A 144,179-nucleotide genomic window follows, 5' to 3' on the forward strand; every position below is an offset into this window, starting at 1 on the left:
CACATGGAAATTGTGATTAACTCATGTCTGGTGTGGATGGGGGCCAGACTAAGTCGACGAGAGTGCCCAGAGACACTTGTGAGTACCATAGTGGCCTACGCCAGTCTAGCACAGTCCCATACTGAAGGTATGTACTCCCAGGCCAAGAAGGAGAGCCTGGCCACTGTCTGGGCATGCAAGTAGTTTCACCAATGTATTACTGGCAAGATGTTCACGCTCATGACGGACTACCAGGCACTCCTGTCTCTGTTTGGCACCCCACAGATTATGATTCCACCACAAATTGAGAGATGGGGCATCCGCCTCCCTGAATATGACTGTGGCATCATCCATTTACTAGGGGGAGGCAACAACCCTGCTGATTACATCTCATGACCCACAAGTCAACGGCAGGAGATACTTAGAGTGGGAGATGTGGAATAACTATAGTATATCACGGAGCATGCCCTGCCACCCGTACTGATGATAAATGAGCTAGCACAAGCGTTTCAGGGCCACCTAGCCCTTGTCATGACCATGGAGTTGCCCAGCACCAATAGGTGGATGGATTACAGATAACATCTGCAACGACACAAGAACACTGACAGAAGAGAGGTGGAGTGACTGTCAAATATCAGTACACAGCTGGATGTGCCAGATCGGGGATATTACTAAGAGGGTGCTGCTTTGTCATGCCGTCAATCCTGAGGAGGAGCATGGTGCTGATGGTACATGAAGGACATAGAGAGGTGGATCCCAGCAAGAAAATACTCTGATAGACTGTATGGTTCCCATTCATGGATAGCATGTTGAAGGAAGATGTCAGGAACTGTTTCCCATGCCAATGCACATCTCAAAGAGACCTGCCTCTCCCACTTCAAGCAGCTGAGATTCCAGAGAGGATATGGTAAAGAGTTGCAATGGATTTCTATGGGCCATTGGACATAGGGGACTACCTGCTTGTCATCATGGATGAGAGTTCAAGATGTCCCATTGTAAAGATGAAGTCTTCAGCGAGTGGGGCATTCCCTCCACAGTGAAAACGGACAATGCGTCACCATTTAACTGTCATGAGTTTCACAGATTTGCTGAACACCTAAAGGTTGTACATCAGAAGATTGCACCTCTGTGGCCCCAGGCCACCGGCATGGCTGAGTGCTTAATGGAATCTATTAAGATAACAAAACAGAAAGTCATGGTTGAAAGGATGCTGGTACAACAGTCACTGTGCAGAATAATGTGGCGTTATAGGAACATGCCTCACAACACCACAGGGATGTCCCACGAGGCCTGATGATAGTCTACAATGCAAAGACAAGGCTTCCCAGTACCATAACAGGACAAGCAGAGGAGGAAGAATATATGGATGTGACAGAAACAGAGATAAGAGAGAGAGATGCAAAAAGGAAGCAGTTGGCATGAGAGTGGACTGACTGGAAGAGAGGAGCAAAGATGAAGGTTTTCAATGAAAGCGATGAAGTTCTGGTCAAACATAGGATGCAAAGAAAGGCTGATCCCCGTTATGGAACCACACTGTTGGCGAGTGACTGAAGTGAAAGGTACGATGGTCACAGCTCAAAATGAGAAGAAGGAGCTGACCCGCAATACGTCCTTTTTCAAGCACCTAATAGCTGATTTCGATGAGTCGGTGGCCCAGAGATATTGCCTGGCGCATGATGACCTGATGTCAACCAAAGGAGGGAAAAAAGCCAATCGGCCAGAAGAGCAAGGGCCCTCTGAACCCCAAATAGATCGAGATGATAAGCCACAACGAAACATCAAGAAGTCAGTCAGACAAAATGGGAGATGTGAGATGGATGGAAGGAGATATGTGTGTTGGAGGTGTTGCAAAGGTAAAAGTAAAGTTGTAGTACAGGCCCTTTACGAAGGAGCAAATGTGCTGGGAGGAAATGGAGGAGCAACCAGAGTGAAAGCAAGTTAGAAATAATAACATTTTTGATACAGCAAGTCATGTCTCTGTGTCTTTGTCCTTGCAACCGCAAAAGATCGAGCGCCAACAACCACCTTCCACGATCATGATCTGACCCACCCAGGCTACAGTAACACTCAACTCACCAACCCAAATGAAGAGCATATCCCTCATGCTGAAACAGAGGGGCCAGTGGGAGCTGAGATGCCCAGCAATGATGGCAAGATGATCAAAGACAAGTAGCTGTGCAAGGTTAAGTCACTATGGAGACTGGTACCATACTCTTATGGTGTCTGTATTCAGATAGCCTTTCATACATATTTTTTTATCACTGGTAACTGTGGTATCAGAAAACCTCCCTGGATAATTGACAATGTGAATATGATGCCATATCTGTGATGATGAATGGGACTCTGGATATGGGTTAAGCATGAATGTTCCAAGAGTGCAGGTTGCCCCTCTAGGATTGTCTGGTGAGAGTTCTCCCTTCATATGACTGCAACTCAACCTGTGACCTGACTGGAGGTAACCTGGTCGGCCATGTGGCCAAGTTTGCCTTCCCCCCATCGCCCTTGGACGCCCGTGTGATGTTTGCCTCCCCACTTGGTCACTTGTGGGGTCGGCAGCCCCCATGTATATACCTCCTATTCTGACAAAAATGTATTATATGCTACTGCCGTTTGTAACTAGGGGCCAACACTCATATTTCACTACCTACTCTGTCCCTTGCATTACCTGTTGTCGCCATCCTTCAAGATGTGGTTAGCGCTCAGGTGTTATGCCGCCAATTGTGTCCATATGCATTACCTGTTGTTGCCACCCTTCAAGAAGGGGTTGGCTCTCATGTTTTATTCCACCAATTTTGACCATATGCATTACCTATTGTTTTTCAGTGGCATGATCATATCGCTTGGTTGTGAATACTTTTAATGTCCACTGATTAAGTAAATCTTTTTCTGATGAAGGCCTCACATCATAAACATTAACTGGAATGAGTGTATTCCTGTAGCTGCACTTTAGGCCGAAACACAATGTGTCAACATTAGTTAGCTTATGACCAAGATGAACTTAGATGTTATTGAATGAAAGCATTTGTATGTGTGACAGTATAGAGAAAATATTGGATAAGAGTAGAAGGCTTTAAAAATAGAGATCATTTCATGCCCATTCTTGGTCCCTATAGTTATATCTATGTAAAGAAAACATCTTTCACGTGACCAAATCTCATTGCACAAACATGTATACATGTATTTTGTTTGTTTTGTATTTGCATTTACTAACCCCACATATTTAAAAGCAATGCTGATTAATTTTAAATCCCAAGTGTTAGAATTCTGAAGTGTTATAGGTCTGTGAACTTATAAAGGTACTCAACCTCAGGCCTCGTTCCTCTATTTGGTCACAAAACTCCTCAGTGACGTACAATATCCTTATAATGTAAGGTTAGGGGTACATTATCCCATATATTATTATTATTATTATTATTATTATTATTATTATTATTATTATTATTATTATTATTATTATTATTATTATTATAAGCAGTAGTAGTAGTAATAGTAATAGTATGGTGATGATGACTGTTTCTAGAATTTCTAGCAAAGTCTGTGGGAATTAATGTCTATGTATATAAATAAATGCATTACTACTTCATCCCTCTTCTTCATACCAGTTCTCATCTAGTCAGATGCAACAACTTACTAGAAACAAAATACAACATGTCATCCCTATTACACGCCACATGCATCAGTCCCTCCTCTTTTTGTTCTAAATGTGACAGGTGCCGGCAGTGCTCTGCCATCCTTAAAATGAACGTTTTCTAATATATTTGTATGATGATGATGAATATGATGGTGGTGATGATGGTGTACACACATCTAGACATGAATGCCCTTAATTAAAGACATTTACAACTACATCCCTCTTCCTCATGCAAGTCCTTCTCGAGACAAGTGCCACAACTTCCTAGGATTACAATAAAACAATTCTGCTTCTATGCAGGAGAATAATAGACCCATACTCTTCAGGTTCTTCTATTTTTGGCATGTTTGTGATAGGTGCAGGTAGTTCTCTGTCATCCATCTAAGTAAAGTATTTGAACTGCTAATATTATCAACATGACTCATGGGGAAGGTGAGAGAGCTGCACGGCACATATGGTGCCTGGCTCATGACATAGTCACAACCAGCTTTTGCTCACCCTCGTCATGATCCATCTTCTCTATATCTCCAACAAGAATTTAATTGGTAATGGGCATAAAAAGTAACAGTGACATACAGCACATTGTAGCCAACATTTAAGCATAGCTTCAACGGAGGGCTAGTCTGAGGAGAGGTGGTCACGCTACAGAGGAAATAGTGTAGGGCCTCATTGCTGAAGCTCTTCCTTTATCTCAGAAGCAAGGAGATCAGCAAGTCCATAGCAACTGAGGATGGCATTAGTGTGCTGATGTTTATTGGTGTCTTTTTAAAGCAGGTATAGGAAAGTTGTTACTTCTGCCTGAGAGGGTCAAAAGGCTTAAGTGACAGCTCTGGGGCCTCTTCAGGCAGAATGCAGTACTGGTTCTGCAATTGATTCAGTTACAGCTATCAGGTGTTTTTATGATGCCATTAGCCAAGCTCCCCTCCAGCCTCTGGATGTTCATGTCCTGAGTCATTCACCTTTGGATTGTGCATACATAAGGACTCCTATCCATGTTCCCAGGTAGATCCTTCATATGCCACAATAGTGTTTACAACCAGGAAATATTCAAGGAGAGATAGGTTTGGGCCTTCCCTTACCCCTGACATTTCCAATTAAATGGAGTGCTCTGATTTGGTGAGGTGTTGTGGGTTCTCTAGCTCACCGTGTCACATGGTCCATCAAAGTCTCTGCAAGGTCCTCCAACTGGAGGGTGCTTTCAGCATTCTTGTGGGCTCTGCTGTTTTCTTTCCATTCCACTAAAACCTCAGCTACCTTGGTTGGATCAGAAAACACAGTGGTAGTATGATAAAGCAATATATAGGGGAGGGTCAGGTCCATTTCCTATGTCTGGTTGTTCAGCAGATCTTCACGCTTTTAAACCAGAACCACCACTCACTTTGTCCATACCATAGTCTAGAGGTGGCATATATCTTGGCAGACAGTCTGAGCAAGACGTGTCCCTCTTCTTTGCATTACTGCTTCAACAGGTTCCTGTACAAACAGATCTAAGACAGGTTTGATGTTCTTAAAATTGACCTCTTTGCATCTAGTAAGAATCACTATGTATGTCATCACTGCTCAGGGGAAAGAAACTCTCAGACCTGGTGGTCAGATGCCCTCTACCTGTCCTTACCCCCTTTACATTACGGCCTCATCTCTTCAAGCAAGTCTTTATCAGAAGCTCAGAGGAAAGATGATTCTTGCCATCTTGATCACACAGAGTGGGGAGAAGAAGCATGGATTTCCTCATCCACTTGGGCTTTCTCTGGCCTCAACTATTTCCTTGTTGACTCTCAGTTGGTTGCTCGTCTCCATCCAGCACAGACTCCAGATACCTGCCTACAAATAGGATGGTGCTGTGTGCAGGGAAGGGGTTTTTATCAATCAGATATCTCTGTCTCTTCAGAACTCTAGTTCTACGTTCACTTTGCAGGACCACTCCAGGCTTCCTTCTGTGGATGGTGTTGTGGGAAGGCCCAGGTATCTTTTTCTTGGGGTCCTTTTAGGTTCCTGGACTTTCTTCAGGGAGGATTTGTGACAGATCGTTCCTTTTCTCTCTGGGGGCGTAGCTTCTGGTTCCTGTCTGTTTATGTGACCCAGGGTCATTAGTTCACCTATTGAGCCTTACACTATTTGGCTTCCAAAGAGTTTTAACACTGCTAATTCCAGGGAAGGGTGTCTAGTTCCATCTTCTGATCTCCACTAGGTGGTTAAGATTAATCAGGAGACTCCCATTGAACATTTGAGTCGGATATGTTCAATATTTTGCTTACAAGGGTTCTCTTTTTCGTGGCAATTTCTTCATTTAGTAGGTTGAAGGGCAGGGTGCTCTTTTGTGTAGAGTGGCGTTTCAGAGATTTCTTACTGGAGATTTGCTTCTTTGTCCCTCCCCTCCATGTAAGCACAAAGTGATCCCTGACTTGCTCCTGAAAGAGGACATTGATTTTTATTTGTTCGAATTTCACAGGGATACCGTCTCCTCTTTTTAGCGATGGATGTGTGTTGTATAGTCTGTATTTACATGAAACACGCTTTCCTGTTCTTTATTTCAGAGTACTGTTTCTGTCTTTGTGACTATTCTCTCAGGGTAAACAGACGTCCATGGATAGCTGATGGTTGTGTATGGCCACCTAAGAGCTTGTGAGTCTGCCAGCGGTCCTGTTACCCTTTCAGTTCAGGCACATTCACCTCGGGAGATGGACTGTTCAACAGAGCCATGCTGTCACTTTCCTCTCCAGGTGGACGTTACAGCTATTACCTTGGCTTCAACTAGCATTTTCATTACTCATTACTGATTCAATGTAGGGGGTACTGGTGTATCCTTTGGAATTGGTATATAACATTCTTTATTATTGTGAGATCTAGAAGATGGAATGAGGATGGATGAGCAAGAAGGTCAGAGTGGTAATGCTCAAATAGTTACAGTAAAATTTAATACACTGAGTCCTGCTTTGAGTCCCTGTCCAACCTCCCAGGAGCGAGTGGATGATCTATACAAACTGAATGTCATTTATAAAGGAGCGACTGACTGCTGTAATATGTATTCCTCCAGCTGGATTTGTCATTTTGTTTCTAGCAGGCTCAGTTGCTGTCTATAGGGGGGACAACTCGCCCGATGAGGACAGGGATGAAGAAATGTATAATGGCAATGTCAATAATTCATTTTCGAATTGAAGCTCAATAGTAATTTTAGTTTTTGAAATAAAGGGAATCATTGTCTAGCTGCAGTCATTCCTTGACAACTATTGCATTCTCGATGTCGTTCTCTAGAACAGAATGTGCTTGATTTTAATATTGTATTGAAATCTGCTGGCAGGAAGAAAGTGAGCAGGAAGTCAACATCTTGAGCAGAGACGCAGAGAGGCAATGAATCAGCCCACTTGGACTTGCAAAGTGTTCAGACTAATCTCCAACGAAGTTGAAACCTGAGACATTTTTTGTGTGGCATTTCTTACAAAAATATCATATCATTGAATGTGCAGTGTAAGATCTTATAATGCACTCCATTGAACAATATGCACGTGAAAAACTGACAATTCCACAGGATTGTAGTTTCTTTGCAAGATGCATAGCAGTGCCTCAATGAGATGGAAATAAGATCTCAATGCACTGCTCAACAAGTAAATGGTATACTGTGCTATCAAGACTAGACAATGGACGAAAATGGAATAAAGATTATTTTATTGATAGCATTTGGAAACAAACACCTTGGAAAACTATTATTATTATTATTTTTAAAAAATATATATGTTTATATTTTATTTTATTCCTGCATTTATAAAGCGCACAACAGCCCTCAGGCATCTTAGCACTGTTACAGAGAGCTTACTTAGTTACATAAGTGCTTGCACAAAAAACTTACAAACATACATGCCAGGCTCCATGTTGCAGGGCGGCTTACTTAGTTGCATACATGCTTTTAAAGACATACAGATTTCATAACCCCATGTTACAGGGCGTCAGCAGCATACAATGCAGAGTCAAATTAGGTGGCACAAACATGCTGCCCACCTCATGGTGGAGGGCAGCAGCAACATTAACTGAAGAGTCAAATTAGGTGGCACAAACATGCTTTCCAACCTTATGTTGCAGGGCAGCAGCAGCATACAATGCAGAGTCAAATTAGGTGGCACAAATTTTGCATCTGACTTTTGATTTTACTAAGAGCAAAGCTACTGAAGCTGGAGAGCAATGGCAGCTATGAATCTGAGCAGGGAGGCACGAAAGGGAACAATGGCAGGATCCTGTGCATAGTTAAGGAAGGGAATCTGGGAAAGGGTGTGATGCTAGGTGTGGTGATGCTATATGTGGTGGATAACGTAAGCCTTGTGTTCCTTTCAAAAGTCCCTCATTAGACAGTCGTGTGTTCACAAAGCTGCTGTTTTGTACCCAACGTGCGTAATTGAAGAATAATTGTCTTCTGACTTTCTCCTTCAAGCAACACTGTGTTTCCAGAGAGGTTAGATCAAAGTTGCCTAAATAAGTGAAAGGTGTAGTTGTGAGAAGGAAGAACATAGAAAACCACTTCCCTCCCCCAATGAGCAGGATTCACTAACCCTGACGGAGAGACCTCTAAACTATTAAGCTTGATAGTGGTAGTTCCTATCTAATTTCTCTAGGCCCTGTAAGAGACATTACACATTCTGAACAAAAAGACAAGCAGACATGAAGCCATTTTATTTTAACACATTCTCCCAGTGCTGAGATGGGCAAACAGAGCAGTTTCATCGGGATAAGAGTATTCCCAGTGTTTTTTGTTAACAAAATCTCTGACAACCATAAGAAGAAAGAAATTAGGCATGATGACATCAACCTCAAAGACGCTATCTCTTTACACACCAGGTACCGCGCCTGAAAGAAGACACAATTCCATCACAAGGGTGACAAAGACAACAGAAAGAACTATTGCAATGGTACATACTAATGGGATACATAAATGCCGAAGCCCCATTTCCAGTCCTGATCTGTTTTCAAGAATCGGAGGCCATCAAAAAAACAAGGCAGGACACCTAAAGTTCACCGGTACACATGACAAGGACCAGTAGCTTGTGCACTTAGGGACCACAAAACACCTCAAAAAGATTGCATGAATTCCTAATAAGAAAAGCACATAATTGGTCAACATTTTCTCAAATAATATGTATTGCTTACTGTATTTTGCAATTGAACGCACAGGACTACAGCACCCTCTATATGTAAAGTACCCTTGAAAATGTAATATGATAATGTTGGGTTTCCATTGTCCAGATTCAAAGGCACACAATCTCAAAGAGACATCAGTGAAGAATGACAGTACAGGCCTGTTCTAAATATCTACCCCACTCTTCTCTGCAAAGTGGTTTTTGTACCATGCTCACTAAGGTGGAAACATATTCCAACACTTTTTGTTGTGCAAGCAAAACATCGTTTTATGTATCGCTGTGATTCCATCGACCGCATGAACCATTTGGTCTTCTAGTTTGACTCTTGCATGCCATATTTCTTTGTTTCTTTTTTGTTAATGGCCCCATGCCTCCCTCTCTTCCCCTGCCCTATCCCTCCCATTCTAACCCTACACACACACACACACACACACACACGCACACACACACTCAGATATATGTAAACACATAGAACAAAAATGTACATGCAAAAGTCAAACTAGAACACCACAAAATAAATGTGGTGATTGAAATCACTGCACACCCCTTTTCTAAGACATATTTCATTGTGATTATGATTGACCAAGGAACGAATTAAGAAATACTATTGTACCTTTTTTAACAATATTATCTACCCCAAGTTCCCAAGACAAATCATGATTGTGTTCCTTAGCGTCATGTATAGTTTATGGCTCCTAGTAAATCCATGATGATGAAATGATTGTAAACACCTACCCATGATAAAGTTTCTTGCATCTAGTTACTGCCTCAACACTGGTACAGAACAAGTACCGCCATAACAAGGAGCCTGTGTTCACCCCCCACTGGCTATCTTACATGGCACTCTATTTGGCATAAGCCAGTAGAATTGTAAGACTTGCATGGACATTTCTGCAGGTCCTACTTTTGACACTTACAGAATAATTAATAACATCAAAGATATCAGTAGTTCTAATAAGCAAATGTGTGCAGAAACTATTTGCTAAGCAAATCCCCACCAACAACTGTGCTCCAAAATAAACTTGCTTTAGGGAACATAACATACAACAAGACATTCAAATGATGACACATATATTTGAAAAAAAAATACATCTCTGGTTATTTTGCAAGCCTTACGAGAAATAATCCCCTGCTTACTCGAGTAAACGAAACTCCTTTTCGAGAACAATTGATTTGTGTAGACACTTGCATGCATGAATCACTCGATGTAAAATCAAAACATCACCTTAGCAACCAGCAATGATTTCAAAAGCTCAAGAAGAACAAAAAACACACCGGCAATTACATAGGTACGTTGTAACTTGAACGTTTAAAATATCTGTTGTTTATTGTGGAATCCTACGATGGGGCTGAGAGCAGCGGCAAAGCTGTTGTGTACCAATATGGTAGCAGCAGAGTTAGGTTAGAGGATAGTGTAGCCCAATCGTTATATGTGTATGTTGTCTGAAGCAGATATCCTCTTCTTTATATAATGGTATCTATGAATATGCATTGAGGTGAATAATTGGCTGCTTGTTGAGTTCCATGTGCTGGTTACATGGCTAGTAGTTTAAATACCACAAAAGTTCAAGGGCAAGCAAATACTGCCTGGGACCCTGTACTTTTTCACACAACACAGACAGAAAATCTTTGAGTTCATGATTTTAAGCTTCTACATCTATAGTAGCCTGTTGCTTACTAGTTATCCCTGTACAAAAGAGACTATCCCTGAGTTGGATGCAGTCTCCCGAGTCAGCACTGATGTGCCACCTGTCTAGGTTAGGGGATAGAAAAGAGACTGACCCTTCCTTCTCTCACTACTTTACTAACAACTTAAAGTAGAAGACTGGAGTCAATAACGGAAGCAGCCGTGAGATGTGAGATGCGAGTAAACCCTTAGCTTATATATACAAGGTCAAACATATCTAGGTTCATCTAGTAATCGACAGGCTACTATAGATGTAGAAGCTTAAAATCATTAACAAAAGAAAGGTTTTCTTTCTGTGTCATATGGCTAGTAGAACATGTATTCGGATTGATGACTATTCCGAGGATGGAAAGATTGGGAGAATGAATTGTTGATGATCAGATTGAAATGTAGGCCGATTTGGGGTCATCCTGAGAAGAGATCTGACCCATTCATGGGATTCATGGGATCCTATCTAAGCCTTTTGGTTTACACAGAGGTTCCTTGCTTACCATAGGGGCCACTCCGGAAAACAATTGGCAAACGTGTATCAACATCGTTGTTAACATTTGACACACATACGTAAGTGTTTCAAAGCAAATATGTATTTTTTCTGTGAAAACGTCTAGCAGAAGGAACATGAGTTGGTTCTCCATTGATAATCTGCTAATATAAAATAGCAACATAATTTTGGGTTGTAACGCCAAAAAGAAGGACATGCATCAAGTGTTTCAGACAAGAGTTTTTCCCTTACAGTGTAATGTCACTAAAATCATGTTCTACTATAATGGAAGAATGTGAAAAGTTATAATCTGTCAATACAGGACAATCACGAGTGTTCAAGGGTAAATAGAATTGTGGCACCGAGGCTCCACGTTTGCGCTACTTAGGCAATTTTGTCGTTACAGTTTTGGATTTTCATTGTCCTGGGTTATTCAGGAAGAACTGGGTGGGCATTGGATACATGGCTTGTTTTTAGCAAGTGAAGGTCTTCTGTGTATGATGCAAGTCTACAGGAATGCTAACTTCTTTGCATATACAGGTTTTCATATGTACGTAAAAGCAGCGAAGCAGTTTGAATCTAAAATGTAAATTTACAGTTGAGCCATACCCCATAACACTCAATTCTTGAAAGCGGTTTTCAGAGAAACCAATATGCTCAGCTTATAAATGGAATCTTTAAACTTAATTGCATGTGTATTGGCACTGATGAAAATTATCAAAGACTTTGGCATAGCTCAGTCACAATGTATATCTTTCGCATATCACATTGTTATTGTTCCTTAGTGGAAGTTAATGACATAGCGTTGTGTAGGCTCCCTGTGGAAATAATAACTTTTTTAAATAAACAATTGTTTTTGTGTCTTGCTTAATGTTTCAATCAATTGAACCCTTGAAACAAATAGAATTGGATATCACTACATTACTGCAATAAAAATATGCCAAATGCACATTTACTGCGTATTCGGCGGTAACCAAAATACTAAATCCCATAATCTGAAGAAGAGCAGCAGGAGTTTGCAGGGGTATCACCTGTTCCCCTTTTTCCATATAATGGGTTCAAGGGTTCCAGGGTTGTCCCCCCCGCTTCCATTACAAGGATAGCATAGGACAATAAAGTAGAAATAAAATCTAAAAAGTACCCTGCCGCACCAGTTCCGACCCATGTTAGTGAAAGGGAACTGGCGTTGCAGGGAGAGAGAGGAGTCAGCAGCACCGGAAATAATGTAAGTGTGCCACCAACTAGTGCCTATGGGTAAATGGGTAACAGGTCCTCATCCTCATATACGGGTAATGCGGAAAATAGTGATCACGGCGTGTCTCAAATTTCAAATTCAACATTTTCGAATTTGAAACTACAGGACGCGCAATGATCACATAGATTCATAGAATCGTGGTGCTGAAGGTCAGCCATGTAAGCCATGAACTACTGAAAAATATTCACCCAACCAATATGCACTGTATTCCTAAAAGGAATTTAGGTAATAGTACAATACATATTTAACAATTACAGAACAATATAATAACTTTTTACACCTATTTCTCAGAAGCATTTGGATAACTATGTGAGTAAAAATACATATATATGCAATTGAATGCCTAAATAATGAAAATATTATATGTTATATTAATAGAATTAAAATGACAACAAGGAGAGTATGTTGATTCAAGAAATACCAAGTCTCAGTTTTCAGCAGTAGGACTAATGTAGCGCCATGTTGAATTATATGCTTACAGTCACCATGGTGAAATGTAAGTTTGCAACTAAAGCTGGAATCTATGTCATCACTGTTGCCCACCTGGCCCTGGCCACAATCCTCTTACCCACACACCCCAACCCACCCACATACCTTTACTGCAGCACACTTCTGTGTGCTCCTCCGAAGGCCTTGTGCCCCTATGGTATCAGTTCCTCCCACTTATGTGGGGCAGTGCTGATGCTGCAACGCCCGATCCCTGTTACTGTGTCCAAGGAGAGTAGGGAACATTCCCTCCTCCACTGTCCTCCGCTTGGACGCAGTAATGGGGGTTGGGATTGGTGTACTACGCTCAGGTGCAGTGTTAGTAATGTTGCCACAATCATGGGGACATTTTGGTATGAATTCCAAAAGCTGTTTTTATTTGCACATTTGTTTCCTAATGGCTTAACACATTTATTTAGAATTATGCGCCAAAGTTATACTTGTGTTTTCACAAACAAAAGGACCTTCCAATAAATGATGACTATGGGCTTCATTACAACTTTGGTGGTGTCTCAGTGGTAAAACCGCTGAGATACCACCAAGTGGAATTAGCATTACCACCACTTTGCCGATCGTTATTACTGCAGATTACAAGTGATGGTAGGTGGTGTGAGTTCCCATTAACTGGAGACCAAAGGACTCCCTGGAGGATTTCAGTGGTACTACTGCTGGCAGTAATTCTGCCGATTTGGCCAAATTTGAATAGTAAAGCAGAGGAATGACCTCCAGCTTCTTGCTGGAGGTTTTTCTTCCCCCTTATCCCCAAACCCGTAATGAGGCCCATAATGAGTCTTCATTATATTAAGGGTGCACATGTGTGTTGTTTTTCTCTTGAAGACTGGAAAAGTGGCCTTGGTTCTCCCTGTTCAACTGGTTTCACATTGAAGACCATTGTGCTATTTAGGAGGGCTGAACTGCTAGTTAGTGAAGTCATATAATGTTCTTTTGGGTGCATTGAAGTCAATTTACTCAAAAGCTATACAAACATGAAGCTAAAGCTAAAGTTACCAGTTCTGGTACATTTTTGGATTGCTTGGGGATTGTCTGCTATTTATGTATGGGTTCCCTTTGCAGTACAGCTATTAAAGATTTACCAAACTAGCTTCACCCAAAGTTCGAGAGTTGCATTTGTTTTCAACAATAACTATATTCTAAAATGTACCTACAACCAATATGTAAGTGATAAATAGACCTCTATTAATCTCATAAGTGTAAAATTATAAACTATATATACAGTTTCTCCAGTGTCATAGGCAGTCCTCCAGTATTAAACATAATTTCTAATCCATTAACAGATTTTAAAATAATATAACAACTAATTATAATAATAATAACAATATTAATATTAAAAATAATAATAATAGTGTTGATAATAATATTGATAATAAGATTAGTAATAATGAGAAGATACAGAAATGCAATTCTAACTTCTTGGAAAATGTGATTCCATGCAGAAAGAACAATAAGAATGTTTGCATACATAAAGGTATCTAAAATTAAATCATCCCGTAGACACAACAGGCATTACTTGATTTATTGCGTTTTGCTTCATGGAATTTGTTATCCAACAAGCAAAATCAGGCTAGGGAAACCAATCTTTTGGAGGTTTAATGTATGTCAGTTTATCCTCAAAACAATGGTCTATTCTGTAACAGGTAATATGTAATCATTGTCTTCAATGGTTTGACTGCAATACATATGCCTTTATCCATGGGATATTTAATTATAGTACTTTCTTGAACCAATGTACATGTTATGGCTTTGAAAATAGAGAAGGAGACATCCCAATATGGTGATCATCTACGTAACAAATGTGCCTTCTCCAGTAGTTTATCTTGTTCAATCGAGTGATCAAATATTTGATATTGCTGGCTTGGCCCTAAAATCCCCACACAAAACATTGTTGGAGCTAACAATGTTTCTGCCCCTTGGTCCACCAGACCTGTATCCATTAGCAAAACACACTCTAAGGTCCTCATCCTCTAACTCTCTATGGTAATCATAGGGTAGTTACTAATGTTAAACAGTGGTTTTAATTAATCCCTTAGCAAGAATACTACAGAATAGCACCTACACGTAAATGAATATACAACCTTCACATTAGGATTTAATAAACGTAATTCAACAATTCAATTCATTCAATTTTGCATCGCATATATATAATTAAAAACATCAAAACGTGATCTGTGCTTGATGAAGTGACCAGTGTGTCCCAACACGGTGACTCATGCTTGTGCAAATAACACAATGAACAATTAATATCATACACAAACAACCAACAAGGACATTTCTTGATCAAAATTTTACAATACAAAATATATCCATGTGTACATGTCACTCATTACACAACAACTATTACACTATCCCCATTAGATATGCTAATCTTAATAGTCTGCAGCAGCAGTGTTCCATTCTATTTAGTTCCTTTTCATGGTCTCATTCTTGAGCCACACATCAATGAAAGTGCTCATTATGTTACCCAACATGTTTTGTTCCTTATATGTTGGCACTTCACTCTTAGGAACTTCTTCGGCAGCAATACACATACAATAGTCTATGTAACAAGTGACCCACATACAGTTTCAAATCACTAAGAGTACAGATCTTTGTGCACACATTTGTCTCCTTTTAAATGTACTAGACCTCTGTTCGGTTTGGACAGGTGACATATGGATAGTTTTTCTTAATTTGAATTCAAAAGTCTTCATATGTTTAGAGATTGCCCAGAGCAATGCCAGAGGTTAAGATTCATTCTAAACCTTCCAGCCATCACCTCTTTTGTTTTGCTATTGTCACCCCGAGTGGGAGGGGCATGCCCAGACGTGGGTCCCGTGCCTGCTGGGCCTAGAGACCCAAGCTACTCCTCACTGATGACGCCCAACAAGGCTGAAACATGTCTGGGGATGCTTGTGGTCTCGTGCAGAACGGATGTGACCTAGCAGTTCGGGCGGGACTACCCCTTTGGGGGTGGGGCCAAGCTTTATTTGCACATGGTCTTTGCCCTTCTGTAATGGCTTGGCAGGTGAAGAACGATGGTCTGGAGGGTTGCCCAGAGCAATGCCAAAGGTTAAGATTTATTCTAAACCTTCCAGCCATCACCTCTTTTGTTTTGCTAGTTCACTTTTATTGGCTTTTCATGCACACCACCTATACCATACAAATAATAAGAGCAACCTGCTGACCTTTTATATATATTACAATTTACTTCTTAATAGTAAATGTAAAGATTCTGCTTACCACTGACCCTCTGTGGTTATGCCTCCATGCAGGTCAAGTTCAATTTCATCTGCACATAACCCGACATATAAATATCATTGTGCTTTACTCAACAACCCCATGGTTATCAAATATGGCAAATCTCTAATGCATCACAATTGTCTCAATGTCCACAATGCATCTACTTAACTCATTCAGAGTAAGGTTTCTTAGGCACTCAGCGTGGCATCTTATTTATACTTCATACACTTCATTACATATCCAACAGTGGGGTAACACATTTGGGTAAAGGAAAACGGCATCTGTAATATACAGAGCACAGTGAGCATTTTATTCGTATTCTCATTTTATCTGTCATCTCCTCAGAATCCCATATTACCATCATATGTGTCAGCACGTGGAAGATGCTTACTTATCCGTCCAGGGTTATCACAAGCCTTCAAATGCTTTTATGTACTGTCATCAATGGCATGCCGCAATTTGTCTATTGCTTTTTCTGGTGGATCTACAAAAATTAATTATAGACATGTAGCCCCATATATTGTCAATCACTTACATACATACCAAGCATCCGCACAATGAGGCCATTATGCAAACCCTTAGGATCACGTTGTGCTTACTTACTTGCTCTTTCTCCTCATCATGCCGTGGTCAGTTATACTGGATGCAAGGAGTTCATCCTCGGACTCACACTCTTTTAGTTAAGTGTGAACCACTATTGCAACTTCAGCGTCACGTGCGCATGCGGTGCAACAGCATATCAAACTAATTATCTGTGCACCATTTACCGGTGACCATCCTAATATGTCTCCCTCATCCTGTGTTGTAGAACTAGCGGTCACTTACAATTACCATTCTTTTATTCCTTCCAAGGTGATACATTCGAGAACTGCATCTAGAATCATAGACAGCATAATGTGATATCTAACTCGCTGTCTGCCTCCAACGTACTATGTTATCTCAAGTGTACTTTGTAATCACTCATTATGACAGCATTGGTGGGCTCACAGTCCCGGACGTGTAAGCCTTATGTTGATCTTTATTGCATATAGCGCTCACACTGTACCCATTGGCAACATTTAATTAGAGACACCATTAGGATATTTCAGCACCATTAGAATATTACTCACACATTTTGCTTCTAACATGATTAGGGTAATATCTGACTCAAAAATTCATACTCCGACTCCTGCCTAATGATGTCCTTTATTTCCACTTCATAAACTTCTATTGCACAATTTGGGGCATGGCCCTAAGCTGTTTATATAACTGATTCATTGCTGCTAGATTTTGTGCTGCTGTCTCAATTGTGTTTCTGTGAGCTATCAATTCAAAATGATGTATTATTCATAAACATAAATAGTCGACAGATTTAAATATGATTAATTGTGTACATTTAAAGATGATTAAGACCTTCGTCAATATACGTCTACCCATCCAGTGGAATTTAGTAAGATTGATGACCAATTTCCTAGAATCCATAAGTACTTCATTTTAATGGATACTTACCTCTGATGGGCAGTGGTTGTAAGCCCAATCAAAACAGCATCATCGGCCTAGAGTAATGCTGGGATTATCCTAACTGTCAATGCTGGCACATCTGGAATATTGTTTAGTAGGTTTTACCCAGTTGATTAATGTACCACTAAAATAACAGGGGGATACACACACATCCTTTACCCAAACCCACACTGTGAATAAAAACTATCAATTAGCTTGTCATTCACATCAAATTTCACTTTATTCAGTGAATAGAAATTCAGCTGCATCATAATGCTATGAAATGTTTAACCCACATGGGTGTCTCAAAAGGTTATGCCAGAGAATGGATCTTCCTATCCAATCAAAGCTAAAGACTGATACGAAAAAATCAATGGCCCAAATATCTGTGGCCATCTCTACCATATGTTCTACAAACCAGGGCAACAGTTTGACTTTTCCCATATTTTTACATAAACCATATTGAGACTCTGTGAGGATAGAGGTTAGACTCACACAACTCCACCAACCGAACTAGGAGAAATTTTCCACCAGCATATTCACAGAAGCATCAATGAGTGTGATTGGCCTGTAACTACTGGGTTGAGCTATAAACCTCCTTTTAAAAATACAGACTGTCACTTGATCAACATAGATTCACAGAAGTCTGCTAATGTTTTTCTTGTGTAGAGATGGGCCCAAAAGCATAAAAAAACAATACCCAATAATGGACTGCTCAAAATGCATGACAAAACCCAGCTTTATTCAAAATACAGAAACTTGGCTGGGACAGCATACAAGCAACTCTCAGCACTACAATGAGTATGAGCAGATTCTGTACTAAAAATATATCAGCAATTCATCTGCCCCATTGCACTCGATACCAGTTCAGTCAGCATTCTATATTTGTATTGTATTTGTATTGTGTTCATATATCGTAAACCTAAGATGGAAGCAACAGAGCATTGTACAAGGAACATACGCTTAACATTAGGATAGGTTATAATAGCTTGGATATACTATTCTACAGGAGTGGTTTACATACGTAACATTCAGTGAAAAAAACTTTGTTTAAGGGATGTTACAAGTTAAATCAAGAAATTCACCAGTTATGGTAAGCTAAGCAATCATAACTCGCACCATCACCGTGCACTGCTAAGACTAACACAAAGGGCATGAAAGATGACATCACAAATGCCATTGATGAAATCACTGATGACATCACATAGTTGGGCCACTTGTTTTTGTTTACTGACATGATTAGGCTTGTTTTTTTTTTTTTACTGAGAATTTCCAAAATGTAAAAGGTGCTATATATCTACACATTAACTTGTTTATATGTTCTTGAAGTACTTTCCTTAGAGTTTAATATGAGCTCATAGTGCACATACATGGGGCAATCAGCAGGCCTCAAACACACAATTAATGTGTGTACATGATGATTAACTGTAATGTTATTGTCATGTTTTGCTGCTGTTGTTTGTTTCTTCCTTACTTTAGTTTCCCTGTATGTTCCTGTATGTGCCTCTAATTTGTATGCTTGTGTGTTTTTATATGTATGTTTTCAACAAACCCAGGTCTGTGGAAAGTTTTCAATTGTTAACTGTTTATCCCATGTTTAACATTACTCAAAACTCTCATAACATAGCATTTATTATTTTACTATCGAAAATTACCAGATAAAAAATATTGTACTTCTATGGTGCATGCTGCAACCATTGCCTATATGTATTTGTGATGAGGTGCCTCTGTTAACAACATTACTCAAATAAAATGTTTTGTTTAAATTAGTAGGTTCTTTATTACATTAAGTAGTTCATGATAATTCTCCCAATCATCCCTAACATCCGGTTACTGACATTATAAAGACAACCCCTTGCAAGGACTGTTTATAAAAATTAATTTAATATGTGATGTCATCAGTGATGTCATCAATGACATTTCAGATGTCATCTTTCATGTCCTGGATGTTATCATTAGCAGTTAGCAGTGTACAGTGGTGGCAGGAGTTATGATTGCTTAGCTTACCATAACTGGCAAATTTCTGGGGGTTTTCGGTTTTACTTGTAACTATAACGACCCTTTAACAAAGTTTTTTCAGTGAATTTCCTGTGTTTTTACCAGTGCACCGTGATTTGCTACAACTTCCTAATACCATACTTACCCCCAATATCGCAGCATTTTTGTCCAAATTAAATACCTTTCACCATAAAACTCTGCTATTCTGCACCTGTGAGCATCAATTTTAACACTTCTATACACTTTTTTCAACTTTTTCCTCAGTTTTTGTGTTTGCCGACATTCACGAACTTCGGACGTCATTGTGGACTTTCCGGACAGTGTGACATAACCGTGCGGGGCCTGAAGATGAGTTTGTGAACACGTCCGCACTTTGCGGACAGGTCTGTGCTTCGTGAACAGTTTGGAACTGAATTTTCCAGCTCATCTAGGAACTTTGAAGCTCCAAATGTAGCCTTGCACAGCTCCTACACCTATTCTTCCTCATTATCCATTAACAATCTAGAACACAGCACATACTTGGAAGAATATTAGCAAAACTGCTATTTATCTTAAAAATGGCATCTGCTATTGCCATCCTTCCTCACCAAGAGCCACCACCACCACCACCAGTTGGAGGACCTACACAATGAAAGAAACGCAATGCATCAAAAGACAGTGAAGAGGACCATGAAGAGGAAGTGCCTACTGCTAGTACCCAGAGAGAATCATGGGTGTGGCAGTTCTTTACCATTGTTCGGAATGTACCAAAGGCTAAAGCTAACAAAGTGAAATGTACTGAGTGCAACATGTACTCAGTGGCAGACTACCTGGGCAGTACTCCTACAGGACCATCTCCATGCGCCGCCACACCAAATCCAACCACTGCAATGGTCCCAGAAATGGTGCCCTTTCTTAGGAAGTAGTAGACTGTCTTCCTCTACCTCATCCTACTCAAGCAATACTCTAACCACACAGCCTTCCTCTGTGGGACACAAAATCCCACCAGCTGCTTGCAAGCAATAAAACAGGCTGTTAATCCATATCTTTCTAAGACAACAGTACTCTGTATATACTGCAACAGACCACTCAGCTGGGGGAGCAATTTTGAAGTGCTTTTGAAGCTGTAATCAAGGATCAATGGAAATACTGCCGCCTACCTTATATGTGTAACGCTCACCTGATTCTCGCAGAGGCGCCGGTCTTGACTGGGCGACTACCGTATCTTCAAAGGTGATGTGTAGCACCCAGTTGGCTCTTTGGGCTGGACCTCTGTGCACTGTATGCCTGACGTGTAGAGTAAGATGTCTTAGGTAAGTGAATGCCGAGCTCTCCATCTGCCTCGGGGCAGGGTGCTGTAACCAGTTTCTTCACTGGATAGGTAGCGCAGGCCTCTTGACTTCAGGGGACTGCTGTCCGTCGTTTACTGCACGAACGGTAAGTTTCGAGTCATTCAAATGTCTTTAAAGTCTTTAGTAATGATGTCTCTTGTTTTGCAGGGTTCCGGCGATGGCGGATGACGGGCTGAAGTGAGTTGAAGATGGAGCCCGTGTGATGAATAGAAGCGCCTGGAAGCACGTAAGTAAGCGCTTGTTGCCTGCTTCACTATGCGCCCTAACTGTCTTTTTATTTTGCAGGTACGAGTTCGGAGCGGCTGCAGGGTGCCGGAATACCCACTGGATTAGATGTGGAAAGGAGTAATGGCACGTGAGTATTAAAGTTCCCCAATGTCTTTAAACGCACCTTGTTTTGTCTTTCAGATGCGGGATGCAGCGCCGAAGGCCTCCGGAGCGTGCGAAGAGTTGGTAAACTTTTGTCTTTCAGATGCCGGAATGCAGTGTGAAGACCTCCGGAGCGCACGAAGAGTAGGTAAGCCTTTGCCTTTCAGATGCCGGAATGCTAACCTGTTCTTTCTTGTCTTTATAGGTGTTGCTGAAGACTGGATTCAGGATGGTAAGCCTTTGCCTTTCAGATGCCGGAATGCTAACCTGTTCTTTCTTGTCTTTATAGGTGTTGCGGAAGACTGGATTCAGGATGGTAAGCCTTTTTCCTTAGGCCCAGGACCGGATGCAGAAGACACGATGAGCGTTCTGCTGCAGAGGTTGCAGAATAACGCAAAGCAAGATTCATCCACCGGGTGTGGTTTAAATAGCCTCCTGTAGTGCTTAGGTGTCTCCTTCCACAGCCACGCCTAAGTAAGAAAAGAGTTCCTGGTAAGAAAAGAGTTCCTGCCTTCCAGAAGAGTTCCAGTGTTCTGAATCTAGGGAGTGGCTCCAGCCCCACCCAACAGGAAAAGTAGTTCCAAACAGAAGAGGATCAGAGGCTCAACTGGCAGGCAAGTAAGCAGCATGGTCTGCTGAAGGTAAGTCCACCCAAGCATTATGAGCCCGGCGCTTCCAGCGCTGGGACTGGGCATATTTATGAGCCTGGTGCCACTGGTGCCAGGACTGGGTCCAAAAGGTCCCAATTGGGACTGGTTGGCACTCGGAACCTGGGTTATGGATCTGCTTCCAAGGGAGTTGGGAAAACCCTGACCTTTTGGAAGCAGAGATCATGACAGTACCCCCCCTCAAGGCCCCTCCCAAACCGGGCTTCTCCGGGGGTTTTGGCTTGTCAGGAAATGTTCGGTGAAATCTTTTGATTAGGCGAGGAGCGTGGACATATTCAGCAGGTTCCCAGGATCTCTCTTGGGGGCCGTAGCCTTTCCAGTCAATTAGGTAGAATAGTTTAGATTTGGAGATCTTGGAGTCCAGAATGCTTTTGACTTCAAACTCGAGTTCTCCATCCACTAGGATAGGTTTTGGAGATTTGGTTAGTCGGGTTTGAGGTTGCACGGGTTTTAATAGAGAGACGTGGAAGACCGGATGTATCTTCATGTGCGGGGGCAAGTCCAACTTGACCGCTACTGGGTTTACTATGGTAGTGATGGAATAGGGACCAAGGTATCTTGGGTTGAATGTGCGTGGCCCTTTTAGAGATAGATATTTGGTGGATAACCAGACTTGATCCCCTACTTGATAGTGAGGGGCTTCCTTCCGATGTTGATCTGCTCCTTTCTTGTATTGTTCTTTAGCCCTTTGAAGGTGAGAAACAGCTTCCTTAAAGGCTTGGGTGATTGTAGAATGCAGGTAGTCTACTGCTGGTGTTTCAAGATCTTGGAGGGGATCCAACTCCGAGGTTCGAGGGTGACTGCCGTACAAAAGAAAAAACGGGGTTTTCCCAGTTCCCGAATGGACAGAGTTATTGTAGGCATACTCGGCTATCCAAAGGATATCTTTCCAAGTTTTTTCAGTTTGTTGCAGCATGCAGCGTAAATACTGTTCCAGAGTTTGATTGGTCCTCTCGGTTTGTCCGTCGGTCTGAGGGTGGTGACTGGTCGATAGTCTCACATCAATTTGAGCCGACCGACAGCAACTTCGCCAAAAATGAGAAATAAATTGACTACCTCGATCCGAAATTAGAACCGAAGGAAAACCGTGCAGTCGGACGATGTTTTCGAGAAATTCTCGGGCCAGAGTTGCTGCTGTTGGCAAGCCTTTGAGCGGAATGAAATGCGCCATCTTGGAGAATAAGTCCACGATTACTAGAATCGTATTGTATCCGGAGCATGGAGGTAGATCGGTGATGAAGTCCATAGAAAGCGTATGCCAAGGGCGAGGTGGGATGTCAATAGGGCGTAAGAGGCCTGCTGGTCTTTCCCTTTGACTCTTGTTTTGGGCGCATACTCCACAGGACATTATAAAGTCTCTGATATCTTTTTTCCAAGATGGCCACCAGAAGTAGCGCTTGATCTTTTCTGAGGTCTTGGCTATACCGGGATGACCTTCCATTAAAGAGTCGTGATAACAAGAGATTACTTTTTTCTGTAAATCTGTGCTGGGTAGGTATAATCGTTCTTGGAAATACAATAAGTTGTCCTTTACTGCAAAGTCCTTTCCCTGCAGATGCCAATTCTGTATGTCTGCTGGAGTTACAAGTTGCCTGGCTTTATCCTTAACTTCCTCTATGGATTCTGTGGCGATTACACCCAGAATTCTTTGTTCGGGAATGATTGGTACAGGTTTAGGGTTGACCAAGTGTTCTTCCACTCCCATCCGAGAAAGGGCATCGGCTTTACCGTTCTTTGTACCAGGTCGATAGGTAATTATGAAGTCAAACTCGGCAAAGAATAATGCCCAACGGAGTTGTCTAGAGGATTGGGCTTTTGCAGTCTTCAAATATTGCAGGTTTCGGTGATCCGTAATCACAGTAACGGTGTGTCGGGCCCCCAGCAGATAATGCCGCCAAGCCTTAAAGGCAGACTTGATAGCCAGAAGTTCCTTGTCAGTAATCGTGTAATTGATTTCAGGAGGCGAGAATTTGCGGGACCAAAATGCCACGGGATGCAACTGATTGGTTACCGGGTCCTTTTGTGATAGAACTGCCCCCATGGCAAGGCTTGAAGCATCAGTTTCCACGATGTAGGGGAGTTCGGGCCGAGGGTGTTTTAAGATTGGTGCAGAGATAAATTTAGTCTTCAAATCCTGGAAAGCTTGTTCCGCCTCGGTAGACCATTCAAAACGTTTGTTTTTCTTTAACAAGGCAGTGATGGGCTGGACTATTTGAGAGAATTCGGGGATAAACCTGCGGTAAAAGTTAGCGAAGCCTAACATGCTTTGCACACCTTTTACGGAGGATGGTGATGGCCATTTGAGAACTGCATCGACCTTCTTTGAATCCATACGCACTCCGCCAGGTGAAAATTTGAATCCCAAGAATTCAACTTCAGTCACGTTGAAAACACATTTTTCCAACTTAGCGAAAAGTTTGTGTTGACGCAATCTTTCGAGGACCATTTTCACGTGTTTCCGATGTTCAGATTCCGATGAAGAATAAACGAGGATGTCGTCAATGTAAACAACAACACATACATCTATGAGCTCTCTGAGGACATCGTTCATAAAATATTGAAAGGCGGCCGGGGCATTGCAAAGTCCGAAGGGCATGACCTGATATTCAAATAGCCCATACTTGGTGCGGAAGGCCGTCTTCCATTCATCGCCCTCTTTTACTCGTACCAAGTGGTAAGCTCCTCTAAGATCCAGCTTTGTATATATGCATGCTTTTCTGACTTGGTCCAGGAGTTCAGGGATCAAAGGTAACGGATATCTATTCTTAACGGTGATCTGGTTCAGGGAGCGATAATCGATACAAGTTCTAAGGTCTCCTTCCTTTTTTGGAACGAAGAACAAAGCTGAAGAAGCAGGGGACTTGGAAGGACGAATAAACCCATTTGCCAGGTATTGATCCAGGTATTGTCGAAGGTGAAGGTTCTCAGGCTCGGTGAGGGCATAAATTCTACTACAAGGAGGAGTAGATCCAGGTATCAGGTCTATCTGGCAGTCATAAGACCTATGAGGAGGTAGAGAGTTAGCCTGATCCTTCCGGAAAACATCTTGGTATTCTAGGTATTCGGGAGGTAACTGGGGAGTCTCTGAAGAAATTGCGGCCAGTGCAACACCAGGTGGAGGGTGACAAGTAGAGACACATTCTGGAAACTGGACCGTTCTTGCTCGCCAATCGATCAGAGGATTGTGTTTCTCTAACCAAGGTATTCCTAGAATAATCTGAAACTGAGGGGCCTTGATCACATCGAACACGATCTTCTCATGGTGTCCATCTTGACTTACTAGCGTCACCTCTTGAGTGGTATGCGTTACTGGCCCGGAGGCTATCTCCGTACCATCCACCGTAGTAATGACGTCCTTTACAGCCTTGGGACAAAGAGTTAGATTCATCCTCAAAACCATTTCATGATCCACATAATTGCCGATGGCACCGCTGTCGACGTAAGCTTCAATTGCATGTAATCGATCCGGATTATCAGGGCTAATGAGGACCATAGGTATCACGAAATGCGAGGTCACGGAACTGGTTTTCACGCTCGGCAAGAGGACCTCTATTCTTGTCGGGCGAGGTCGTTTCCCTGCTCAGAGTTTGTAACTTTGGTAACTGCAGCTCCTACTGCCTTCTTGGCAGGTTTCACCGGACAGTCTCGAAGAAAGTGCCCTGAGTTTCCGCAATATAGGCATAATTGCAACTGTTTCCTCCTTTCCCGCTCCCTTTGTGTTAGAGGACCTTTCAGACCCACTATTTGCATGGGTTCCCCGGAGTCTACTCCTTTGGAAGGAGTTGGCGGTTTGGAAAATACTCGAGCATCAAACTTGGAACGATCGGCCTTCCTGTTCTGCAGCCTGTGATCTATTTGAACGACCAAGTCTATATAATCCGAACAGTCTTGTGGGGGATTCACTACTTGGGCTAAAACGTCTTTGAGCTCTCCACGTAGACCTCTATAAAACAGCGTAATCCTTTTGTCCTCAGGCCATTGAGTTTCCACTATTAGTCTATTGAAAGATGCAATATAAGCCAAAAGGTCTTGATTACCCTGTCGCAACGAAAGAAGCTCATTGTCCAAGGCCTGCCCCTGTGAATGTCTTGCGAACAGTTTTTCCATACTAAGCTGAAAGGCTTGAAAATCATGGAGAACCGGATCATCTTGATTAACTAGAGGGATCGACCAGTCTGCCGCATTGCCACTAAGGTACGAAAGTACAAAAGCTACTTTTGCTTGATCAGTTGGAAAGGCTGCTGGCCGGCATAAGAAGTGCAACCGGCACTGATTGATAAATACTGCAAACCTCTTTGGGTCACCAGAAAATCGTTCGGGCGGAGCCAGAGGTACATTCCCAGGTAGGTTGATCTGCACTGGATTCATAGAGGATGTTGAAGGAAGATTTGCCCCTGATGCGGGTAACGGGGTCTGTCCGGCTTGTGACTGTAGCACTTGTCTAGCAAGATTGTCTGTTCTCTCCTTGGAAATAATTAGTTCCCTTCTTAGAGCATTGGTTTCCTGACGAGCTGCATGCACTTCTGCCCTTAGTTCCCCAAGTAACCGGGCTAGGGGGTCAGTATCCGAGGTTTCCATAGCGCCTGGGCGAGAGTTTTGCGGTAGGCTTTGCGTTCTGTAACGCTCACCTGATTCTCGCAGAGGCGCCGGTCTTGACTGGGCGACTACCGTATCTTCAAAGGTGATGTGTAGCACCCAGTTGGCTCTTTGGGCTGGACCTCTGTGCACTGTATGTCTGACGTGTAGAGTAAGATGTCTTAGGTAAGTGAATGCCGAGCTCTCCATCTGCCTCGGGGCAGGGTGCTGTAACCAGTTTCTTCACTGGATAGGTAGCGCAGGCCTCTTGACTTCAGGGGACTGCTGTCCGTCGTTTACTGCACGAACGGTAAGTTTCGAGTCATTCAAATGTCTTTAAAGTCTTTAGTAATGATGTCTCTTGTTTTGCAGGGTTCCGGCGATGGCGGATGACGGGCTGAAGTGAGTTGAAGATGGAGCCCGTGTGATGAATAGAAGCGCCTGGAAGCACGTAAGTAAGCGCTTGTTGCCTGCTTCACTATGCGCCCTAACTGTCTTTTTATTTTGCAGGTACGAGTTCGGAGCGGCTGCAGTGTGCCGGAATACCCACTGGATTAGATGTGGAAAGGAGTAATGGCACGTGAGTATTAAAGTTCCCCAATGTCTTTAAACGCACCTTGTTTTGTCTTTCAGATGCGGGATGCAGCGCCGAAGGCCTCCGGAGCGTGCGAAGAGTTGGTAAACTTTTGTCTTTCAGATGCCGGAATGCAGTGTGAAGACCTCCGGAGCGCACGAAGAGTAGGTAAGCCTTTGCCTTTCAGATGCCGGAATGCTAACCTGTTCTTTCTTGTCTTTATAGGTGTTGCTGAAGACTGGATTCAGGATGGTAAGCCTTTGCCTTTCAGATGCCGGAATGCTAACCTGTTCTTTCTTGTCTTTATAGGTGTTGCGGAAGACTGGATTCAGGATGGTAAGCCTTTTTCCTTAGGCCCAGGACCGGATGCAGAAGACACGATGAGCGTTCTGCTGCAGAGGTTGCAGAATAACGCAAAGCAAGATTCATCCACCGGGTGTGGTTTAAATAGCCTCCTGTAGTGCTTAGGTGTCTCCTTCCACAGCCACGCCTAAGTAAGAAAAGAGTTCCTGGTAAGAAAAGAGTTCCTGCCTTCCAGAAGAGTTCCAGTGTTCTGAATCTAGGGAGTGGCTCCAGCCCCACCCAACAGGAAAAGTAGTTCCAAACAGAAGAGGATCAGAGGCTCAACTGGCAGGCAAGTAAGCAGCATGGTCTGCTGAATGTAAGTCCACCCAAGCATTATGAGCCCGGCGCTTCCAGCGCTGGGACTGGGCATATTTATGAGCCTGGTGCCACTGGCGCCAGGACTGGGTCCAAAAGGTCCCAATTGGGACTGGTTGGCACTCGGAACCTGGGTTATGGATCTGCTTCCAAGGGAGTTGGGAAAACCCTGACCTTTTGGAAGCAGAGATCATGACAATATGTAACACATGCACACCATCTACCCCTGTCCACCTGCCCCTCTGTATTTGTGGTTGGGACTCATTCCCCCATTTCAACAGCCACTTTACTGTCTGGTCTGGCCTGCAAACAAAACAGAAAAAAAGGTTCTTTTAGGAACCACCTTACACAGATAAAACATTTAACTAAAAGAATAAGCGTATAGACTCTTACATTTTGTAAGTGAAGTATTTAGATTCAATAAGATCCTCCTACATTCCCATTAGCCTTTTCTACTATATTAATGTTAATAATGGACAATTCTATAATAGAGAAAAAGAAGAAACCACAGAAACAGTTTTCTGTCCGAAATTCTTCTCTCTAGTTTACAATAAACAACAAAGTCCATTGCCCACAGTCTCTGCATTCCCCTGTCTACCCCATGCCTTATCAGAAAACCCAGATTACACATGCCACCATCACACAAGACAGCCCTTCTACTCTTATTACTGTTATGTTTGTAATGCTCCCTCATTGCATGCTTTAAACCATTCACACATAGATCTACCAATCACAAAAAAAACCCTACATATAGCCTATCTACATATTACACTTCGACCCACCAACTGCCACTTAGCAATGTTCTACAACTCTTTTGCATCTGCATATCCCATATGTATACCAAATAATTATATGTAGTGCTCCTATAAATGCACATATGGGGATAACCGATGGTCAAGTGCTCATGGGAGCCCAGGAGGAAAGTGCCAAGGGATGCAAAATTGGGAGGCCACTAGATAACTGCTGGGGTAGAGGAGGCACAAAGTTGGGGTTCATCTTAAGAGTAACGTTCCAGTAACCACATATTTTCTGTCAATTTGATATGTTTTCATACGTGAACATGTTTCATAATGTTACATCACTATATATACGTTATTAATAATCCTTCTTTTAACATATATTAAACAACTATAAACCTTCTTTAATAAACATATTTTTGCAACACATACTTCTGTGTATCGTTATCAACAGCGCATGCTGGAGATGCAAGTCATTGTTCAATTGCCTAGGGCATGCGGCTCGACCATGACACCAGCCCCACCAAACCACCCCCGTAATCCACTGCACCCACCCAATATTCTGGTTCAGTGTGCAATATACCATCATGATGTAACCAGTGGACAATGCACATGGCTTACATGTACAGTGTCCACAATCCATGGGACATAGGCTTCGGCAATGCTGCATACCCCTATAGGCAAATCAGAGTACACATTCCTCCTTGCCAAGGCCCAAGCCCAATGCCCACAGCAGGAAAGGTATATCACTATTGTTTGTACTTACGTTTTGACACTTTCAAAAAAGTACAACACGGGACAGATTTGCAAAAGCATCCTTTCAGGTCATTGCTAATGCTGCTCGCGCACATTTTCTGCAATCCCGTCCACACTTTGGGCTACAGCCACAGGCAGAATTTCTTTTCCAATTTAAACCTAGGGCTTCAGCCATGCTACATGCCCCAATAGTCAGATCAGAGTGCATGATTATCAACTTATTTCAGGGTGGTTCACTGTGCTTCATCTAATACTTTAAACAGCTTACCCTACTGCTAGTGATAGGGTTCTTTTGAGAAGGTGCCGTTCCTTCTTCAAATGTTAGGTTTTGAATAGGAGAGTGAGCCCTGTTCACCTTAGCCCTGGGTTATTCAATAAGTAACTAGTGTTTTGATAAAGCAGTCTTGAAAAGCATTGTTGGTGATATATTTATTGTTTGAAGTCAGCCAACACGTGTTTCGACTCTCTAGGGTCTTCCTCAATGCGCGTGGATTGTGGACCAGTCATTGCTGCGAGGTTGTGGAAATGAGTCCAGCATGCAATCCCAATATCTTGTCCCGGTATGGTCACAAATCAAGAGGGTTTATGATTTGAAGGGGTGGCCTGGTGACCACGTGGGCACCTGATTCAGCATCCTTAGTAATTATCTGCTGATTAGTACTGTCTTAGAGTGGATGCAGCAGTAGTGAAAGCGATCAGTTGATGCAATCCTGTGTATCACTATGAGCTACAGACACAGGCAGAATTTTAGTCACAGACAAACCAATATTTCCCTTTCAAACCTATCCCGATTTTGAAAAAACCTTAACCCATAGCCATTCACTCGGGGCCATGCCCACTTTAACCTCATTGCCAGTCCCTCATGGTCATGGCCAGAAGACAGATTGTCAAAGTCATGACTCAGACAATATGGCCACTGCCCATGGCCACAGTCCATGACTCTTACAATCTGTCATTGGCCACAGCTATACCTCAGTAACCAAAAGTATATCAGTATTTTGTGTACCTACATTATTACAATTTTCAAAACATAAAACACTGACACATTTAAAAAACCATGCTTACAGGTCCTACCCAATGCTCCTTGAACGACTTTGCTGCAAATCCATCCATGTTTTATTTTTAGAAAACTGTCAAAATGTACGTACATAAAATAGTCATATAACTTAGCTCCCACTCGACAAAACCCATTCCACAATTTTACTACAATGTTTTGTACACATTCGTCAAATGGCAGCAAAGTTATAAGTCATCTGAAAATGTTCAAAGCCCCCGCTTCACAAAATCCCACCAAGCTTTGCAAAAACATTGGGTCTTAAATCTGTTTTAGAATGAATAAGTCTTTCAAATATTTTGGGACCACCCCTCTTATTTTGTTCCCTCTTTGCAAATCAGCACAAAACCCTGTAGAACCATTCCAGGTCAGATCTAGAATGATATCACAGAATTTCATGCAGTTTTATTCAGTGGCGTCAAAGTTATAAGCCATCCAAAAACTGCTTTTCACCAGCACTGTAACGCAAAAATATGTATGGATGCCCCCGAACACCCGAGATGTTCTCAAACATTACAGGGATGCCCAAACTGTTCACGGACTTAGAAGGTGGAAACCCACCCATTTTTGGCTTGTTATGGTCATATCCCATCCCATCCTCATCACTTCTCACCTTCCCAGAAATTGTTTCATTAGTTTTACAAGTGCAATACTGTGTTTTTTAATATGGATTTACTGTGATGTCCGCGGACAACGACATCCGTCCATAAATTCAACATGGCGTCAATTTCAAAATATGTGACACAGCTCACGCTTTTCATCATCCAATAAGATGGCGCATCCTCAGATATTACATCAGACCCCGAACTGGTCAAGGGAGCCAGAGAAAATAGGGAAGTGAGTCTGCAGACCGAAGCTAGATATGACAAATTTATTTTGACCTACGTTTTGCCCGTTTTTTTTAAAACGACTGGCTGGATTTACACCAAATTTGCCACAAATCTGGTGAAAATCCATCCAGCAGTTTGGGCTGTCGGCGTGAGCAAAATGTTTTTTTCCATTGCGTCTATGAGGAAAACCACAGGTTTTGGGACCCTCCCTATAACTTTACCCACCCTGCATGAAACCTCATCAAACATCTAAAAATCAATCCAAGGGGGCCATATACTTTTTTTGCAAAATTTGGTGAAGATTCGTCCAGGGGCGGGGAGCAAAGTTATAAGCCACCCAAAAAAGTGCTCTTTCTATGGGATGAGCACCTTAACCATAACTACGCAGCCACTACCGCAGGGTGTGTAATACATTTGATCTATATAATGCACTAATGTGATCAACCCATCCCACTAATAGTATATTAGAAATCAAGGTTCGATTGTTACGACAACATGAAGTTCCATATACAATTTCAGCTCAAAATATCTGGGTGTCCCTGGCTGCTGACACACTTTCTAACTCCAAGTAATTCCAACTAACAAATGGGTATTGGCATCATCTTTTGTCTTTATAATAATTTCCTTTTATTCATTTCTTACCTTTGCTAAAACCATGGTCCCAGCCTCTGACATGCATCTACTGTAAAAGATCTATTTTTCAATCTACATTTGTATGCCAACCACACATTGCTTGTTACTCAATCAGTTATCATATAGAACACCAGTGGCCTATTGTGGCCAATTAATTAAAAAAAAAAATTAATTATGATTTCTTTGCTTTATTAAATGTCAGTATGGCTGGTAAATCGTTCATAGCTGGCCGCTATTTCTCCTGAGCATATACCAACTCACTATGTTGGTGAGGAGTCCAACCTCGTTTTTACTTTTTTTTTTTAAATACAATATTTATACAGTATTTATTCTTTATAACAAATATTTAAATTCATACCATGGCAATATTAAGAAAGAAAAAAAAAATGACAATAATTAGTCTATGCCCACATTTCATTTAAAATGCTCTCTTAAATAAAAATATGTGATTCACTAGAGGAATCTGCCTTCTCCCCATTGCACCCCTCCAAATAACCCAAAAATATTTCAGACCTCATACCTTTGCCCTAATATTTATTTATAGATGTTGCGTATTCTGAGTTGAACTTTCCCGTTGACACAGTGAAGAGCATAAAAGCCTATTATTTTTTGTTCAGCAGTGGTGTACTTCTTCCAGGCCAACCTTTGCAGGAAGAGTGTATGTATTATTGTAGAATGTAATTGAATATTTCAGCAGTTATGAGAATATCACATCATTTGAACACAGAATGCATAAGTCAAGAAGATTTCAAAGTATAATCCAACAAGATTCCCTCTTCCATGTTTTTATGTATTGTATTGTTCGTTGTGTTGTGAGCATATGAACACATCGTTCATTTGTTTTCAACTCCTATTGGTGTAGAGATGGATGCGATGTGCCTATTAGTTCAATATTCTCATTTTTACAGCTAATTTACATAAGGGAGAACTGGACATGGACTAAAGGTCAGGGTGATACAATTAAAAACAGAATCATCCTCCGGTCCTTCACTCTTTACAGAACACAATCAATGATGTTGAGTAGCATACATGGTCAACGAAAGTTCCTACAAAAACATTGTATTTCCATATTTCTTTTATTGTGAGTCTCTGTAAATGCACCCTGGACGACTGCAAGGTCTATTCATAATGCAACATGATGGGGGACAGGGCTACAGCAAAAGGTTAAAGGGACTCTTAATGCACAACAGGCATCTGTCTAGGAGCAGTGCTTTTTCAGGGATTAGCAAGACCTCTGACAATAGCCCTCATTACGAATCAGCCCAAAAAGCACTGTTGGTAGCAATCGTTCCGGCTACTGCAGTGACGAAATCACTGGCATATCACAAACTTGCGGGAGCGCGCAAACCGCATTGCCGGAATTAGTGTTATCAGCATGATGGAAACACCAACAAAGCCATCAAGCGCTGGTATTTCCTTGAGGAAAAACCCCAGGAACATCGATTTCGGCATGCACAATCACGGAAACAGAGGCAACTGGCCAACTGATGCCGGAAACACCAGCAACGGAATTAGCGGAAACGGAAACAGCGTCATCGCAGGAACTGGAAACTCACCGGCTGCCATTTTGAAAACACAAGCCATATAAAATCAGCCACTTCCTGTAGCCACCCAGTCACGGAAACACCGGCAACATGGCAGGCACATAAAAATGTCATGTCCCTGATGTCTCTCAACGGAATCCGTGGTTCACGAGCCTGAAGTAACCGCTCTGACTGACAATAGTGTGACCAATGCAGACAAGTTCTTTGGATGCGACAATCGGCGAATCAGCCAGCCCCGCAAGACAGCAATATGGGACATGGTGATCTAGAAGGTCACACCAGTGGGTCCTGTCCCCCATCCCAAAGAACTGCCACAAAAGGTGGGATGGCCGCCTCTGACGAAAGAATCTACTGCCGGCACATCAGAAGGAATGTCTTGCCACCAGAGGTGGGACGGCCTCCCCAATGAAATTGATGCCATGAGAGGAGACATGCAGCACAGTGCTGCAGATGGAGGGGATTGAGGGAGTATGAGCAGCAGAGGCTGGAGTAGGGATGCAAGCAGAGGGTGGTGAGTACAACAAGTCACATCAAAATGCAAAACATGAGACACTTGTGAAATGCACCACCCACATAATGGGGAGATGTCCAAGTTCATGTGAATGACACATGACTACAACAGCAATATGGGCCATGCACAGACAGATGCCAAGAATATGGGCCAAGGTAAGACATGCACCAGCATCGAACCCAAAATGCATGAACACACACATATGGGTACATGAATACCAGTCATGGGCGCAAAGAGATAACATGATAATTAGCACATACATGATACACACACCAGTACAAGCCCGATTGGTAGAACTAGGACCAATGTGCACTCATACCACACTCATAAGCACACACGCATCAGAGCAGTCCTGACAACCAGACATCATGTCCAGGCCAGGTCATACACAATGTCACAACTGTGTAATGCAAGTCCGTTGAGGTGACACACAAGTGAATAAATGCACACCCATCTCATCCTGACAGGCACACCCTCTGACATTGGCCATGCGGAACTCTCCACAGTCCGGGCAACCACAGTGAAAGGAAACAACATCATGCACCAGCACATCACAGCCAATGCCAGCTGCAGCAGTACAGCCATCAGGCCCTGTGCCCCCACCATCTGCCCCTGCAGGACAGCCATCGGGCCCTGTGCCCTCATCATCTGCCCATGCAGGGCAGCCCACTGGCCTGTGCCCCCACCATCTGCCCCTGGTGGACAGCCATTGGGCCCTGTTCCCCCACCATTTGCACCTGCAGGACAGCCATCAATCCCTGTGCATCTACCATGTACCCCTTAACAGCTTACATCAGGCTTGCCAAAGTGTCATGTGTCCATCCAACACCAGCCACGATCCCAACCTGGCACATCAACTGCCGATGATGCGGTGTTGGAAGTGGGTGAAATCACAAATGGCTCTCCGGACCACACTCCATACCACAGACAGAGCTTCAGCCCCTCAGACCTGCACAACCCCCTTCCACCTCCAATGCTCATCATCAGGGAGATGGATGCACACATCTGAAGGATTGAGGGCAGGCATGATGAGATGGTTGACATGGTCTGTCAGCAACTCGAGAAATCCTGTATGATGAAGGAAAGCTGGTAGGCCAACAATTGGCGCTGTGCCTGTGCCCTGGGCCGCACCACCTCTGCCCTGGTGGTCCTAGCACAAAGGGGCCAGGAGGGAAACATTGGGGTGTCTACACTCACAGAGTCTCTGACACACACCTGCAGGCTTCCCTGGATCACATGGGTGTCCAGGGATCAGACCGCACCTCCAGTATCTTCACATCGGCAAGCTCCCACCAGGGAAGCCCAAGGCACCGCTCCCAGTGGCTTTCAGGCTCACCAGCACATGCCATGGCACGTGATGTTAAAAAGCACAGGAGGTGACTTTGAACCACACCATACATGACAATTCGTTTTTTGGGGGTGTTTGGGGATGGGATTTTCGGGGAAGCAGTGTGTGAGGAGGGAGTGTTTGGGAAGGGGTTGTTTGGGGATGAAGAGTTTGGGGAAGGGGTGTTTGGGGAGGGAGTGTTTGAGGAGGGGATGTGTGCAGAGGCTGTCGGTTGTAAATAGTTGTACTTGAATAATACATTGTATGTGAATGACTGGACATTCCTTATTGGTGTGGTTTGATGTATTTGTTGTGAACATCCCATGCAGTGAGGGGGATTCAAAAGAAGTTGTCAATGAGTTCCTGATGGGATACACACCAATCCCTAGAATCAATGTGCATGTGCCCGATCCTGGCTAGAGCTACATCCCCATCTTCATCATCTTCACTTTCTTGTGGTGGCCTGTCAATATCCTGGGGCAGGGGTATGTTGCCTCTGACACCTATATTGTGCAGCATTGCACAGGCCAGGACTATCTTCCCCACCTTCTCTGGCACCCCCAGACAGGTGAAGGCATCAGAAACGTGCATTGAAGAGCCTGAAGGTCTGCTCGATAGTTGTCTAGGTTTGCACATGTGCACTATTGGAGTTCACTTTCTCCTGCATCTGGGGATCTCTCAGCGGGGTCATCAACCATGGAAGTAGCAGATATCCAGAATCACCTGTAAAGGGTAGGACAGAAGGTGAGCCATTATATGCATATGCCAGGATGGTGCATTTCACAATGACCATCTGTGTGTGTGGTCTGCATCATGCATCTGGTACTGTGAACTGGTGCATCCTCCTGCTCCCTGCTGCACCCTGTGACAGCCACTGCAGGACATGCCCTCTGTGCAGGGATTGGGTCCCTGGGAGGGTTGCTGGGCATAGGACAGGACTAGCCACTGACTGGCCTTAGTGGGAGTTACCCATATACCTGCATGTCCACATTGTCTGCGATGGATGTTACCATGCCCCTGCCACAGCTGTGACTGTATACAATGCATGTCACCCACAATGCAGACTGGATATTAATTGACTTGCTTGTATGACACGTGACAGCTCACATGCATGTAAGGCATGGAAGGCCATTTCCAGATTGGGACACAGTGAAGCGTCCATGGCACAGCATGGACGTGTTGCCCCTCTCCCTTCCATTCCCACTGAAATAACACCTGTGCTACTCTCATTGCAGTCACACCTGAGCACCATATGTCTACGTCAGTGGAAACTGTGCAGTATAGGAGGACCATTGGCGTTCACTTTGCTATTGACATTTGAAGTGTGTGAGTGATCATGAACGACAATGGGGTGCCTGTCACTGTGGATTCTACACAGTGATGTTTGCATGCAGGCACCATGTCTCTCCAGGGCATGTGTTACGTTGACTGAGGTGGGATTTTGTACAGGTACATTTGAATTTGTGGAATGGTAAAGTTGCATCCCAGTACATGTAGTGCATTGCATGTATGTGTCCTTATGGGCCCAAAATGAATTGGCGTGTCAATGGTACCACTCATGTTTCATGTTGTGAATGTGAGTCGTGGGCACTCATTCAGGCATGCAATTTTTGGTCCTACATTTGCAGGTGGCTGTGGGGCATGCATTAGTCCAAGTCCTCCAGCCCCCTGGGCTCTGAGCCATGCAGCAATATGTATGTGGTTGTAAATTTACTCACCCAATACCAGGTCATCTGTCGCCCATAACACACCATGTACAGCAGCAGGCTACTGTTCCACAGGAGCATGGAGTCATGGGTTCATCAAAGGAAGTGGGCACAGTGTTCGTGATGGTGAAGTCGGCATCACAGGTCACCTCAACATTGAGTGAATGGTTCTTCTCATGGTTCCTGTACACCTCCTTTGGTGGTGTTTACCTGTGCCTGGGAGGTTGGCAGGGCAATGCGCTGGCCCACATGGTGCAGGAGGGCATCCAGGACCTGCACCAGGACTCTGGAGAATGCAGGCTGTGATATGCCATGCAGCTGGCTCATAGAATGCTGGAACGTACCTGTGGTGAGGAATTGCAGGGCTGACACCCGCTTCAACAGGGGTGGGATGGCTGTCCGGATGCCAAAACTTCTCCCAATGTCACCCTGGATGAGGTCCACCAATCCACAATTGTTTCCCAGTTTAGTCGGTACAAGGTGTGTATCTGGCCATCTGTCAGGGCCCAGGGTGTTGCGCTTGTGCAGGGAATTTCAGCATGCCACTGCATCGCCACTTGCATGACATTCCTATACATCAATCTCCTCCTCCTTCTCCTCCTCATCATCCTCCTCCTCCTCCACTCCCTGTCATTTTGCCACTAATGCAGCTCTAGCTCATAGAGCTGCACTCCAGTGTGCAGTGCCTCCATGTCCATTGCTACAACAATGAGAGACAGCAAGCATGGTTGTTTTGGGATGTGTTTCTGGTGTGGGTGTGGGGGTTGTTTCTCTGGTTATTGGGTGCACCTCGGTGCATTGGGGCACACTGTGGCCTATTCTTCCCCACCTGGACATGTTTTCCAGCTGTTCCGCAGTGTCAGTGTTTCCGGCATGGATTCCAGCATTTTTATGCTGGTGTTACCACCAAATCCATTCTCGCAATAACGCTGTGTTTTTGTGGTGCTGGTGCTTCCGGCACATGTCTGGGTCGGTGCTGCAACTACCGTTGCCTATGTCACCGGCACTGATGGCACAATGTGCACTCTTACCGGTTTTGGTGTTACCGGCAACAAGACTCAGAATGCTCTGGTCCGGAACAGAATGACCTGCACTTTCTTTCCAGACTGGCCCACTTGTAATGTCTCTCAAACCCAGAGGTGAAGCTGCAGGGAGTTCTAATGGGATTCTGCTTGTACATGTGGAGACATACCCACAAAACATTAGTAACAAGACATACAAACAGACAATAGATATGTATGCCACAATGGGGAATGTACAGTGTAATTATCAAGTCACAAGACATGATAAAGAAAAGAGAAAGGAAGTATATGATCAAGAACGTGGGAGAGGACGAGGGATTTACAGCAGAGGGACACTGACATGCAAGACTATAAAATGCATAAAGATACGCCAAAATTAAAGATAGAACATGATAATTGTAGTTGACTTTATTTTTTGTTCTGGACTATTAACGATGAGACCTATGAGCTTTGCCTAATAACACATTCCATGTGCGGAAATAAAAACAACAGGAATTGCTATGCTGAACAGTGTAGTGTGGTGGGCAAACTCCGGAATGTTATGGTAATGGAACGAATTACACCATTTGTTGGAAACACTTGAACTCATGTCCTTAAAGTTTGGTTATGGATTATTCATCCTTTACAGAACCAGGACTTGAAGCACTCAGTGCTGGTTCTTAGGCTGATGACCGCATATCCAGTGATAGAAGTGTACCAAAAAAGTAGTGGATCTGTGGAGGACAGAGTAGGAATGAAAGAGGCAACGTGCAACACATTTTTCAAGGGTTGTACTCATGCAGGTTGACAGCCAATTGAGTTGAAACAGATTTCACTTTAGCTCTAACTGATATCCAGTGGTTAAGTGGAGAAGTGTGCTTTAACTTCATAAAGAACAGTTCTGGAATGGTGTAAAGGGTTGCAAAAAGTTATGGCGTTATTAATAGTAAAACATAAAAGTAGTGGAACAGCGTTCCCGACCGTTCCTGCTCACTTGACCACTGCGCATATCTGAACTCTGAGAAGGAATGGGAGCAGATGCTGTGAAGAATCACTATGCGCAATGTCTCTTTGTGCACATGTCCATTGATTACAATAGGGGTCAGTACACAAACACTGACCTCATCACCTATGAACCTGTATCCCTGAGGGTGAGAAATGAGCCTCTTATGTGAAGATTGGTCACTGAAAGCTTCTCAATGGAAATTAAACAAGAAATATGAGTATTCTCCACAACCATAAGCTTTATCCTTCCCATTTCGTTGTCATTTTGAAAGGAACGAAAATGGGTAATGGGTTATATCAGACTATGGTGGATGCCAACTTAATAAATGCAAGTGAACATAGTGTAGCTTGATATAACCAACATAAAACACCGGAAACATGCAGGAGTGTGAGCAACGCTCCTGAGAAATGTAAACAAAGGCATACTGAAAAATGTCCACTTCCACGCATTTTAAAATATGCTCTTCTGAAGATGTTATGGTCGTTGTTGTCAGTTGAATATAACAGTTAAAACAATCCCAGTAAATATTATACATAATTAGCGCACGAACGTGTGGTATGGAGTGATTCATATTCCAAATCAAACCTTAATCATTTATAATTCAGAAAAAACAATATTACACCATGCAAACTTGTGCCAATAAAAAGAAACCTGTTGCTTGGCACCGAAGGCACATTCTCGGCTCACTGCATTATGCAGGACTATGTGTATGCAGGTGTCGGCAACAGGTGTTGAGGAAAGCCTTTAGCGACCAATGAAGTTTGCCAAGGCACGTGCCCACGGGGTATTACTAACGCCTTGTAGAAATCCCCCATAATATGTCATATATGCGCTGCATACTGCCAACAGCAGCAGCGTTACTTGCATCGGCCATGGAACAGAGCGCCGCTCACAAGAACATGGGGTGTCAAAGTACTTAAGTTTCGAAGGGCTTACGTTATATTTGGAAGCGATGTGCGCTGCGGTTGCATGCAAACTCACTGCAAATGTTTTGCTTTGCGTGTATCGTGAGACGAAAGACTCCATTTTAAAACATGTAGGCAAAGGTCTCTTTGATTCTCGTGCCCCCAACGTCACTTAAGCAGTGTGTGGGCGACTGCGCTGAGTACATTGGGCTCCTGGGGAATGCGTTAAACCTCATAATACAAATGGGTGATTAACCAGGTGTGTGTAATCTTCATAGCTTAACATGTGACATATTCCCTTTAATAAAGGCAAGTCTGTTCAGGTTTTTGGTAGCAATTACATTTCTTTTTTTAATACGACTGCTATCAGTTACACTTTCTTTATTTGCAAAGCAAAAAAACAAGAAGTTAATACATCTATTAAAACAAGTTTTTCACCCCTGCGTTCTCACACAGACCACAGGCATCTCTCTCTCTCTAGTAACATTGGCAAAGAAACCACCTTCTAACATCTGAAGTCATTTTCTATCTCAATGTAGATTGGCACCCTGCCAGCGGGTAAAGGTGGAGACAGAGCGGCAGCGACAAACTCCACAGCCAGGTGTGAAGTAATGTTGTGAAGAGAGAATCTACTTGGGGCAGAGAGACCAACAAAGAAGGCCTCGCCTCCCACAAAGAAGCAAATAGGCAAGGAAGAAAAGGAACACGCATAGAGAGACCAGGGGACGTACTACACAAACCTTTCATTGGTGCAAGTGCATCTCTGCAGAGTATTAGCATTACGATGTGAGGGAGTGAGCTTAGGAGGATGGGGCAAAGTAGGGAGTGTGGATTGAAGTAGGCAGTGGTACGCTATGGTTGTGGGTTGAGCTAGAGTGGGAGGGTGCTGGTATTTTTTATTTTATTGGGTATTTGGTCGTGCCTTGAAACACTTGTGTATAAGTGCGTTATAAATGCCATATCATATCATATCATAACCCCTTTGTACCGGTCATAATTCTTTTCTTCCCCCAAACCACTTCTCTTCTGTGTTTTCAAAACCCATAATAGCGTGTCTTGTACCTTCATTTGCTTAAAGTTTACCTCTGTGGTTAATTATTCATCATTTGGTGTTGTAGTTACAAGGGTTGTATACGAATTGATCGTTTTACAACTGCTCGAATGACAATTGAACTTTTCACAATTGACCGAATTGTGATGGTCAATTGTACAATATATGTGGGGGGAACCCCCCACAACCCCCCACCCAACGCCAAACCCCCCAAACAAAACCCATATATATATATATATATATATTTAAATTGTACAATTGTAAACGACCAATTTGGGTAATACCGTTACAAGAATATTGTCATAAAGTCATATGTATATTGGAGCACGAACTATATTCCTTTGAGGTACTGCTACTACATTCCCCCTAACTCCCCTTATATGGGCTACCCATATAACAGCACAAATTATATATAAACAACCCAAAGGCAAATCCACACACAAGCGGATACAAAATAGTGCTGCAATTACTCACAGAACACATGTTGTTATTATTGATCCACACTTTAGTCATTTGAATATACATAATACATAAAAATCACCAAAAAAATGTTTTCAACAAAAAGAACAGGAAAAATCAACAAAAAAACAAATAATACACCTAATACTGCTGAAACTATTCAGAACCAAACTCATCAAACAACAATAGTAATTTAGAAATAATCTGTCAAAATGCTTATGGGTGGGGCCACGGTTTGTGGTACTTTTTGAACACACATAAATGTTTCCAATAGCTCAGTTCTTTCACATTGACCACAAGAGAGGTAGCAAATACTACAGTGAATGGACCATTTTAACAAGGTTCACTCCACCTATTCACACAATTCTTTATGAACGCTTTATCATTAGGGAACAATTTTAATCGTGGTGAACTCGCAGAATCCGGTGCAACGCTGTTGTTGACGTCCTCCGACTGCCTTGTAACAAACTGTTGAGAAAGCTAATTAATACATTTTGTTAACTGTGTTAAATCCGAAGAAAATACATCCCCCTGGTTCAACACATCCCTTTGAGTTTCTGAAGCACTCAGAACAGAAGTTAGTGGCGCATGCCTACATCTCCCCATCACAATCTCATGAGGGGAGAGGTCATGGTCCTTACAGGGCTGGGTCCTTAAACTGAATAGGGCTAAGGGGAGGCAGTGCTCCCAGTTCCTCTTCAGTGTTGCACATAATAGGGATAATTTTGTTTTCAACAGTCCGTTCATCCTTTCTACAATTCAGTTGGCCTGTGGGCGATAAATGGACCACAGTTTGTGCTTTATTCCTAAAAGAGCTGCCATTTTTTTTAAACAACTCTTTAAAGAAGTGGATGCAATTGTCTCTCCTAAGGGTATCACACACTCCACATCAGGGAACACTTCTCTCACCAAGATCATGGCAGCTGATTTTGCATCACATTGTGCACACAGGCGAGCCATATAACAAATCTAACACACATACCAATCTTCCTGAATATCTGCTTCAATATGTTGTTTGGATCCATGGGCGGGGTAATGGAGCTGGTTGAACACCACCAAATCCAGTGATTGAGGAAACACAACCTTCCCTGTACTCATCTGTCTCCACACTAAACCAGTCAGGGACTGCTCACACCCTCTCTTGTGCTTCACTCATTTCTCATGTTGCTGGTCCTGACCTTGTATTTCAATAATCTCTGTAACAGGAAAGGCTGTATTTGGAACCTGTAACTGCAACTGCATGTTAGCAAATGCTGGATGTTCGAGTATGACTGTTACTGGCAAATAAGTGGCCTTCCGTGCTGCAGTGTCTGATGCTTCATTCCTGAGGGAAACAAAGTCCATGCCAATTGTGTGGGTGGTGCACTTCATTATTGCAGCAAGTGTAGGTTGTACAAGCATGGCAATCAGTCTGTCCAACAATGCTGCATGCTGTTGAGGGGATCCATCTGATCTGCAGAACCCTCTTCTCATCCACCTTGACAGCCTTGAATGAAAAGCTGTCATCACATACACCAAGTCTGAATATATCATTACTCGGAACTCCTTTGCTGCCTTAAGCACTTTTAAAGTGCTTCAATGAGAGCAATCAGTTCTGCTGCTTCTGCTGAAACATTTCCTGGCAGCCTCTGCTGCAAAGCAACCTCAATTTCTAAATCAATCAGATGTACCACTGCCACCCCAGTATGTCTCTGAACTGTCTCGTGGTCAATAGTTGACAAAGCATCAATGAAATACACTTCACCTTCATCTAGAGCACAGTCACGAACCTTAGGAATTCCATCCTCTGGGCCTTCATATGTTACACAATTATGCACCTCGGGAATAGGTTCAGTAAATAAAAGTAGCTTTATTCACTTTCTTACAATGAACAATGTGAATGGACAGGCTTGATAGTATTACTTCATATGCAGAAGCCCTCCGTATAGCCAGGGTAGATTTGGATCTTTCTAATATTGCAGAAACTACATGCTCCATGTATAGTGTCAATGAACATCCCATGACAATGGTCGAATGACTTTTCAATAGCGAATGCAGCAGCATCCAATGCTTGTTCGCATGGGAACTGCCCTTGTATAACAGAATCCAACATGCCACTGTAATAGGCCAAAGGTTTATGCCCCATTGTGCTGTGTTATGTCAGCACAGCAGTCATCATCGGACCATCTGAATGTGAAAAGAGATCAAACTCTTGTGTATAGTCAGGAGTAGCCAATACTGGGGCAGTGAAGATGACAGCTTTAAGCTCCTGAAATGTAGTAATCATTTCATTTGTCCAAATAATAGAATTTTTTGTTCACTGAGCTTCTTTGAGGGCCTGAGCAAAGGTTTAGTGTAGGACGTGTAATCAAAGATCCGTGCTCTACAGTAATCACATAATCCAAGAAATGTCTACACATCTTTTATTGTCACTGGCTCAGGTTTGGGTCACTGCTGTCACACATTCTGGAGTCACTCTTTTCCTATTCACTGAAATCAGATGACCTGAATAGAACACCTCTAGGTTGCAATATTGTAATTTTGTTCAATCGACATTGTACCCTTTACCAGCCAACAATTGTAATAGTGCTATAGAGTTTTCTCTGCATTGTGTTCTGTGCTGCTACATTCCAACATGTCATCCACATACTGAATAATGGTACTAGGGAGAGCGACGTAACCCAAATCCTCATGTAGCACCGGATTAAAAATACTCTGGACTCACAGTACTCTTGAGGAAGTCTATATGTTGGAATCGGCTCCCAGCAAAAGTAAATGCAGTGAGATGCTGCGAATCAGGATGCAAGGGAACAGAGAAAAAATAATTTTTCAAGTCCACTACAGTCAAGTGGGTGGCCTCAACAGGTATATTGCACAATATTGTAGTGGGTTCGGAACCACTGGGAACTCGACCTGTACAAAGTCCTTTAGGGGGTATAAATCTTGAAACATCCTTCAACTAGCACCTTTCAATTTTTTCACTGGATAAATAACCATGTAACAGGGTGAATTTGAGGATACTATAATGCCTTTATGTAAAAGGTTATAATAGTGTTGTAAATCCCCACCCCTGCTGCCTTCGATAGAGGATACTGTTTTACTTGCGGCAGCACAGAGCTGAAGCTCAGTTTCAGGGTTTCAAGGTGATGCGTATTAGTGCAAAACGTTTCAAGTGTCCCACGGCATGTGGATTGCTCATCCACAACTGATCGGGAACTTGAGCCAAATCTGCAGAAATGAATGGAGGAGCAGTCCCCACTAGCAGCATGGAACAAACTACATGTCTTTACTCTATCATTATTTTACAGGGGACACATACTTCCAGTATTATTTCTCCCTCATTTTCTCGGTTCTCAAACAACTCCTCATCTGCGAGATTTTTCATTTGGTATTGTGGAATCAACTGCTTTCAGAACAATACGTTCTTCTGCCACTAGAACTCCTTCTAAATCCAGCTCGATAATGGTACCTGTAGCTATCTCCTGAGGCTGGGTGGGCCTGAACAGAAACTCTGAGGGTACTCGCCAGTACTTGTTTGCCATTAGTGGCACTGCACTGAGGAATATGGTGAAACTATATAAGAACAAATTGGGGGCCGCTGGTATTCCTCTTGTCACAGACTCAAAATATAATGCATGTAAAGACAACATAACCCTCACAGCACACATATCGGGTGTGAACTACACCAATAAAATAATAATAATAATGTGGTATGAGTGGAGTCAAGTCAAATAAAAATGGCCTATACTAAAAAATGAATATTGCCAATCCTTACCGCTATACTACAAAAGAGTGTGGGATAATGTTCACAAAAAAAATAGGAAGTGTCCTGATAAGTCGGATGTTATGGTCGGGGTCTCCCTTCCCCATGTTTTTAGCATGGGATAAGGGGGGACTCTTGAGCAGAGCACACTCCTGGGCTTCTCCAGCATTAACTTACAGTTCCTTTTTTCAGTACCAGGGCCTTCTATGCCCAAGTCTCAATTTAGATAGACCGTTGTATGACCACATTAACACCTTATACGGGCCTTCCCTATGGCCTCTTTGTACCTGTAGTTTCTTTATTTACAATGTTTAACACAGTCTCTTTGTTCAGGAGATGGGGTATCAGCCAGAGACGTTTGACTGGGTGCCCGCGTGTTGTGCCGGACCACTCTATCTCTGGTACCAAGTTTGTTCACAAAAGACCTCTTGTTTATTTATCTTCTTACTGTTGCCACTGCAACCTTGAGCTTAACACAGTCCTGTCAACTATCAGGTTCTTCCGACTGGCTGTGCTTACCTTATTTGTGGTTACTTTGCCACTGGAGTCAAGGAGGTAACACAATGGCAACCTCGTCTCCCCTGCCCTATCTATCAGTGCAGGAGGGTGCAATGTACTGCTGACATCCGTCACACCACCTGCCAGCTGTGTGGTCTTTTGTTTCTTTCATCTGAGGCTCTGTGGGTCTGGGTTGAAAAGGGCAAGGGTATGTCCCTCCTTGATGTCCTTTCTGGTCTTGCCACCTTTCTCCTGTCTGGCTGTCCTGGAATGGCATTTAGCCTTGCTCGTAGTGTGCACTTGTGCTCTGCCTTTTATCCCTATGGGGAAAGGAAAGGGTTATCAGGTGTGTGTAGTTGTCAGCAATTGCCTGAATTTGTCTGGCCATTGTGTTGGGACATATCAGGTAAACGGCTCGGGTATTAGTCCATTGTTCTTCACACTGTGAGAAAGTGTTTGTGTTGGAAAGGGGGGCAGAGTTTCTAAGTATTCTACTGGGTGGGATGCAGAAAATGTGTCATAAGGCAGGGGATACAGCATCTCACCATTCAGTGTCCTACTTCCTCTACTGGGTCAGCAGTGACCGACAGAACTGGTCAGGCTAAGGCTCTCTGTGGGCTGTCCCAATCCGGACATGTGTTCGTCCCCAGAAAGAAAAATGGGTTCCATCCAACCACAGTTGCTCCTTGATATTGGGTCACTGTACTATTCGGAATAGTGTTGTTGTTCGTTATGTGAGGGCCCTGTTGCCCCTGGTTTACTGCATATGGTGGTGCATGAGTAGATCCGGGGTGGGTAACTGCGGAAAGGTTGGTGGGGAACAGGTGGGCCATATGCATTGGCGCACCATACAGGGCAGTCAGGGGCATCTGTCCATATGACTGAGCGTATGACACTGGACCTCCCTGAGACTAAGGGTACATCTGTTGTTTGGAATATGCATAAGCCTCTCTACTCCTGCACTCATTTGAAAAGTGGCCCATGCATCCACACGTTCAAAATGGACCTACCCCTACTTGCTGTCCCATTCCTCCAAAACCTCCTCGCCCTCCCCGGGAACCTTGCAATCCTCCTCTCCCCTTTTTAAATCCCTCTGGAAACCCTCCATGATAATGAGGTTGGTGCCCGCCTGTCGACTCATGTTCTCCTCCCCACCCGGGTGCTAGATGCACATCCGCCTCGATTGCTCTGAAGTCTGTTGACCCTTCCATCAGTACTACTGCTGCAGCCCCCTCTAATGCAGATTTCAAGCTGTTATTCTGGTATAGCCAAAGAAACTTACCACCACTAGTCAGCATCCGCCAATACACCTTCTCCTTCCCAAAACCTAGACACTAATGATTCCAACGGGGTCTCTGGCATTCGACCTCAGGCCATTCTTAATGCATCTTGTGCTGTGGCTGCAACTATTCCTCTCGCTCCAGTTAAGATGGTTGTGAATGCTGTTTGTTTGTTTGTTTATTATTTGTAATGCGCCAAAATACCCTAAGGTAACAGGGCGCAGCAGTTACATGAATTTGCAAAACTTAGTTATAGGAGTAGTGAAATATGCATACACAAAATCAACATAAAAGGCAAGAATTATATACATATATACATGTTAACACAGGTAAGTACAGTATGTGCAACTGAGAATAGGCAGGGTTTATGGGCTCAGAGTACTGGAGAGCTTAATTCTTCAGCCAAAGGATGATCTTGGGACGGAAGTTTTGGTAAGGTAGGTCCATTCTGAGAGTAGGTGGGAGAGAGTTCCACAGTTTAGCTGCTTTCACTGGGAAGCTGTTTCCTCCAATGGTAGAGCGTTTGTAATTGGGGACAAGGAGGCAGTCTCTGTATGCTATTCTTGTGGGTCTCATGGAGGTTTGTCTCTGAAATCTCTCAATCAGGTAGATAGGAGCAGCAGTGTTAAGGGCCTTATGGGTAAGTGAAGCAGTTTTTAAAAGAATTTTGTCAGTAACAGTGAGCCAATTGTTCTGTTGGCTGTATACTGAAATATGATCTCGCCTGGGTATGCCCAGCGCCGCTCTGAGAGCATTATTCTGGAGAGTTTGTAATTTGCAAGTGATGGCTTTAGATGATCCAAGATAGAGCACATTGCAATAATCCAGTAGAGACAGAATGAGGGCTCTGGCAAGGGTCAAGCAACTAGTGTTGGATAGAAAGGGTTTGGCTGTACGGATCAATTTACACGTGTAGGCCGTGGAGGATGCCAACAAATTCACCTGTTTATTGAGTGAAAAGTTGGAATCCAAGTAGAATCCCAGTGTTTTGACTTCATGACCCACCCTGATGCTGTTGCCATCAATCATGAACGATGAATAAGCAGGGCTTAATTTCTTTAGACTAGCAGAAGTACCCAAGGTGATAAATTCAGTTTTATCATCATTCAGGCATAGACCATGTGTAGTCATCCATGCCTGTATGATGATGTACACCCTATTCTCCAAGGCCAAATCCTTTTCATAATCTCCTGAAAGCGGAAGGAGGATCTGGGTATCATCTGCATAGTTGGTGTAGGTGATACGTAGATGATCCAAATCATCGAAAAGGGTCTTAGTAAATATATTGTACAGTGTGGGGGAGACACAGGATCCCTGTGGAACCGCACAGGTGATAGGTATAGGGTCCGCTGCATCTGTAGGCGAGAAGACCCTCATGGTTCTGCCGTTGAGGAATGATCTAATCTAAGTAATGGCCTCAGCGGAGAAGTGTGCTGATGTGGGTAAATGTGTGCATAATACAGAGTGATTGACCAAGTCGAATGCTGCAGAGAGGTTGAGGAGGAGAGGTAAGGCGGCTTGGCCGTTATCTCTGAGTGTGTCGATCTGTGTTTTAAGGTCAATAAGAGCCGTCTCGGCCCCATGTTGGGGACGGAAGCCTGACTGTCTAGCTCCTAGTAATTGATGTTCTTCTAGGTGCTTCTGAATTTGTACATAGGCAACCTTGTCCAAGATTTTTAGAAGGAATGGTACAGTCATTATGGGTCTGTAGTTTGTGGGAATAGCTGGGTCGAGTGTTGGTTTCTTTAGAAGAGGTAAAACCCAGGATTGTTTTAGGTTGGTTGGGATGGAACTGGTCAAAAAGGAGGCATTGATTAACCTCGAAACAAAGGGGTAGAGGTCGCGGGCAGCATACTTGATGAGTTGTGCCGGGCACAGGTCTTCCTGACAGTTAGATGGTTTCAGAGACAGGATAATTTTTTCAACATCAAGTATGGTCACTTTGGAAAAATTGAAGCGGGTGGTTTCACTCAGGGTCGATTTTCCAGGTAGTTTGGGCAGGTGGGGGTTGTTCAAAGAAGCTTGTTTACAAGAGAATTTGCTTTGTAATGTAGCAATCATATTAGCTAAGGAAATTTGGATTTCAGAACACCAGGTCTTGTCTTTAATGCAGCTATCTAGTGGTGCTATGGGGGTTTCTACTTCTTTAAGGATAATGAATAGTTCCTTCATGTTTGAATTGGCCTGGGTAATAGGAGAGTCGAAGGAGGTGTGTTTTGCTGAGAAGATTTATTTTTTGTACAGGGCCGCAAGTTTATTGAGTTTGATTTTATTGGCCGCTGATGGGGCTTTTTTCCAGGTAGCCTCACAGTTTCTTTTCTGCTGTCTTAAATCTTTAAGGAATGGAGTATACCATTTTTTCAGATGCATTTTGGGCTTGCTTGGTCTGAGTTTGAGAAGGGCAATTAGATCCAGTGAGGTGGACATAATTTTATTATATTCCTCAACCAACATCTCAGGGTCCAAGTTGTCAGGGAGTGTGTTAAGTGTGGGGAGTACGTTTGGAATGAGTCGCTCCACAGTAATACTCTTTTTGTTTCTCGTGAGAGTGGGTGGTGCCCTGCTAGTCGGCATGGGAGGAGGTCTAGTAGTGGAGAGCGAGAACGATACCAAGTGGTGATCAGTCCAGGCAAGTGGAGAGATGTTGGTAATATTGGCTTGACAGTTGTACGAAGCTACCCAGTCAAGTATTCTACCTTTGACGTGTGTGGGTTCTGTACATCTCTGTGTGAACCCTAGTGAGAGTGTTGAACGTGGTAAAGGCCGCTTGGTCATTCGGGTCATTGAAGCCCATGTGGAAATCTCCAAGGGTGAGTACCTGGGTGGAATTTTTAAGGTTGGTGGATAGGATAGTGTTTATATCCTCATCAAAAGTGCCTAATGGGCCTGGAGGGCGATAGATCACATGGATATTGAGAGTTTGGGCATTATTGAGGGGAACTTTAGCTGAGAGTAGTTCGCATGAGGGGACATTGATGGAGGTAACTAATCTCATAGTGAGACTGCATTTGTGGATAATGGCCACACCTCCTCCTCTAGAGTTGGGTCAGTCTTGTCTCAGGATGGTGTATTTTTCTGGGACTGCAAGCATGAGCAAAGGGCCTGCTGCTGGATGAAGCCATGTCTATGTAATGGTCAGGAGGTCAAGGTCTTCTTTGAGAATCAGATCTGCAATTTCAGTTGCATGGGCTACTAGCGATCTTGCGTTAATCAAGGCTCCCTTGATATGTAGCAGTTGTAATGGGAGGGGATTTTGGTACTGTTCTGCCTAGAGAGATTGTGTGGTAGTTTAGGGTGGGAGTTAATATGTAAGCTAAGTTTGGGGGTATTTGGATTGGCAGTTATGGATCTTAGTCTTTGTGCAGTCGGCAGGGAGTGGGCGAGTGACTCGTAGATTTTAGCTAGTCTTGCTCTAAGTCTAAGGTTCCTGTCTATGGTGGGGCAGGGGAAACTAGAGGGTAGCTCTAGGTGTGAGTCTAAGTGTAAGCTGGTAGTAGATTTGATCGCATACATGGTGATCGAGTGGTGAAGTGGAGTGCTAGACAATACTATATTATTCATAAGGAGCACAAGGCAGGCAGGAAGGCTGATACACAGGGGAAACATGCTAAATAGTTGTGGCAAGTGCATTCAAAGGAAATATAATCTAGTACTTAGGAGAGATGCTTAGGTTGAACAGGTGCAAGTTAAGCTCTCAGACTGTGTAATGGCAAGGCGGAGGCCGTAGCGCAGGGAGAGATACTGGTCTCTGTCAGGTAAATGGGGGAGTAAAGGTTCTAACTTAGTACCCTTATTGCATGTGCTAATATAATGTCAGGACATTTGTATGTGCAGTAATGAGCGAGCCTTTATGTCTGGGTGGTACAAGGAGGTAGTCTAGGCACACATACTGGCAGGCAATAACCTCGGGACCTCTGGATAGGAAAGGCATGCATCATGAACAATCAGGAAGAATAGAGAAGCAATAGGGCGTCATGCAGCGCACATTGTCTAGAATCTGTGCTAGAATGAGGTGGGATAATAGCAGCTAGGTACTGGGTAGTACCTAGTACGAGCAGGCGGCAGTATGTAGGCGTTTTAATCACCAAAGTTACCAAAGTCAAGTTAGTACGGGTAGCGCTACAATAAGGACATAGTTCATGAATCTCACCGTTGTATGCTGGGACAGGATGCCAGGCGCACTCGAGCACGGCCAAGCTCGGTCAGCTCAGTCAGTGACCAGCCTTGTCGAGTGCCTTTGCGAGGGCCGGAGTTGACACCACCACAGCTCCTAATAACCTTGACAATCATGAGTTAACTTCTAAAACATCCACTATCATGGGGTTATCAAGTGATCCCAAGAATAATGGAGTCTCTCACAATAACCGTTTGTTTCTATTAAATTTGTTCAATCAGATTCCTAACTTGAGGATCCTCCACTCAGATGATATTGACTGGATTAACTTGCCATTATCGAACTACCAAATAATGATAAGTCAATTTCACTCCAGGATCATTCTAAAACTAAGTTGGGATCATTGTGCTTATCTCAGTCTATTGGGTTTTGATATTTCCCTCTTCGAGTCAGAGGGAGATGCCCACTCTTTCATTGAGTTTCAACCTCTGGTAACAGTGCAAGACAACACCTTGGGTTCTGTCAATCAGGACTCTCAAACCTTGAATCCGGAACTCATATCAGAGGTTGCATCTATTACATCTAACATCAAGGACTGGTCATGAGTAGAGACCCTATTGAAAACAATAGTATCTAAGAACAGTTCCAATACCAACTCGTACCCACCCCAACTTGTTCCTTCATACATGGAACTCATGTGTATTTAATAACATCTCGTCATGTCTTAAGGTTCACCCCATCGTTCATGTTCCTTCTATTATCTTGACCCAAGAAACTATGGGCCTCATTACGAGGTAGGAGGTAGCCATGGTGCTATTAGCACCATAACTACCCCCTTACCGCAATCCGGGTCCGGGTTCACGAATCGGGACTTACCGGGTCATTCCAACCTTGGAGGACCCGGTAAGTCCCCATTCCGGGAACCATTCCCCATTCCCATTCGAGCCCCCACAGGGCTCAATGGGAATGGGGATGGAGCTAATAACGGTACCACAATTTGCGGTACCGTTATTAGCTCTGAAGTCCCTTAACGGGTCCCTTCCATAGCGCCTGGTAAAACCAGGCGTTAAGGAAGGGACCCGCTAAGGGACCTCGGAATAGGGTGGTAATGGATTACCGGCACCGGTGTCCTTACCGGTAATCCCTTACCACCTACCTTGTAATGAGGCCCTATGTGTCTTCAACAACAAATGTATAGATGGTTTTACTTCTTATACTGTCGTGGCCAAAAAAGGCATGGCTGGTCAACCGAGTGGTGGGCTGGCCATATTTCTACATAACAATTTCAAAGCGAGCGTTAAGCCAATCCATTCTTCCGATGCTCTTTTAGCCATTATATTTCTCCCAGATACTCCTTTGTCCAATGCATTTTTACTTAATTGTCTTTACTGGAACCCCGCCAATATGGACCACAATCCTTCACCATCTTGATATGCTCTTGGAGAATGTGTTGCTGCTTAACCCACAATACGACATAATATCAGGAGGACATGTTAATGCCAATTGCCTTAAAATTGCAAAGGACCCTTCTAGGCAGCACTATGCCCTTAGTGATTTGACCTCAACCAATAGAGGGCAGAATTGGATCCACTACTTAGCTACTTGGGATCTTCATATTGTACCTACTGATAGTAACTTGCCATTTACGTGGCAAAGAGGGCTGCGTGTCCTCAAATCTCCTTCCTCTTTGTCAACCCACCATCTCCACTGAAATAGGATTCAGTGAGCATTGCGTAATCTCTCTCGGGATCTCGGTGGTGTGTAAACATATCCTCAAGGTTACTGAACTTAGCCTCATAGAGATAGAGAGATCTTCTGTGGCTGTCCATTGGAATCCCAAACTGTGTAGATGGCTTATTCTACTCCTGAAAGACAATGATTTGAGCAATGCCTAATATGCAGCACATACAGTTCATGATATCAAATGTATTGAAGAGCGAAATAATGTAATTATTAATTTGCACCTTATCTTAATATCTAATTCCAAACAACCATTCTCCCAATCACACAACACACAAACACATCTATCTTCAAGAGGTAGGAAATCTAAAACAGTGCAAAAATAATAAATTGAGGGAAAGTACTAGGCAGTGTTTGTCGTATGAAAATATGTTAAGATCAAAAAATCCATTTTTCAGTCTTATAAGAACTCTATTACTCTATTAAGAACCTTAGATACAATATGTATTATGCCGATAATCAGGCCATAATTTCCCATATTTGTAAACAATACTTCATCCATGTATCTATTTAGATATTCATCTAGGATTCGATCATTTTTGAAAGTTAGTTCCGGAAGATTACATTTTTCAATTGCACTTTTAAGATCTGTAACTTCCTTTAATGTTTTCTCATGAACAAGTGCTGCTTGATTGATAATCCTAATCATCATTTCTTTTGAAGTTTGTGTTAGTAACATTTCCCAATTTTGTAATGCATCTGTGTCCTCTTCCTCAAACGATGGGAATATATAGATTCGGAGGCCTCGGGGTACCCTTCCTACCTCCATATACATTTTTAATGTTTTGATTTCCCTCCATTTTGACAACTCCTTTTTTGAAGCTGCTTCCGATTTTTCAAATAAAGTTCTTAACAAAGTGGATGTCTGGGATACTGCATCCCCTATTGTTGGTCTATGTCTCAAAAACAGCTTCTCTGCTTCTGCGTCCCTTCTGTCAAAAATGTCTGTCATTTCTCGAGGTTGCACTGATTCTGCCCGAGAGGAAAGCCTTGAAATTATATTTTGTTTAGATACTTCAACCTTTTTTTTTGCTTATAGTCCTTTCAAGGGCGATTCTAATGTGCCATTGATAATCTTTGTGCTCGGATCTGCACTTACCTCATTTTTGAGAGATACAAAACATGTCATCCAACAGATGGAACTTATCCCGTGGGAGCCCAACTTCTTATTTGTGACTCTTGATGTAGTGTCTCTATATACTAGTATACAACACATCAAAGGACTGGAAACAGTAGAATTCTTTTTGAAAACAAGGTCTATTTCATTCTTACAACAAAATAATATGATTTTGGAGATGCTCAACTTTGTTTTAAGCAATAACATCTCCATGTTCAATCAAACAATATACAAACAGGAGCAAGGCACGGCCATGGGTGCAAAATTTTCACCTCCATATGCCAATCTACTCATGGGGCATTTTGAGTTGAATCATGCATGACAACGCAAAGCATTCAGTGATAACAACGTGGTATATTGGGGAAGGTACATTGACGATGTACTTATGATATGGAATGGAAATAAGATTGAACTAAATGAATACATTATGTACCTCAATGACAACAACTACAATATCAAATTCACAGAGAAAGTCAGTGCAACAACAATTGAATTTTTGGATCTAAAACTATACACGGATGGAGAAAAAATTCTAACAGATCTCTATATTAAACCCACGGCAGTGAATAACAAATTGCATGCACAAAGTAACCATGTGAAACACATAATCAAAAACACAAGTAAAATATCCACCAAGATGGTGGTGACACGTTCTTGGAGCGCTCTGTCAAAAGCATCATAAAGTATCAGTAAAAGTAGGTCTTGCAGTAAACAATATATACACCAAGATGGCCGCGGCATGCTTTTTGAGCGTCTTGATGTCATCGCGGCAGGCGCACGCGATGACATCATCATGCCCCAAATTCATTTATAAAAGCGGAACAAAATTAGTTTCACAACAACCGCGGATCCTGGCGAGCATGCTTAAGGCAATCGGACCTGGCAAATAACAAGAAGATTAAGGTAAAGCGTAAACTTCTATCATCCTTATTTTTTTTGGATTACCCAAACTTAGCCACGTTGTAGAGAGGAGTAATACAACACCTTTATAAGTAAAATAACTGGTCCTTCTGAAACTCTTTTCAGATGTATCAATTTTGGCATAAAAGAAATCCACTTTTCAAGTTTTGAAATAAAAAAAACTACAATTATTTTTCAGAGGAAAAAAAAGAAGAAAAGAAAGGGTGAGTTAACCAAAATATTTAATTCAATACAACAGTGTTCCTCTTCTTTAGTCTTGTTTTCTATACAGAGATGATACAAAAGCTCAAGAGAGTGCATTTATAATGTGTTAAAGGTGAAATTATCATTAACCAATGTTATGTTGAGCTCAATTTTCAATAATTTTGTTAAAAGTATTCTAAATTACTATTATTTTTGTGGACAGAATCTCTCCTGAGGAACCACAGCTAAAAGCTGTGGTGAAACACGTGTTGGGAGAATAAAAGTGTTTTCATGTAAACTGGGAGAATAAAAGTGTTTTCATGTAAACTTAGATGACTGGAATTTATGAAAATAATACATGAAAAATAAAACCATTCATATTTTAAATAACTTAGAGTCTATCGTATCATATATGGTGCAGGAGTCGCACAAATTACAATTGACAATATATGAAGAAAAATATCTAGAAATTATTGTTTCAGCCACAATAGAGTCATTTGGAGTGCAGATCCGAGCACAAAGAATATCATTGGCACATTAGAATCGCCCTTGAAAGGACTATAAGCAAAAAAAGGTTGAAGTATCTAAACAAAAGAAAGGGAACCTTTCTATTCTTTTTAACTATCATCTGATTGCTATCATGGACGCTTCATACAAGGTATTTACTATATTAACTATATTGTTACTTCATCAGTTGGACAGGTTAATACGCAAACTCGATTCCTTCTCGCAATTTCAAACGGGATTCCGTAAGCATATGGTAACCACCCTCATTGCCACAGTCCTTTCTCACATCTTAGAAGCATAAAAAAAGTCCTCTGGACTGGTATATATGGTGGCACTGGATATGAGTATCTTGCTTGATACACAATTTGTTGTGAGTCAAAATGGCACAGCTAGATGTTCCTCCTTTCCTCATCCATATGATTGCCATGCTACACCACAAAACCTGTTATAAAATGTGTATTATTCAGACTGGGACCCTCACAAAAGAGATCTCCACCCATACAGGAGTTAGGCAAGGTTATAACCTTGCTTCAACCTTATCCTCTTAAGTGCCATTGAGGTTCCCCTCCAGTGCCAATGGGTTTTTTTTTTAAATCGCGGTATTCACCGCCCAAACCCGCCAGCATTTCCCCCCTCATTAACCCCTTAAGTGCCACCGACGAGCCGGCTCGTCGGTGGCAACCTGGAGCGGTTTTTACCGACGAGCCGGCTCGCCGCTGGCATTTAAAGGGTTATTTAAATTGTATTTGTGTGACATAGATGCAATATGATCACACCTAATCACTTATCCCATTAGGATAGGTCATCTGTGTCTGCACTGGTTAGCATTCGCAGGTGACCTTATCTTTTTTGACCGAACTCCGTATGGGCTTCAAAATAAGCTGAATGTCTTTTCTCCTTATGCCTCTCAGCATAATCTTCAAGCTAATACATGAAAGTCTAACATCATCAGATTCATTGGTAGAAAGAAGATCCCTCCGTTCACATGGACACTAAATGGTTCTTCTATTGAGAGGTCTTCTGAAATTCGATTCTTGGCCTACAATCTGTCTGATGTCTTATCCATGGCAAATTGGCATAATTCTCTAAAGCAGAAATCGAGACCTTTAACCTCACAACTAAAAATGATCTATAGAAAGTTATGTAAGTGTTCTCTTCAGCCTGCCATTGAATTTTATTCACTCAAATCAGAAGCCCTTAGTTTTTATGGTTTGGACATGTGCCTCCTGGACATTGATCCCATGTTAAACTCCATTGATATGATATGATAAGTTATTTATAACGCACTTAATACAGAGATGTTTCTAAGCACGGACCCGGGATCGAACCTGTGGTGCTCCGTGTCGTCTTGCTTCCAAGGCAAGCAAATTTTCCCTGAGATATCCTCCCGAGACATTCAAGCACAAATGTGGAAACAAACATTGGCGTTGGCTAATTCTTTACCAAATGCTTGTATACGCCATGAATTGGGTCTGTACTCTTTATCTGTACGATTCCATTGGCGGCAACTTAATACTTATGCTCGTATCCTCAAGCCACAGAGAAATTCACTCTATGAAGATCTCTATGCAATCCTCTTGAACTCACTGAAAGACCAGCGTTCTAACAAAAGAGGTGTATGAGTATGACTGGTTGCGCGCCATTGAGGAACTTGGAGCTCTTAAAGCATATCAAGAATATGCTAAATTCACGCGAAAGGGGATTCCTAGACAGACGTATCTGACCTGTTTTCCCTGTGAAAAAATGAGTACCATATATATGAGATTTAAATGTAATCAGCTGCATACACATGAGCATATTAAATATTGGAGACAAGATAATACCGCACCATCAAAGCATGTCGATTTTGTAAACATCACTCCCACATCGAAACATTACAACATCTAGTGGTCTATAGTCCACACTATGAAACGTTGAGAATTGTACATCTGTGTGAAGTAAATATAGGTAACTCTATTCTGTTGAGAGAATGGCTATGGTCAAGATTCATAGTAAGAACTAATAAAACCTTGATACTTTCTCTTGCCCACATGTTAATTATAATTGATGCAACATTGTCTGATTATGCTATTATAGCTTGATTGATGCATTCTTCAAACTTTTGATTCACTATGATCGTATAATATATGGTAATAGTACCATAACACTCCAAGTGCTAAAGAAGTAGGTTTGCTGAACTCTCCCTCTTTCTTATGCAAGTAAAAATATATATATATATATGGAGTAGCTACTTCAAATGCATGAAGGTGATCTTTTTTTTGCTGCAATTTTTTGTATGTCTTTAAGGTCCATGAATGTACCACTGTTGATAATATTTCTCTATGCTGTGTCTTCTGTTTGAATAGTAACTTAACTCAAAGTTACATGACTAAATTGCATGGAAAGTGCATTATTGTACGATGTACTCTTTATATATCTCTTGTAAGTTTCTTTAGTTTTTGAGAATTTTTGGTAGTTTTAATCAAAGAGATCTTGGGGTAATTCATGGAATCAAGCGCAGAAGTGGCGCATGCGGCTGGTGCATAGAGTGTGCATGCGCCAGCGTGCACTAGCTGCGTGCACCAAAACCCATTTTGGTGCACAGCGTATTCATGGATACTTACATCCATAACCAGCCGTGGAGCAGTGACCCTGCAGAAGCGCCAGTTATGCCCCCAACCCCACCCCGTGTGCCAAAAACATCCGCACAAATCCTCTACATGGCGCAAAGGCCAGTGGACCAGCATACAGCCCTCCAACTACGAAAACGCTCTAAATACGCCACACAGCCCACACGCGAGAACCCAATCACGTGTAAAACTACCCGCGCACCCCTCAGAATACGTGTATCCCACTCGTGCCAGCAAAATTGCATGTAAAACTCCCTGTGCACCCCTTGGAATATGCGTACCCAGCCCGTGCCAGCAAAATCACATGTAAAACTCCCTGCATACCCCTCGGAATACGCATACCCCACTCACGCCAGCGAAAACACATATAAAACTACCCCTGCACCCCTTGGAATACACATACACCACTCGCGCCAGCGAAATCGCATGTAAAACTCCCTGCGCACCCCTCGGAATACGTGTTCCCCGCTCATGCCAGGTAAATTGCGTGGGAAAAGTCCCCCCTGTGGTGTGGGCTGCCTGTGGGGCATGCCCAGGGGTGATGGTCTGCCTGCGGGCCATAAGGAGGGTGGATGGGCTGCATGCATGTATTCCAGGGATGCGTGTGGATTTCTACACGCGATTGGCCTGGCGCAATCAGGGTACCCGTATTCCGGGGGTGCACATGGATTTCTAAATGCAATTGGCCTGGCGCGAGCAGGGTACGCGTATTCCAGGGTGCGCATGGATTTCTACACACGTTTGGCCTGGTGCGAGCGAGGTACGTGTATTCCGGGGTGCACGTGGATTTCTACACATGATTGGCTTGGTGCAAGTGGGATACGTGTTTTCTGAGGGTGCGTGGGGAGCAATACATGCAATTTGGCAGTGTGGGCCCTCCCGGGTCTGCCCCTCCCCCCTCCCCATGCCCTGCAGACAGCCCACCCCACAGGGGACAACCCTACACCCCTTGGCATGCCCCGCAGGCAGCCCATGACCCCAGACCAAGACCCGCAGGCAGCCCATGACCCCAGACCAAGACCAGCAGGCAGCCCATCACCCCAGTCCATGCCCCGCTCACCCAAGTTGCCAAGGACAATTGTTGTGTGCACCATCCATTGGTACTAGTACATCTGTGCCATGGTTGGGAGGCCACAAAAGGTGAGGGGTGCCTCAGTTGGGTGGCCTCCATGTGCCCTTTCCCCTCCCTTGCGCAGCGGCCTGCGTGTGTGGTTGGGGATGTGGGAGCACCACCATGTCCACCGGTACGCCATGTTGTGTTGCAACATTGTGCAAGACACATACTGCCATAATGATCCTTCACACTACTGGGGGTGCATAGAGTAGCTGCCACCAGAGCAGTTAAGGGAACAGAAGCGTGACTTGAGCACTCTAAATGTGTGCTCCACTATGGCCCAGGTTGCAATATGGGCTGCGTTGTATTTTACCTGGGGTGGGGTGTTGGGGTTCCATATTGGCGTCATCATGGGGGTGCTCAGAGGGTAGGCAATGTCCCCTGGGGAGTTGATAATAGTTGTCATTACTTTGGTTTGTGTATTTGTCTGTGTGTGACATGCATGCATGTGCACAGACATTTGTACTCATCAATGAGCCATGTGTCGCCATGCTTCCCAGCTTCCAGGTCCCGGCTCAGGGCGGACATTCTGTATATGAAACTGTCATGGGTGGACCGAGGATAGTTAGCATTGACAGAGGTGATGATCCCCTGTGCATCGCATACAACCTTCAGGTTGATGGTATGACAGTGCTTGCGGTTGCGGTGGATATTCTCCGTGGCCCTAGGTGGACGTATGGCCACATGGGTGCAATATAGGGAATCAAGCACTTTGGGGAAGTGTGCCAGCGCGTAAAAGTCCTGGACCACGGTCTGCCTTTCTGCCGGTGTTCTGGGCATATATATCTGCCTGTGCACTGAGGGGTGTGCAGTCATGATTGCCAACACCTGGTATAGGCAGCGTACTGTGTGGCCTTTGAGACACCCCCAACTATGGCAGTTGTCCACTGAAATGACCCAGTGGCCAAAAAATGCAAGGCATTGAGCTCCTTTTTTTCAAAGGGGCTCAGTGCTTGGGAGCACAGGGTGGGTGATGTGATGTCTTCCTCCCACTCCTGGACCAGGTCTAGGATTATATGAGGTGGAAACCTATACCTGCCATGAAGAGTATCCATTTTATATGTACAATTTTAAGTGACTCCTATTTTGTAAAACTATGTAATCATCATGTTTTGTAAAGGTTTCGTGTAAACCAAGAGCACATAAAAAAATTCTAAAATGCAACTTTTGCAACTTATTTTGAACCAGTTTCGGTTGGTCTGCTTGCACTCGCTGCATCGTTTTCTTCTCCATTTCTATCAACTGTTTACAGTGCTGAATAATAATGGACTGAATATCTGCCCAGTCTTTTGCCTCAATCCCCATTATCTTGTTGAGTGCCTTCTGCACCTCTTTCAGGAGACTTTTTTTACCACAAAATAGAAAAACAGAATCACATGCTCCCATCGATTCCCCTGTTTCTGATCACCACTTCTGTATTGGGTTGGAGCCTCATCATTGCACATTGTTTTTTGCATAATCTACTGAAGAGCAGGTGTATCCGAATACACCTGCCGTAATGCTGCCCATACTTGTTTTATTTTTATTCTTTTTTATTTTATTGGTTTGTTACAAACATTTAAAATACACATTTCACATATTACAGTGTAAGAAAAACAAACCAGAAGAAAGACAGCAAAAATAAAACTGTATTTTTCTCTCTACGTAAATCAGCCAATTCAAATTCCTCCTTTTTATGCTTTGAGTACTGCTTCTGCTTCTATCAGTTTTTTCACCACTTTCTCTAAAAGGAATGTCAATTGCATCGTTAACTTTCGATCAGAGTCATTGAAAAGTTCTCTCCACCAGTCATCAGCATCTAGCGAGGGTCTTGCGACCATGAAACTTCCCAAGTGACTTGTTTTTTCTTGTCTCAAGTCTGGACATAACAAAGTCAGGTGCTTCAATGTCTCAGAATGTTTTCCACACAAGCAACACGTCAGTAATACATTTCCGTCCTTTATCCAGAAACTTTGAGTTTCTGTTGTTTGAATTTGGTTCAGTCGGAACTTCATGAAGATCGATTTTCAAGCTCTTCCCTGAAAGTTTTCCAAGTATGTCTGGATCATGTTGTACTTTCTTACTTCATTTGAGTCCAGGCTCATAGCTCTATGTTTAAGGTGTACATCTCTAGTTTATATCTAATCTTGTACCCACAGCATGGATTTGACTCTATCAAGGTTGGTTTGCAGGGTGCAACTGCTGGTGCCTATATTAGCCAATATTTTTCATTAAAGTGTTTAGCCCACAAGGTAAGTATGCTCTTACTGTTTTCACTTGCTGGGTCTTTGATCATGAATTGGGGATCCACCTGGTCTGTGATAGTTTTGTGATACATGTTGAGGGTGTTCCACGTTATCCTTGCATTAATAGACTGGCCCTTTATCGCTGATGTTGTGGGGTTGGGTAGATTCTGATAGTGTGCCGGTGTGGTCATGGAGGTACTGCAGTGAGCAATGGGGAATACATGGGATTTGTGTATCCTGACATGGCCTGCATGGGGTAGCATCCTAATGGAGGACACCTGTCTGTTTCCACAGGGGCCACAATGGCGCTTGGAATGATAACTGCAGCGGTACTAGTACTTCACAGAGTGACCATCTCATGTACTGTCTTGGAAGAATCATTGGTGCTATCCTCCAAATCGTTCAACATTTTCCACAATTCCAATACTTTCCGTTTTTTAGTTTCTTCCCTTATATTTAGCTGTTAAAAACATATACATGTGACTTAATATCACTCTATTATGTGTGCCCTGGTCCGGCCATGACTTAAACAATGCTCCCTTTGTTTCTGCACAGCATTTCCTATTATATTTAATAATCTTATCTTGATACAATGGGAGGGATTTGCACATGTACTCCAACAGAGCTGTTGGCTCCATGATAACCACCCTTCCCCATCAGTATTTTTACAATATTACCAACACCCTTACCCTGCCCCAGCAGCCCGTATCCCTCCCCATACCTCTTTCTTATACCTCAAACTCACCCCTCTTTGCCAACACACCCAAACACTCACGTCTTGCACCACATCACACTTCAACCTATCCTATGTCAAACACTAATAACCATATCACAAAAAATCACCAATAATAAAATCAAATTAAATTCTACTTTTCATTTCAAAACCCCCACTATATTGGGTGAGGAGATCACAGGCCACTAAAAGCCCCTACCACAACTACTTTTTCATTCTCACGCCCTTATATACTGGACATAGAGATCCCAGACTCGCTAATTATACAGAGCCTCTATCCATATCCTCTTTTCTTCCATTATGCAGTGCTGTCTTCTCCCCTATTACCTAAGGAAAGCATACTGTTACTCCATCAACCATAATATAAAAACCACAACAACAATATATACAACACCACATTGTGCTCTACTTCACCGAACCAAACTCTCATTAAACATACACACCAAAATCTTCTTCACTCTCCCCACCACTCAAACTCCCCCTCATACCTCCCTTATTTTTCGACAAAAAGAGGTTGCACTTATGTCTGCCTGTTCACCCAAAGTCCTTCGTCATGTGGTCCCATCAACGGCCTGCACAATCCGGGGACAGCTCTCCGCTCCAAAGAACAAACAGGAATTCTGATAACATGGCTCCTGTAAACCTCTCAAAGTTTGTGCACAACGGGGACTGTAGGATATTTTGTGTAGGATTGGGGTCTGGCCTTATTTCCTTTCAGTGACCATACCTTATTACATTACATGGGATAATTTATTAGTATACACTATTGTCGGTAGTTTAGTGGTGAGCATGAATTTTCTATTTTATTTGTAGCCCGAAAATACACAAAACCTTCCTTATTCTTATAATGTTCTTGTGATCTATAGAGGCCTTGGACCTACATTCAGGAACACCACAATTTTCACAAATGACATTATCAATACCCTGTGGTATTATCACTGATTTATATACATCAGTGAACTATGCTTCCATAGGCCTCCTTGCTGGATCATGGACCCCCAGCAATGTCTATTGTATTAGATTTCATCCAGACACCATGCACTGGATGAACACATGCATCTGTTTATCACTGCTAATTCTATTCTTCCATCTGCAGGGAAACATGACACATGTATTACTTAAAAATCTTCCCCATTTCATACAGCATTCTTCCAAATGCACCAAGAATAGACAAAAGCAAAAACACTCTATATCATTTGTATTATAAACATTTGCATTTCTGAATAACATCTTAACCTTTTGTATTACCGTATTATCTGTAACAAACAGAAGAGAGAAAATACAGCAACAGGAAGAAATTCACTTTGCATTATCTGTAACAAGAAGAAGAGAAAAAAAAATACAGCGGCAGAACAACATTCACTTTGTCAATTAAACACAGGAGATTCCCTTTGGCTACTCTCCCTGCCTGATATTTATAGAAGGTCATTTGTACAGCACACAATAACCTCAATTCACTTGGATATTTACCAGCTTTCTGTAGTTCTCCCACACATGACCTCTCCTCGCTCGCCTCCGAATAATGGGCCCAGGTTTGCCTTTGTAATCTCGAAGGTTTGGAGTGCACAGCGAGAACATGCAGTTCTCAAGCAAGTGCTAATTGAGACTGGGCATGCTTGCCTCACAGCCCAGTCTCAGATGGTCTGTCTCAGCAGCTCAGCAATAAGCAATCTGAACTTTTTTCTGTCAGACTTTTCCAGCACAACTCTGCACCGTCCCACTCTGCTTATGTGGAGCCACTGCAGATACTTTGCACCAATCAAATTAAAAATACCATATCACCCTTCCTTCCACAATAGCTCATTTTTACAGTAAGAAATTGTAACTAAAATCATTTATTGTCATGCAGGTTCTGCTTTCTGAAAACACAGTGAACAAAGAGAGAAAATAAATAAATCCAGGTGCACGTTTGAAAAACGAATTCCAGAACATCTATTTCTACCTCATTTTCCACATGGAGATTACATTATAATGTTAATGAGTTAGCTCTAGTGATTTGTATTTGTTAATTAAGTCAGTCAATTAGATAAATATTGTGGTCTCCTGTGTATGAAGCAGTTCAAGGAAAGAAAAGAAGAAAAATAATATTCTGGTGCACTTTTAAACCTGCAGCCTGTCTCCATTTGCATACCCATATGTTATGCTAGCAACATAGGGCTGGCTATATGTGTGCCACATTATTGCTGGCAATAGAATGCTATCACATCCTTATAAAATATTTTACATATTTCTTCCCAATGTAAGTGTTTATACTCCAGGGTCTTGTTCTTATACTTGAAGTCAATCATAAAAAATGTAAATAAAATAAATAATTAAAACAAAGAATTAACATAACAAATTAAAATAATTAATTAAAACAATAAAGATGTGGAACCCCATACTCCAGTATATGTCGGATTTCATGCACCAACAACGCTGCAAATTCATTGTTCTTCTACTGTTGTCTGCCTCTGAGACGTCCTGATCAGCAACATCACATCATCTGGTTCATTTGGGGCACTCTTTCATCCTGGCACTCTTGGATGCTTTTTCCATAGGAATCATCTCTTTTGGCATCTATAATATGAAATGGCCCCTGCCAGGCTGCCAGAAATTTTGAATGTTTCTGTTTACCTTTTCCAAAATGAAATTTATACACCTGATCCCCAAAACAATATTCTTTCACCAATGTCTTTTTTTATCATAATATGACTTTGCACTGTCAGCAGCCCTTTCTAGATTCCGCTGCACAAAAGCAAATGCATGTTGTAAATGCTTCCTCAGCATAATGGGGCTCTATGCATCAGTGAAGCAGGTTTAAATTGGGCACATACTAGACATCCTCTAGTGTACAGTTCTACATTTTGGGACATATGTTGCCAGTAAGCATAATCTTTCAGTATCTCCAATGTTTTTTGTGAACCTCTGTGGCCTGCAGTTATTGCATCATGTGCATGGTGTACCATTAGCCCTCTTAATGAAAGGGGTACCACCCACTGTATTTGTCCTGTTATGGACTCTCTAATCATGAGCCCATCCTGCAGTCTAATTTGTTTCTTATTCTTTATAGCACCCTCAACTCTTCTTTTCCCACACAATCATTTTCTGTTAAGGGGTTTTGTTCAGGGTCTATCAAATGATTATGATAGATTCCCAAAATTGGATCATCCTTTTGTGCCTTAATCAGATCTTGATCTGGTGTATCGTAACTCCATTATACTACTGGTTGATCTAGCTCTTTTGGCGCTTTAGAGCGGGTCACTGCATCAATTTGTATTTCACCAAGTAAATGTTCAATAGGTAGCAACTCTCCCATCACAGCCCCAATTTTAGCTAAATGATCTACCTTATCATTTCCCTCCTTATCCTCTCCTGGAGTTTTTAAATGTCCACACATTTTTCTCCAGTAGAATGTCAAATCATTCTCTGACACCAATTTGTCTATGGCTTGTATCATTTTTCCATGTTTAAGGGGCCTTTTATTGTATGTAATCATGCCTCTCGCTTTCCAGCCAGGTAAATATTCCACAAAGCTATTTCGTGCATAATCAGAATCAGTCACCAGGACAATTTCACTAAATTTATTATCAACTGCAGTAGTAATTGCTTTATAAATAGTTGCCAATTCCGCTACTTGACTGCTCCTAGCCCCAATTCTCATTCCTATACTGGGGATGTCTTCACATTTCAACCAGACATTTCCTATTCCTGACACTAATTGCTCATTACTGTCGTTTTCAATGTAAAAAGCACAACCGTCAACATATACAGTCGGCAAATCCTTGCATGTCTTTTCATCAAAATCTTTGTGTGGTGATTGTCCAAATTCCTGTAAACTAGATTCCACTTCTACTTCGTTTGATACATGTTCAGCTGTACAGTCATGTAGATCTGCTAAACCTTGAGCAACTGGGCTCCTTTTATTTTGGCCATATCTCACTTCTACAGGAAAACCCTGCAATGCCAGCATCCATGGAGTGATTCTGGAATTTGCTAGGTTACCTGACCTGATTCTTACTCTCTAAAAACTGCAAAGGTTGATGATTTGTGTGAATAATCACCTTTTCTCCCCGAACAATGGGGCGGAAATGCTGTAGCGCACACACAGTGGTCAAAAGGGCCTTTTCACATTCATTGAATTTAATTTCAACTTGGGAAAATGTCTTACTTGCATAGGCAATGGTTTTGTGATTCAAATCATATTTTTATGATAATACTGCTGACATACAATGTTCAGAGAAACCTATTTCTAGAAAGAAATCCCTATCCTTTATGGGGTATGCTAAACATGGTGCCTTTACAAGACATTCCTTTAATTGGCTTTTCAAGCTTTCATTTTTTATCAGGGCATTATCCACATAAACTATGTTTCCTCTTTCCGCTGCATCAGTCATGGCCTTTCTCAAAAATATTCAAATTTACTCCCACTATTTACATACCCAAATGGAACTCTAACCCATGCGTATTGGGACTTATCAAATGAAAATGAAAATACATTTTGGATCTCCTCTGCCAATGGCACACACCAATATCCAGATGTGAGCTCTAACATAGTAAACACTTTTCAGCCATGCACCTGAGCCAAGCCTTCATCAATGAATGGCAATGGCCATCTGGATACTGGCACTCTTTTATTTAATTGCCTCAAATCTGCACATAGCCGCCATTGACCATTTGGCTTTAACACACCTAAAATAGGTGTGTTGGATATGCTATGAATAGGCCTGATGATTCCCTGAGACTCCAAATGTTTAATTATTTCTGCCAATGACTCTAAACATGCCAGTGGTAATCTATACTGGCGCACAAATACTGGGCTTCTTCTAAACCCTTCCGGTAGTGTGGCCACATGTAAATTAGTTAGACCGCAATCATAAATATCTTTAGCAACGACATCTTTAAACTCCATAAATATTCTTCTCAGTTAATTTCTTTCCTCATCACTGGTGCATGCATCTGCTGATAAAATCTGCTCCTCTACCATTTTTGAAAATTCTGGGAAATCTTCCAGTGGAGGAATCTATGTGCTTTCTTCTAACTGTGTGGCTTTGTCTCTCTGTAATGCTGTCACTTTTAAATATTTTGGTATCTCAGCTTCCACTTCAATGGGCTGTTTTTCTGTTTCATTTTAATTTAAGTCAAATGTTATACAATCATCTTGATGACAGCACACTGTCTCATTTGAATCATAAGGGTACACAGAATGAATTTTAAAGATTCCTTCGGGCTGAGAATCCAGGTATTCTGGCAACTCACCCCTGGCATCCACATACTTTTCAGGGATATTTCCAATCACCATGTTATTTAGATCTGCAGTACAATGTGATTTTTGTATGGCCATTCCTAATGAAGAATTTTCCTCTATATGAATATCTTGACACCCTTTATTATTCACCATAATTCTTACAGACCCTTCACCAACATCTATCAATGGAATGCATTCCTAATCCAGGCCTTGCTGTTTTATGGACTCATTCAAGCACACAAATGCACCGGAATCCTTCATCTGCTGCCCATTTTTGCACTTCAGCGTTATTGCAAACTGCTTAGTGAATGCAGGGATAATAGTATCCTTCCTCAGCTGTAATTCAATTGCATATGGGACCAGTTGTGTGCAATGATAAGCCCTTGTTTGTCTTCAAATTCAGGTGCCGGCCCACCTAGGCGTGACCATATTTTTTGATCAAGGAATTCTAACACATACACATTTTGTGCATGATATCATTGCCCATGTAAAAGTCATTTTGTGTCCCACTCACTATCCAAACATTATGGTGAATTGCTTTTTGTCCAATATTAATCTTCAGCATGCATCTGCCTGCAATTCGGTTTTCACAGTCTGGACTGTCCAAACCAGAGACATATTGGTTTTGAATTCTACATTTCGGGATCTCCTCCCTCTTCATTATTATTTGCAGCAATTTCTCATTAATAAAGCTTCTTTTACTGTTTAAGTGCTAAAGTGGCTTTTATTATTTTAGAATAGTCATTTATACCAATGTGAACCCATGGTTGCTCATCTTCCATGTGTATTTCAACAAGAGTGGTGATGTGTTTTTCTGTATCTGTTTTAGGAGCAGTATTCTGTTTGCATGTCTTTTCTTTTAAATTAAAACTTAATGTATGCTCATCTATTGCAGTTTGCCATTTTTTCCTTGGGTCTAAATATATGTGTACAGATTGTTTCTCATTTTCACTCTGCATTTTATCTTGACACATCAAGATAACAGTGACGCTAGGTATACAGCTATTCTGGAGATATAACTCTAGTGCATCATTTGTTTTGGAATTGTGTGACATTCATTTATATTGCCGTTTTGTGATTTTAGTTTCTTAGGTCTCAATGTTTTTTTGGTTAAGTACCACAGTACTCCATTCACCCCATCTATGAGAGGAGACAATCTTTTCAGGCAATCTGTTCCCATCAGAAATGGAATTTCACAAAGATATGTGATCAATACCTCCTGTTTCATTCTGTGTTTTCCTATCTTTATGTCAACCTCGGTAACACCTATAATAGGCACCTGCTCCCCGTTACAATTATGCACCGGACCTTCATTTTGCTTCACTGTGATCTGATTGTGTGGGGATTTTCCTTCATTGATACTCTCTACCAATTATTTAGACATAATTTTGGCCTGTGCACCGGTGTCAATCATTGCAAATGTATTGCATTTCTCTTCTACAGTGATGGGAGCATAATACCTGTCTTCAACTTCCTCTAACACACATAAGAAGTAAAAATTCTTACTGATTTCAGGGCTCACCTTTCTCAGGCCTTTTTCACTTCTGGCCAAGCACATTGGTAAATGGAAAGATATTTTTCCCTTCTTTTTGCCCATTTCTGTGTGAGAGACTTTATTCATTTCTCCATGTTCAGAGGTTTTTTGGAGTGTGGCCACTGTTCGCCCATTCATCCAGGTATCATCAGAGGTCACATTACAATCCTTCAACTGAACATGTGTAACAACATCACTTGGCAATTTGTCATTGTCTAATCCTGTGCATTTGTAGATACTTAGTATGGTACCAGTCTTTTTAACTTCTTCAAAAATATGTGGCTCAAAGAATTCTTCAGGTGATTGACCTGTACCCTCATTTTGAGTATTTCTTTTTTTCTGCCTGTGTTTGGTTATTGTTCTGATTGCCCAGGGAATAAGTTATTGCATCCCCACGTAATCCCTGTTCACTGGTATTCCCCATGCATGAGTCATATTTCTTAAATCTGTCTCTCTGTTCCTTTGGAATTTCAGGTTTTCCTTTTTCATTTGTACAAATCTCCAATGTTTGATTTAGCTCTAGGTTAAACTGAACTTCTTTCATAAGGGTATTTGAACTTTTTGTCACATGTTCATTTACCGGTATCTTTATTTTTGAATCTTTATACATCTCAGAGTCATTATGGAAAATCACATCAGAGCAATCTGTTTTCTTAGCACTACAGGCATTATAATGACTTAGTCACTTATCAGAAACCACCCGGTCATTGCTATGGCCTTCTGCCCCCTCCTTTGATGACTGTTTTTGTGCTGTACAGAGCTTTCCTATTTGCTCAGCTAACATTTTCACTTGGGCCTCGAGACACTGGAATCGTTCCATCTCTCTAGAATCCTCTCTCTGTGGCCTAGATAGATATTGGTTGTTTTCCCCCTGATTGGATATATTCTGATACCTCTCGGGAGAATGATTTCTATTGGGATTGTTCCTGAACTCTTGATTCATATGTGGAGGGGAGCGGGTTGCGCCCATCCTTTGATTGTAGTCCCCTGGTGGAGAATCATTGTACTGACGTGGAGCATAATTCATATTCTGCCTCATGTCCTGTCTCTCATGTTGTGGGTACTGACCTCTATGTTGATTCCCATTATCAGTAAATCGATCCACATATCGGGGTATGTCCTGATTATCATACATCATGGTGTTGGGATCAAATCTGCTCTGTGACCCCAATGTCTGGTAGGGACCATTATTTCTTTGATCCTGATTTTGTCTCTGTTTATTGTTCATAGCTGAAATATCAGGCCGATAGCCTGCCCGGGGCCTATCTCCTAAGTACCTAGGGCTGATGTAGCTCTCCCTATTACTAGGATCATGTGATTGAAACATGGTGCAGGACGTGACAACCTCTGTTGATTACCCCTTTGTTCAGGTGTCAAATTATTTTTACCTGGACTTTGAGCAGACTCAAGGGACATTTTGGCTGACCTGATTTCCATCACTGTTGCTGAGGGTTCTTTAGCTTTTGGTCTAGTGTCTTTCATTTTATCACTTTCTCTACCCTGACAATAGAGTACTTCATATAGTTTTGTGCTTTGGTGTACAATCCACTCAAGGGACTTGTCACGATCAAATTCACGGACCAACTGTGATATGATGTCTTTCTGTAGCCCATAGAAGTAGGCAGTTTTAAATTCATTAGAATTCGGGTCAAAAGATACATCAAAGCGAGAAAATGCTCTTTTTATGTCTTGTAAAAACTGGCGAGGGGATGTATTAGACCCAGCAGTGATTGTGTAAGCAACTTTCCTCGCCTCCTGCAATGACTGGAAAGGAGAAAATTGACGCCTAATCTCTTTTTCAAACTCTGCCCATGTCATATTCTGTTGTTCTTTTTATCCCCTTATGATACTGGCTGTGGGTACATATAGAGTTAAATGAAAATACTGTCTGTATTGTTCCTTAGGTATCTGGAGAGCTTGAAATATGTCATACACCGCTTCTAAGTGATCCTCTCTGCAGCATTCCCCCCCCTTTTTAAATGGTTTGATCAGGGCTTTGATGGATTTCATTATCTTTATGGGGCTACTTGTTGCTATGCATGGAATTGCACTGCTTGGTGATTCAACCCTGGTTCCAGGTGTATGGGATTGGTGGCGGCCCCCAATGGGTGTATCAAATCCCCCAAGGGCACTGCAACCAAGTTCAGTCACCGGCCCAATCACTGGGGCACTAGCTCTTTGGGTAGAAATAGGATTCACCTCAACTCCATTGAAGGACTGACGTCCTTCCTGGGACCTGAAATGCATATTTGCTGTTCCAAATCCTTACACCTCTTAAGGACCCTATCTGCCTCATTTTGCAAATAGTTTTTTTCATCACTCATTTTATTAATTACCTCCTGCATATCACACATTTGCATTTGGCATTCATTGAATTCTTTGTTTCTCTTGTCTCTTTCTTGAAACATTTTAACCATTTCCTGTTCTGCATTTTGCATATCACTTTCTTTTTCATAATGTTTTTTTTGTAAAATCTGCATTTCCGAAACAATCTCATCTTTATCTTGTCTAATGTGGTCTACCAATGCTTTTAAATGTACCAATTCTTGTTTACTGTCCTCAAACTGTTTCTTGCTTTTGGACAATTGAATATCAAGATCTCTACATTTTAACTGCATGTCTTTTTGATATCCTTCTAATTCTGCTCTTAACATTTCCTCATTTTTACTTGTCTCATCTAGGTCGGCTTTTAACCTGTTAATCAGCTTAGTATCATTTTCTTGCATTCTAAGGGACCTACTCAAAATAAACCAGGTCTTGGCACATAGCCATATCAGATAATCTTTCTCTACATGTTTATCAGCTGCATTTAATAATCTCGGAAGGCAGACCTGAATTATGCTGCCTTCTGCAAAAATGTTGTCTAGTGGTTCTTTCTGCACTTCACCATAAATGCGGACGTGCCATTCTGTGGCATTATTCGAGGACCATGTCCCATGTGTATATAACTCTGCCTCCGAATATTGTACTAGTTCTGAGAATGTGGCTTCTATTTGAGACATTCTGAAATTTGTTTTTAGTGACACATTGCTATTATGAAATGGGTTCCCTCTAATGTACAGATGGTAGTGTTAGACACACTTGCCACGCCCAGTAGGTGATCTATGATCACTTTCCCAGCCTGCAACGCACCATAAACATGTGGGATATTTTGTGTAGATTTGGGGTCTGGCGGTATTTTCTTACCAAAAAAAGATTGGTAATTCGGTGATGACTACCCCTTGTATTTAGATTGGGTTTGGCCTTATTTCCTGTCAGTGACCATACCTTATTACATTACATGGGATCATTTATTAGTATACACTATTGTCGGTAGTTTAGTGGTGAGCATGATTTTTCTATTTTTATTGTAGCCCCAACATACACAAAACCTTCCTTATTCTTATAATGTTCTTGTGATCTATAGAGGCCTTGGACCTACATTCCAAATGCACCAAGAATAGACAAAAGCAAAAACACGCTACACGATTTGTGTATATATCATTTGTATTATAAACATTTGCATTTCAGAATAACATCTTACCCTTTTGTATTACCGCATTATCTGTAACAAACAGAAAAGAAAAAAATACAGCAACAGAACGAAATTCACTTTCCATTATCTGTAACAAGAAGAAGAGAAAAAAAATAAGGCGACAGAACAAAATTCACTTTGTCAATTAAACACAGGGGATTCCCTTTGTCTACTCTCCCTGCCTGATATTTATAGAAGATCATTCAAATAGCACACAATAACCTCAATTCACTTGGATATTTACCAGCTATCTGTAGTTCTCCCACACATGACCTCTCCTCGCTCGCCTCCGAATAATGGGCCCAGGTTTGCCTTTGTAATCTCGAAGGTTTGGAGTGCACAGTGAGAACATGCAGTTATCTGCAGTTCTCAAGCAAGTGCTAATTGAGACTGGGCATGCCTGCCTCTCAGCCCGGTCTCAGATCGTCCATCTCAGCAGCTCAGCAAAAAGCAATCTGAACTTTTTTCTGTCAGACTTTTCCAGCACAACTCTGCACCGTCCCACTCTGCTTACGTGGAGCCACTGCAGATACTTTGCACCAATCAAATTAAAAATACTGTATCACCCTATTCCACAATAGCTAATTTTTACAGTAAGAAACTGTAACTAAAATCATTTCCAGGCATGCAGATTCTGCTTTCTGCAAACACAGTGAACAAAGAGAGAAAAAAATCCAAGAGCACGTTTGAAAAACAAATTTCAGAACATGTATTTCTACCTCATTTTCCACATGGAGATTACATTACAATGTTAATGAGTTAGCTCTAGTGATTAGTATGTGTTAATTAAGTCAGTCAATTAGATAACTAATGTGGTCTCCTGTGTATGAAGCAGTTCAAAGAAAGAAAAGAAAAAAAAAATATTCTGGTGCACTTTTAAACCTGCAGCCTGTCTCCATTTGCAAAACAATATATTATGCTAGCAACATAGGGCTGGCTATATGTGTGCCACATTATTGCTGGCAATAGAATGCTATCACATTCAGTGAAGAGCTATACTCAAAGCACTATAAATTATACTACAGGACTGGCCTCTGCAGGTGGGTGCGGCAACACAGGATCTGCGGCCAGGAATCCTCTGTTTTCACGGGGGTCACTGGGATCATGTCAGGGCCATCAAAAATGTAGGGCAACTCCCAGGGATCAGACTGAGAAAATGCAACTGGCTAGCGAAAAAGGCTAGGTGCACCCCTAGGAGAAAGACAAGAGCTTTTATTTTATATACAAAAGGAAAAATCAACATGCCAACAGCTCTCTGATGTTTTCATACGCAATTCAGGTTATAAACACACAAATCGTCAGTTATGACACACTCAATATACAGTGTTAATCTCCCACCCTCATTGGCTGATGCCTGTATACATGCAATTACATATAGCCCATCATCCAATTGGTTCTGCTGTCTTCTCACTCCTCTTCACTACTTGTGGATAACATCCTCATCCATCAAGGAATGCTGAAAAGCAATTGGTTAGCATCAGCTAGCTCCACCCGACCTTCGAACCTAACCATCTAATATGCACCTGGTTACCAATGTGAAATGAAGGGGCAACTTCAAGATCAGCCTGGTCCTTACGACCAAAGCAGTCTTTTTCTCATTGCAGACACATTGGCGCCCCCATCATGCCCTTCCCACTGTATGGGCATCTTTCTGAGATCTCCTTGGCACAAAACATAGATCATGTCATTCCCCGCTTTCCCTTTATCAGTTCCCCTCCCCAAGAATGAGTCTAGTGTCCCACTAATCAATCCAGTTCACAAAGGATTTAGAGCCCATTTCCCTGTATGTCTGGTAGTTCAAATAGTGAGACCATCGTTCTGGGGGAACTAGTGTCTTAAATCTTGGTTCATGTTTTGGCATCCTAAGACCTCTGTCTTCACTTCCATGAGTGCAACCTTGGTGCTAGGCTGCAGCCCTTCACTTCTCTTGCTGCACCCATTCCTACCTAATTAGTTCAAAGGCCTAACTGATTTGGGGGCATACGTGTGTTCTTTTGCCACACCTGGGAATTGAGATGCAATGGTCGGGTGAGGGATAAGGCATCATTGTTCTGTGTTTTGGTGAAAACATAGCCTGCAAGGATTCAGGCATACTCGTAAATGCTGTGTTAGTTCAGGTTATGAGTGTCATGTGTATATATATCTATATTCTACATCCCGCATAATAACTTCTCCCTGTGTGATTTCCCACTCCCCCAATCATCCCCACCCATGACACACCCTCCTCTCCCCTACACCGTCCCATGCTCATTTCCATTATTTCAATATATTTTTCACAATCTGAATCATCTAGGAGGCACAATATTCTGAAAATGCATCCCAACAGACCGCACCATTCAACTCTTTCTCCCCCCTGGAGTTCACCTCTCCTTGCTGCCTCCACACACTCCAGCTCCTCTGCTTCTAATGCATCATACTTGTAACTCCTGGGTGTGTCCACTTTGTAAAGTGCCACATTGCTTTCCAGCTAGATGTGTATAAATCCCATGCATACATATATACAAACATATATACATATAAACATACAATGGGATATGAACCAATGCATGCAAAGCCCAATGGATTACAATCAAGCCTTTTGTGAGGAGCTAGTGAGCCTACCAAATGAAAGCAATCCAGGCATTTATAACACATAAAGAAATGTCTGAGAAAAATATGGTGGACTGTGTGTGCCTTTTTGTGGAGTGTAGGGTAAAATAATAGTGAGCTTGCTTGTATTCTTTAACAGGGAGAAAACCTATAAGCAGACATTAAATCCATTACGGATCCCCTTCAAAACTTGGAAGCATTTGGGCATTGATGTTATAGGACTTATCAGATGACAGGCCATACAAGAAGATTCATGATAGTTATGGCAAATTATTATCCATAGTGGCCACATGTGAAATGCTTAGAGAATGATCGTGCGCAGGACCTTATTGATTTCCTGGATGCTGTATTTAGGAGAGAGGCGTGATCAGTGACCATAGTCCACATTTTAGAAATGTGGGGGTTGCTCAGTATGCCAAGAGCAATGGAATCAAGTGTGAATTCTTTGCACTGTACTACCCTGAGAGCAAAGGACCTGTATGAAGATCCATCCAGCCCAACACAAACTCAATAGAGAAGGCTATGGGGAATACCTTTGGTGTTGGAAGGCCCTTAAGTGCAATTTTATGAAATGTAATATCTTTCCCCAACACAGATACTGGTATTTCCCTGTTACATTACATTAGGGGACAGGAGACTTACACATAACTCAATCGGGCTGGGTGAATGAGGGGTTACATGCTGAGGAGATTGACCAGGTGGTGATAAGACTGCAAGCTAAATAAAACTTTGACAAACTCCCCTGAACACGACAAAAAAGGGAAACTATGTGGTGGCGGCATGGTCAGAATGAATAACAAGGGGAGACAAATAGCAATGGGCTGCTGAAGTTCAGTGAACATTTGACGGTTATCAAAGTGTTCCCCAAAGCCATAAGTAACACTGATAGCAGTGAAGCATACAATTGAAAGGGTAGATGCCAATTGATATAAGCATGGGTTTAATAAGCATAGTTTGAGTTGGAGATCACTGCATGATTGTACCTAACTAAACTGATGCTCTCCTGTCTGGGGGGCACCTGATCGGTGTTAACCTGTGCTGCATTTGGCCGACCTTGACCAAAAGGTTATGTTTTGAATAGGTAATTGTAATTGTAATTGTTTATTTGTAAAGCGCTTATACACAAGTGAAGTGCTTCAAAGTGCTTTAAGGTGGGAAGGGGACAAGGGAATACAGTCGTCATTCTTAGGCAATGACGATTCTGAATGATCAAAACAACAATAACTATCATACTAGGCCAGAGGCATATCTACTAGTGTAGGTGTATGACAAAGATTGAGGGGAAAAGGGGGTGCAAAATAACATACAGAACAATAAACTGCAGTACTACAGTAATAGGCATGTCAACATTTCAGATTGCTTGGTGGTTGATCATCCAATGTGCTTGCGCATGAGCATTTCAGGCATGACCAAGCTAGGGAGGGGAGACAGAGGGAGGACCAGACAGGTGTAAGCAGTAGTTGTTTACATATAATTTCTGGTCTTATTTTCCCCTTTGAATTTACAAAAACCGACAAAGGGGTACTCACACTCAAGACAGTCCTAGATTCTGTCCGACATTCAAATTAAATCTCCATAGTAATTTAAAGGCTAGTGTTTGCGAGGCAAATCACTGGGTATACACCAAGGGAGCAGTCTGAGAAGTGCTAACCATAAATTTATTGTTGAAAGCATAGTTTTTTTGAGATTTTACACAATTTTTAAAGCAAAAAATAAGTAGAATAGAGCAATTGAAAAAATAAAGAAAAACAGAACATTCATCACAAATATATCAAGTGCAAAAGAAGGGATAACATATTAATCACATCAAGATGAAACAATTATTACAGGCTACCCATAGTTCCTGCAACATAAGGCCTACCAGGGTGTATAAAAAATTACCCTGGTAGGTATGTAAAAAGAATATTATTTTAGCTGAGTTTGTATATTTAATCTGCCAACGTGTGGGAAAGAATCAAAATTTCATTCCTAAAGGGAACAACATATATATAAATCATGTTTCGGCATGCCAAACTGGCACCAGTAGTCAGAGCCTTCCTCAGGGCAGGATGGAGGTGAGTTGATAGTATCACCCTAGAGGGGGCAGAAAAAAGGGAATACTTAAGTCATATAGACAGGCTGCTATACAGACAACTTCAGAGGGATATCATAATTCAAGTGTATGCTGTCATAAATATACGGACCACTCACCCAGTATAGATTAAAGAACGGAGTGCAGTCCGTAGAAGGCTACTTTTCCAAACCTATTGAACTTCGTACGCTATGTAACAATGCAGCCAAGTAGAAAGAAAAAGGTAGAGCGCACCTGGGTCACGCTTCTGAAAATGCTGTGGAGAGAATACAGCCTTAGTGAGAGTAAAATTCATAGAAAGAGTGAAAAGTCAGTGAAGGAGTTTGTCGGACGCCATCGGAGCATGTTGTGGCATTGCTCCTGATTATTTTATCTGAAAGGTAGCGCTCCGAATCATGAATATAACTAAAGAACAAGCACTACAATAAGTAAAAGGAGTGCGAGGTGCCCAGACAGCGTCATAGAGTGAATGGTGAGGGATCCTATAGAGGAGCATAACGGGGAGACGGCATGCAGGTTTATAAAAGCATGGTATAAGTATACGGGTGCATGCAAGCCCATATGTGGATATGAGCATAGCATAGTGCTAATATCAAGGTTTAAAAAGGATTTATGTTATTGGTATTTAACAGTAACAGGCCCTGTGGGGCAGAGACACACGTAAAAGGTACCTTAGTAGTGAAATGCTCCGGGTAGAACTTGTCCGAAGAGTTAGGTGGAAAGGAAAACACGTCCGTCTTCAGTAAATAAAGATGGAGTCAGTAGTCACCAAGGGTGCTATAACGAGCAAGCACACCTAACCTGGAAAGGCAAAAACACTGTATGAGCGCTTGTGCTGGACCTAGGCGGAAACACAGTAACAACTATGTGGAGAAGCCATATGAAAGGAACCATGTAAAGAACCGGGCAGGGGGCTGTTGCTGAAACCCAGAATAAACTGGAAAACTTACCAGGGTACGAAAGTAGAAAACAGCAGAGGTTGGATTCGTCTGTGCGAAATCCCTGTGGAAACGACGCCACGTTCTGCTAACTCGGTTCACTGAGTTGAAGCCAGAGGACAGAGTGCCTCGTCATGCTGGGGTGAAATGGCTGACCGAAGGTCCTGTTCGGACCAGGCAGCTGTGAAAGATTAGCGCCGGCTTGTTGGATACGAGGGGGTTGTCACGGTAACCCCGGTCCTCGTCAAGAGGGTGGAGCAAGCGTCCGGCATCTGGTGCTCGGAGCGCGGGCTAAGCAGCCAATGGAAAGGGGGGCGGGGTTGCTAGCCCCGTATGTAAACATACCAGCCCTGGTGTGCGGTATGGCCGAGTGTGCTGCAGGAGCCCGCTGAGTTAGAGCTGGTTGTGGAGGACAGGCTGTGGGGGGGGAATGCTACGACTGTCACGGCCCTACAGCATGGTACAGTAATCATACAGAGTCACCATCAAGGGCACCGATGTCCGCACAATGTAACTGTATCATCAGTATGTCCAGTCATATGGGGGGTATGAACTCTTCGTTGAGACCATTCTGAAAGGTATCAAGACGATGGATCCACCTGGCCTCTTTTTGTAGAAGGCTCGTAAGGGCATTCGAAGAATGTACAACAATGTCAGCGATCCACCAGGTAATATCATCGACCGAATGGTGGAATTCCATGTAGTGACTCACCAAAGGGGCACTTATGGTTTTACAACGAATCCTCGACCGGTGTTCGCAGATTCTGATGTGGGCAGCACGCATGGTCTGACCCACGTACCTGAGGCCGCATGGACATTCGATGATGTACACTACTTGCTTGCTTTTGCAATTTGTTAGATTGCGTAGGGTCCAAGGTTTTCCATTCACCATGAAATCTTTCGTTTTTTTAGTGTATTTGCATGCAGTGCAATTGCCGCAGGCAAAGTGGCCCACAGCACTTCTCAAATTCCATAGTCCCTCTCTCAGTGCAGGTTTTAAGAACCTAGAGTGTACAAGGTGGTCCCTTAGATTCTTGCCACGTTTGAAGGCAAATCTGGGGAATGGTTCATCCTGTAGGCACAGGCGGGTAAGTGGCCAATATTTAGAAATCAATTTCTTGATTTTCATAGAGTGGGTGCTGTGTGTAATGACACAGGTGGTCCTGGGGTGGGTATCCGGTGATTTTATTTCGGGGGCCAATAGTGCCTCCCTGTTATAAAATCTGGCACGTTTCTTAGATTTGGATATGATGTGGCGTGGATATCCTCTCTGGGTCAATCTATTGTCCAAATCATGAGCATGATGGTAAAAATCTTGAATGTCAGAGCAATTGCGTCTGATCCTCAGGAATTGACCGAATGGGAGGTTCTCTCGGAGATGTCTAGGGTGGTCGCTAGAAAAATGAAGGAGAGTATTCCTATCACTAGGTTTTCGGAAAAGATTGCATTTAATTTTTCCTTCACTGAGTTTAATTTCTAAGTCTAGAAAATTAACCATTGTTGCACTGGATTCCATTGTGAATTGGATGTCACTGTTAACATTATTCAGCCAAGCAAAAAAATCGTCAAGGGTGTCCTTGGTTCCTTCGCAAATGAAGAAAACGTCGTCAATGTATTTATTTTCCCCTTTGGCCTCCCTTTCCATTATTGTCATGCAATTGTCCTGTCTCACCTCTCCCCATTCTAGAATTGGAGGGGATCCATGCTTTCCCAGGTTGTAGTGAAGTAGATTCGTAGCAGTACCTCTTCAGCATCCTTAGTTTTGTGATTTTTAACCTTTTGAACTGGGATTTACCCAGGACCCACAGTTGTATAGTTACTCATAAGTTGAAGTAGTTTAACACGTATTGACGGATAGAGCATTTAAAAAAACACAAAGCACAATTCTACATTGACTTGCATATCCTGCAGTGAATCATCCCTACAAGATTGGTATTAATGTCTTGTGAGATGTATGCTGCATGTGTGCTCCAACTCCTTTATTATTTAGCAAGCAGATGTATCACAACAATCAGTGGTTAAAACAGATAAAAAGCTAACTATCATCACTTGCAAACTATTCACAAATTAAAGGGACCAAGTGATGTGTTGCAAGGACAACTCTTAGCTTCTTTTTAAAAAAAAGATCATGTAGGATTTGTCCCTCAAATATTTGGATTTAGAGTTCCAGAAAGCCAATTGGTCTAGACAAGTATGACTGAAGATCCATACCTAGCTACCTTAAGATCTTGCAGGGAGCAGACACATCGTCACATGTCTTCATCCCAAAGATAGTTACAAAATCACTATTTTGTACTACTTGCAAACTGGCCAGCAATTTCTTAGCAATGTTTTCATAAATCACAGCCTGGTACTTAACTTGAGAAGGAAGCACTTTTGGGAACAGAAGCATCAGATCTTGCAAACTCAGCAGCTTTCAGACAGTGTTTAAAATTGAAATAGGAAATACTTACAGGAGGCTGAACATGAGGTTCAAGGTTACATCCTTGCCAAAAAAAGCCCCTACATTTCAAATAGGATTCATGGGTGGGGCAGACCCCGATGAATAGTAGCCAAAAGTAGAGTTATGAAATGTAACAGCACACGAACATTACAACTGGCCTGCCCCCATTTAATAGGGACAATTAGTCTGCATCCATTTCATCACCATCTTCAGACATCAGCATAACCAATTGGAATCATTTGCCTTGCTGTGTAGACCCAACAGGGTGTGGATATTGTCAGGTTACATTTGATACTGCAGGCCACAATCCAAGATCAACTGGAGCGGGTGGAAATATAGATGTGAAAATGAAGTGGAGACAGTGCTAAGCCATGGGGCACTTCATAGGAAAGGGGCAAGTACAGGGAGGAGCAGCAGCCTAGTTGCACTTGATGAAACCTGTCCTTAAGAATGTATCATGTACAAGTCATCAGTGTTGCCCTGATCTTAACCACCTGGGCCAGATGATTCACTCGCATATTGAGGTTTATTGTTTCAAATGCCATCAGCATATCAGCATTCCTGCTGACAACAATGTTCTTTTCTACCCCCAAATGGAGAAGCAAAACAATGCTGCAACCCCCAAAATGCATACAGAATAAGTAGCACCATTGACGGCCTCACAACCATGCACAATATGCCATTGCCCTGAAACCTTCTGTAAGCCACCACTCACCAAAATGAATGGATCACCTCACCTGCCACTTCCCCATATCTCCTCCAGTATTACATCTCATCATCTGCCCCCTAGGGAACATGTGAGATTGCTTGGGTGATATCACTGACCTAATAATATCAGCATCAACCAACAAATAGATCAATATCTTTCTCACAAGTTTCTCACTTCAAATGTCACTGTACTGCAACTACCAAACCTACTAAAGGTTCACTCACAGAATCTGTTGACACTGGGCATATGTCAGGATGTCCCAGATTCTACCCACATCAAGGGCGGCATGATTGACCTGGCCATGTGATCCTCCCAGTAAATGGAACATTTACTCCCAGAAGGGCTCAACTGTCTGATTTAGAGCATAGAAGGAAAATAGTTGCCTACAGAGGCGTTTCTGGGGGGGAGGTCTGTTGAGCGCTATAGCCCTGGGTGTTTTCTTTGTAGCCCCGGATAGAAGCTGAGGGGTTATAACCAAAAAGGCTAGCTAGCCCCCAGTCCCAAAAGACCGAAAATTAGCATAGCCCCAGATCTTTTTCAGACCTAGCAACACCCCTGGTCACCTACCTTTAACACTAATGTATCATTCAAAGACTTCCCCACAGAAACCAAGAAAGCCAGGGCTAGTCATATGTGGAACATTTACTCACTGCTTCCATTATCAAATCCATCTTGAGTCAAGTGTCCCTAACCTTCATCCAAAAATCAATGCATTTCTATGACATGAGAGCTTCCCTTCATTGCTCCAAATAGGCTTAATGTGTTCACTCCTCAAAAAGAGAATATGGAACAAGCTGATCTCTTATCATTAGTGCATGATTACAAGTTTTCAATTTCCAGAACCGATAGCTAAAGAGACATAATTTCTGCAATGGCACATGCAATCCTTATGAGCCAAAGAAGCAATACTGTAACAGCTACCATAAAGTTTATTGACAAATTGGACCATGTCTCCTAGTCCTGCTTCACTACTCTGCAGTGTTGATACCATCCACCACAGAACACTTGTCACACTTTTCACTGCCTAATCGGGTTTTGGTATTCAGTTCTTGACTTGTTTGCCTTCTACCTGTCAGACAGACATCAACTGTCCCAGATTTCTGCACAGTCTGCTGACAAGCACATACCTAAAATCTAATACCGAGAGAAACACAGAGAGAGTACCAACAAGCTACCTTTTGATATCCTCACCGGAGGTAACACAACTGGGTCTCACATCAAATCCATGTGTTCACAGACCATCAATCTTTTAGCAAATATAAAGAGATGGCAGCCTCAATTTTAACAAAAAATATCTCATATATTTATTATATTTTGTAAAAAAGCAGACCATTTGGTCACATTAGCAAAACTCATTTTACATAAAAAACACAAATAAAAGAGACAATTGATCTGCAATTTGGATCTTGTGTTCATTCACATAATGCTTTGTAACAAAAAATTGTGATGTTAGTAACACATGGGTGACTTTGAATTAGCCTATTCGTATTTTGCTAAACAATCCCCATTATCCTTGTGTCAACAGAGGAAAACTATATCAGTGTATAGCTAATCTCAAATAACGCAGAGAGAGCCTGTCATTAATTTTTATACATGCATTGGTGGTAGAGAACCTATGTTTCACCTCTCTATCTCTTTAGGTGGGTATCCTTGGGTTAACAAACACACATACGGCACTAGTGTTAGCTACTTAGTGCAAACAAAAACAAGTCATTTTACTCTTCATTTCACATTAGAGTTATTCTATTTATTCTAGCTAACATTGTTCAGCCTGTCTTTGAATGACATAGAAAGAGCCATTAGGTTTGGCATACCTATTTACACTCCTTTTCCGCGAACTATTGAGTTGCGACTACAAAAACGCCAGACCTTGAGTGGGGCGTTTTACTTTGTCAGTGATTAATTTGACTAAAAAGAGAGAGAGAGAGACAAGACACGGAACGGTCTTTACAAAAAGGGCTGTAAGGAGTCTGTAATTTGAAACTACCAACTAGCTGCAAAACAAAATCCACCATATTCAAACCTACCAAAACTGGTTAAGTTTGTTGGCCCCTTTGAGCTGCCGCAGCAACATATCTCATACGATCTGGGATCCAGGTTGAATGGTCGCCCGACCCTAGTGTACTGAGATAGAGAAGGAGAAAAACACGTGCACGGCCGTGATTACTAATACGAGTCAGCTTTTAGAAAAGCGGATCCTCAATTTATCCTGCAAGTGTTTCCCAATTACCTTGTAATCTTAGTGGCAGTGTGCAGCTTGTTTCAGTCGCAGCATCGCTTTCGTTCAGACCGGGACTTTCCGATCACAAACCGGCAACGAAGCAGGAAGCAATGCTTCGTTTCGCCGTCATCACGGCCTATACGTGCTGAGACAGGTCATGTGACACGGCTTCTGACAACATATGCCCAGTTACAAAAGGGGCCAGGAACTGTCAACTCTCGTTGCGGACATTTTGAAAGAGGCAAAAATAGAACGGGCTGTGCTGCATTATACAGCAGGCCCAGCTTTCACACACATATATAGCCGAATTCAGTCAACATAACATATTTGTGCAAAGATGGTGACATTATTATGAGCATCTCCCAATACATACACCCACAACTTTGTGTATCTTATTTATGCAAGAATAAGCCCCATTCGATATATAAATTCAGACCATTTTTAACCGAGTCCAAATTATATATCCATTTCTGTTCGAGTTTGCATAATTTCTTATCACGATCCCCACCGTGAGGGTGATTATCCATTTTTTGCAGCACACACCAGAAGATTTCATTATGTTTATGTTTCATCTTCTTGTAGTGTTCTACCAGTGGCTTGTCCACCGTGTTGTTTTTGATACAGCCACGGTGTTCTCCAATTCTGGTGGCACCGGGCGTTTGGTTTTGCCAATATATATAAGTCCGCACAGACATATAATACAATATACAACCCATTTGGTAGCACAATTAATTTCCACCTTTTTCCTTTCAAATAAATGGTTTTTATGTTCTTTGTGAATTGACACATGTTACACTTCCCGCATTTGAAATGCCCCATTACCGGTGGCAATTGCCACAATGTAGGTTGGGTATTTGGAATAGTTTTGGACACTGGATAGGTATGAACCAGTTTGTCTCTGATGTTGGTGAGGCGCTTAAATGCAAAAAGAGGAGGAGGAATACTGAAATCTTCTGTGTTAATCATTTTCCAGTCATTGCTTATCGGTGTAAATGAGGACACACAGGTGATTTTGTCTAGCGTGATTTTATTTTGTTTCGATAGACAGTCTGTCCTTGATATATTAGCGGCCTTTTTATAGGCCCTTCTAATAATATGTGATGGATATCCTCTCTTAAATTAGTTTTCAGAGCCTGACTATGATTTTTAAAGTCAGCTTTGTCAGAACAGTTCCGCCTAATGCGGAGAAACTGGCCAAAGGGTAAGTTTTCCCTCAATGATTGCGGGTGGTAACTGTGGAATTCTAATAAGGTATTTATTTGAGTTGGTTTCTTATACAGACTTGTACCCACCTTATTATCAACCATTCGACGAATGGACAAATCTAGAAATGGAATATCATTATCATTGGATTCACATGTGAATTGTATAAAAGCTTCTCTTGTGTTCAACCATATAGTGAACAACACACGTTCATCCTTGGTGCCTCGCCAGATCATAAAAATGTCTTCTATGTAATTATACCAGGCCTTTATATTTTCATGATATGGGTTGTCATTCACATAGATATGTGTAATTGCAAAGTTGTTCATATACAGATTGGCCAAGTCAGGGGCAAAAAATACCTTATTATAAATGACAGAGGATTAGGCATTTGGGAGCCACAAGATGTGAAGGAAGGTGAAAGGATCATGAGTGTGAGGGGACAAGAGAATACTGTGAGATTGAGATCATAAGAAGCGTACAGAGAAGAAAATGTGCATGAAGTTAATAGGAGAATAGGCGTCCCTCTAATGCAGTTCAGTTTTGCAGAGGGAGTCTTGAGTATGGGTCTGCAAAGATTGTTTCAGCTGGTGATATTTATGAAAGTTCCTTGCTTTGAAGTTTTTTTTTTCTGTTTACACAAACTGCAACATCTTTTCTTTATCCAATATATTTAGCTCAAACCATTTGCTCTCAATTCTATTTATAGCAAATATGGTAGGAAGTTCTAGTTCTATTCATGCTGCATGTCTGTTTCATCCTTCTTTCTCTGATGATCAGCCCTATGCACTATAAACATGATCAGAGTTGATGCTGGCAGCAGTGCACACCAGATATTTGAATGCCAGTCTTAATAGTGTTGGACATTTCTCCAAATTGCTGTGCCAATTAACCCGAGACTCATCATCGCTAGTCATATATACATTATTTGTGAGATAATGCTTGAGTAGTTCCTCTACTGTCCTTCTTGATATGTGGAATGCATACTTGTTGTGTCTTGAATCCAAATGTAGCTAAGCTTTTCCAAATAGGGTGCGCTGCTTTTGACTGAATTTGCAAATACCTAGTAGAAGAAGGCAGAAGTGAAGGTGGGCATGCATGCTCATTGGTGGAGAAATTGTAGAGCTAAGAATTTCCACTGAACTGGCAGTGTGTTAGTTGTGATGGAGGAGTTGTTGGTAGTGTCAATTAGTGTGGAATTAGAATAAGAGGGACTTATTCCAGTTTATTTACTGGGACATTATAAGTGAGGTCTCTCCTTCCTACATGCTGCAATTTGTCAAAGTCCCATTTCTTATGTTTTGTCATATCACTCTTTAAAAGAGGCAAAATGCAGACACACAAGATCGGTGGCATGGTAGTGAAAGTGTGTCTCTTTTGATTCGGTCAGTTGTTTCTAAGAGCTGATATATGCTGTTGGCCAGACCCAAAGCGTAACCATTCACAAAATAGTCCATAGGCACCCCTCGGTGAGAACGAACACGGCCCATTGACATGTTCTTTGGGTACGAAGGTACCCATTCGAGAGTCCGCAGCCACACTTTAGCTCACTGTACCTTTCACAAATGGGAAATATCCATTTGCATATCAGTCTTCGTACCACCCAAATGGGCAGTCCAGCACTGAAATGCTATAGCAATTCCCTTCTGAACAGGAGTACCAACAGCAACCCCACAGAGGTGTAAACGTAAACATATCTAATGTCCTGTACCAAAGTGACAATCTGATCTTTTAGGACATTAACCACAGGGATACAATTGCTAATGTACGTTTTATAATGGCTGTCAGACTGTGTTCCTTACTCCAGCTGGATGATCAGTTAATTGATAATCCATTGCCTAGGAGTCAAAGTCATGAATGTACCCGATTTGCCTTTTAGTTGCATCACTTGATCATTGATAACTTTGTGATGTTCATAGAGGTGTTGACGCGTACATATGGTCAAATTCAATTGGGTAAAAACTAATTGCATTAGGCTAAGCTGGGGAATAACATTCATGATTTGCAATCTTGTCAGTGTTGTTGGGGATTTAGCAGAATGGGGAAAAAAGCCACATATTTTGATATATGTGGCCATTCATTCGGTCACCTTTTCCTTTTTTCAGGAAGTACTGTTCAAGCAGTACACAGAATAAGGTACCCAGTTGTAACTGCCATCTGACTTTGCACACACAATCTTGCTTTCTTTGTCACTGACAAAACACAACTGTCAATCCTTTTTTTTCTATGCTATCACATAGGCTTGGCACTGGAGTCCAGAGTTGTGTGCACCTTTTAAAGTGTTACTTGTGGGAGAATGTTATTGTGGTATGGCAAATTAGGGAGTGGTGGTTAGGTGGTTGGTGTGCAGTTAAAACAAAAAGAAGACCATTGTGCCATGTTGCACATACAGTCTGTTTCCTGCGTCCTGGTCCATATATCTTTTGTCACATGAATTGTGGAAAGCTTATTCAGCACTTTTCTGGTTGATCTGTGAAGATATGGCCCTGCAACCTTTGAAATAATATGTGCAGATGGGTCCCAATTTGACACATTTCTGGAATTCTTCAGTGTATGTAGTGTATGAAACCGTAATACAAATAAAATCACAGTTCATCAGAAACATTCATTTAAATGAAACCTAAATAACTAAATCATATGCAATACATTATTGATAGAAAACAGAAGTAACAGTATTCACCATTATCAAATGAAAACTAATATCTCCAAACAATGGCAACAATGGCAACCCCAGAACATAGAAAGCTAAGGGGAGCTAGTACCTATTCTACTTTCTGGGTAATAGCATCTGTCATTAAATCAAAAGACGGAAACATATAATATGAATATGAAAATAGTATCCCCTTCATTGATCACATATACAAAACAGAACAATTCTAAAATATTACAACGTCTGAAAATCATTTTTTTTATGTTCATATAGAATAATTGAGAAAACATAATTATTTTAGACAATATAAAAACAGCATCATAACACTACATACATAGTATTGTTTGTATATGTTGAATGGATTGGTATGAGTTGCATGATGCTGTTTTTATATTGTCTACAAACCAGACAATATTCCCATTCTGGAAAACTTGAAGAGATGACAGGTTATACTGAGAACAATAGCTCAGAAGACTATCGCAATAGTCCAGGAGGGAGTTAACAAGAGCATTGGGAGACCTGGTTTGAAAAACCTACAAAAGTACGAAGTCTGTCTCCTAATAGAGAATGATCCACGAGATCAAATGCAGATGACAAGTCCAAGAGCATCAGCAATGCTGCTTGCCCTTGGTAAATGGTGTTCAGAAGGTTTGCCTTGAGGTCCAGCATAGCGGTCTCAGTGCCATGCCCATTCTATACCCCGATTGATGGTCAGTAAGAATGTTATTATGTTCAACAAACTTCTGAAATTGAGTGTACATCACCTTATCAAGGATCTTTAGAAGAGAAGGAACGTTAGTTAGTGGACTATAATTGTCCACAGAAGGTGGGTCCAGGTTGTCCTTTTTTAAAAGAGGGGTGATCCAAGCCTCTTTTAGAAACAATGGGACAGACCCCTCAGCCAGTGACAAATTAATACATTTTATGACCCATGGACCACGGACGTCAATACAGCTAATAAAAAGGCTAGACGGAAAAATATCACCCTGGCATGAAGTGGGCTTCATGCTAGAAATTATTTTTTAAATCATGTTTTCAAAGCATGGAACAAAGGAAAAAAGTGGGAGGGTGGTTTTAGGAGTGGTGTATTCAAAGCTAGAAGGAATGACATTATCCTTATTATAGCAAGCACTGATAGTAGAAAGAATGGAGCTTTAGGCAGTAATCTTGTTGACAAAAGCGTTATGTATGGTTTGACACTACTCTTTGTCTTTTACCGGAGCGGGCATAGAGCAAGGTTTACACTTAAATTCATTCAGTATTGCAAAAAGCATCTTTAACTTGTTTAACCGCAGATTTATAAGCAGCCAGTGTGAAAGAAGAAGGGTTCTTACGCCAACGGCGTTCGGCAGACCACAGCTTGAGTCTTAGATGCATGATAGTGTCGTTGAACCTGCCCTTGTTGATGGCTTTGTTCTTTACAGATAGATTTTTCAAAGGAGCAAGGGTATTAATGACACTCTCCAAAGAATTGGTAATGTGAAGTGCAGGCTCATCTGCCTTAGCAAAGTCCTCAATGGAACCAAGCTTTTCATTAAGTAAAGGAGAAAGTTTCTAACGAGTTAATCCCTTCCAGTTTCCGGAAAGAGTAACTAGGGTTGGTGTCTTGTCTGGCTGGGGGCATTGGAAGAGTGATAAGAAATGAAAGCAAATGATGATCTGAACAGATGCATAGAGAAATGGTCAGATTGTCTAGGGTAAGATGGTGTACAAGTAGCCAATCAAGAGCGTGCCCAGCAGAGTGTGTAGGGCCTGACACCTTGGGAAAATCCTATGGCCTCCAGGGTATTTAGTAAAGAAACTGTAGCCTGGTAAGGATTCTAAAAGGGCTTCACACACCAGACCAGGACTCTTGCCACTGGCCTAGGATGCATCACACGATTAAAACACTTTTACTTTATTTACTAAGAATTCAGATTGAGATGGCACCCAACCCGTCTCACACCCCCTTTTACGAATACCCCTGGCCACAATGGACCATGAACCAGGCCGGTGGGAGGTAATAAAATATTTATTTATTTGAAAATCCACAGGAAATCACACAAATTTAATATTGGGCAGCAATCACGAGTAGGGTGATAATTACACAGTACATTAATGGAATGCACTTTGTTAGACCTGTTCATGTAAAATAAACACTACACACTTGAAAGAAAGCAAAATTAACTTTTGAGTGGATTTCTAAATGGTCTCACAGTTAATCATTCCCCCTGTAACACTCCCTCAAACCCCAATTAATCAAAATTTGCGTAAATGGGGAGACGTACAAAGGAGTCAGATACACTATGCAACAATCAAAATGAAAGTCTGACTTACCTCCACTGAATAGGAGGCAAAAAACAGATTTAGCTCCACCGAAAACTGAGAAAAACAGCCTGCAAAATTACTGTGGCCCTCATTCCGAGGTTGGTGCTGGCTATTAGCGCCATGACCAGCACCAATACCGGTACCGCCACAGACTTGGTGGTATGGGGACTTACCGGCCTATTCCAACCTTTGCGGGACCGAAAAGTCCCCATTTGAAAAGCCATTCCCCATTCCCATTTGAGTACCCGTAGGGCTCAATGGGAAGGCGTCAAATTGCGGTACCGTTATTGACCCTGGTATTCCTTTGCAGGTCCGATCTGTAAAACCAGGCGCAAAGGGACCTCGGAATAGGGTGCAAAGAGATTATTGGCACCAGTGTCATTACTGATGCCCGGTATCCCTTTGCGCCCAGGTCGTAATTACCCCCTAAATGTTTATTTTACATGCATGTTTGAATGGAACAGGCACAAATGAGTATAACAGTATCAGAGAGGTAAGAACACTGGCAAACTACAAAGCAATGTGCTAACAATGGGCATACAATCAGAAAATCGACTTGGAAAGGAAAAACACAGTGCAGCCAAATCACACGTGGAGAAATTGAATTTTCTTATTTTCACAGGTTTAAGTGTCAAAAGAGCTTGGAAAACGGGTTCAACAGACAAAATCGGAATGCATTTTTTATGCTAAGGGACAGATACACATCACAGGAATAATCAGAAAGTGAAAGGGTAACTCTAACTGACTGACAGGATGAGATTCTTAATGGGAAAGGTCATTTGGTTTCAAAAGTGAAACCAGTGGACAGGGAAAATCAATTTGGAAAGGAAATGACAAGTGCTATCACAATTATATTTTAGTGGCTAGAAAAGAGGAACGCCGCCCATGACACAGGTTACTTTGCAAGTGTAACCCCTTCACACCATGTGTCTCTTTAGATGACTAAGGACTTATGCAATGGGCTAAAAGGATAGGAAAGAATAACGCTAACACATGGAGATCAAGGAACAGAATACACAGAGGGTTCTGATAATGTAAACTGTTACTAGTGTACTTTCAGGAACACTTATAGGGTGGAACAAAGGCAAGGTATCAAAGTGGGAGATGCTACTTTTTTCTATGGGATGGGGTGATACTTACAATAGCACTTGGATTTTGAATTTTTGACCGCAACCGGGTATCTGAACAGCAGGGCAAAGGTCTGGTCACGGCACAGCAGCACATCATCTGGATAAAGCAGGAAGCATGGCAAGCAGGTAGTGCACGATAATCCCAATGAAGATTCAGCCACATTTACCCTTTCTCACTGAATTAGTGGGATTTTTGTGGGATTTACTTTGAAGGGTGGTTCTGCCTGGATAGGAGGGTCTGGAACAGCAACCCCATTCCTAGCAGTGAAATCTGGAATATTGCAGGGTGAGTATGAAATGTCTGGATCTCGGGATATGCTGAAGCTGGAAGTCAGGAGAGTCAGTCCTTTGTCTCTCTGAGGCTTCACCTTTTATAAGGCGGATGACATCAAAGGGTTTACTATGGGGGCAGACCTTTGGCCTGACATGCCTCTAACAACAGGATTGGTCAGGGGTGGCAGTCACCGCCTTCCTGTCAGCTGGTTGGACTTCAGAGACATGAAAACAGTTTAATGGTGTGTGCTTTAAAATGAACACAGGCATCCCACTGTTACATTTGCCAAAATCAGTTATTACACAAAGTACATATTTTTACAGTTGTGGTGCTTTTGAAAATCACATATCCAGATTCCATATTTTACACTGAACCTGTCATTCCAACTCCCAAATTTCTATGATGTTATTTAGTCGTTCTAATAATCTTTCACAATTTCTAGTGGGAACCGCTTCACCTAAATTCTATATTTTTTATATGTGTACATATTATCATAGAGCATGTTTGCATTAATTTTCAAAGTTGTACCATGTATACTTTTCCCATGAATTGCATTTTCCTGCCGTTTGCATCCCCTACATGCTAGGGAAAGCTACACTGTCTTTTTTTGATTGCACAAAAATTACATTTAAACTGTTAAAATTTCGCATTATGGCATTTTCGGGTTGCAGAAATAAAAGTCTTAAAGTTTATTAAATAAGAACAGCTTTTTCCCGAGTTGGGCTGGCTTTGTCTTCCAAATAAGGGCATTATTCCCAGCCCACAGCCAAATGTCAGGCTCTAGCCAACCACATCTTTGTCATTATTTCGCTGGTGAAGTGACTTCCTCGGTCTGACTCAATCCTTTGGAGTAGGCCAAAACGCGAGAATATGTGGTCTATCATCAGGGCAGCTGCTGTTTCTGCCCTGAAATTTGGGGCCGGGAGACATTCCACCCATTTGGTAAACAAGCATGTTACCTTAGTCCAGTGTTGCCATGGAGTTGCCCTTGAAGCTCTTTAGTTTGAGTTGAGGGGAGGTGCTACCAGAAAGTCACACCTATGTGCCCTGAAAATTCCTTGTCCCAGGCTGGAGCACTACCGCTTTATCTGGCGAGGGTGCAAGATCCTCCACCCATATGCCCCGGGGGCTAGTCCACTTGAATCGCGGTAGATCCTGTTCCCAAGGAGCAAGATCCTTTGAAGCCAGCACCTGTAAAAAACCTGTTCTGCTGGCCCTACAGCAATTGCATTTATTTATTTATTTTTCTTTCCTGGACCAGAAAGCAGGTTGTTGGAATGAAATATCCTACATATGTGTTAAAACAAACCCCCATTCCTTTCTATGCAAGGACAGGGCCTTAATTCAATAATTTACTTTTAAACAGACAATTTGTTGTTTGTAAAAAACACCATTTTACACATGGTTAATTTGTCTTGGCTGTTACTTTACAATACGGCTTTCCTCTTATCCATTTTATGAACCTTTCCAAAGCACCAGTCATGTTTCTACTGCACAGATCCTTTGAAACTGACATGAACTAGGAGAGAAGGCTTTTGGTAAAGAGTTTATATGTGCTATTTTGTTGCAAAAGTAAAGCGCTTTGCATACGGCTTGGAATTAAATTCTTTGTTATTTCACAGATCTTGCCTGACACAGCCTGACCTTCAATGAGAAATGCCCCCATTTGCTGGAGCCCCACCTGAATATGGGTGGACATAGCTGGGTCTCACTGGAACCAAGATGTGTACCGTTGAAAAGCTGAAAAAGAGCATCAGGGTGCAGTCAATTTAAAAGGCAGAATATTTTCTTTTTCAGTGAAAAGTGTTGAACTGGTAGCATAGCAACGCTGCCTTAGACTTCTTTTCTCAGGTGCAAATTAAGAAAATACTGCCAGCAATTTGCGGTGTGTTCTGTGTTTCATCTTGTCCCCTGTGTGGCTGGTAAGACAGCAGAGCCATTATTTTGGTGACTGCAAAGCACAGTTTTAATGCAAGGCAATCATACTCAACAGAGCCAGCGCAGCCATTCTGATGGTGACTTCTGAGATGTGGTTTGTGATGTAGGGGATTTCTGCTGGGCTGGTACTCCACAAGCAGCATCAGAAGGAACATCAAACCAGAAATTAAAATCACCCATAACCTAACCAGGTGAGTGAGGCTTTGTGATGTTATTTAAAAGATTGAGAAACTGTTCCTCAAAATACAGGAAAACTCTGGGAGGTCCATACATAACAATAATAGAGAGCGAAGTATTTTCTGAAGTTTTTATTTTCAATAGAAGAGACTCACAATCAGCTGGAGATTTGTGAAGAATTTGGTGATACTGGAGAGATTTTTTTAAAAATAGAGCTACCTCACCCCCTCAACAGATGATACGATCAGCACGCAGGAGAAATAGTTGTCCAAAATAGCCAGTAATGCTTCAACAGGAAAAGTATAATTTCACCAATATTCAATGATTGCAAGTAGATTCGGATAGGAGCTCAGTAAACGATCAGCAATCTCTACTACATGTAGATGAAGGGAGCAAGTGATAAGGAGGGCAGCTTGAAGACAGGCACCTACTGCAGCAAAAGAGGTGAGCAGAGGTGGGGCAGAAGCATCATACAGGTATTCATCAGCATTAGTATTATTAATTGCATTAATTACTGGCATTTTAGGACTCAAAATGTGTAGTGGATTAAGAGAAGTCAGCACCAGAGGAGTCTGACCATCAGTACATAAAAGAGCAATATCAGTTTGATCCACTGTTGTGGCTGCAATGGGGAGACTGTCACCATGTTTCCTACATCCCCCACATAACCCCTGGGAGAAGCCCTTCCTCGTTCCCAGTCCTGACCTCCTTTCTGCACTTTCCCTCAGACCCCCATCGTCCCATTATCTGCTGATCCGAACAGCTGACCGAGCCACCATCAAGATTTCCTGAGGAACTGCATCTGAGCCTGCTCCCTTTGGAATTCATTTGCCTGCTGTCTCAGTGGTAAGTGAGCTCTTCTACCCCTGCTCTAAAGCGGGCTCTTGCCATGCCATCACCATGCTTCCCACGTCCTCCAACCGGTCCCTGGGCCAGGACCTTCTTCACTCTCAGTCCAGCCCTTCTTCCTGATCTCCCGCCCCAATCATGATCCTATCAGCTAACTGGGCCACCATCTCATCAGGAGCCCCCTCGGCAGCCATGCCAGGGCAGCTGGTTAATGGCCACAGCAAAGAGCAGCTCCCTTGGGCAGCTCTATTGCCTGTTTGCATGTTCACTCTGGGTGCCCCAGTCAAGTCTCTAAAGCAGTCTTCAGCAACTTCTGGGTAAGAGATGAAGTTTTGATTATACAGAAAGTGCTGTATTTGTGACACTTGACTTTAATTAAGAGCATCATGCTGTATAGACACTGGCCCTCATTACGAGGTTGCTGGTATCCTGATGTCAATACCATCAGGATACTGGCACCCTGGATTACAGTTACTGGCACTTGGTTTGTTGGAATTACTGCCAGATTACAAGTGCTGGTAAGGGTAGGTACTCCCCAGGTATTCGCTGGTGTTACTGGAACCGGTAACACCAGTGCCGGTAATTCCAGCAAATGTTGCTGGTGATGTGGCAGAATTACCTCCAGCTCTTGTGTGGAAACATGCCAGTAAACAGGATTACTGGCACGTTAATTCCACATTGACAACTCCTAATGAGGCTCACTCTATCTAAATTTAGCCACATCTCGGGTACACCCATTGTATTGAATCTTGGTACAATTTAGAGTATAGCCACTGTATTTTATTTAGGTACAGTTTAGAGTATAGCCACTGTATTTAATCTAGGTACAATTTAAAGTATAGCGACTGCATTGAATCTAGATACTATTTAGAGTATAGCCATTGTGTTGAATTAGGCGAACACTTGAGTATATCCACTTTATTACATCTAGGCGCATTTTAGCGTTTAGCCAACTTTATTGAATCTAGGTACAATTTTAGAGTATAGTCACTGTGATCAATCTAGATAAAATTTAGAGTACATCCACTATATTGAGTCTTTGTACTTTTTAGAGTATACCCACTGTATTGAATCTAGGCACAATTTAGAATATACCCACTATATTGAATCTAGGTACATTTTAGAGTATATCCACTATATTGAGCCTTTGTACTTTTTAGAGTATACCCACTGTATTGAATCTATGCACAATTTAGAGTATAGCCACTGTGTTGAAGTTCAGTGAATAATTGAGTACAGCCACTGTATTGAATCCAGTACTTTTTGAGTACCTCTACTTAGACACATTCTGGGTATAGCCTCTGTCCCTAACCTAGCTGCATTTGGAGTATAGTCACTGCTTTCAAAGAAACTGCATTTTGAGTATAACCACTGCCCCTTATTTAGATTTGTATTCTAGTTTAGCCACTGTGTCATAGTTAGCTGTCTTAAGTAAAGCAACTCTGGCTTATTTAGTGGCATTGTTGAATATAGCCACTGTTATATTTAGATACATTTCTGAGTATAGAGAGAAGGATGGTGAGATTGATAGAACTTGTAGCACTTATATGTTTTTCTGGAAATTGGAGTCTCACTGCTCCTCCCTGCTACTGCACTGCCACTGCTGGAGAGTAGTAATGAATTCTCTTCTGCATCACCACTTAGTTCCTCCCCCATTCCCCACCCCCCACAGCCTGATGTTTTGTCTGGAAGACAAATCAAGGCTTGCAGCACCCAGTTCTGGGCTAAGACAGAAGCCGAGGGAGTTGTCAGCTAGTGCATGACATGGACACTAATTCACAGGATGTAGACAGCACGATGTTTCCATCAACTGAGTGAGAGTGGCTTGAGTGTTACCTGTGTGGACTACTTGCAACCTCCTGCTTGCTTCTATATTTTGAGTGTTTTTTCCTTGCATCCTGATCATTCCTATTCTACCCTCCTTGCCTTTCCCATCCATCCTCAGTCTAAGAACTTCGACAAGCTAATCTACCCACCAATGTCTCCACCATTATCCCTACCACTTCTACTTCTCTATGCAAGGTGTTTTCTTTATTTAATACAATGCCCGCTACTCTTGAACTTTTTTCCCTTCTGAACTTGCATTTTCTACGTTTACAGAGATCCGACTTACCCTTTATAACCTGCATGCTTGCTGTTCTCAATGTATCCCAAACTGCCCTAATCACTTCTCAGCCAATTTGGAATATGTGGCGCTAGAGAAATTCTATATCACTTAACTTCAATGGCTCTTTCCAATACTCCCAGCCTTCCTGCCTTTTCTTCTATTGAATATGTCTATTTTTCTGTTTCCAAACCTCACTGTCAAGCTTTGTTAATGGCCTATCGGTCCGCCCGGCACCCCACACATCCTTTGCATATTTTCTTTCCTATCCTACTACTCACAAGCTTTTATCTTAACGTGTGCATAGTCAAGCTGTGAACTTGCTGCCCAGCCCATATACTCTCATCTGGTGATTCCACAAAATCAACAACCTTTATTTTGTTGGATGTCCATGAAAATATCGAATGGAGAAATAACTGCCTCTTTTTTATTTGTTTAATAATGCAGAGGGAAACCCCGACATTCCACCTTAACTATTACCCTTGCCCCACCGCACACCTATATTTAAAAAAAAATTCCAAACATTTCAGAAAAAAAGATGCGGTCATTTCTCCATCAGGTATTTTATTTTTGATCATTTGTACTGATACCATTTTGTTTTGGTCTATGCATCGCTTAAGTTGTGTACTACCATCTTTCTTCCTGTATAGGAGACCTTGTTTTAATGATGGCTCTATCAAGATGACATTTTACAGGTCTCCTGCAATATTCTGTTTGCAAATGAATACATGTGCGTGTTGTGAAATTTGAAATGACTGAGAAACAAAGCTGATTGTCTATTCATTGGTTATTCTCAATACTGATCACCTTAAAATGAACAACACCTAATCAATCAAATTACTGTGAACCATTCAAATCATGATGATTAAAAACCATTAAAGGTATAAACACGTTTGGTGCACTGAACTAGACTTAGTAAAAAGGTCCAAATCAGTGTAATATGCCATGTGTATATTGTTGCCAAATGTCTCTCAACACGTGTATGTCTATGCTCATGTTATAACTATTGAAGCAAGGCTATGGACCACCTGTGAAAGTGCATTTGAAGCTCAGCTATCACACCGTTTTGGAATTCAGCTAGTTTCTAACAATGTATTGTTTTCAATTACACAGTCGGAATGTATCTTTTTTTCATTTAAACTCGGTCATCGTTCAGTAAACATGGCGAAACCAAACAAATCCTCTTTGTCGAAGGGCATATGGTGAATGAAGCTTTCATTTCCGTTCTGTTATAGACATTTAGGATTTTTCACACCTTCAATGAACCCGTGACGTTCAGGTTTCCTTCTTTTCAGCATTGCGCCTGTGAAATCAGCAAGGACTTGGAGAGCTCAATACACGCTTACTGCCTGCTTTCAGATAGTGTGCCTGCATCGTGTCCATGCAATCCTTTAGAAGCTTCTAAAAGGAAAATATTGGGACTCTAATTGTGCCATCATCTCATTGAAGCACCAGTACCATCAACAATAGTAGGGGAGTTTATTACAAAAACGTAGCAGCAGTGTACTAGTCATTTTCCCTTGTGCAAAAAATATATTGAACTATTTATTTTCTCATTTTCCCTTGTGCTAATTGCAATTGCCCTGGTGAAAAGCTTCTGTAATACTGTCTAAAATTTCTTGGTTGATACTGTATCTAGCATTGCCAAAACATACACGATAGGTCAGGTTAAAGACATTATTTTAATTACTAATGAAGTTATAACATGTCCATTGATATATATGTGTTTCTTCATTTGTTATGTGTAGACATAAATGGGCCTCATTAGCAATTTGCCTTACCGCCCAGATACCGCCAAGGGGAATTACTGTTACGACACTTGGTCTGGTGGAATGGAGGTTTCCAACAATAAGTATCGTGATTTTTTCAGATTAAATTGGTAAGAATGGGTTGCATTTCCTGACGAAACCACGGGACGTACAGCTTGAATGTTGAAACTAGAGGGGGGATACTATATTGATGCCTCCTCAATGAGCTCCAACCGGAAGACAACTATTTGCCAATTGTTATCTCATCTGGTAGACGTGACCTATTAGAGTTTTTTGTATCGCCATGCAGGATTGTGGATGGGTTGTTTTTCACACTAGTAATTTTCCATGGCACACATTGGTGGTGATTGATTTCCATGTATCCTGTTAGAATATCATGAATTGTATTTTAACTATTTAAAAATATGTTTGTATTTTTATTAAGATGTTTTTACCATCAATACAATTATATTACTTGTGATTATTTATCAGGACTTCACTAGTGTCATCTGAAGCGAGAACTTTGACATATTATAGTCCATGAATTGAAGTTTGACGTAGGCTAACTTAATTGTTTGGTTTGCTTCTTCACACACCTTCATTTTTCTTAATTATTATTTTCCCTTTGTGTGAAGATTCCATTGAGGATTACCTACACAGTGTCTTGTCAACTGTTGGAATTGCCGCCAGATTACAAGTGCCGGTAAGAGCTGTAAATCCCCATTCCATGGAGTGCCATAGGACTCTATGAGGGGATTTGCCAGTATTACCAGCTCCGGTAATACAGGTGCCAGTAATACCGGCTATTTTTGTGGGTGGGGTGGCAGAATTACCTCCAGGCTGGTGGTATTTCCGGCCAGCCCACCATCAAACTGGATTTTGCCAGTGATAACTTGCCAGTAAAACGAATTACCAGCACGTTTTTACCGCACTGGCAAACTCCTAATGAGGACCATTTATTTTACCTTTACTTTACTTTGTAATAACGTGCACATGTCATTCATGTGCCTATGTTTTTGTTTATGATCTGCCCACTAAAGAGAACAGCCAGTGACTCTGCTACTGCTCAGAACATAGTGTCTTATATGATGCACTCTTGCAATTCTCCAAGGGTTGCTCTATGTGTCCCTATGCATTTGATCACTGAATATCCACTAGTGGGCGGTTTTACAGCAGCAAGGACCTGGTAATGCTGTTTCAACCAGTTTCCATTAAATATATATATGCCATTTTATTTTCCTGAAGCTTTTCAAAGGCTGCATTGTGGAATATGTTTCCCTTTTTGAACAAGCATAGTGTAGAGGAGGTCCCAAATATAGCCTGCACTCCAGTCGCCCTTTTTGAAGTACCAGGAATGTTCACACCGAGATATGTGACGTATGATGAAGAAATAAACCAGCACAGAGCCGCAGTGGAGCTCTGCCCAGTACCTATTAGAAGAACAATAGTTATGGAAGTACCAATAACCAGACAACCATGGGCAGTAAGCTACCCACTGTGAAAACCCTACCAGCAAATGAAACAAATGAATAAGTACTGCACAGGAAGAAACCAGAAAATCCTAAATGGAGGGTGAATGGTGATGTCACGAGAGCCCGGACGGACTCACAGATAGAACAAATGACGAGCCAAGAATGACACAAAGAGATGAAACACCCTGAGAAAAGAGATTGTGAGCTTAAAGTGATAGAATGCTATCAAAGCGTAAGAGAGTTAAGCTGCAAGCAAAATGAAGACAGTCGGTCAGTTTATGCCTGTATATATGCTTGGAACCGCAAGAAGCTAAAGAAAACAGTGTGGCTTGCTATGCTAAGTAGAAGAATAGAACGGCAAGCGCCATTGTATATAATCTACCTCAAAATGAAGCACAATATTATAAGTGCAGGTCCACTTTGCATAAGAAACAGAACCAACTCAGGTTATTACAGGCCAAACGAAAGAAGTTCCCTATTCTAGCATCACGAGGAAAAAGGCTGAATCAAAACTCGGCAGAGGCAGCTTGTGCCAGGGAAGCCTAGGTCACATAGATAGAAGTTGTAGACAGTAGCTACTTTAATTAAAGCAAAGAACAGAATATCCTGCCTCTGAATAATCGAGATAAGAAAGCGAAGGCAGGTGGCAGGGTGAAATGAAAATCAAATGCACAAATGGAAAGAAACAAGGCAAATCCATGGTGTACTAGCACGTGACCAGCAGAGCGAGAGGAGGCACGAGTTCACACCTACGCTTGCCATCCACCCAGACAGAGGTATCAAAACTTTCCAGACAGAAGATGCAGTTTCGAGGCCAACCACAATAACATAACTGACAGATTGTTGTTGAAGTGATGATTGATTGTAACCTTAATTGGAGGAAGACTGGGTAGCTGAGGGGGGCACCCTGCACCTGGCTGACCATTCTGCATGCTGCTAGGCAAAGCAGAGAGTTATGCATGGGTTGATGCCAACCCAATCACAGTGGACCAAATAATCTAGGGTCCTATAGTTAGTAGAAACAATGAGACGTTGTACTTTTACTGACGTTTACAGTAGTAATTTATGAAGGAAAGGCTTAGATCCCCACCTGACAGAATTTACCCAATCCCCTCACTCTGTTACCATATACTGATATAGCACCTATATTAAAGTTACCTTTTTCCAACCAATAGAATTGCATGTTAACCTTTGAGATTTACCCGTCAGATTATGACAAGTTTTTCATAGTATGTTTTGTATGAAATTCGAGGGAGTTGAAGCGAGGCGACTGCTGTAAATTTCCATGTTTCCCCGTTTTTTGTACTTGTGATTAAACAGACTCCCATTTGCCAAACCGTTGAGTTGTCCTTATTGATTATTGATTGAAGTAAGACACCTATTGACCATTGACATAAAGTAACTCTTGGTCTTCGGCAATATCATGAGTCGTTTGCCATTCGGCTGAATAGACCGTGAAGCGCCCCGTAGACAATGGTAGAATAAGCAAGGAAACTGCAGTCAGGGCCTGAAGGGACCCGTTTTCCCAACACATCCCTTCCCATTCCTACAGGCAGCTGATCGGTCCAAAGCTGAAGAAGGCGGTAACGAAGGCGGTGATCCCGAAGGTCCAGAGACGAACAATGCGAATGGGGAATGAAACAAAAATTGAGTGCTTTGGCAAACAGTGCATGCCTTAGAACAAGTAAAGGGAAAAAGGTAACAGAGGGAGGACGGAAAAACAAAATATAGTTAGAAGTAGAGAAGACTGTATATATATGAGGGGATAATGACTCTAGAATAATTAAATAAATAAAGGTTACCGGGGTAGACACCAGAGAAGAGGGAGGTTACCAGGGTGGACACCTGAGAAGTGAGATGATTTGCCTTATTCCTGCGCTTAAATATAGCGGCTAGAAGAAACGTGTACCCAGAGTCCCACATAATGGGGAAAAAATAGACTACCACAACGTTTAAAGAGGTCGTGAAAGGGGTTTGTTTACACTTCATAAAGGGGTAATGATTAGAGGCAGAGATATCTGTGTACAGCTGGTGTCCGTCTAGTCTGTTAAAGCATCTGTCTTACATGTTTTCTGTCATGACATCACATGTGAATTTTTTTTAAGAGAACTGGTTGAAAAATGTTTTGCGCAATTCAATAACTGAGACAGAATCACATATGAATTGATGGTTTTTGAGCAAATTGGTAATATAAAGTTTTTGTGAAAATTTGGATTGGAGCTTGCGGTGTTTGGTGCTCGCTCATATCGTCACGAGTTGTTTAAGCCACACGAAAGCATTGGCAAGTGTTATATAAGAGGAAAGGGAACAGATTTAAACAAGGAAGACATAACTCTATTAGCACACTTACACAAGCAATTTCCAAAACACGCACCCAAGCTAAAGCAGTATAGCACCGAGTGGGTCAAAGGTACTGCCCATAAAATGTTTATGCCATGACCACAAAATGGGTCTTTATCTAAAGCTGTCTTACAACATATGACAACATATTTGCATGCCACATATACAGGCAAGAAGATGAAAGGCAAGACCAGGCACAGACAAGTGCATCACTCGACAAGGAGGGAGAAGGGAAGAAATGGAAAGGGAGTGGAGACAGAACTGATGAGATAGCATTCGCAAAGGATGAATGGATGGGAGGACACATTTAATTTGAAACTTGGTGGTAAAGGCATTGATGACGCAAAACAAAAAGAGAGCTTAGATGAAATAGAGATAAAGGGGAAAGAAAAGGAATTAAGAGACGAAAGGATAAGAAGAAAAGACAGATAAAGGCGAGAACAGCTATATCGCAAGCAGAAAGAAAACCAGCTCGATCGCAACCCAAGAGCAGCCTACGATCGAGACAGACAGGAACAGCAAAGGTTAGAAGAAGAGAAAAGAATACGTGAGAAAAGAATAAAAACAAGAAGAGATGAGGAAATACGGAGGGCAGATGAATGTTGAAACGAAAAGAGAAAAGAAGAAGATAGGGTCAGAGAAGAGGTGAGGAAGCACAAAGAATTTGATGTCGATATCAAACGCAAGTGAAGACAGAGAGCACGGGATCTTGAATATTTGGAAAGGGAGGTTAAAAAACCTGATCCAGTTGTAGACTGGGAAGACATTGTAGAATGTTTTCCTGTGTATGATTCGGCACCAGGAACGTCTAGGGCAAATAATGACAATGACTTCAACACCAGAAGCATCGGAGAAACAATTGATAGAATATATGATGAAATGGGGCTAGAACAAATACCGCAAGGAGAGGGGAAAGACGAGCGCCTGGAGAGCACTCAACTGTATGACACTGAGTATGTCACCCCGAGTAGCAGGAAAAAAAGACCTATCGCTGGATAGACTAGATAGACTAGAAATAAGTAGGAATAAAGAAGATACAAGAAGTTGCATACATTAGGAACCCACAATGTCCGACTCCGAAGGAGAGGAGCGCAAAGAAAAAGAGAGCTACGCATTCCAGTTTCCACTACTACAGAAGGGGGGAGTAAGACCACAATATATTCCATGGCTACACATGGATCGGGAAAAGTTAAAAAACAAGCTTCGAATGCTGACATCGGGAGCCGGAAAATGGATACATGAGTTAGAAAAAATGACAGGGGGAAATACATTAGCCATAGGGGACATTAAGGGTCTCCTAATCGCCATTCTTGGTGAGAGAGCAGATGACGTGTGGGCACGGGCAGGGTACCCTGGTGTTACCACAATCAGTACCGCACATGACGGAGCGCCATTTGACAATTGCAGAGCAGCAGTATGGAGTACTTTACCCAGACACTTCCGATATGGGAGCTTTAATGACTCGCAAAAATGAAGGATTCTGAAGATCCGTTAATTTATATACAGAATTTTCAAGAAGCGTGGGTGCTTGAAATGCATGAATCTTGGACAAAATCCATACCTGTGTTTTACCATATATTATGCCAAGGATTGCCAGAACCAGTACAGAAACAACTCAAGAAATTGGTAGGAGTTGAGGCTAAACCTTGGGCTGAAATACAGTTGACTATCGCACACTATTGCAGACTATTACAGGAAAACAATCGAAAGAAGGAAGCAACTCGAAAGGGTGAGGAAGCCTCAGAAGAAGAAACTATCAAAGTACACTCTTGACTAACGCAGCTGAACAAAGCATGCAGCAGGTGGCTAGTCCACAATAGAATAATCAGGGTAACATAGGATTTTACACACAGGTAGAGGATTTGGGGGAAGAGGATGGCAGAGCAGTCAGGGAGGCTCCCAAAATAATTAGGGAGGCTTTCAAAATGTGCAAAATGGAAACCCAGATATGTCAATGGGCAAATAATCCGACCACCACCAGTATGTTGGCTGTGTGGAATGACAGGGCACTTGGCGCGCACATGCAGAAATCAAGGCATGATGCAGAACGGCCAACGGATGGGAGCAGGCATGGCGAATCCATCTGCAGTTGTACAACAGGGCGTTGCACAGAAACACATGGTGCAACAACAAGCGCCAGGAGCATGGGCAGTTCTCCACAAGGACAAATCCAACAGGCACCATTGCAAGTGTCACAGGCAATGAGCACCGGGCAGACCCAGAACCCTGGAAAGGGAAGCAACAATGGGAATGGGGAAAATATACAAGTGCACGATGGGCCAAAATTGTGTATGAATTAGGACAGCCCACTGGGAACCCTGATGCGCTCTATCCTATCAGTGACACCAGACCCTCATAGCGAACTTAGGGTGGCTGTCATTATAGGGGGCAAGGATTATTCCTTCCTAATAGACACAGGTGCAACACGCTCGTGTATACGTGAAGGCAAGTTTACCTTGTCCGGCGAGGCCATAGATACTAGGAGTTTTACAGGAGCTCACAGTCGAGTTCAAACACACTCTCAGTCTTCATAGGAGAGTGCAAAATGAATGTACCTTTATTGTATTCACGTCAGACCCCAGTAAACATTTTGGGTCGAGACCTAATGACAAAATTGAACATGACAATTTCATTCACGGAAGAGGGCATAGTATGTTTCACTCCAGGAATGCACTACTCAAATATATGCAAAATGTTTAGAACATAATCAGGACGCATAGCCATGAGGGCCATACCATTAGAGGCAGAAATGTTTGCATATGGCATGCGTGTGCTTATGGCAGGATTACCAGGCCTTACAGACAAAATCATGAGAACCCCTGATGAGTTTTTATTCAGACCAAGAATACCTATGCATGAGGAGGAGGGACAAGTATTTCCCTTGATGATACACGCAGCTGCAGTGCAAGGGAAAGTGGTTTTGGTTGACGGTTACGATGAGGAGGGCAGACAATGGTGTGCGATTACCGCCATTGAAGAAGGATATCGAGTGACTGACGTCACCGATGATGATCTGTTTGAAGAACAACCGGATATGGGAGAGACAATAGTGGAAGTGAGTCTCATCTTTTGGGTAAAGATGATTAAAAGAGAAGTAGCTCAGAAAATGATGTTGGCAGTAAAACATCCTGAATAATTTCACGACGATATAGCTAAAGTGCCTATCTCAGTGTGGACTACCGGACCCTATGACGAGGGTCTCCTGAAAGGGGTGGGAGAAGTAAGAATCACATTGAAACCAGGAGCAATTGTACCAAGAGCCAGACAATATCCCATGTCCAGAGAGGCAGATGAAGGAATTTCTAAGACAATTTCTGCCATGATGGACAAGGGCATCTTAGTGACGTCAGAGTCACCATGTAATATGTCGGTTTATCCTGTCAAGAAATCAAAAGGGGAGTCTTGGAGGCTAATTCAAGATCTTAGACAGATAAACAATATTGTTGAGGCCAAGTTCCCTTTAGTCCCTAACCCATCTACAATTCTATGTAATATACCCGTTGAGGCAAAATATTTCACAGTGATTGGGCCTCATTAGGACACAGGCGGTAAGGGGTTTACGGCGGCGTAAACAGCGCTGACCCTTACCGCCTGATTCCGAGGTCCCTTAGCGCCATGGAGGATTTAACACCTGCTTTTAGCAGGTGTAAAAATCCATGGCGCTAAGGGACCTTGTTGTTAATTACGCCACCGTAATTTACGGTGGCGTAATTAACGCCTTCCCCACTCCCATTATGCCCTATGGGGCAAAAATGGGAATGGGGAAGGGTAAATGGGTTAATGGGGACTTACCGCCCCGCCAACCTCGGAATGGGGCGGTAAGTCCGCCAACCACCATGGCGTAAACGTAGTTTACGCCATGGTGGTAAAGGTACGACCCAGGCGGTAACTTACCGCCTGGGTCGTAATGAGGCCCATTGACTTGAAAAATGCATTTTTTTCAATCCCGTTGCACCGTGACTCACAAGATCTGACGTCAATGATGTTCAGACAAATGCGCCTGAAAAGCACAAGGCTGCCACAGGGGAACTGTGAGTCTCCGTCTATTTTTAATAGAGTTCCACAAATGGATTTATGCAACATTGCACTAGAAAGTGTTGTCTTTCAATATGTGGATGACATCCTGATTTGCAACACCACAGAAGAACAATGCAGGTACGATTCTGTTCAGCTATTGACTATATTGGCTGAGAAAGGATATAAAGTTGACAAGGAAAAGTTACAATATTGTCAACAAGAAGTGCTGTACATAGGCCAGTTGATCTCACATGAAGGGAAGAAAGTGACCCCAGAAAGGGCTAAGCCACAATGAACACGGCTAAGCCACACACGATAAAGAAAATTCAGATCTTTCTAGGCCTATGCAATTATGTTAGAGCATGGGTTTTCGATTACAGCTCTTATAGTAAGCCTTTACTTCAGGCCCTAAAGAAGGCCCAGTTGAAAAAAGAAAGGATTGAATGATCTGAAGCCATGGAGGAAGGGTTTACTGAACTCAAGAGAGCAATTTGCACAGCTCCAGTTCTCAGAATTTCCAATTATGCCGAGGAATTTTACCTGTTTTCACACACAAATGGCAGCGTTATGACGGCAGTACTCGCTCAAAGAATGTAATTGCGGTACAAACCCCTAACATACTACAGTGGGAATGTGGACCCAGTAATGAGAGGCCACTTCCCATGTGAACAAAGTTTAGCTGCCGCAGCGTTCGCCATAGAGAAAGCTACAACCATTGTGATGGGGTGCTCCATGACGTTGTACGTCGAGCACTCACTATTTGCCATTCTAGAAAAACCAAAGGGCACATTGACATCTCAAAGAGGTTCTGCTTATGAAGTGATCATATCAAACCCATTGATTAAGATAGTCCGATGTAAAATAGTAAACCCAGCCATGTTCATTGCAGAGCCAGTGACTGAAGGAGAGCCAACACATGACTGTGCGAATTATGAAGAATTGAATTGAAATTCCGAGGGTGAAAGAAAATGCCTTGGCAGGAGGAGAGATTGTCATTATTGACGGGTCATCGAGAATCTAACAAAGTGATGGGCAGAGATACACAGGCGTTGCTGTGATAAAGCACACAGCAACTGGAGAGTTTGAAGTGCTTCAAAGTGCATGAATACCATCTCATTATTCAGCACTGGCTGCAGAATTATTGGCATTGATACTCACCATCGAGAATCACGCAGACCAGGAAGTAACGGGGTACAGTGACTCCGCCTATGTGACGTCGACAGTGCACGCAGGCTTAGCATGCAGGAAAAGGAGGGGCTACCTCTGAGCAGACGGCACGCCAGTGCAGCACGCAGCCTTATTGGACAGGCTGATTAAGGCACTACAGCTCCCAGTGGGCAAAGCAGTCCTGAAATGCGCCGCCCACACCAATGGGACAGATTTTGTCACACACGGGAACCAAGCAGTAGGACACAGAACCAAACGTATGGCTTCCAAAAGTGAGACTATTATGGAAGTGGCGTGCACCAATGAAAGGATGATGGTTGCACGGGCAACATTGGAAGCCTATAACAATCTTGGGCAAACACAAATGATGGAGCTCCAAGGGGAGGCACCACAGGAAGAGAAGAACTTGTGGAAATGTTGAGGGTGTTCTTTAAACCCCTCTGACAGCTTGTGGCGACAAGACAGCACTGGTGAACCAGTAATGCCTGTAGCCCTATTAAAAATAGCGCTGGAGCAGTTGCATTACCCAGCGCACATGACAAAAGAGAATCTAGCAGCAACACTTCCGGAAGACTGGTTCATACCGAATTTAGCGGAGCATGTTGCATTTTGTATGGTGAACTGTATAATCTGTCAGCAATTCACCACTGGGTACTCATTAAAGGTAATGAGAGTTGTCATCCCCAGGACAAATGGGACTTTTCAGCACATGCATGCCTATTACGTCGACATGTTTCATGTATGCGACGGGTACATATATTTAATTGTTGTGGTGTGTCTCTAGATGGATAGAAGCAGGTCCCTGTACACAACCAGACTCTACCTTTGCAGCCAAATTTCTAGTGAGGGAAGTGTCCCCCAGGTGGGGGGTGTGTGAATTCATGAGATCAGATAATGGGGCTCATTTTGTTAATACAGTGTTTGAGCAGATTAGCTTGCTGCTTGGTATAAAGCACAAGTTCTCGTTGGCGTATCATCCAGAAGGTAATGGGATCTGTGAGAGACTCAACGGCTTGTTGAAGGAAAGAATAGCCAAGTTGAAGCTTACTCTAGAGAAGGGATGGTTGCACTGCCTTCCAATGGCATTGTATGCTCTTCAGAACCAACCTGGCTCCGACCATCATCTTACGCCACACAAGATAGCCACAGGAAGAAGAATGAGAGCTCCCCTCACACCCGAAGACAGAGCTATATGTGATGCCCAGTCAACGGGAGAGGTTTTAGGATCCGAAATGCAAAACTATCTGAACTGTATGACATCTTACCTTACTGTAATTTCAGACCAGCTGCAGCAACGACGAACAGGGTGCCAGAACACATAAGGAGACACTGCATCAGGCTCAGTTCAAGGTCTATGTGTTCCACTTATCTTCCCTGGTGACGCCATCTTGGTGAGAAATCATACAAGGAAAAGGTGGGACGAGCCAAGGTTCAACAGACCATTCACGGTTGAAGACCTTACTCCATTCGCTGTCAAGCTACAAGGAAGAAGAGCTTGGATCTTCCTGGATGATATCAAGCCATACATCGGAGGAAGCCGCTGCCTGCACCCCACCGCAAAGAGTCTACAGACAACGGGGAAGAACCACAGCACGTGCAGACAAGATCCATGACGAGGAAGAAGGACGCATGACCAGCAAAGTAAAGACAAAGAACTTTTTGTAAAAGGTTGTGGCTTCTTTTTGGACATTCCTCTAAGTAAAAAAGGGGATAAGGACATAAAAACGGACACTCTGTGCATCCTAGTTGCAGGGTAAAAAAGAAAATTACACGTGTAAGACACAACATAGTCTGCTGACTTTGAACTTTGGACTGAGGCACTCTGAAGCCTTAATTAGGAAGAAATGCCAAATTTTGACTGAGGACACATACATTGGAAGAAGATACAGTACTTCGTTTCCTTCCACACAGAGACCCTATTTGGAATCACCTATGGTCATCACCACAATAGAGACATCACAAAGGACGTGGTCACCTATTTCAACCTAGTGCTAAGGTCATACCCGTCATTGGTAGGAAGACTCACAAGTGTCACAGACTTTCTTCAAGATCCTGACAACGAAAAAATAATAAGACAATTGCTTACTGTCATAGCCGAACAATTTACAATACTCCCTGAGTACAGTGAGAAGGAATCAAATGTTCCCAAAGCAGGCGGAAATAGATGAGCTCATCAACACACTGCTATTTTGTATAATTTAAGGCTGTCCATCTATTGTAGGGAGAACGACACATTAACATTCCTTCAAGATCCAACAAATACAGAAAACCTGAGTCGTCTCCTAAACAACATAATCTTTTTGGTTGCACTTCATGCAATCGGACAGTGCAGACATTGTTTACATCAAGGAAAAAACATATGGGGGGTCATTACGACCCGGGTGGTAAGGGATTACCGGTACCTGTAATCCCTTACCGCCCAATTACGAGGTCCCTTTGCGGGTCCCTACCATAACGGCTGGTTTTACCAGCCGTTAAGGAAGGGACCCGCAAAGGGAGTTTGGAGGTAATTACGGTACCGCAATTTGCGGTGCTGTAATTACCGCCTTCCCCATTCCCTTTGAGCCTTATGGTGGCAAGAATGGGAATGGGGAAGTGCCAATGGTGAATGGGGAATTACCGCCCGCCAACCTTGGAATGGGGCTGTAATTCCGCCATTCACCTGGCGGAATCCGGCGTCAACCATGGCGCTAATAGCGCCATGGTTAACACCTGGGTCGTAATGAGGCCCATGATCCTGAATCTCAGCACAGACTGGACCGATGTCTCTATCACAAGAGGACAGCAGGCTGGTGCATAATGTTCTGTTTTGCGTAGTCACTGACTTTCAAGAGCTAGTGGGGAGACCAATCGATGTTGACGTTCTCACATCCATCAGAGATCCAGCTAATATTGCACAAAAGGGAACGCTACTGCATGGAATTATGCTGCAAGTGGAACTTTCCAATTATCAGAGGAGTTTACTGAGAAGGTCATGAAACCTTCCGCCGAGAGACAGATCGAAGAAGCAGAGTCCAAAACACCATTTGTTACATTTGTTGATATTTTTCCCTATTTCTTCATACCAATCAGTGTCCAGCATGTCCACGGGACTGAAGCAGATTCGGGGGTGGATTGGGAACTCACCTACTTTGAACATGCACAGTTAAAGGACACACTGAAGTATTACTTAATTTGATTTCTTTTCGATAGTCTAGCAAAGGAACTGTATCCTGAATTAAAAGACAATTGCCACTTGCAAGAAGGAGTAGGGGAGCACCTTGAAACACCAGACACTCATTGGGCCTCATTACGAGTTGGGCACAAAGGGATACCGGGCACCGGTAAGGACACCGGTGCCGGTAATCCCTTTGCGCCGTATTCCGAGTGCCCTTAGCGGGTCCCTTCCTTAACGCCTGGTTTTACCAGGCGTTAAGGACAGGACCTATTAAGGGACTTCAATTTGCGGTACCGTTATTAGCGCCTTCCCATTGAGCCCTATGGGGGTTCAAATGGGAATGGGGAATGGCTTTTTCAATGGGGACTTACTGGTCCCGCAAAGGTCGGAATAGACCGTTAAGTCCCCATTGAACGAGGGCGGACTCGGTACCGGTATTGGAGGTAGTCATGGCGCTAATAGCGCCATGATTACCTCCAAACTCGGAATGAGGCCATAGACTCAGAACTTGAAAGACGATATTAGATAAGGAAACAATAACATCGACAGTTGGCTAATGATCGAGATGAAGGTCCAGAGCAGCAACCTGGTCCTCCCACAAGAAGAGAGGCACCCCGGCTTCTCTGGAAGGAAATGCTGTTGCCTTACATATTGAACCATACTGTACTTATGCTTTGTATTTATCATCATTTTACTGTCATTAACGATCAGAACTGCAGTCTATATTGGTGCACAAAGCGCTCCTAATTCAGTACACTCAACTGATGATATACGCATTAAACCCACAAAGGCACCCAGACCATGCATAGTCATTCCATTCCCCAGAAGATCCGATGGTGGAGTGAGTGAACTTGAAATGGATGTGACTAGCAATGATACTCACACTCTTGTGGTAACGAATGAGCAGGAAATCCGGAGACAGGGTCGGTACAAACTAAATGAAGAAAAATTTACTGACAACTACACGCACCCAAACACTGAATGTACACAAAACAGGCCTAGAATCTATGACTGCAGAACCACAAATTAAAGCAACAGAAAGAAAGAGACTGCTTACCACAACAACCTTAGAAAGACCAACAGAAGCAGTCATATCAGAAGCCCTTAAGAAAACGGAAGCAACCTCAGAAAAATTCTCTGTAAGGACGCAAATGTAGTAAACGTACTATTCCTGCACATAGCCAGAGCAAGGAAACTGCATGAGGGACTGAAAAATAAAACCGCAGAGACTGTATCTCCAAGCATATATGTTCCAACACAAGGGACAAGTACCAGTTCCACAGTAGAGCCATATACCGGACCAGTGTCAGGCTGGTTGGCATGGGCATTTGCATGCAGCAGAGAAAGAATGCATGAAGAAAAAGGAAGAGATGCCAGACTCCTGTCCACCCAAATGGCGCAGATGAGAAGGCCTGCACCTACAGATATGTACTTGACATGATTACAGCTATGGATGGAGGAGTTTTTGCAAAAATAGGAGAATCATGTTGCACATTTATACCTTCTCACGATGAAGAAAATTGAACTTTAACGGAAGCTATAGGTATGCTGACAAACCTGCAGAGCCAGATGATCAATGAAACCGACGAAGTTGATGATGACAGTTGGTTTGGATCACTGTTTTCATGGGTTCCAAAATGGATGGCAGATGCATTCAAGTTCTTGGGAGCCCTGCTAGTGATGATACTACTAGGATTTTATGTTATCAAGATAATAATCTCTCAATGCCAGAAAGCTGGGAAGAAAGCCATAGGGATGAAGATTATGATTGAAGTCAAACCAGGATGGAAGCCGAGAGCAGTGGTCGAAGTGGGCGGGAGTGGTTGGGAGCGGTGTTCCTATACTTTTTTAAATTATGTTTTAGTGTTCCTTTACTTTTATTTTAAAAAAGAAACCATTCTGGAAGGGTTTTGTTTTAAAATAAAAGTGTAGGAAGCAGTTGAAGCTTGCACTGCACCAAATATTACTTTAAAGAGCAGGTGCATTTGTTTGGGGGTTTGTATTATGAGTGGGAGGGGGCATTGTGATGGGGTTTGTGGGGAGCGTGCAGGCCAGAAGGGAACATAGTTCCACTACTTCTTTTCATACACTTCGGCCACTGGCCGAGAGACCTAACTGATGAAGAAATAAGAGACTTTGTGAAGGCTAGCAAGCACACACCAGAAGGTACAAAGTTTCTCTATCCCAGGAAGCGCAGAAATTATGTGGGAAGATGGATTTATTGCAATCCAATGTACAATGTCAGATGATGACATGCAACAAAGACGAACATGTAAAGACAGCAGGAAATCTAAGAGGAGTGATAAGGATATGGACGTCAAAAAGACACTTCTTCAAGCCATCATGTACAGAACCAGAAGATGAAGAGGGAATGAGCCCAGAAGGTGAAATGAAGATGAATTCAGAAGAATCAAGTAAGATGAATCCAAAGGAGGAAGTGGTCGATGAATCGACCAGAGGGGGGAGTATAGAGGAGGTCCCACATATAGCCTGCACTCCACTCAGCCCTTTTGAAGTACCAGGAATGTTCACACCGAGATATGTTATGTATGATGAGCAAATAAACCAGCAGAGAGCCGCAGTGGGACTCTGCCCAGTGCCTATTAGAAGAACAATACCTATTGAAGTACCAATAACCAGACAACCATGGGCAGTATTGTACCCATTGAGAAAGCCCTACCAGAAAATGAAACAAAATGAAGATTGTTTAAGTACTGCACAGGAAGAAACCAGAAAATCCTTAATGGAGGGTGAATGGTGACATCACGAGAGCCCGGACGGACTAACAGATAGAACAAATGACAAACCAAAAATGGCACAAAGAGACAAAACACCCTGAGAAAAGAGATAGTGAGCTTAAAGTGATAGAAAGCTTTCAAAGTGTGAGAGAGTTAAGCTGCAAGCAAAATGAAGACAGTCGGTCAGTTTACGCCTGTACATATGCTTGGAACCGCAAGAAGCTAAAGAAAACAGTGTGGCTTGCTATGCTAAATAGAAGAATAGAGCGGCAAGCACCATTGTATATAATCTACCTCAAAATGAAGCACAATATTATAAGTGCGGGTCCACTCTGCATAAGAAGCAGAATCAACTCAGGTTATAACATGCCAAATGCAAGAAGTTCCATATTCTAGCATCAAGAAGAAGAAGTCTGAATCGAAACTCGGCAGAGGCAGCTCGTGCCAGGGAAGCAGAGGTCACATAGATAGAAGCTGTAGACAGTAGCTACTTTAATTAAAGCAAAGAACAGAATATCCTGTCTCTGAAGAGGCAGGTGGCAGGGTGAAACGAAAATCAAATCCACAAATGGAAAGAAACAAGGCAAATTCATGGTATACTAGCACGGACCAGCCGAGCGAGAGGAGGCACGAGTACACACCTATGCTTGGCATCCGCCCAGGCAGAGATATCCAAACTTTCCAGACAGAAGATGCAGTTTCGAGGCCAATCACAGTAACATAATTGACACATAGTTGTTGAAGTGATGATTGATTGTAGCCTTAATAGGAGGAAGACCTGGTAGCTGAGGGGGGCACCCGGCACCTGGCTGACAATTCTGCGTGCTGCTAGGCAAAGTGGAGATTTATGCATGGGTTGATGCCAACCCAATCACAGTGGACCAAATGATCTAGGGTTCTATAGTTATTAGAAACAGTGAGATGTCATACTTTTAGTGACATTTACAGTAGTCATTTATGAAGGAAGGGTTTAGAAGGCCACCTGACAGTATTTACCCAATCCCCTCACTCCTTTACCATATACAGATATAGTACCTATATTAAAGTTACCTTTTCCAACCAATAGAATTGCATGTTAACTTTTGAGTTTTACACATCAGATTATGATGCCTTTTGAGTATAAAAGGTATGTTTTGTATGAAAATTGAGGGAGTTGAAGTGAGACGGGCTATTGCACTGCTGTCGATTTCCATGTTTCCCCGTTTTTTGTACTTGTGATTAAACGGACTCCCCTTTGCCAAACCATTGAGTTGTCCTTATTGATTGGTGTTGGAGTAAGAGACCCTGCAAACCCATCCATCTCAAGGTGCAGCTATCTCGTTTTAAAGTGCTGCAGAGCAAACCCCGACTCTATGGGCTGGCCGGGGGTCCCTCAGTACAATATTTTTCTTTTTTATCATTTGGTTATACTACAGCAGGGGCCCTACCGCCTCACTTTGCAATGTGTTTCGAAATAGTGGCATTACCTCATTTGAATGGGTGTATATACAATGCAGATGAGCGATGTCATTGCCCGGTGAGTTACTATGCATTAACAAAGGAACTGCACAGGAATTGGAGCGCTCTTTGCTTGTGTGCAACCCCAAATTACTACGACATGGCCTCATCCAAATTTGCATAGAAAGGGTAGTGTTCATGGAAAGACCATCTGGACCCCAAAAACGTTTCATTTGGAGGCTGTGAATTCATACCTTTATCTGGGCATCCCCATTAAATCCCACTCTGCCTCACAATTTCTGAGCAACTATGTCACTAGGAATGTATTTAAGAAGTGGCATTCCATTGCATTTAAATTGGAAAGTCAAATCTGGGTGTATTTTTGCATTTAAATTGGAAAGTCAAATCTGGGTGTGTTTTTGCATTTAAAGTGGAAAGTCAAATCTGGGTGTGTTTTGCATTTAACTTTGGCCATTGATTGAAACATGCTAGCCCAGTGACTGCTCTATACCGCTGTACTTGCTTACTCCTCCCTCTACCTCCTCCCCTCCCACTCATGGCGCTTTCTGTTTCTCCCATCTATTCTAACTGCTTCTCTATCAACTATCCTTCCCTTCTCACAAAGTCTGGAAAGAAGAAGTTTAAAAATGATATCCTGGCCTCAAATCCAGTTCTCCCTATCGCTGATACCTATACCAGTGCTTCTTCCAGACAGAAGCTCACTGACATTCTCTTTGTTGTTCCTTTGCCGGATCTATGGCCCCCCATATGATCTCTATGCTCTGTTCTGTCTCCTCCTCTTCCATTAATGGTGGCACTCGCTGGGAAGTCCTCATGGCTTCCTTTGACTCCTCCAGAGTCATCCTTAATGTCTACCTAAACAACACTGTCATGGTCCAAGGTCCTCAGGCCAATCTCCTCCTCTTTGATAGGCGGTTCCCTCGCCTCATCAACTTCCTTTCATCTCCATCTGTCCCCTCCTCTCTTTCCTTGTTTACCTTCACCACTCTTCCCTCCTCCTCTGCCCCTCTTCAGGCTACCTTCACAACTCCGCAGGGCATACCTCTGATTTGTGCACCTGCCCGGAAGGTCTTTAAGGCCGGCAACCTTCTTCATCTTGCCACTCTCAACTCTTGCTCTGCTGTCAAACACTCCTCTGACATCTGCCACCTCCTTGAAGAATTGAACCTTGATGTCCTCGGTCTTACGGAGACATGGTTTATGGCCAGCTCTGTCACGAGCTTTGACAATCTATTCCCTGATGGTTACAAGATCCTCTCCACACCCAAATCCACCCGGCCCGGAGGGGGTGTAGCCCTGATGTTTCCCAAGTGGATTCTGCCACTATCATTCCCACTGAGATTTACTCCTCTTTTGAATGCCTTGTCTGCAGGCTCTCAACCCCTCCTTGCCACTCTCTTACTATTGCTACTCTCTACTGGCCTCCTGAGCAAATCTCCCCTTTTCTTTCTGAGTGGGCTGACCTCTTCTCCTCCCTCCTGACCTCTACCACTCAACTCCTCCTCCTTGTTGACCTCAATATCCACCTCGATTTCCCCAGTCCCTCATCTATGCTCTTTCGCGACCTTTGCAATTCCATCTCCCTCTCTATCCTCCCCTCTGTCCCGACACACTCTGCAGGACTCACACTTGATGTCCTGATCTCCTCTGGCCTCCCCCTCTCTATCCCTCTGACCACTCCTCTCTGCTGGAGTGACCACTGCCTTCCCTCCTCTAATTCTCACTCTCTTCCCACAAGCCAAGCACACCCCAACACTGCCACATACCTTCTTGGACATCCGACCTACCCTGCTACCTTCTCTCCCCCCTCTCCTCCTCTGGCTGACTCACACCTGGACACAACCCTGTCCCTTCTCTACTCTTCCATTTCTGATACTCTTGATGCTCTTGCCACTGTCATGAGGATCCGCTTGAAGTCCAAAGCCAGGTGTAATTACTGGTATGACTCCAACCTAGATACACTTAAAACACTTAAATGTAAGTGTAGGGAAGCTGAGAGGAAATGGAGGTCTTCTTGTTCATCCTCTGACAAACTAGCCTGTCGCCTGCTCCAAAGGCAACACTGACTCTCTGTCCGCACCAAGAAGAGAGTCCACATTCAAGCCTGTGTCTCTGCGGCATCTAACAACTCGGCTGAACTCTTCAAAATCTGCAAGGAGCTTGCCAACCCTGCTGCAGTCTCTACCACTCGCCTTACCTCCCAAGCTCTCTGCATTGACCTTGCCTCTCACTTTATCTCAAAAACCCATGACTTCTTGTCCACCCTCTCCTCCCCTCCCCCTCCTATTCCCCCTCAGTCTGCACTTGCAAACCCCACTTTAAGCACCCCCCTCCCTCCTTCTCTTCCTTTCCTCTCTTCTCCCCTGATTCAGTCGCTAGACAAGTCTGATCTATGAAAGTCTTGTCAAAACAGGTTCATCCCTGTTCCTCTAAAACCATCAAGGACCACATTGACACCCACGCTCTGGCCCTTGCCGATTTTTGCAACCATTCCTTTGCTTCAGGATCCTTCCCCTCCCCTCTGAAACACTCCCTTGTGCATCCTCTTCTCAAGAAACCCACAGCTGATCCTTCCTGTCAGGCTAACTATCGCCCAATATCCATTACTCCCTTTCTGGGCAACCTCCTGGAAAAGCTGGCCATCTCTCAGCTTAACCTTCATTCTCATTCTGTTGGCTGTCTCCATAACCACCAGTCTGGTTTCAGAGCAGCCAGGAGCACGGAAACTGCTCTCCGGAACATCCGCAAAGATCTGCTCTCCAACCTTGACTCTAACATTCCCTCTGTCCTCATCCTACTCAATCTCTCTTCTACCTTCGACACAGTCAACCAAACATCCTGCTCAACCGACTCCATGAGAACCTGGATATCACTGATCAGGCTCTGGCCTGGCTATCCTCTTTCCTCTCTGATCGACCCTGCCAGGTTCATCTGGGGTCATTCCTATCCTCTATCTTCCTCTCTACCTGTGGTGTTCCCCAGGGGTCTAACCTCTCGCCCTGGCTTTTCAACTAATACTTGGCAACTCTGGTCCACTACATTGCCACTCTATGTTCAAATTATCAGTGTTACACTGATGACACTCAACTCATTTTCAAGCTGCACTCGGCCACCTCCTCTGCCTCCCTCATCGCTGATTGCCTACCTTCCATTCAAGATTGGCGCGCCACCAATGATCTTTGTCTGAATGCCAGCAAGTCAGAGATACTCCTCATCGGCAACCCTTCTCCATCCTTTCCCCTCTCTCTCTGGCCGGCCTCGCTTGGCCCTCCACCTCAGGGTCATCTTTGACTCCACACTTTCCTTCTCCGCCCACATCTCTGAGGTCTCTAAAAAGTCAAACTTCCTATTGCACCTCCTCAGAGGCACTCTTCCTTTCCTCTCCTTCCCCGAGAAGCTCACTGTCCCCCAAGCTCTGGTTCTCTCTATGTTGGACTATTGTAACAGCCTCTTTCTAAATCTACCTGCCTGTACTCTTCGCCCTCTGCAACTAATCCAGAACAGGACTGCAAGACTTGTCCTTGGCCTCAAGCCTTGGGATCGTATCTCTCCAGCTCATAAATCTCTCCATGGGCTCCCAGTGGATGCATGGATTACATTTAAAACCCTCTGCATTGTCCACAAGGCTTTCTGGGGCCTGGGTCCAAAATACCTTCAGCTATCCCTCTGCAAATACCTCCCCTCTCGAGCTCTTCGCTCCTCTACCTTTCACTCCCTCAGGGTCAGTCGTTTCTCAAAGAAACAAGCCGGGGCTAGATCTCTGTCTTCGGCCGGGGCCTCCCTCTGGAACAGCCTCCCTGCCACTCTAAAACTTGAGGAGAACCATCTCCAGTTCCGGAAGCACCTCAAGACCTTCCTCTTTGCATCTGCCTTTGCTTCCCCTCTCCCTTGTTGATCTGCTCTCTCTTGGCACTTTGCATCTGGCCACCCTCCGTCACCTTGGCCCAGTTACCTGCTCACCCTGTCACCCTTCTGCACTGCCTCCCAGCCACCTCTTGCACTGGGGACTGTACCTGTACCCATACAGTCCCCCATCCCCCCATTTTCTTCTTTTTATGCACTTATCTGACTTACCCAGTTCTGCTGCCTTAAACACAGCATTTGTCACTTGCTGGCTGCCCTACCTCCTATTTATTGCTCCATTATATATTGTATTTGTATTTATTATTATTTATCTGTTTATCCTCTGATCTGCACTTTCCACTCTCCCTCTTCCATGCACTTTTCCCCTTTCCCTTTCCCATGCACTTGCACGATCTCAATGTCACTGGGCCTAGTAAGATCATTGTTTTGTTCTCCCCTGTTCCCCTTCCTTGCCCTGTCGCTCTCAAAAACACTTGTGTATGAGCGAAATACAAGTAAAATATCATATCATATCATTACCATCCAGGGATTTATTGCTAGAAAAGGGGGACACAATTTGGAAGCTGTTTTGGAGATATATAAGGTTGGAATAATTACCATAATTCAGCCATACGTAGACAATGACTGAGTGATGTCACGTCTGCATGGCAATCCCAGGCCACACCCCAGAGAAAACGCATGCCCACCCTCGCAATCCCAACCTGCACCACTGTGAAATCACGCGCCTCACCTCGCAATCCCAGGGTGACCCTAGAGAAAACGTGTGTCCTCCTTGCAACCCCAGGCTGCACCACAGCAAAATTGTGTGACTCACCTCGCAATCCCAGGCCACACCCCAGAGAAAACAGATGACCTCCCTCGCAACCCCAGGCCGCACACCAGCGTCATTGCGTGACCTCCCTCGCAAGCCCAGACTGCACCCTTGTAAAATTGCGTCCCCTCCCTCGCAAGCCCAGGCTGCACCCCAGCGATAAAGCGGGCCTTACGATTACGTAAGTGTAGGCTACACCCCTTACAAAAATGTGAGTCCCCCCTACATCCTAGGCACCCATCCTGTCCACATACCCCCTACTGCACATCAACCACTATAGTCCTGACCCCAACCCCCAAGCTCCCTCACCTGTGACAACCCCAACATGCAACTCCCTCCAGACTGGACACCACCCCCAGCCCCGCTCACCTGTGACAACCCCCAAAAGGCAGGGCCCTTCTGACTGGACACTAACCCATAGCCACCCTCCAGACTGGACACCACCCACTGGCTGCCCCCTTCAGACTGGACGCTACCCCCAACAACCCTACAGACAGGACAAGACACCTAGCCCATCCTCACCTTTGGCAACCTGCACAGGCAGTGCCCCCCAGACTGGACCCCCCCACAAGCAGCCCACTTCAGACTGGACATCCCCCACAGACAGCCCCCTTCAGACTGGACACTACCCTGCAGCCACCCTCCAGACTGGCCACCACCCACAGGCACCCCCCTTCAGACTGGACACCACCCATAGGCAGCCCCCCTTCAGACTGTACACCCCCACAGACTGCGCACTAACTGCCAGCCAAACTCCATATTGGACACCACCCACAGGCACCCCCCTTCAGACTGGACACTAAGCCACAGCCACTGTCCAGACTGGGAATCACCCACAGACAGCCCCCTCCAGACAGGACACCACCCACAGACAGCCCTCTTCAAACAAGACACTATCCCCCAGCCACACTCCAGACTGGACAGCACCCACAAGCAGCCCCCTTCAGACTGGACACCACCCACAGGCAGCCCCCTCCAGACTGGACAACACCCACAGGCATCCCCCTTCAGACTGGATACATCCACAGGCATCCCCCTTCAGATTGGACAATACCCCCAGCCACCCACCAGACTGGGTACCACCCACAAGCAGCTCCCTTCAGACTGGACACTACCCCACAGGCACCGTCCAGACTGGACACCACCCCAAGCCCCCATCACCAGTGACATCCCCCACAGGCAGCCCCCTCCAGACTGGACACCCCCCACAGGCAGCCCCCTTCAGACGGGACACCGCACACAGGCAGCCCACTTCAGACTGGACACTACCCCCCAGCCACCCTCCAGACTGGACACCACCCACAGGCAGCCCCCTTCAGACTTCACCCACCACAGGCAGCCCCATTCAGACTGGACACTACCCCCCAGCCATCCTCCAGCCTGGCCACCCCCACAGGAAGCCCCTTTCAGACTGGCCACTACCACTCAGCCACTCTCCAGCCTGGGCACCCCCAAAAGGCAGCCCCCTTCAGACTGGACACTACCTACAAGCAGCCCCTTTCAGACTGGACACCACCCACAGGCAGCCCCATTCAGAAGGCCAACTTCCACAGGCAGCCCCCTTCAGACTAGACACTACCCCCAGCCACCCTCCAGACTGGAAACCACCCACAGGCAGCACCCTTCAGACTGGACACTACCCACAGCTACCCTCCAGACTGGACACCACCCCAGGCCCCCTCACATGTGACAACCCCCACAGGCAGTCCCCTCCAGACTGGACACAACCTCCAGGCGCCCTCACCTGTGACAACCCACACAGGTAGCCCCCTCCAGGCTGGTCACCACCCCCAGGCCTCCTCACCTGTTACACCCCCCACAGGCAGCCCCCTCCAGACTGTACACCACTCCCAGCCCATTCACCTGTGAAAACCCCCACAGGCAGCACTCTCTGGACTGGACTCCCCCCACAGGCATCCCCCTTCAAACTGGACACCCCCCACATGCAGCCCCCTTCAGAATGGACAACCCCCACAGGAATCACACTTCAGAATGCACACTACCACCTAGACACCCTCAAGACTGGACACCACCCACAGGCAGCACATTTCAGACTGGACACCACCCACAGGCAGCCCCCTTTCAGACTGGACACTACCCTCCAGCAACCCTACAGACTGGACACCAACCACAGGCAGCCCCCTTTAGACTAGACACACCCCACAGGCAGCCCCCTTCAGACTCGACACCACCCACAGGCAGCCCTCTTCAGACTGGACACTAACCCCAGCCACCCTCCCCACTGGACACCAGCCACAGGAAGCCCCCTTCAGACTGTACACCACCCACATGCTGCCCCCTCCAGACTGGACACCACCCACAGGCAGCCCCCTTCGGACTGGACAACACCAACTGGCAGCCCCCTTCAGACTGCAAAGTACCCCCCCACCCACCTTCCAGACTGGACTCCTCCCACATGCAGCACCCTTCAGACTGGACACCATCCACAGGCACCCGCTTCCAGACAGGACACTACCCACAGCTAGTCCCCTTCAGACTGGCCATTACTCCCCAGACACCCTCCTAACTGGACACCACCCACAGGCAGCCTCTCCAGACTGGACACTACCCACAGGCAGTCCCCTTCAGACTGGACACCACCCACATGCAGCCATCCTCCAGACTGGACACCACCAACAGGCAGCCCCCTTCAGACTGGACACTACCCCCAAGCCACCCTCCAGACTGAACACCCCCCACAGCCACCCCCTTTATACTGGACACTACCCCCAGCCATCCTTCAAACTGAACACCTTCCACAGGCAGCCCCCTCCACACTGGACACAAACCACAGGCTGCCCCCTTCAGACTGGATACTACCCCCCAGCCACCCTCCAGACTGGAAACCACCCAAAGGCAGCCCCCTCCAGGCTGGACACCACCCACAGGCAGCCCCCTTCAGACGGGACACCACACACAGGCAGCCCCTTCAGACTAGACACGAACCCCAGGCAGCCCCCTTTTGACTGGACACCACTCACAGCCAGCCCCCTTCAGGCTGGACACTACCACCCGTCAGACACCAGTCCCAGGTCTACTCAACTGTGACAACCCCCACAGGTAGTCCCCTCCAGACTGGACAGAACCCCCAGGCCCTCTCACCTGTGACAACCCCCACAGGCAGCCCCCTCCAGACTGGGACCCCCCACAAGCAGCCCCCTTCAGACTGGACACCCCCACAGGCAGCCCCCTTTAGACTGGACACTACCCTGCAGCCACCCTCTAGACTGGACACCACCCACAGTCAGCCCCCTTCAGACTGGATACCACCTATAGGCAGCCCCGTTCAGACTGGACAACCCCACAGACAGCCACCTTCAGACTGGACACTACCCGCCAGCCCTACTCCATACTGGACACCACCCACAGGCAGACCCCTTCAGACTGGACACTAGCCCCAGACACCGCCCAGACTGGACACCACCGACAGACAGCCCCCTCCAGACAGGACACCACCCACAGTCAGCCCTCTTCAGACCAGTTACTACCCCACAGCCACACTCCAGACTGGACAGCACCCAAAAGCAGCCCCCTCCAGAGTGGACACCACCCACAGTCAGTCCCCTCCAGACTGGACAACACCCACAGGCACTCCCCTTCAGACTAGACACTATCCCCAGCCACCCTCCAGACTGGAGACCACCTACAGGCATCCCCCTTCAGACTGGACACTGCCCCCAGCTACCCTCCAGACTGGACACCACCCCAGGCCCCCTCACATGTGACAACCCCCACAGGCAGTCCACTCCAGACTGGACACAACCCCCAGGTCCCCTCACCTGTGACAACCCCCACAGGTAGCCCCCTCCAGGCTAGGCACCACCCCCAGGCCTCCTCACCTGTTACAACCCCACAGGCAGCACCCTCTAGACTGTACACCAACCCCAGCCCGTTCCCCTGTGAAAACCCCCACAGGCAGCCCTGTCTGGACTGGACTCTGCCCACATGTATCCCCCTTCAAACTGGACAACCCCCACATGCAGCCCCCTTCAGAATGGACAACCCCCACAGGAATCCCACTTCACACTGTACACTACAACCTTGCCACCCTCCAAACTTGACACCACCCACATGCAGCCCACTTCAGACTGGACACCACCCACAGGCAGTCCCCTTTCAGACTGGACACTACCCCCCAACAACGCTCCAGACTGGACACCACCCACAGGCAGCCCCCTTTAGACTGGGCACACCCCGCAGGCAGCCCCCTTCAGACTGGACGCGACCACCCTTCCACCTTCCATAATGGACACCACCCACAGGCAGCCCCCTTCAGACTCGACACCACCCACAGGCAGCCCCCTTCAGAATGGACACTACCCCCCAGCCACCCTCCCGACTGGACCCAAGCCACAGGAAACCCCCTTCAGACTGGACACCACCCAAATGCAGCCCCCTCCAGACTGGACACCACCCACAGGCAGCCCCCTTCAGACTGGAGAACACCAACAGGCAGCCCCCTTCAGACTGCACTGTACCCCCCACCCACCTTGCAGACTGGACTCCTCCCACATGCAGCCCCCTTCAGACTGGACACCACCCACAGGCAGCCGCTTCCAGACAGGACACCACCCACAGGCAGTCCCCTTCGGACTGGACACTACCCCCCAGCCACCCTCCAGACTGGACACCACCCACAGGCAGCTTCTCCAGACTGGACACTATCCACAGGCAGCCACATTCAGACTGGACACCATGCACAGGCAACCCCCTCCAGACTGGACACCACCCATAGGCAGCCCCCTTCAGACTCGACACTATCTGCCAGCCATACTCCATACTGGACACCACCCACAGGCAGCCCCCTTCAGACTGGACACTAAGCCACAGCCACCGTCCAGACTGGACACCACCCACAGACAGCCCCCTCCAGACAGGACACCACAAACAGTCAGCCCTCTTCACACCAGACACTACTCCACAGCCACACTCCAGACTGGACAGCACCCAAAAGCAGCCCCCTTCAGAGTGGACACCACCCACTGTCAGTCCCCTCCAGACTGGACAACACCCACAGGCACTCCCCTTCAGACTAGACACTACCCCCAGCCACCCTCCTAACTGGACACCACCTACAGGCAGCCCCCTTCAGACTGGACACTACCCCCAGCTACCCTCCAGACTGGACACCACCCCAGGCCCCCTCACATGTGACAACCCCCACAGGCAGTCCCCTCCAGACTGGACACAACCCCCAGGCCCCCGCACCTGTGACAACCCCCACAGGTAGCTCCCTCCAGGCTAGGCACCACCCCCAGGCCTCCTCACCTGTTACAACCCCACAGGCAGCACCCTCCAGACTGTACACCAACCCCAGCCCCGTTCACCTGTGAAAACCCCCACAGGCAGCCCTATCTGGACTGGAGTCCCCCCACAGGCATCCCCCTTCAAACTGGACAACCCCCACATGCAGCCCCCTTCAGAATGGACAACCCCCACAGGAATCCCACTCCAGACTGTACACTACAACCTAGCCACCCTCCAGACTGAACACCACCCACACGCAGCCCACTTCAGACTGGACACCACCCACAGGTAGCCCCCTTTCAGACTGGACACTACCCCCCAGCAACCCTCCAGACTGGACACCACCCACTGGCAGCCCCCTTTAGACTGGGCACACCCCGCAGGCAGCCCCCTTCAGACTGGACACGACCACTCTTCCACCTTCTATAATGGACACCACCCACAGGCAGCCCCCTTCAGACTCGACACCACCAACAGGCAGCCCCCTTCAGACTGGACACTACCCCCCAGCCAGACTCCCGACTGGACACCAGCCACAGGAAACCCTTCAGACTGGACACCACCCACATGCCGCCCCCTCCAGACTGGACACTACCCACAGGCAGCCCCCTTCAGACTGGAAAACACCAACAGGCAGCCCCCTTCAGACTGCACAGTACCCCCCACCCACCTTGCAGACTGGACTCCTCCCACATGCAGCCCCCTTCAGACAGGACACCACCCACAAGCAGCCGCTTCCAGACAGGACACCACCCACAGGCAGTCCCCTTCGGACTGGACACTACCCCCCAGCCACCCTCCAGACTGGACACCACCCACAGGCAGCCTCTCCAGACTGGACACTATCCACATGCAGCCCCCTTCAGACTGGACACCAACCACAGGCAGCCGCTTCCAGACAGGACACCACCCACAGGCAGTCCCCTTCGGACTGGACACTACCCCCCAGCCACCCTCCAGACTGGACACCACCCACAGGCAGCCTCTCCAGACTGGACACTATCCACAGGCAGCCACATTCAGACTGGACACCACACACAGGCAACCCCCTCCAGACTGGACACCAAACACAGGCAGCCCCCTTCAGACTGGACACCACCCACATGCAGCCACCTTCAGTCTGGACAGTTCCCGCCAGCCACCCTCCAGACTGGACACCACCCACAGGCAGCCCCCTTCAGACTGGACACCACCCCCAAGCCACCCTCCAGACTGAACACCCCCCACAGGCAGCCCCCTTCATACTGGACACTACCCCCCAGCCATCCTCCAAACTGAATACCTTCCACAGGCAGCCCACTCCACACTGGACACAAACCACAAGCTGCCCCCTTCAGACTGGATACTACCCCCCAGCCACTCTCCAGACTGGAGACCACCCAAAGGCAGCCCCCTCCAGGCTGGACACCATCCACAGGCAGCCCCCTTCAGACGGGACACCACGCACAGGCAGCCCCCTCCAGACTAGACACCACCCACAGGCAGCCCCCTTCTGACTGGACACCACTCGCAGCCCGCCACTCTCCAGACTGGACACCAGCCCCAGGTCCCCTCACCTGTGACAACCCCCACAGGCAGACTCCTCCAGAATAGACAGACCCCCCCAGGCCCCCTCACCTGTGACAGTAACAACCCCCAAGGGCAGCCCCCTCAAGACTGGGGCCCCCCACAAGCAGCCCCCTTCAGACTGGACACCACCACAGGCAGCCCCCTTCATACTGGACACTACCCTGCAGCCACCCTCCAGACTGGACACCACCCACAGGCAGCCCCCTTCAGAATGGATATCACCCATAGGCAGCCCCCTTCAGACTGGACACCCCCAAAGACAGCCACCTTCAGACTGGACACTACCCGCCAGCCAAACTCCATACTGGACTCCACCCACAGACAGCCCCCTTCAGACTGGACACTAAGCCCCAGCCACAGTCCAGACTAGACACCACCCACAAACAGCCCCCTCCAGACAGGACACCACCCACAGACAGGCCTCTTCAGACCAGACACTACCCCCCCAGCCACACTCCAGACTGGACAGCAACCAAAAGCAGCCCCCTTCAGACTGGACACCACCCACAGGCAGCCCCCTCCAGACTAGACACCACCCACAGGCAGCCTCCTTCTGATTGGACACCACTCACAGCCCGCCACCCTCCAGACTGGACACCAGCCCCAGGTCCCCTCACCTGTGACAACCCCCACAGGCAGTCCCCTCCAGACTGGACAGACCCCCCAGGCCCCCTCACCTGTGACAACCCCCAAGGGCAGCCCCCTCGAGACTGGGGCCCCCTCAAACAGCCCCTTTCAGACTGGACATCCCCACAGGCAGCCCCCTTCAGACTGGACATTACCCTGCAGCCACCCACCAGACTGGACACCACCCACAGGCAGCCCCCTTCAGACTGGATACCACCCATAGGCATCCCCCTTCAGACTGGACACCCCCACAGACAGCCACCTTCAGACTGGACACTAAGCCCCAGCCACCGTTCGGACTGGACACCACCCACAGACAGCCCTCTTCAGACCAGACACTACCCCCCAGCCACACTCCAGACTGGACAGCACCCAAAAGCAGCCCCCTTCGGACTGGACACCAGCCACAGGCAGACCCTTCCAGACTGGACAACACCACAGGCAGCCCCCTTCAGACTGGACACATCCACAGGCATCCCCCTTCAGATTGGACAGTACCCCCAGCCACCCACCAGACTGGACACCACCCACAAGCAGCTCCCTTCAGACTGGACACTACCCCCCAGCCACACTCCAGACTGAACACCACCCACAGGCAGCCCCTTCAGACTTCACCCCACCACAGGCAGCCCCGTTCAGACTGGACACTGCCCCCCAGCCATCCTGCATACTGGACACCCCCACAGGAAGCCCCTTTCAGACTTGCCACTACCATTCAGCCACTCTCCAGACTGGACACCCCCAAAAAGCAGCCCCCTTCAGACTGGACACTACCCCACAAGAAGCCCCCTTCAGACTGGACACCACCCTCAGGCAGCCCCCTTCAGAAGGCCACCTTCCACAGGCAATCCCCTTCAGACTAGACACTACCCCCAGCCACCCTCCAGACTGGACACCACCCACAGGCAGCCCCTTCAGACTGGACACTACCCCCAGCTACCCTCCAGACTGGACACCACCCCAGCCCCCCTTACATGTGACAATCCCCACAGGCGGTCCCCTCCGGACTGGACACAATCCCCAGGCCCCCTCACCTGTGACAACCCCCACAGGCAGCTGTAACGCTCACCTGATTCCCACAGAGATGCTGACCCGAACTGGACTGCTACCGTTTCTTCTATCGTGAGGCACAGGGCCCGGAAGATGCTCTGGACGGGGCCTCCGAATATGGATTGCCTGGCTTGTAGAGTAAGTTTTCTGCAGGTGGAAGAAAAGGGATTGATTACCAGCTGGGGTGGATATGTGTTCCCACCAATCTCCTGTTTCTCACTCTTCTTGACCCCCCAACGTGGTTTCTGCGCGCTCTCACCTTAGGTATTGTAAAGATGAGCTCTCCATCCTGCTTCAGGTGCAGGGGTGCGTAGGATCCAGTTACGTCACTGGATGGGAAATAGTTGCGGACACTGTGTCCTTTCGTCTCTCCTGCGGTAGCCGTAAGTATGAGTGTCTTTTCTCCACAGGAGCCGGGGCCCAGAAACCTAAATAAGGTAAGTCTCTTGGTGAGTATTTGTTCTCCGTGCTTAGTTAGTGCTCACCATGTATTCCTCTTATGCAGGTGCTGGGACGTAGCTGGCGTCGTGGCCGCGGTGGAGGAAGGTAAGTGAAAGAAAAGCGACTGCTTACTTCTAATGATTGTCTTTTTCTGTCTTTCAGGTGCCGAGATGCTGCCGGCGTCGTGGCTGCGGTGGAGTTCGGCGAGGCCACGGATGGGTAAGGCAAGGCGGTGCGGCTGCGAGCGTTTGAGAGTGCTGCTAATCTTGTACCTTTCCTTTGCAGGATCGTCAGAGGTAGGATTGCTGAGGCCGGATTCCGGTAAGTATAATTTCTAATGCTCGCCTTCTCTTTTCTTGTCTGTTTGCAGGTGTTCCGGGTGCTGGCGGGCGTGTCAATAGCCAGGATGCAGGAGCCGACTCGGTGAGCGTCCTGCTGCTGATGCAGAATAACGCGAAGCACATGTATTCCATCGGGCGTGGTTTAAATAGCAGAGAAGGGCTTCAGGTGTGTGTTCTTCCACCGGCCCCACCCGGGTAAGAAAAGAGTTCCTGAATAGAGGAAATAGTTCCTCCCAGCCCTGATGGCTGGGGACTTCAGCCAGACTGGATTGTTCTGGGTAAGTATGCAGCATGGTCTGCCTCAGGTAAGTCCACCCAAGCATTATTACACAGTTTATCAATATGAGCCCGGCGCCTATGGCGCCGGGACTGAAGTCCTTTATGAGCATGGCGCCAAAGGCACCAGGACACGGTCCAAAGGGCCCCTGTAGGGGTCTGCTGGGTCCGGAGATGTGGAAGAAGGGTCTGCTTCCGGGGGCGCTGGACCAGTCCTGGCTCCTCGGGAGTAGTGCTCATGACAGCACCCCCCCTCAAGGCCCCCCCAAAATTGTCTTCCCCGGAGGTTTTGGTTTATCCAGAAAGGTTCGGTGACATTTCTTGATTAAACGAGGAGCATGGACGTGGTAGTAGGGTTCCCATGACCTCTCTTGAGGCCCGTAATCCTACCAGTCAATCAGGTAGAACAGCTTTGATCTGATGATCTTAGAGTCCAAAATGTTTTTAATCTCGAATTCAGGTTCTCCATTCACTTGAATTGGTTCTGGAGGTTTGGTTAGTCTGGTTCCAGATTGCATGGGTTTCAAAAGCGATATGTGAACAACAGGATGTATTCGCATATGAGCTGGCAATCCTAGTTTAACGGCCACTGGGTTTATTATGGCCGTAACTGGATATGGCCCCAGATATTTGGGATTAAAAGTGCGAGGTCCTTTGAGTGATAAGTGTTTGGTGGACAACCAGACCTGGTCCCCATTCTGGTATTGAGGGGCCTCGCTTCGGTGTTGATCTGCTCCTCTCTTGTACCTTTCTTTAGCTTGTTGTAAATGTGCAGGAGCTTCTTTGAAGGCTTAGGTAATAGCAGTGTGTAACTGATCCACGGCGGGTGTTCCAAGATCTTGAGGTGGATCAAGGTTGGAAGTTCGAGGATGAATTCCATACAAAGTGTAGAAGGAGCTTTGCCCAGTTCCAGAGTGAACGGAATTATTGTATGCATACTCAGCTATCCAAAGGATGTCCTTCCAGTTACTCTCTGACTGTTGTAGCATGCATCGTAAATATTGTTCGAGAGTCTGGTTAGTTCTTTCAGTTTGACCATCGGTCTGGGGGTGATGGCTGGTTGAGAGTCTTACATCGATTTGAGCCAATTGACAGCAACTACGCCAAAAATGGGAAATAAACTGGCTTCCTCTATCTGAAATTAGTACCGATGGGAATCCGTGTAACCGGACAATGTTTTCAAGGAATTCTCTGGCTAGTACCGAAGCTGAGGGTAAGCCTTTTAACGGAATGAAGTGGGCCATCTTGGAAAACAAATCCACAATAATGAGAATAGTGTTGTACCCGGAGCAGGAGGGTACGTCTGTGATAAAATCCATAGAAAGGGTGTGCCAGGGAGACGGTGGAATATCTTATGGTTGGTGAAGACCAGCCGGTCTTTTCTTTTGACCCTTGTTTTGAGCGTACACACCACAGGACATCACGAATTCTTTTATGTCTTTTCTCCACGAAGGCCACCAGAATTGTCTTCTCACTTTCTCTTCTGTTTTGGCAATGCCAGGGTGGCCCTCTATCAATGAATCGTGATAGCAGGAGATTACTTGCCTTTGCAAATCGGCGTGTGGTAGGAATAATCGTCCTCGGAAATAAAGCAAGTCATTGTTTAAAGTGAAATCCATTCCTTTTTGTAGCCAGTTCTGCAAGTCTGTTGGGTTCAGAAATTGTTTAACTTTTGCCTCAATGTCCTCGATGGATTGTGAAGAAATCAGGCCCAAGATCCTTTGTTCATGAATTATTGGTACAGGCTCTTGGTTGACAATGGTGTCTCCCATTCCAATCCGGGAAAGATCATTTGCTTTGCCATTTTTGCTGCCGGGGCGGTAAGTGATCACAAAGTCAAATTCGGCAAAGAACAGGGCCCAGCGGAGCTGTCGAGAGGATTGAGCCTTGGCGGTTTTCAGATACTGTAAATTCCGATGATCGGTGATCACCATGATGGTGTGTCTGGCCCCAAGGAGATAATGACGCCAGGCTTTAAAGGCGGATTTAATAGCTAACAGTTCCTTGTCTGTGATGGCGTAGTTAACCTCAGACGCCGAGAATTTTCGAGACCAGAACGCCACGGGATGTAATTGGTTAGTCTCTGGGTCTCTTTGTGAGAGGACCGCTCCCATTGCTAAGCTGGATGCGTCGGTTTCGACGATATAAGGGAGATCTGGGCGTGGGTGCTTCAGTATTGGCGCAGAAGTAAACTTGGCTTTTAGCTCTTGGAAGGCTTGTTCAGCTTCTTCAGACCACTCAAAACGTTTATTCTTTCTTAAGAGAGCCGTGATGGGTTGTACCACTCGTGAAAACTCCGGAATGAATCTGCAATAAAAATTGGCAAAGCCTAACATGCTCTGAACGCCTTTTACAGAAGTAGGTGATGGCCATTTGAGAATAGCGTCCCCCTTTCGCGAGTCCATGTGGACTCCATTGGGTGTCAGGATAAAACCCAGAAATTCGACTTCAGTGGCATGGAAAACACATTTTTCAAGTTTGGCAAATAGTTTGTGTTGGCAAAGTTTTTCAAGTACTGTTCTAACATGATTTCGGTGATCTGCTTCCGAAGAGGAGTAAACAAGAATGTCATCTATGTAGACGACAACACAGACGTCAATGAGCTCCCTGAGGACATCATTCATAAAATATTGGAAGGCGGCCGGTGCATTACATAGTCCAAAAGGCATCACTTGGTACTCAAATAACCCATATTTAGTGCGAAACGCCGTCTTCCATTCATCGCCTTCCTTGATCCGTACCAAGTGATAAGCCCCCTGTAGGTCTAGTTTTGTATATATGCAAGCATCCTTCACCTGGTCAAGGAGTTCCGGGATCAGAGGTAAAGGGTATCTGTTTTTTACCGTTATCTGATTCAGAGCACGGTAGTCTATACAGGTTCTGAGGTCACCTCCTTTTTTTGGCACGAAGAACAGAGCCGAGGATGCAGGGGACTTCGATGGACGAATAAAACCATTGGCCAAGTACTGGTCCAGGTACTGTCGCAGGTGAAGGTTCTCGGGCTCGGTAAGGGCGTAGATCCTGCTGCAAGGAGGAGTTGCACCGGGTAGTAGATCTATCTGGCAATCGTATGACCTGTGGGGCGGTAAGGTATTAGCCTGTTCCTTTTGGAAAACATCTTGAAACTCTCGATACTCTAGCGGTAATTGCAAACTGTCGGCCGTTACTGACGCTAGGCCAATGTCTGATCGTAGATAGCAGGTTTGTGCACACTCTGGGAACGTTATGGTCTTTGCTCGCCAATCAATCTGAGGATTGTGTTTTTCCAACCAAGGGATTCCCAAAATTATTTGAAATTGCGGAGCCTTGATCACGTCGAACACTATTACCTCCTGATGCCCGTCTTGGCCTAGTAATGTCACTTCAGTAGTGGTATGGGTTACCGGCCCGGAGGCGATCTCAGTCCCATCCACAGTGGTGATGACATCTTTAACAGCTTTTGGGCAAAGAGGTAGGTTCATCCTGGAAGCCAACTCGCGGTCCACGTAATTTCCTATAGCTCCACTGTCCACGTATGCCTTAATTGCATGCAATCTTTCTGGCTGCTTCGGATTTACGAGGACCATTGGCATAATGAAGTGCGAGGTCAAAGAACTTGTTTTTAAGCTTGGCAAGCGGACCTCTACGCTTGTCGGGCAAGGTCGTTTCCCGGCTCAGACTTTTCGGAATTCTTGTCGGAAGCTCCTACGGTCTTCTTAGGTGGTTTTACAGGGCAGTCTCGAAGGAAATGTCCAGAGTTCCCACAATAGAGACACAGTTGCATTTGCCGTCTTCTTTCACACTCTTTCTGGGTTAAGGGGCCCTTTACAACCCCAATCTGCATAGGTTCAGTGCCATCGACACTTTTAGAGTTGCTCTGAGTCTTAGTGAAGATTCGGGTTTCAAACCTGGATCGATCCGCCTTCCTGTTTTGAAGCCTGTGATCTAATTGGACCACCAAATCAATATAATCCGAACAGTCCTGAGGTGGATTTACGACCTGGGCCAGGACGTCTTTTAGTTCGCTGCGTAGACCTCGGTGAAATAGCGTGATTCTTTTCTCCTCGGGCCATCCAGTTTCCACAACTAACCTATTGAAGGATGCAATGTAGGCTAAGAGATCCTGGTTGCCCTGTCGTAGGGAAAGGAGTTCATTGTCCAGGGCCTGCCCCTGGGAATGCCTTGCAAAAATTCTTTCCATACTGGTCTGGAAGGCTTGGAAATTCCGAAGGATTGGATCATCTTGTGTAACCAGTGGAATTGACCAATCGGCGGCACTGCCGCTAAAATACGAAAGTACAAATGCTACCTTGGTCTGGTCATTCGGGAAGGCTGCGGGCCTGCAGAGAAAGTGCAATCGGCATTGATTTATGAACACTGCAAATCTTTTAGGGTCTCCAGCAAAACGCTCAGGTGGTGCAGTGGCACATTTCCAGGTAGGTTGATTTGAACGGGATTGGTTGAAGTAACTGGGGTAAAATTCCCCCCTGGATTGGGCAGAGGGGTTTGCCCCGCTTGGCTCTATAATAACTGTCTGGCAAGATCGTCAGTTCGTTCCTTTGACACTATTAACTCTCTCCTGAGGGCGTTCGTCTCCTGGCGAGCAGCATGAACTTCAGCCCTTAATTCCCCCAGTAGCTGGGCCAGTTGATCTGTATCAGAAGTTTCCATAGCGCCTGGGTAGGAGATTATTGGTAGGCTTCTCGTTCTGTAATGCTCACCTGATTCCCACAGAGACGCTGACCCGAACTGGACTGCTACCGTTTCTTCTATCGTGAGGCGCAGAGCCCGGAAGATGCTCTGGACGGGGCCTCCGAATTTGGATTGCCTGGCTTGTAGAGTAAGTTTTCTGCAGGTGGAAGAAAAGGGATTGATTACCAGCTGGGGTGGATATTTGTTCCCACCAATCTCCCGTTTCTCACTCTTCTTGACCCCCCAACTTGGTTTCTGCGAGCTCTCACCTTAGGTATTGTAAAGATGAGCTCTCCATCCTGCTTCAGGTGCAGGGGTACGTAGGATCCAGTTACGTCACTGGATGGGAAATAGTTGCGGACACTGTGTCCTTTCGTCTCTCCTGCGGTAGCCGTAAGTATGAGTGTCCTTTCTCCACAGGAGCCGGGTTCCCAGAAACCTAAAGCAGGTAAGTCTCTTGGTGAGTATTTGTTCTCCGTGCTTAGTTAGTGCTCACCATGTATTCCTCTTATGCAGGTGCTGGGACGTAGCTGGCGTCGTGGCCGCGGTGGAGGAAGGTAAGTGAAAGAAAAGCGACTGCTTACTTCTAATGATTGTCTTTTTCTGCTTACAGGTGCCGAGATGCTGCCGGCGACACAGCCGCTGTCGCGCGTGATGAAGCACGTAAGTAAGTGGAAGAAATGTGGCCGCTTTAGAGCGGGCACCTCTAATGACTGTCTTTTTCCGTCTTTCAGGTGCCGAGATGCTGCCGGCGTCGTGGCCGCGGTGGAGTTCGGCGAGGCTACGGATGGGTAAGGCAAGGCGGCACGGCTGCGAGCGTTTGAGAGCGCTGCTAATCTTGTACCTTTCCTTTGCAGGATCATCAGAGATAGGATTGCTGAGGCCGGATTCCGGTAAGTATAATTTCTAATGCTCGCCTTCTCTTTTCTTGTCTGTTTGCAGGTGTTCCGGGTGCTGGTGGGCGTGTCAGGAGCCAGGATGCAAGAGCCGACTCGGTGAGCATCCTGCTGCTGATGCAGAATAACGCGAAGCACGTGTATTCCATCGGGCGTGGTTTAAATAGCAGAGAAGTGCTTCAGGTGTGTGTTCTTCCACCGGCCCCACCCAGGTAAGAAAAGAGTTCCTGAATAGAGGAAATAGTTCCTCCCAGCCCTGATGGCTGGGGACTTCAGCCAGACTGGATTGTTCTGGGTAAGTATGCAGCATGGTCTGCCTCAGGTAAGTCCACCCAAGCATTATTACGCAGTTTATCCAAAGGCGCCAGGACACGGTCCAAAGGGCCCCTGAAGGGGTCTGCTGGGTCCGGAGATGTGGAAGAAGGGTCTGCTTCCGGGGGCACTGGGCCAGTCCTGCCTCCTCGGGAGTAGTGCTCATGACAGCAGCCCCCTCCAGACTGGGCACCACCCCCAGGCCTCCTCACCTGTTATAACCCCCACAGGCAGCCCCCTCCAGATTGGACACCAGCCCCAGCCCCGTTCACCTGTGCAAACCCCCACAGGCAGCTCTCTCTGGACTGGACTCCCCCCCACAGGCATCCTCCTTTAAACTGGACACCCCCCACATGCAGCCCCCTTCAAAATGGACAACCCCCACAGGAATCCCACTTCAGACTGTACACTACCCCCCAGCCACCCTCTGGACTGGACACCACCCACAGGCATCCCACTTCAGACTGGACACCACCCACAGGCAGCCCCCTTTAGACTGGACACACCCCGCAGGTAGCCCCCTTCAGACTGGACACAACCACCCTTCCACCTTCCATACTGGACACCACCCACAGGCAGCCCCTTTCAGACTGAAAACCCCCCACAGGCAGCCCCCTTCAGAATGGACACAACCCCCCAGCCACCCTCCCGACTGAACACCAGCCACAGGAAGCCCCCTTCAGACTGGAATCCACCCACATGCCGCCCCCTCCAGACTGGACACCACCCACAGGCAGCCCCCTTCAGACTGCACAGTACCCCCCATCCACCTTCCAGACTGGACTCCTCCCACATGCAGCCGCTTCAAACTGGACACCATCCACAGGCAGCCACCTCCAGACAGGATACCACCCACAGGCAGTCCCCTTCTGACTGGACACTACCCCCCAGCCACCCTCCAGACTGGACACCACCCACAGCAGCCCCTTCAGACTGGACACTACCCCCCAGCCACCCTCCAGACTGGACACCACCCACAGCAGCCCCTCCAGACTGGACACTACCCACAGGCAGTCCCATTCAGACTGTACACCAAGCACAGGCAACCCCCTCCAGACTGGACACCACCCACAGGAAGCCCCCTTCAGACTAGACTAAGAAACCACCCACAGGCAGCAACCTTCAGTCTGGACACTAACCCCCCAGTCACCCTCCAGACTGGACACCACCCACAGGCAGCCCCCTTCAGACTGGACACTACCTCCCAGCCACCCTCCAGACTGAACACCCCCCACAGGCAGCCCCCTTCATACTGGACACTACGCCCCAGCCTTCCTCCAAACTGAACACCTTCCACAGGCAGCCCCCTCCACACTGGACACCAACCACCGGCTGCCCCCTTCAGACTGGATACTACCCCCCAGCCACCCTCCAGACTGGAGACCACCTAAAGGCTGCCCCCTCCAGGCTGGACACCACCCACAGGTAGCCCACTTCAGACTGGACACCATGCACAGGGAGCCCCATCCAGACTAGACACCACCCACAGGCAGCCCCCTTCTGACTGGACACCACTCACAGCCAGCCCCCTTCAGACTGGACACTACCCCCGCCACCATCCAGACTGGACACCAGCCCCAGGTCCCATCACCTGTGACAACCCCCACAGGCAGTTCCCTCCAGACTGGACATAACCCCAACGCCCCCTCACCTGTGACAACGCCCACAGGCATCCCCCAGCAGACTGTATTCTCCCCCACAGGCATCCCCCTCCAGACTGGGCACCACCCCCCAGGCCTCCTCACCTGTGACAACCCCCAAAGGCAGCCCCCTCCAGACTGGACACCACCCCCAGCCCTGCTCACCTGTGAAAACCCCCACAGGCATCCCCCAGCAGACTGTATTCTCCCCCACAGGCATCCCCCTTCAGACTGGACACCCCCCACATGCATCCCCCTTCAGAATACAGGAAGCCCACTTCAGACTGGACACTACCCACCAGACTGGACACCACCCACTGGCAGCCCATTTCAGACTGGACACCACCCCCCAGCAACCCTCCAGACTGGACACCACCCACAGGCAGCCCCCTTTAGACTGGACACACCCCACATGCGGCCCCCTTCTGACTGGACACTACCCCCCTTCCACCTTCCATACTGGACACCACCAACAGGCAGCCCCCTCAGACTGGACTCCACCCACAGGCAGCCCCCTTCAGACTGGACACTATCTCCCAGCCACCCTCCGACTGGATGACAGCCACAGGCAGCCCCCTTCAGACTGGACACCACCCACAGGCCGCCTGCTCCATACTGGACACCCCCCACATGCATCCCCCTTCAGAATACAGGAAGCCCACTTCAGACTGGACACTACCCACCAGACTGGACACCACCCACTGGCAGCCCATTTCAGACTGGACACCACCCCCCAGCAACCCTCCAGACTGGACACCGCACAGGCAGCCCCCTTCAGACTGGACAGCCACCACCGGCAGCCCCCTTCAGGCTGCACAGTACCCCCCATCCACCTTCCAGACTCAACACCACCCACAGGTAGCCCCCTTCAGACTGGACACCTCCCACATGCAGCCCACGTCAGACTGGACACCCCCCACAGGCAGCCCCCTTCAGACTGGACACTACCCTTCAGCCACCTTTGAGACTGGACACCACCCACAAGCAGCCCCCTTCAGACTGGACACTACCCCCCCAGCAACCCTCTAGACTGGACACCACCCACAGGGAGCCCCCTTCAGACTGGACACTACCCCCCAGCAACCCTCCAGTCTGGACACCACTCAAAGGGAGCCCCCTTCAGACTGGACACTACCCCCCAGCAACCCTCCAGACTGGACACCACCCACAGGGAGCCCCCTTCAGACTTCACACCATGCAGAGGCAGCCCCCTCCAGACTGGACACCACCCACAGGCAGCCCCTTTCTGACTGGACACCACCCACAGGCATCCCCCTTCAGTCTGGACACTACCCCCCAGCCACCCTCCAGACTGGACACCACCCACAGGCAGCCCCCTTCAGACTGGACACTACGCCCCAGCCACGCTCCAGACTGAACACTCCCCACAGGCAGCCCCCTTCATACTGGACAATACCCTCAGCCACCCTACAGACTCGGCTTCACCCACAGCCTGCCTCACCTGTGACAATGCCCACAGGCATCCCCCTCCAGACTGGATACCACCCCCAGTCCTGTTCCCCTGTGACAACCCCCATAGATAGCCCGCTTCAGACTGGACAGCCCCAACAGGCAGCCACGTTCAGACTGGACACTATCACCCAGCCACCCTACAGATTGGACACAACCCCCAGCACCCTGACAGTCTCACACAATATCAATGCAATGCATGTCTGCGGATCACCTGAACCTCCGTGATCTGACAGCACCATGAATTCCAATACCAACATATAGTCCACAAATCCAACCAAATGGATTCACTAGAGCTCCATCCATTACTGGAGCATCTGCTCACACACCATTCCAGGCCTTAATCATGTCCACCATACACATGTGCCAAGTGAATGCAAAAACATGTGCACGTTGTCCATGGCAAATTTCCAAGGCATCAATGCACAGTGACAGAATGTGTGCCCACGACAGAAGAAAACCTAGCAAAGATTGTTGCAAGACACACAAACAATGGCCAGGTGTGTCACAGCCTGAGCATGAGTGACCTGGGTGGCAGAATACCTGTCAGGCAACAATCACATGACATGGCCATACATGGGTGATGGTAGGACAGTCAGAGAGAGCAATGGTCACTAGACTGGAGAATTGTGCTGCCATTCTAGAAGAGCAAACATGGCCCACTACTGGATTCCAGTGGTAGAGGTTTGAGCAACACATGAGAGAAGGTATTGTATGACTGGACATGCTGGTGAACGTGTCTGCACGACATGGGTTTTACACAGCAATGACAAACTAATGTGCTATGAACGTGACCATGAAACACTCCCACGGTGAGCCCACCTCCCTCCACCCCAACCACACTGATGCCAAACACACAGTGATGGTGCACAGGTAAATATTAATGAAAACATACAGTGCAGACTCAGTCATCTGATGGACACCCCCCCACATGACAGACACATGCATGTACATCCTGCCATTTGCAACCATCCCAGTAATAACAACACACAAGCATGCATGGCACAAGACACATGACTTGCAATGGAGAAATGGAATGGCTGAAAACAGAACTAAGAAGGTGGACGACACACTAATGAACTGCACAAAGCGCGGAATGTAACAAAAAGAACAACTTATTTGAAAGAAATGTGTACAAAAATAAACCTGGAATGTAGCGCAAAGTAGTCCATGGTATAAATGTAATAAAATACAAATGGGGAATGAATGTCTTAAAAGTCTGGAAAAAATAATTAATAAAAAAATATTAAACCTACAGCTGAAAAACTATGTACAAAGGCAGCGGGCTATTCCATCTCCTCCTCACCAATCACCCTTAGTCTTTCTACCAGGGCTGAGTCCAGTGCCACGTCCTCACTCCTCATGCGGGCTCCATTCTTGCCTGGAGTACTTGCAGGGTTTCCAGCATTTGTGTCTGTATCACCTCAGTCTCCCTGCAAGTTGCCTCCAGGATGTCAGCCTGCCTCCTCGCCCAACATTGCACAATATCAGCTCTCGCCAACACAACCCTCCTGAGCCCACTGCTTCTCTGCTAAGATCTGCTGCCCATAAGTGTGAAGGTCCTCGTGTGCACATAAGTGTGAAGGTCCTCGTGTGCCTTCTGCCTCACACCACGCAACTGCCCTCTTTGGATGTTCTGCCCTGAAAAATGTAGCCTCCTCCTTGTTGCCACCTGCTGCCACAGTGCCCAGTGCCTGCTATGTGTGTACGCCCTCCAAGCTGACACTACCCGGGTGCGTACGGCCTGTGCACTGCTTCTGGGTGCCTGCTGTTCCTCCTTTGCTGATGACTCTGTCGGTTCCTGGGTAGGCACAGTGACCACCTCAGCTGATTTGTCTTGGACTTTCAACTCAGGCAGGAAAGTTGGCTCCACCAGACAGGGCAATGTGGGTGGGACTGGAGGGCAACTGGTGCACAGAGGAGGAAGACGATGAGCGGGTCACAGCAGTGAACATCCCATGGAGCACAACACATAACAGGCATGTTGCAAGCCACTATTCCAGTTTTCATCCAAAGGGACTGAAATATAATTTATCCTATGGTCAGTTTTCGCATATACGCTGTAATTGTACAGCCAAAGAAGATTACGAAATCCATGCACAACAACTTAAAGTACGCCTTCAGACATGAGGGTACCCAAGAAAAACGATAAAAGAAAATCTGAAAAGGGCGGCTAACACCAACAGAGAGATAAGCCTAACTACAAAAGAAAAAAGACAGAATGACAGACTGTTATGTGTGACCACCTATACTCGGAACTGGAGTCTCATACAAAATCCAGGGAGCCTAGCAAGAAGGCCAATGTTTGCGCATAAACGCAACAGCAATCTGCGCCAAAGGCTCGTTCACACATATCGAGACAGACCAAAAGAACAATCGATTCTCAATCAATGGAGACTACCGCCTATAATTCGACATCACAAATGTGGTTATTGCGTAGCATGTCCGTTAACGAAAACAAAATTTGTTTTCCAACTTGGAAACATAAAATTAAAAAAACATACGAATTTCTTGACAAAGAATGTCATATATATTATTTCATGCCCATTCAATTTGTTATACGTTGGCATAACAACTCGAGAGATCATAGTGAGGATAAGTGAACATCTATCATGTATACGCAACAATGTGAGCCTTTGGTCGAACATTTCAAGAAAAAGGTCATAAAGACACAGATCTCAAATGGTTTGTTCTACAAACCATAAAACACAGAAGCAGAGGTGGCGACATGGCCAAGGCACTACATAAACTTGAGCAGCGCTGGATTGACTGTCTAAACACAGTCCGGCAGGGCTTGAATATTTCCATCGAGTGGAATGCCTTAGTGACCAAATTAGAGGGGGAAATATGCACATTGATATCATCATGGTCCTCAGAGGAAATGTAAAAAAGACATTCCTAACAAAACTAAGATCTGTATCGCCTATGGCAGCCAAGAGGGCACAGTGTTGAATACACTTTATAACTTTACAATTTACTGAAACCAATGTGGGTAGTTGAATGTTTTACACTACATCTCCCATAATGCTCTGCTGTACATGGGATAAAAATTGTTTAGACATTTCTGGGAACCGAGATGTCATTATATCAGGTAAGTAGAAGTTCAGTAGATTATATACACCATGTACTGATAGTGGTACAGGTAGAGTGATTCTTAGATTGACACGGCAATGGGAACAGAACAATATGCTCCTGTCCTCTTTCTATGTTCACAGTAAATCATATATGAAATCAAGCCGTGCGCATACGCAAATCCACCGAGATAGTCGCTAGCAGGAAGCAGGAACCATACAAGGTGAATAATCACTCAAAATAAGACGATAAGTGTGATTTTAGGAGTGTTTGCAACAGGGGCCCTCTAGGCAAGCAGCGAGTGAGGACAAGGGGAGAACTCACTGTAAAGGAAAACTAAATGTCTGACATAGACACATGATTTCAGGGTTAGGAAACACAGTGATAAGCCCAATACACTATTATGAGATCAGATGGTAGAGCACTACTACTATATACCTTGTTATGTTACCGATAGCGACACAGTATATGGAAACGTATAACGGAGTAACTGGCCCTATATGCCATTTTAGGGATGTTATGCCAAGAGCAGCGTCCTCACGGGAATTGAACAGACACTAATACGTTTTGCTGAGAAGACCTCTCCCTTCACAGTGCATGAGATACACTTTGTGAACTCCAACAAAGTAAGTTTGGCTGGGGCCACTAGGCGATATATGATGTGACGTAAACTAGTCCTTACTATGCATTTATGCGTGTGTTTCCTATCTTACTAGGATGGGATACTAGTACCTGCATCAATACCGAGACCATGCTCCACAAAAGTGGGACGGGACTTTGGCCGCGTGAAGAAGAAATATGACCTGGACTGTCGGAATTGAAACAATATTATGCCTCCTATCGCAGCAATTGTATGTGTATTGGCCTACGCCAAGTTGTCTAAACATCATATGCGAACAAGCTCCGCCGCAAGGTCTTGACCTTAGAGAAAGTAATGTAAATCACCATCTTGGAATAAGCCGCCATTTTAGGTTCTCTTGTTATATGGAAGTCACCCTGAACATCAAAATGGAGGCCGAATGACATTCTGAGTAAAATTCTGGCCGTTGTGACCTCCGTACACATGAATAATTAATATGCCTGCAGGCCACTTGTCGGGGTCGCGAACTGAGACCTTGTCCTACTGTTTACCTATGTGTAAATATACAACTATATCAGCGAAACTAATGAAAATGCATATATTATAGGATTGACCTGGCTAGGAACCCATAGGCCCGGCTCATAGAATGGTTAACCCGCGAGAGGGTTGGCCAAGGGCTGGACAAATTGTATAAAAGACCCAAGTATTCCAATGTAGGGTCTCTCTTACTAATGCATCGAACCTTCGTTGAAGTTTGTTACGTTACTCTGAGAGCCGAATAGCTATCCGTTTGTCAATTGACTTTGGTAACTGTTGTAGCTTTTAAATAAAGCACTTGTATGTTCTTTGTAACCTGTGTTGGTGTGTTTCTTTTGGGCTTCCCGGCCTCATATTATCCTTATGTTTTCACAGTTGGCGCCCGAATAGGGACCCTCAAGATTGATGCCGGATCATTAAAGGTTGAGGCAGACTATCGAACCGGGATCGGACGGTGTGATACTGCGGGCCCGACCGAACGAGACGCGATACCTCGGCAGCGCTGCACTATCCGATGCTTGGACGATAGTCGTGTGGTCTGACATGGCATCTTGACGAGGGTCCATTTTTGAGGCGGGCAGATTTGTCGAAACCACCAAACATAAGGTAAAATTCGTTAGGTAAGTTCTTTGGTAAACCTTACGGTCCTCCTAAGGTTTGGTCAGGTGCAGTCGTGACCCGGCTCTTAATTTAACCCTGACAATTTGAATTTGGCGTATTGTATCTGCAGACACAATTATTGACCAGGTAACACCAATTTTTTGTGAAATGCCTGGGAAATTGTCTAGCTGCTTTAGGGCTCTGTTCCGCCAATCTTTGGAATTTAGCCACCCGGTACCACAGGAGGGGTCGCCGGCATGTACTATGTACTGTAAGTATGGCATTCGAAGTATAGTATTTAATGATATTTGGCACAGACAAACCAGACATGCCTCTGAATTTCAGTGGCCAATCAATGGTAGTTTCGAGATCCCCCGTATTGATTACCTAGAATCGGTCTTGCTAAAAAAGAAGGCCAGACCTGCAGCATTTGATGTTTTGCAGAATTGGAAAAAAGAAGCGTTGCAGCAGCTTAAAAGTAGGGATAAACATGCACGCCGTCATAAAACAAATACAGAAAAGGCGTTGTTATATGATAAGGAAAAACATTCGGAGTCAGTAAAAAATATGGATAGGGCTTTCTCCTTAGGTATCCAGAAAATGTATCCCTCTAAAGATTTCCATGTTTCCGAAGAATTTATTGAAAAATTGTTAAATGAAAACAGGCCTGGTGCCTCTGCGCCACCTCCGTATGATCCTCTCCTGGGTGCTCTGCCCATTCCTGCTGTTGTTCCTGCTGTTATTCCTGTTCCCCCTGTACAACCTATTCCCGTTAATCCTCTAGTTGTTGTTCCTCCACCTATCCCACCACCCCTTTCTCTTGCGCCGATAGTTGCACCCTCATTGAATTTGCCCATATCTCCGCTCCCGAGTGGTTCTGTATTGATTAACGTTGATCGGGGTGCGGGTTCAAAGATTGTCACTCGAAATACTGTTTCTGCAGACAAGAAACAGGAATTATTTGCATGGGCTAAGCACTCTATGGAGAAAGGTGATCAAGTCAACGTTTTTCCACATTATGAAATATGGACTATTTTCCCGAGAAAAATGTTTTTATCGAAGGTTTGGGGACTCATTTATGTGTAATGTGGGGTAGATTACATAATTCGGATCTCCCACAAGGGGTCAGGGATCTAAATACTTTATCACTTTCGAGGGACACAGAGGAGAAAGTGCATGGTCATGTTGAGAGATTGTTTGAGTATAGGAGGGACTTTGAGAAATCACGAGATGAGGGTGATGAAGACGACGGTATGTGCAGAAACGGTTCCTTCCGTGTCGTAGATCGGCACCTGAGGAAGTACGAATTTGTACCAAAGATGCGATTCGGTGGATCTCGGATTCATCGATACCGCCAGATGAATCTGTATAGTCAGTATACAGTAGAAATGCAGAAGAAGGTGATTCAGGTAATGGTACAGTACCTGCAGGAAGAATGTGTAAGGAAGAAGGTTAGTTGTCCTATAGAGTTATTGGGAATTTGTAAAAGGGCTTTTACGCCCGACATTTCTTCGACTGCCTTAGCGCTCGACCTGGCTCTGTTGCTTAGTAAGCGGTCAGAGTTACCTACATCTCAGTCGCCTATGAGAGAGGTTCCTCCGACATTTGTCCCTGAGGTTGAGATTCCCGCTAACGCTGGGACTGGTGCACCCGCTGTGGACATCCCTGCACACTATGTATCGCAATTTGTTCACGTCCCGTTTTCATGACAGGAAGTGAACACTATTAGACAATCAATTCCCGATAGCAGGAAAAACCCAACAGGGTTTTACAAAGAGATAGAGTCCGTTTTGCAGTCCTCTGTGTTCACCTTAAGTGACATTGACTTGCTATTCCCTTTACTCCTGCCCATAGATTTATGGAAGCAGGTTCGAACAATAGACGATGTGCCAGTGTTAGGAGATAAGTGGGCTAACATGACTAGGTTAGATGGGGAAAGACCAGCTGGTGAAAAACCACCTCAGGTAATACTTATTTTGCCTGATAAAATTGTCGCAAAATTGAAAACCATAATTCCTGAGAAAAGAATTATTTGGGACAAGCTTACGGCCTGTGTACAAGGGAAAACTGAAGGTGCCACCGAGTTCTTTAATAGATTCAAACAGGTATTTTCCGATTTCAGTGGACAGGACCTGGGCAGAGAGTCTGGGAATAGGTTGTTTGTGGACAAATTTGTACATGGATTGTTGCCCGACATCCAGTCACAGATTATGTCCTCTGAGAGCGCTTGGCAGGCGAAATCACAATCTGAAGTTTTGCACATGGCTCAGTATTATGAGAACCGTGTGAATAATGAAAAAGAGAAAATAGAGAAGAGGAAAGGAGATTTGAAGACTAAAGTATTGTTACAACAAATTGTTAGAAATC

The sequence above is a fragment of the Ambystoma mexicanum genome, chromosome 7p (assembly GCF_040938575.1).
Source record: "Ambystoma mexicanum isolate Mex_15411 chromosome 7p, UKY_AmexF1_1, whole genome shotgun sequence".
In the NCBI taxonomy this organism is placed as follows: Eukaryota; Metazoa; Chordata; class Amphibia; order Caudata; family Ambystomatidae; genus Ambystoma; species Ambystoma mexicanum.